The sequence below is a fragment of the Seriola dumerili genome, unplaced genomic scaffold (genome assembly GCF_002260705.1).
Source record: "Seriola dumerili isolate Sdu_G_001 unplaced genomic scaffold, Sdu_1.0 BDQW01000011.1, whole genome shotgun sequence".
Lineage (NCBI taxonomy): Eukaryota > Metazoa > Chordata > Actinopteri > Carangiformes > Carangidae > Seriola > Seriola dumerili.
Window position 1 is genome coordinate 4,196,138 of NW_019174266.1, and position 144,179 is coordinate 4,340,316.

A 144,179-nucleotide genomic window follows, 5' to 3' on the forward strand; every position below is an offset into this window, starting at 1 on the left:
GTAAAAACGTCATAGTAGAATTAGGCCTAAAAAGTCATAAAAACATCATAGTATAGTAAGGCCTAAAAAGTCATAGTCTAGTAAGGCCTAAAAGGTCATAGTATAGTTAGGCATAAAAAGTCACAAATTCAATGTAGTATTGCAAGGCATAAAAACTCATACAAACGTCATAGAATAGTGAGTCATGAAAAGTTCTAGTATTGTAAGGCATTAGAATTACCTTTTAAACTAATGTCTTTTGAGTGAGGGAGGAGGCTGGAGCTGAGATTTGATCTGTGAAGCAACAGTTTTAACCATTGCACCACCAAGTTTCACCATTGATAATACATAGTATAGTAACACATAACAACATCATTCAACACATGTATATATGTCACATTTGTGTATTGGCATTCATGAATGTAAATTCAGATCTTGTATGTTAATAAACCGTTTGGGTTGACGGCATTAAAAAGCCAAAGGGGTTGTTGTAGACCACACCTACACCCTTTTACAAAACCTTTCCTGTTTAAAACTTTCATCACCAATGTATATAATGTCTGAAGTGATGAGTGGACTTTGGATATTTCAGAGATGAAACCTCAAAGAAGAAAATGGACTGACCTCACATATTTTGTCCATACTATTGTTTCCCTTCCACAAGCGGGAAATCAGAAAGCCAATCACAATGAGGCAGAGGACCAGCACAGCCGCCATGATCAGACCCAGCAGAGCCATGTCGCCCGGACGGTAGCCGATGTTTGAGGGGGATGGGGTGGCCACAGCTGCAGAGAAGATGGATCAGTGAATCAAGACTAACAAAAACAAAAGCAAGAAAAAAAAAAACATTCACATATGCAGAATATGACAATATTTATGAAAATGAGATTTTTCAGTGACAGGTGATACGATCATCCCCTATCTGTTATTTTATGTGCATGGCTGCCTATTCATTAAAATACATGACATTTAAAATTTGATTATACAGACATCTCCCACAACATCATTCAGTGAGGTGTTGGGTCTGCATGACTGTGAGTATGTGGCCTGTGAATCCTGCCTATTGATGGTTGTTTTCAAGGTTTAAAATCTTAAAACAAACTAAACACATTTAGTTTGGTGGGAAAAGCAAACTAACAACATCTCTTCTATTGGTGTTTCTGGGTTTAGTTATGGACAAATCAGGATAATAATGTGACACAGCAAGAAGTCAGTATCAGTGAGAGCAACTCTGATGGTCTTACCAGGTATGACCTGAACAGAGAGCGCTGCCGTGCCAAACTCCCCCGTTGTCGTATCCACCGCTCTGAGCTGCAGGCAGTAAAAACACGTTTACAACACAGGAAACTGAAAGAAGTCTCAGTGAAAGTGAGCAGAGATGCTTCTATGTGCTAGTAAACAACGTTTTTGCAAATCAGTCACCTGAAGTGCGAAGGACTCCGTCTTCACAACTCTCTTCAGGATCATAAAACCGTCTGAGGTCACGTTGACGTAGCTGCTGTACTGAACCTCGTATTTCACATCTGGATTGACACCCTGACACACAAACATAAACACACACAAAAATGCACAAAATAAATAAATAAATTTTAACTATTTTGATACTGCTTTATGTCAGCCAATCAGGGCCCAGTACTGTGACAAACTGACCTCATGCTTATCTTATCAGTCGAGCTTTTGATCAACTCAAGTTATCTGCAAAATGTCAAAGAAAATTAACTTCTTTGCAAAGATATTGTAAAAAAAAAAAAAAAGTAAATAAATAAAAATATTATGGGAATTTTAACACTGAGCACTCACAGTGGCGAAGTCCTCGTCCCGGGCTCGGACCCTGAAGGGCCGGTTGGTGCTTCGGTCTCGGAGGATCATGCTCTCAGGGACAGAGTTGCTGTAGATAAATCCTTCGTATCGCTCCTTCTCAAAGCGAGGAGGGTTCCTGCTCTTCTTCATCACCTCGATGGTCACCTGTGTCACCGCAAACTGATCCCTGTTGGTCACCTGAGACGCCTGGTGGCCAGGAGAGACCGAAAAGTGTTTTAGTCCAAGAGTTATATCCAAGTTAATGTCTGTCTTAAATCACAAACAATGACTAAATAGCTTAATTTCAATTCAGAGTCTCTGCAGGAAATAATTTGTTTTACCAGAACAGTGAGAGTTATCGGGCCGACAATATCAGCTGCTTTAGCCATGGTGATATTTCCTGTGTCTTCATCAATCTGGAAAATATTTCCTTCGTTCCCTGAGGATGAAACAAATCAGTAGTAAATGTACAAGCACATTCCCCAATTAGCTTATTACAACACAGAAACTATTCATAAAGTTTCAGTAACTATTCATTTAGGCTGTTCAGTTTATTAGGAACACCTAGCTAAAACTAATGTAGGCTAATACAACAGTCCTACAATAAACTCACCTTCATAAAGTTTGTTATGTTCAGTTTATGTTTTATAGAGGTGTTGATTCAACTTTATGATCATTTGGGAGGCTGCAGGCTTTAGGTATTTAGTCTACCTTGGGCATAATATTACAAACACCTCTCAGTATAGTATTAGTGGTAGCAATAAAACTCAACAGCCTCGAAATTGATAGTAAAGTTGTATCAGCACTTCTCTGAAACAGTTTAAACAAAAAACATCAACATATAAAGACACAATTGAATTTTAATTGGGGGTAACTGTGAACTGCTAACACAACAACCCTCCAATAAATCCTCCACGAAGGAACTAGTTGAGTTTTCTTTAGCTGTGAAAATAATATGTATGAAACATTAATTCCAATGGTGTTCTGAATGTTAATGAGCTCCAGTGACCATTTACATTTACAAATATGTGACCACTGGAAGTAAATGAAGACAACGTGTTGAACAGTTCAGACCTCGAAGGATCCTGTAGCTGATCTGCTCGCTCCGGTTCTTGTCTCCGTCCTTGGCGAACACGGGGCCGGGCTCCAGCACTAGCGGCCCTTCCTGTGGATTAAAATCATCACACATGTATTCTGCAGCCAACATTCTTATTCATTTACACCCAGACATTTTCTCACAGACGATTCTGTAATAGCAAACAATGACGAGCTTTCAACATGTGACATCTCAGGGGTAGTTAAACATGAAGTGACAGTTTTCACTGTTTCATCAGCACCTTTCTACACAATCTGTGAGCAGAGTAAGAATAACTTCCATCTGCCTAATCACTGAATACATATAAATATCTTTTTTTAATCAAATTATCAGCACTGAATCTGGTCTAGAGGATCATGGTAACACCTTACTCCTCCTTTTGTTCATCTCCTGTCTGAACGTCTCTTCAGATAAAAGATCTTTGAAACAGACTCATCTCTCACCTCTTTCTCCGTCAGGTTCACTCTCCCTCTGTAGCCACTGCTCACACACAGTTTGGCGATTCCCAAGTTTGTCCTCAGACATGGCTGAAACCACGGCGGTCGGTTATCAACGTCCCTCACTTGAACCGTGATTGTGGCCACAGAGGTGAAGAACGGCTCATTGGAGGCCGAACCGTTGAACGTGTCCTGGAGCACGGGGACACATTTCACAGGTCAAAGGTCAAAGAGAAGCAACGCCTACCTGGATGTTATTTAGTGTATTCATGATTACTGTACCTGCACATGTAAAATCAGAGAGATCTTCTGTACGACATCGTAGTCTAAGAGGCTTTTCACAAGAATCTTTGGCGTGTTGATGTTCTCCAAGCGGAAGTATTTATCCTGCGTTAACAGACAGACAGAGAAGAGAATAAAAATTTATATAAATATAATAATTTTTGTAATAATAGTAAGTGTTTTATATGAGAACGTATTGATTATTTCACCAAATAAAGAAGATCAGCCAAATTAAAAAATCTGCATCTGATTCATACATGACAGATGATGTGTGCGTGATGTGTAAGTGCTTTATTTAGTGTCTTTTGATGACACATACTGTAAACCTGAGTGTTGTCTTCATAACAGTGGGAGGGAATATATCTGAAGACAGTGGTTCCCAGTGTTTTTGATGTCCTTGTCACCCTTCATCAATGTGGACGAGTTGTGAGCAGTGAGATTTTTTTTTCTTCTCTGATTGTCTCAGAAAACCCAGAAGGAAATTTAACTGAATTTTGGGATGAAATATTCTAAATTCAAAGTTCACTCACTACCTTTTTAGAGAGCTTTCGACTGCATTTCCTAGCCTTCTTCACCTAATGATGTTAAACTGGTGCTGAGAATTAAGACTGAGCCTCCACGCTCAAACAGAATTTTATGTAAGAGATTTTATTTCTTATCCCCTTAGTCATCTCGTCACCCTCAACATGACGTTGCATGACAACATGACATTAATCTCTGCACCCTGCTGCTCTCTAAAAGAATAAAACCACAGAGTAGAGTCCAGTCAATCATTACAGTAGAAACTTACTGTTGCTGACTCCAGGCGATAGAACAGAGGCTCTGAGTCAACGTCTGTAGCTTCTATCAGTCCAACGCTGGAGTTGATCGCAGTAAGCTGCAGGAGACAAGACTCAGAGTCATCGTTGTGTCCGGAGTAACAACTAAGAATGAAGACTAATGTGAAACCCCAGCACCGCTCACCTCATTCACTTCTAGTACGTAGTGGTTTTGTGCAAAGTTTGGGGGGTTATCGTTCACATTTTCAACCAGGACCTCAACAGACTCGTTCACCTGAGGGAGAGAGAGAGAAGAGCAGGGACTGGATCAGCTCAGCCTGAATCCAGAAATACATTTTGAATCAAAGAGAAACAAACAGCATCTGAACCTTTTCTTTATAAGTGGCTTTTATCTTGACAAAGCATGTGCTATTGTGTTTTATGTGACTCTACTCACAGATCTGGAGCCAGCTCTGCGGCACTGCACCCACACCACCAGAGTTGCACTGGACAATGACTAAAAAAAAACAAGAAACAAGAAAACATCAGCTACATTAGCAGCTGCCCACTGAAAGGCTTTTAAAACACCAATATAGATAATTTAAGGTGCCCTGTGACCACTAGTGTGTCCTCCGCATGCACACGCTGAAGAGACAGTCCACATCTGCACAGTAAAGGGTGAGCACCGACAAACATACCTATGCTAAAACTGAACCACATCTGCTTACATTTGCACATCACGTCAATGACGTCATGTGGATCACAGCAGGCGCCCTTTACAGTTTGCGCAGCTTCTGCTGAGAAGGTCTCCTGTCACTGTCAGAGGTGGTGTTAATGGGGAGGGGGCGGGGGAATCTATCAAATAGCGCACTTCTATCTCTGTTGATAAACTAACGCATAAAGTTGGAAAACATTTGCAAAGTCTCATAGTCTCGCGTTGCTTCATGCAATGTGAGAGTCTATTGAAAACAGAGCGTGGATGTAAATAAAGACTCATTTCAATCAAGAGAACGTGAATAAAGTTCAAGAAAAAATAATTATTTGCGAAAATGTGCGTGAAACCCTGCGCGCGCACGGTTTCATACATGTGAATTTTTTAGGTGCTTACGTACGCATCTTTCCAGTTTCGGGCGTACGCCACGTTTCAGTGTGAATTCTACGCAAGGGCTTCAGTGCATGAGGTGTTCTCCTCTGTCAGCTGATCCTCACCTGCCGCAGGTGAGTCAGGTTCAGTCTAAACGTCGAACAGCGTTGAAGATGGTCCAGAGAGGAAGGACGCCAACCCACTAGTGTCATTATGTATGTGAAAAAAATAACAAAACAATCAAAAATAACCCCACCAAAAATAACAAAACCGGAAGTCAAACAATAACAAAAATAAAAACTTCAAAACGCTGCGTTCAGGGAACTCGTCCGGTCGCTTCGATTTCTCTGTCCGAATTTCCACAATTTCCACCGAGGAACAGAAAAGGTAAGTTCAGGTGAGCCCTGGGGTACAGCTAGCTAAACTAAGTTAGCTGGAGGGGCATTTTGGCTGCCTTTGCTGAAGGGACCTGAAGTTTACATTTTTTATCTGGGTCTTCACACAGCAAAAAAATTTTTTTTGCATAAATCAAATTCATTTTTAGCAACGAGCAACAAGTTAATGTGCAAAGTAAAAATTTAAACAGCCAAGAACTGCACAGATAATAACTCACCTATTATATTGATAATTAATGAACAGCTTCTTTGTTTCCAGTTAAAAACTTGTCCCGTCTTGTACATGGAGTTTTGTTTAGAATAAATCTTGTAGACATGAGGCTTAATTGCTCCAGTAATTGCAGATATCAGAGCACATGTTTGGTTATTGTTCCATCATGAATCATATTCTTTCAATGTCATGCCCACTTCCCCCTGTTGGACTCATCCCAGAGTTTTGAGAGCCACTGGTCTAAAACCATTAAAATTAGTCGACCATCTGTTTTTTCCTGCTTGGACTTTATTTGTGTTACATGTGAAGAATGTAAAATCACCTCGTAGTCCAGGCCTTTCTTCACCATCAGGGCATTTCCCCTCAGGTAGAACAGATCTTCAGGGTTCACTGTGACCGTCAGTGTCACATCACTGCTGGAGCGGACTTGTACCAGCTGGACATCAGCCGTGTTGTTTTCTGAGATCGACACGGGACCAGGAGGCACCGTGCAAACTGAGACAGGTGAGAGGCAACAGGTAAATCAGACTTTGTAGGTAAAGTGACAATAAATCCTCACCTCTTTGCTTCATCCTCTAACATTAAAACATTTTAACAATAAACTAAAGCAACCATGGTTGGAGTAACCTGTTGGGTGCCTGGTGAGCTCCCATCATCCACCCAGTGTGTACTACATCACCTCCTTCCTCTCAATCAGTTCAAATACAGAGACCAGCCAGAGCTCCTGTGCTGGAATAAAACTACCTGGTCAAAAGTTATTTTCTGTCCCAGTTTGTGGTCATTTTATTACATGCAACTTCATTTAGGAATATGCTCCATGTGAGAACAATATAAACTAAAACGATGAAGGTTAAAAATTAGACTTTGACACATGAGATGTGACGATAATTAAAAAAACCTGACTTAGTTTCACATTTTGAAAAATACTTTTATTCACTCTCTGTTGGAGCTGCAGTAACAGCTACTGCAAGCAGCCTGTTAGCTTAGCACAAAGACTGGAAACAGGAAGGAAAGCTAGCCTGGCTCTGTCCAACAGGAACTAAATCTGATCACCGGCACATGGAAAAATCAAAAAGTCAATCAAATGACTGCAAACAGAAGCAAAACAACCAAACAATATGTCGAACAAGATACAGAGAGCTTCAAAATGACCACAAAGAGCACGAATATGCAAACTGACAGCAAACATATGCAACATGACCACAGAGACACAAAACAACTAGAAGAAATTCAAAAAGACCACAAAGATCTGTAAAATGAGTGAAATAGACATAAACAGATCACAGAAGAGACACAATTACATGTCTGTGCCCAGGAGCCCATTGTCTCATAATAATCCATGTCGGCAAAACGGGCATAAGAAAGGTAGAGATCAGTGGCAGGAAAAACAACGGCCCGTGGACCAAATCTGGCCCTCTGACAAAACTTTTCAGCCTCCCAACCAAAACTGAAGTTTCCAGTTTCACAGTTTGCATAATGTTTCACAAATCTGCTGCAGGTAACATTGTAAATAAACAGGCTTGTGTCAATACCAATAAACCTCGAAACAACAGCGTTTGTGTATGAGTCATTTTTAGCCAAATGAGTTTCCCAGCAACATGAGCAGCTGTAACTGTCAGTATTCACCGGCTAATGCGTAAAATTTCAAAGATTTTATAAATCTGTTTTATTCTTAAAAGAAAAAAATGCTCAAAAATAAAATCTGTCTAAAAACATAAAGGCCTGCACCACGGAAATGTGTAAATCTAATTATGTTTATTACGGAGGAAATAGTTAAGCATTATACTGAGAAAAAGTTTTGTCTTCCCAGTTTACATACATGAAGGGGTCAGAATATTAGGAACACCTTTAGAACACCTTAGACTCTACAGGTGTGTATACCTAATGATACATGTGCTGCAGACAGTTTTGCACTAGAAACAAATTCCTCTGATTCTGGTCATGTGGCGTAAACAAATTCCCGCTTTTGATAAAGTGAGAGTTTTTGTGTTTTTCACATTTTTTTTAAGCAGCGGTTCCCAACTTGGGGTCAGGACCTGGGGAGGTAACACAAAATCTGAAGGGCCAAGAGATGATTAAAGAGAACAAAAGAATATTTTTGTTTCACATGATGTTGACATTTCAAGTGAAATACTGGATACTCTCACCTCTTCAGGCCTCTGAACGTCCTTCACATGAAGGAAAAACTCTTGCTCTTGTTATTAGAGTTCACCAGTAAACATAGCTTCATTTTCAGGGCCCACAAGCCAAAACGACTGGGTACCACTACTTTAGAGGACCAAGCATCGAAAACTGCCTCTCTCACACACTCTGCAGCCTCATCAACATCCACCGCTCCCTTCCTGCCTTCAGCTACAAATCAGAGCCCTACTCACGTCTTTGAGCCGCACAAACTGTACAAAAGCAGATGGCGATGATGCATCCAAGGAGACTGTTCACAGGTTTGCTCTTCAATTTCAGTTCCATGTCCTGATTTCAGAGGCACCAGCAAATGAAGTCCCGAGGAGGATGAGGAGCCCGTGGTACCAGCTGGTACTCGTCCACATAATGCCCTGTCTGTGCTGCCCGGCGAGTGGGAGTCGACTACAGTTGCAATGTTTGTGACTTCATCTTACGGGCACATATTGCATTAAGCGCCTGCCAGCAGAGGACTCGCAGCCTCCCACTAAAATACTTGCATCTGCTTTACGGGTCATTCTGTATTGGTGGCCCTGATGCATTCTGGGAGCAAGTCAGCAGAGGAATGTTGGCAGCTGGAAACATTTCTCACATACATGTATCTAAACACTCTTCAGGTCAGACGGACCTGTCTGATGTTTTCTGATTGGTCTGTTTGTTAATGTGAAACTCAAAGGTGATGACATATATACATACATATATGATGGGTATAACAGTGTATGAATTATTCTATCACACATACAGTATGTACAGTACTGTGCACAAGCTTTAGACACTTTACATTCAGTCTGGGATCACATGAAGAGACAGAAGACACTGGGACTAAATCCACAGGAGAACTGTGGCAGGTTCTCCAAGATGCTGGAACAACCTGCGGAGAACCTGAAAAACTGTGTGGAGGTGTACTGAGGGGAACTGGTGCTGGGTTACAGGAAGAAGAGGGTCAGAGCAAATACTGATCAACATCTTTACTCATGAATTTTCACTTATGATAATATGATGTAGAGGAGACTGGCAACTGGGACTAAACCACCAAACGTTTATATATTTAACTTCTGTCATCGTGATTACATGTGACATATGAGTCACAATTTAAAAGGAAGAATTCAGATGTTGCAACTGACCACAACCCTGGGGACGGTCGCAACATATTAAAAATACATTTAATTCCACTAATTCATTTTTCTTTTTTCCTCGATAAGCATAGTATTCTGAAATATATGCTGTGTTTTACAGTAATGTTATAGTATTATTTATTTATTTAGTAATATTTATCAAAGAACAGTTATTGTCCAAAGGATTTTGGATGATTCTGAAATATTGGAGAGATGGGAGGTTGCAAAACAATATAACCATTCTCAGGTCTGGTTATTTAGTTTTCACAGGAAGTCAGCCAAAGTTTTAGACTTTCGAGAAAGTGCTGACTGTGAACCACAACATCCTCCGTTCACATCTGGACAGACACCTTTGCTGCATGTTATTCCCCCATCCCTCCCCCCCTGCCGACTGACCTGATGATGGCGCTAGATGATGCATGGGTCAGGTTCAACAGACTCGTCACTACATTTGTGTTCAGGGAGAAACCTCCATTTCATTAAAGGTAAACAATGAAAAAATAATATCAGCTGATAAATCAATAAACAGTAGACTTAATTTTTTTTGAAAAGCGTGCCACATGTTTTGAAGGGTCAGACATGTTTTCCTCTCCCTGATGCTTCACTCAGTAATAATGACATCACGTGTGGACAAGGCACCACTGTGCACACACACCAGGCTGTAATACATTGCACTAAGTACTCTCCACACACATGCTCACAACAGCAGTATCAGCCCCCCCCCCCCACCTCTATCTCCTCTGTGTGGGAACAACAAGCGCACAGTGTCATGATGTCACATGAAGCTCATATATTATGTTTCCATGCAGAGATGCTCCTCACTCGCTCACAGTGAACACACGCTGACCGGACTGACGACTGCGACACACTCCGGCTCTGCTGAACGTCTCTCAGAGAAGACAACTGCCGCACTAACAGTTCAGTCAAGAGTTTAATGTGTCGGAGACTTTTCACTGTTTTAAAGGAGTCACTTTCCCCTCTGACCACCAGGAGGAGACAGAGCTCCTCAGATCAGGAGCTGTCAGCTGGTCCAAGTTTAACATGTGCTGCAGACGTTTAGACTGAATGTTGAATATTCTTTGTGATTTCTGAGAATCAGATTTGTGAAAATCTGGGCCATTAAAAATGCAGCATTAAAACAATCATAATGGATTGTGTAGTTGCTGTAAAGAGCTCCACAGAAACACAGAGTCACGGCTTTATCTTTGGTCAACCTCATTTCTTATTTAAGAAAATTAAAGGCCAGAGGGGTCAGTGGACCCCTAGGAATGAGAGAGACTCAATTTTAGTTAATAATTCTTGTCAATTAAACAACAACAGAGAGAAGCAAAATGATACGGAAAGATGCAAAACAACTACAAAGACACAAAAACAACTACAGACACACAATGATCACAAGGAGACACAAAGAGACTGAAACCAACTTCAAATACACCAAAAATAAAACTACAAGGTAAAAAACAACCACAAAGAGAAACAAAACAACCGAACACTGAAACACTGACTACACAAAGACATGAAAAAATAACTAAGAAGAGAGACTAAATGAGTACAACTAGAACGAAACAACTGCAAATAGATGTAATACATCAGCATCGACCCTAAACAACCACATAGAGACACAAAACAAACATTCAGGGTGTCTCTGTGGGGGGGTGGCTGTTAGATGACTGAACTTGTTCAGCCTCATTTAAACCCTGCAGTTCTGAAAGTTTCAATAGACTTTTCTCTATTTTCCAGTCATTACGTCGTTTCTGTTTCTTGTGTAATGAGAATTTCTGCCTCACAGAGCCGCTGGTGTGGAAATAAACTTGTTTGGGTTTAGTGTGTTTGTGATGCAAAACTGGACTTTTATCTGACCCTTTTTATATAATAATTTGTGCAGCGTTGGTGATGTAACTGTAACTTGTGGTTGGTGGTTTAGCAGAGAAGCTAATCTTATTAGAGACCTACTTAATAGCATTCTTGTTCCGCCTGAAGCACTGAGAGAAAAAGCTGTGGCTCTAAGCCTTGTGGGTCGACAGGACAATTGTTCAGTTTCAGTTTACAGTGATTTTTTTTATTGGGATTACTGATGTAAAGACTGAGTTATTAATCAATAAGTTGTTAAATAGGTGGAATCAACCTCTAAGAACCCATAAGAGGAGATATATTATTCTGAGCCAAAGACATTAACGCAAACCAGTGGTGGAAGAAGTGCTCTGGTCCTCAACTTAAGTTAAAGTAACAATAAAACAATGTAAAAATATATTACAAGTAAAAGTCCTTAATTCAAAATTTGCCGAAAAGTGCCGACGTGTTCCCAAGAAAATGTACTTAAAGCATCAAACGTCCAATAATAATATTAATCCAATTTACATTATTACATTATTATCATTATTAGTCATGCATTACTGTGCGTAATTTTAACTACCTTATATTTTGTGGGTCGCTTCAAAAATTCCAATCTTATTAAAACATTTCAAAGGTGATCATATGCTTCTGACACGTGAACACAAAAATAGACCAAATTTCAAAGCAAAACGCCTTCAGTGTTTGACTCTGAGCTAGAGATGAAGCTTGGCTGTTAGTGTGTGATACATTTTTGCTCGTTTATAAAAGTCTCAGCTTCGTCTCACACACACACACACACACACACACACACACACACACACACACACACACACACACACACACAGAGATTTCTTGTGTGTGAACAAATGAACATCAGACAAAATACAAATTCTACATGTGTTAAGATGTGAAACTTTTCTCTCCAGCAGTTAAAACCAACCTGCATTTACATTTTCATCTTTTTTAAATATGAAGATTTGCTGCTTGTCCTTTTAATCATTTTAATCATTTTCATTTACTGTTAATAACTTTGAGGTTTAGACTTCTGGTTGGACACTGGTGTCGATGTGAGCTCTGGGTAACTGTGACATATATTCTTTCTTCAACGAATCAATCAATATTTAGTCAGATTAATCCACAATGAAAATAATCATTAGTAGCAGTCTAATTCAAATAATAAATATAATAAATTTACTTTATTTACTAATTTTTACAGTGTGGTATCAGTACTTGTAATTTAAATTAAGTATTTTTACAGTGTGTTATCAGTACTTGTACTTTAAGTATTTTTACAGTGTGGTATCAGTACTTGTACTTTAAGTATTTTTACAGTGTGGTATCAGTACTTGTACTTCAGTAACAGACCTGTATCTTCCTGGTGAAAGCCGCTCATTTCTGATGAAGCATGGATCCATGAAGCAGACGCATCTTGCTTCTGACCTGCATCATTAGTGTTGACAGTCAGGATAAGTCACCTGGTCTGACCTGTGGCTGACCCTGTGACATCACACGCTGAGGATTATGGGACGCAGGTCCGTCACATGGGTGTGATGATAGGAGAAACAATTGTGAACAGCAACAGAGCAAGTGCTGTGGAGCCCTGAAAGTCGGCAGCCACTGACGAGCCTCACAAAACACACACACACACACACACACACACACACACACACACACACACACACAGTTGACCTTTGACCCAGAGAGCAGCGAGCAGGTTTGAAGTGGACAAAGTGAACAGTTGGTGGAAGCCTCAGGACGAGGTGGCAGCCTGTTGTCACTTTCCATTCATATGTGCCAGTTTGTGGCTCCATGCTCCTCATACTGTGGCTCGCTCTGCGCTGGGTTGAGTCTCTCTGCAGTTTAAAAGCTTCTTCACAGTGACTGCAGTCGACATGTTAAAGTAACAACATGGAAACAGACGATGTGAAACAGGTCACTCGTCTGCAGCTCCCCTTTCCCGCAGGAGCAGCTGGAGACCAAACGCAGAGAAACAAGAGAAGGAAGACCCGACTAAGATTCATCAGGTGGACACAAACACCACTCCACATGAAGTGTATGGATGTGTAAATAAGCAACTGTTTGTTAACAAGTTCACCACATCAACCCAAAAGGTGATGATATGTCAGAAGGTGCGTTTACATCCGTAGTCAGAATTTGTGCATTAAAAAAAATGTGATGAGGAGACTGGATGAAACAATCAGAAAGGTCAGATTCCCGTGGTGTTTTCCACTGTTTCAAATTGCTGCCCCTTTTTAACACGTTATCTTTTTATAATCTTGCCCTCTTCTTTTGCAGTGGGTTAACGGCACCAGCTACTTGTGTAACAGTAGATGGTGGAAACACAAATTAATTAGTATTATCTTTTGCCGATTTTCTCGAAATTCTGTTGAATTTCTGTCACATTGGGATGGAAATCTGGTTAATGTGCTTGTTTTTGCTGCCCCAGAGTGGCCATGAAAGAAGTTATTAGGTTTAAGGAGGCTGACATGTGCATGACCTAAGATTTTTAAATGTTTTCTCCTGTGATAGTTGTTAAAAAAAAAAAAAAAAAGGTCAAATGACGACACAAACAAACTAAAAACACAATTTTTCATTGGAAAACTAACATATTTAGCAACAGACTCACTGTGCTTAGTTTCATACAACAGAATTAACAGATCTGACCTCTAAAATACGGCTGAGTCATGAAATAGACGTCATAAATGAATGAGGGTTTCTTTTTTTAAACCATGTTAATAAAGCCATACAGTGTGAAAGTGAACTTGAACGGATTTCGTCAGCCCTGAGCTCCCCGTCGGCGCTGCTTGGCAAAGTATCTGTCACAGTGTTAAGAAGAAAAATAAGCATCGAAAATGTAAAATGTCAAAAATTTTTAATGTCAAGGAAAAGAGCAGTATTAATTTAGCTGCTGTTATATTATATGGATGTTATCTGCTCTTTGTCATCTGTCTTCGTATTTTGTCTTTTTGTTGCCTTTGTATTTTGTGTTATCCGTGTTTTGCCTTTATTTCGAGGAGGGTCAATAGTCTTCATTAGATGGTCAGGTCGCATTGCTCCTCTTCCAGGGCTGGGAAGCTCACCCCACCTTCCTCTATCGCATCCTGCCTTTTTATACATTTTTTTAAAGCAGCCCAGAAAAGAAAAGAAAAGAAATGAGGAGCTCCCATGTTTTTTTTTTTTAATATTAGAGTGAAATGTATTATTACTGCTCCACTATGAAGAGCTTATCTTTTACCTGATCACTACCTGCAGGGTTACAAAGCCATCACGGTCTCATTCAGGGACAGACTGACCTCTAAAACCTGTTGCCAAGTGGCAAGAACACACTTAAAGAGGACACAGCTGAGCTTAGGATGGAAGAAACAGTGGGAGGTAACAACACTTTAAATCCATTTCTGTCACAGTTTCAACACCCATGTGGACTTCATTCACTACACACGGATAAAATGTCACTATCTTTTTATTTTGGGATCATTTGTACAGGATTGAAAATGAACTCCTTAGGAAGACTCCTGTCTCTCCTATTGCTTCTGTGAACTACGTATGTCAAAGAACAGACTTTGGTGATATATTTGTTGATAATTTGTCGATCATATTTTTCAATTTTATTCATTTTTGAATTTCTACCAAGGTCAGGAAGCTACAGTCCACTGCCTGACCTGCACTGGTCCATAGGCTGATGTTAATCCTCTTTGAGATTCAGACTTGTGCGCAGACATTTTAATAGGTCATGCCTGGCTCAGTAAAGAAAAGTCATTAAATGCTCAGCGTTTAATGACTTAATAATTAGCTTTGCAAGACAAAGGTGAAGTATTTTGTTAAAACTTCAAAGCCCATCACCGACAGACTAACGTTAGTGGAGCGAAGCACCCAACTCCAGCACTGATAAATGAGACCAACGGCTGACCAACACACAAACACACACACACACACACACACACACACACACACAAGCGACACTTTACTAAAGTTCAACCAACTCTGGAGACTCCAGAGTCCCAGCGGGTGGATCCTTCGTGGCCCAAACTATCCCAAGATTCATAGCGCCGGTAATGAAAGTAATATGGCAGAAAACAACACTGACTTAGAGCCTGAAGATTACACTTTTAAATGTAAGTATCGGGTTTCAGCTCAGTTCAACAGCTAACAGTACAACAGTTAAAACCAAGGACCTTAAAACCCCAAGTTTTTGTGAAAATAAGTGATGTGCTGTCAAGGTTGCTAGGCGACGGGACCTGCGCTTTGCGATGCAACGGTGATGGCGAGCACAGCTGGTGACGCAAGGCGAAAATCCTCCACAAACCAGACCGCCTCACTTTGGTTTGGCCTTCATAATCTACGATGGTTACCGTCTCCCCCTGTATAACCCGACCTGTTATCATGTGATAAATTACACACGCAGGTCACATGATGACATCTGAGCCATTCACTGAAGACTGTGAGATATGGTTGAAAGCTCCAAAAATGCTACTAAGTTGACCATTAACTGAGGCGATTTTCGATGAAACTACATATTATAGGACTAAATCTCCATGTAGTTCTTTCTATACTGATGTAAACTTCCTCAAGTTAAAGCTTCGACTTGGCACTTAAATGTTTTATCTGTGAAATGAGCTGAAGGACACATCACGAATACTTCTGAAGAACATAGACGTAGTCACACCAATGAGTCTTAACACACATTACAATGGTTGAATGGTTCAACACTTACATCACATTGATGCATGTAACCTTAGCAATGTGCTCTAAGTTGCTATAAATGAAAAAACAAACATAAGATCCTGTTGAAAGTCGACTTATAGATGAATCCTGATTGATGTAAGAGCTTCTTATATGATCGGAAACATTAAATGCTCCTAGCAACTGGTGCCGCAACTTCAGGTAATGTCAACTGAACAGATACGTCAGACATAACCCCCCCCCCAAACAGAAAGCAACCAACATGATGTAGGACTGAAGAATGAAGTGAAACGATTTCAATCAGCAGCAGCAAAAACAGCAATTTTATGGGTAATATAACAATAATCATTGTTATTATAGCATTTTAGTTCTTTGGCAAGCGCCAATAAGGGGTGACAGCTGGAGCCGCTTTGCTAAGTGCTTGCTGGATGGTTGAACAACATCTAAAACCCTCTGCCCCATAACATCTTCCATTATTCAAACTTTCTCAAACCAACAATCATACCACTTTATTGCAGATGACTGGCCAGGTGTGCAGAGGCTAGATCAAAAAAAATAAATAAATAAAAAAGCAGCATTTGAACTTCCTTCTTTTTCAGTCTTCACAAAACTGCATGACTTTTTGTTTGTGCATCAAAACAACAGGAGGCGAGACTGTCTGATAGTGTGTCACGTCTGGCGTCTGGTGTATGACAGCTGGGCTTTTTGCCATTCAGAGCAGGTGTACAGATGTTTCATGTGGACGGGTCGATAACACAGAATATGGTTACAATACAATAACAAGGACAAAAACCACACAGCTACCAATATTAATACTGAGTTTAATGCTCATTAGGCGTCTGAATACATTCCGATTACCATTAAGTCATTAGGCACTTTAATGTACTATTCTTTGTTCATAACGTAATCACATCAATGTTATGTCATAGACTCTAAATAAAATTCTGTACATCGAAGGAGCCGACTCCATCCAGTTCATCATCCTGCTCTTATTTAATCACTGAGGAAAAGAGGAGGAGAAGATTAGCTCACATGGTTTCCTTTGTTTCCAGCAGTGGGATCATACTTCAGTGATCTTCCTTCTCTTTATGTATTTTCTGCCCAAAGGATTTAGGCCGAGTTAAACATCTGCGTTGTGTGTGTTCTTTTTTTTTTTTTTAAGCATGTGTGCTATTCTTCAAGCTCTCCTCTTCCTCCCGAGGCTTTGTGACAATGTGTGAAAAGCTAATTGCTGCTGACTTTATTCTAATGATATTCATGCCACAGGAGCCGCCGGGGCACAAACACCTTTACGCTGAGATTCAAAAAGTAACAGTCACAGGAAAACTTGTCAGCTGTTCTCCGCATGTGATGTCTGAATATAACCTCGCTGAGTGAAAACTAAAGGATTAAAAGCCGCTCTGCTCTCAACTGAAGTCAAGAGCTAAGATTAATTTTTCACAAGTATGAAGCTATTTCCTCCATATTCACATTTGCATATTCGCCAAAGGACACAAAAATTTCAGATGAATACAAAAGTATGTCCAAAAAAAATTTTCAAGCTGGAAGACTTTCCATTGGGATGATGCCACGCAGTAATAAAGTTGGTTTTCTGGGCTCTGGGAAAGTTTTCATCATCATCATCATTATGGCATAAAAATTCATACAACAAGAAATAATAACTCTCCATGTTTGCAGTTCGTAGTGTCCTGTCAACAGTTTGTTTTATAAATGTCTCTCTGGGGAAAAGACCTTTTGGGCTTCTTTTTTTTTTGTTAGCGTCCATAAGTGGCCCATGAGAGAATGACTGACCGCATCAACTTTCTTTATGAATCCATATTTTCTGTGAAGCAGTGTGCCTGGGGGACTACTGGGTTTCCAAAGAGTTTGGAGGGTCGTGGGGTTTTTATTTAGCCTTTAATGAAAGGAATGGACTGAACAGTGTGTTTGTCTGCTCTAATGTAAGCTTCATGCCCGCCTCACTGGCCTAATCCCTACAGCAGTAAACTGATTTTACTTCAAAGCCAATAAGTCATCAGATAATTAGACTTTTGTATGGTTGTAAGTTATGTCTGAAACAGCTCAGTTCAGGAACAACACATCCAATGTGTTTACACTCCAGCACTAACTGAGATACTGGAATATTTTTTCAAACTTCAGTCCTCATCCTGAAAGACTTGTAAAAAATGTTTTTATATGAACAATAATGCAAAAAAATAAAAAATAGTCTAACCTCTGTGTTGCTGCGTTTTTCTATGGTAAAAATCCCCAAAAGGTACAATACTGCAGCTACTATAATACTGGGACTAATACGCTGTAATACAAGTTCATTGCTGCTGCTTTATTTATACTGTGTGTCTCCTACATTAATCATCTGCTGGTGGGGACACTGACTTTTTAACTGGGTCCTGTTAGCGTTGGCCTCAGTCTTTTAGCATGATGTAATGTGTGTAGCCCAGTGTTGTAGTCGAGTCACAAAATCACGAGTCTGAGTAGAGTCTCGAGTCCCTAGTGTTTAAGTCTGAGTCCAAGTCATCAAAGAAGAGTCCGAGTCAATTCCCTATGACCTGAGTCATGAGGTCTGAAAATCTGGACTTGAGTCTGAGTCTATTTTGATTGGCTGAACAGTGATTTGAACATTTGATTTTGAGCAGTGATGGTGATTGAGTCAGACTGAGTCAAATAGAAAGCTCTACAGTTTAGCTTACAATGGTCTTAATGGTTTGGTGGGGTTCAAGCGGCACAATGATTTTTATCATTTTATGAATGACCCGGCCACTACGGCGTCAACACATCAGTCCCATTGGCTGATGTGACACACACTTTGAGACACACAGAGCAGGTCTCGTCAGCGATCACGTTGGCTCCATAACACACTCATCATCACTGGTGAAGACGATTCAACACTTTGACCTAAATTTCCTCTCGGTTCAGCGTCCTCACACTCACATCAAGGCCTGTCGGTTTGAGAGCGTCAGACTTGATCACAAGGAAACTTTTAATTATGGTACATTCAATTATACATGTGGTATGAAATGAAGCAGTGTTGTGTGTGTGAACATCCATCAAAGTAAAGCAGGGTCTCATGTTTCCCTGCTGAGAAACACATTTTCTCGTTCCACCAGAACGAGAAAAGAACGTCTGCAGATTTTCACAAAGGTTTTAAAAAACTAGATCCAGGTGCAGCAGCAGGATTAGCAGTACAAGTGATAGTATCAGTGGTCCAAGTACTAGCAGTGGTAGTAGAAGAGTAGTAGGAAGAGGAAGAGGAATATTAACATGTAGTAGAAGTACTATAATTGTAGTAGTTGTAGTAGTCTAGTAGTTGCAGTATCATCGCCATAATCAGTAGTAAGTCGTAGAAGAATGGTAGTAGTGATACTATCGGTAGTCATAGTGGTGATAGTAATAGTAGTAATACCAGTTGTAGTATCTTATCAGTAGAATTAGCAGTGGTAGAAATTGTTCTAGTAGTAGTTCTACTAGTAGTAGAACTACTACCAGAAGTAGTTGAAGTATTAGCAGTCATAATATAGTAGAAGTATCAGTATAGGTAACAGTATTATTGCAGGTGCAAGTAATAGTAGAAGCATAAATAGTAGTAATAATAGCAGTTAGTAGAATAGTAATAGTAGCAACATTATTAGTCATAGAATAAGTACTAGTAGTTAGTATCCTACCAATGGTAGTAGAATAACAATATAAAAAGAACTTGTAGCAAAGAGTAATACTACTATTATTCATGTAGTAGTCATAGTAATGAGTAATAGTGGTAGTAGGAGAAAGACATTACTTCTGTCATAGTCAATAGTTGTAGTACTGTAGTAAAATAGTAAAAGTATCAGTGGTCACAGAAGTAGTAATAGTACCAGCAAGTTGGCAGTAGAATAGTAGTAACATGAGTACTTGTATATGTGCAGATATGCTGTGTTAAAAGACTGACGAGAAAATCACAAAAAAGAAGAAGAAATGAATATTAATGGATAAAAAGATTCATCTTTTCTGTGCAACTCTGATCTGTCGCCTTTCTTCCAATGTGCTGAACCTGCAGCTCATCAGATCCACGCTCCGGCAGGGTGATGGCGACAGAATAAAAAAAAGTATTTGAAGAATAATTGATTACCACGCTGTTTCTTTTCCTGACAGCTGATTTGCCACCCCGCTGCTGCAGGGACTGTTCACACAGCAGAGCCTCAGTAAGCAGATTTGTGCGGATGGGTTTAAGCCGTTGCCTTCTGATTCGCCCACTCTGCAAACTTATTCCTTCGGGAGCAGGCTGAGGAGACGGCAGAGAAACTGATCCACATAATGCTACAACTGCCTGGCACCATCAGTCCAGTGAATGTGAAAGGAAAGTGTATCGAGGGCTGGATAAGACGGATCAGACGGGACCTGGTCACTGTGCGCTTGGAGAGCGGAGCGCACGGGGCTCAGCTCGGATACTGATGCGCGTCCTCACGGGGATACTCCCACTTCCTTCACCTGTGGCGCTCCTGCTCATCTCAGGGCTGCTGGATACGGATCATTGATGAAAAGTGCCCCGGAGAGAGCCGTTCTCCGTCGGACAAGGAGCCCGTCAGTCTGCGGCGCAACAGAGGCGACCATGTCGGACAACTCCACTGACTTGAACAACGACACGCTGCCGGCGACTGCGGTCACACAGTATAATTTCCCTGCGCTCGTGTTCGGGATTTTGCTGATTGTGATCATCACCGGGGGGAACGTGCTCGTGTGCCTCAGCGTGTACTTGGAGAAGGCTTTGAAGACGACGACAAACTACTTCATAGTCAGTTTGGCGTTTGCGGACCTGCTGCTGGCGGTGCTGGTTCTGCCGCTCTTCGTTTACGCAGAGGTAAGAACCGAGCTAAAGTAGCTTTGAGTGGATTATTGAGCGGGCGTAAGGGCCTGAGGGGGTCACAGGGTCCTGGTGGGTTCATAACAGTGTGCTGTGAGTGTGGATCTGCTGCGGCAGGAGTCAGACAAGCCTCTCTTCATCTCCAGAGAGAAGTAAGTTCAGCACCTGCAGAGTTTTACTAACAAAGACACACAAAACAAGAGAGACAAGAAGCAAAATGTCTTCAAAGAGACACCAACATGTTTTTCTGTCTCTTTCAGTCTGAGCCTTGCTCCTATGTAAGGTGGGGGGTGGGGGGGGGGCTTTCAGTGTGTGCCCCAGGGCCTGTTGTCTCACAATCCATCCATGACAGGAGCCTTTACCGAACTGAACACCTGCTGATGTGTCACAGTGCAGAGACAGAGCAGTTTAAGTGGATGAGAGTCAAATACTTCTCAACTAAATGCACATATTTAAGATATGTTGGGTGAAATTATTAATGGGATCTAATCTGATTAAACGAAGTTGCCAATTAAACCAGAAACAGGTCATCATGTCAGAAAACAGAGGAGGGACCATGCAGTGCTGAGCCGCTCTCACCTCTTTAATCAGGATTAATTAATGACAGGGGGGAAGTGGGGGATTCATACTGGTTTGTCAGGAGAGGTATGATCCATAAATCACAATATTTCCAGGCAATAAATAGGTTTAAAGAGTGTAATCTAGTCCTTATTAAAGTATTAAAAGCCACCTGCCTGCTCGCCTGTCTCTCTAAATATCTCTGTGGCTCAGAGATGCCCTGCTGAGGCTTCCCCCCAAGTCCTCCTTAATTAGCCGCATTTGTGATCTTGTTACCTGTGCCAGTGGCTGCAGCGAGGTAATCTACTGAGTGTCACACCGGTGGTTTGTCCACACGCTCTTACTGGATTAGAAAAAGTCAGTCTGGAAGTTAAAACCTTTCCATGTTCCCAGCGAGAAAGAGTCGCAAAGAGAGGGAGACAGTGGACTGTGTTGTGTTTGAAAAGGAGGAATGTTTGTCTGCACAGGGAGCTGCAGTGGTGCAAGAGGATTACAGATATTTACGCTCAGATTGGGGGCAGCTAATGAGGTGGTGTTTGTGTGTTTCTTTTCTTTCTTTCTTTGTGTGTGCGTGCGTGCGTGCGTGCGCAGTTTCAGGGTGGAGTTTGGTCTTTGAACATGCTGATGTGTGACGGCCTGATGACCATGGATGTGATGTTGTGTACCGCATCCATATTCAACCTCTGTGCCATCAGTGTGGACAGGTAGGTGTGTGTTTGTCTGGTCAGGGTTTGCATCATCCCTCTGAGGGACTTTCAGGCCTTTTACTGTGGAAGCCAGTAGATGATGTGGTTAATTAACTCATGAATCTAAAATCCTGTTCAGAAGTAATGCAGTGATATTAAATTCATTAGAGGAGACAGGTGTCAGCTCCTGCTTGAATACGTTTGTTTACCCCAAAACTAATTCAGGGAAAAAGTGGCATTAAACACACTAAAACTTTTATTTTATTTTTTTTATCCACTGGATTTCCTGATTTAGTTTGAAGCAAACCCATGGTTCACAATCTGTCAGCAAAAAAAAAAAAAACAAAACAAATAAAACAATGCTCCAAATTGGTGATTATAAAAGCTGAGTAACAGATGATAAGACGCACAGTTAGAGAGCAGCTGGTGAACATAGTGGAGCATTTAACAGCTAAAGAGCCAGATATTTCCCTCAGGAGTTGGCGGGGAACAAAAACAGAGTGAACACTGGCCTTCAATTCATCAGGCTGAGAGAAAATTTGACTTCAGATGAATGCTAATGTCGCTGTGTATGTAGTCAGCTACTGGTAAACATGTTCGCCATATCAACTTTCATAAGGGGATAATTTGTCTGTTGTATTCACAGTTTGTTCCAAGTCCTTAAGTGGCCAAAAAAAACAAACAAATGATGCAGGTAAATATTGTCTAAACACAAGCAGCTGGACAAGAACTTTGCCCAAAACCGTCAGAAACTTGACATAAATCAGGAAGCGCTTGATTGAAGAACATGTAACAAAACTACAGATCTAATAATCAGAAATGGGAATGACTGTTTAATTCTCATGTGTATAAGTTTGCTAACTTTGTTAAGACAAGATGGATTATTCAGTTAGCAACTGATTTCTCCAGTGCGATATGTTTTTGTCTGTCGTCGACAGTGATGGTCTGAAGATTTGACTGTGAAAGTTGCTTCAGTTGCTTCTCTCTCGTTTGCAAACGTGGGTATCGAACTTCGAAACTTTTACAGACCGACCGAATTGGTTCGATACTATTCAGGATTGAAAAATGCCTCGTCATTCGATACCTAAGGAGTAAATGAGTGAATCTCATCGGCGTCAGTGAGCCAATCAGCATGCAGCATGCTCGGACCAAGATCTAATAATGCTGGTGATCGGCTGTTTATTTACACAAACACTTTTGAGAGTGTAAAGAGACCGAGCTTCAAAATAAATGTGTTGTAATTTTTCTTTTTGTTAAAATTTGAAAAAAGTATTGTTAAGAATCAGTATCAAAGTCAAGCTATAGGTTTCAGTACTGATATTAAAACATTTTGAATGATACCCTACAACTTCTATTTCACACTTTCTCTCAGACTTTCAAGCTCAAGCTGAGATGAACTTAACAAATCTCCTCCAGAGCCACAAAAGACACGACACAGCCGATGTGACTGGCTGATTCCTGCCAGTAAATGTGTAAAATCTTTGAAGTTCAGGCCTCTGATCCTGATCTGATTTTACCTGGATGTAAATCAAAGTAACATTCATGGATTTTGTTGATTATAAAAAAATTAAAGATGTTAATAAATGATTGAAGCTTCTTCTTCACATTAGCTCAAAATCCGATGCTGCAAGAACAATAAAACTCAGTGTTGATGGAAAACAGTGGCAGCTGCCAGGACGTCTCTGCACAACAAACAATTTGCATTTTAAACATGAAAAACCTGTAAAAAGTAGAAATGAACACTCGCTGACACTGACTTTGTGTCTGCAGGAGCAGAGTGACGCTCTGATGTACTTTGTTTTTCATGTTTAGGTCCTTCTTTCTTCAGCTACTCAACAGAACAGGAGCAGAGCCAAAACATGATTCAGAATGTGCCATGTTTTTGTTTCGGAGATTATAGAAATGTTTTTAAAGTAAGAAGTTGGCGGAGTTGATTCATAACTATTTCGCATAGATCTAGTAAAGAAATCTGGTAGTTGATTGAAAAAACAAGAAAGAAGTAGGTTCGTTATTATTAGATATTAAGTAATAAAGAACATGTGTTACTGCAGGTGAGTCACTCTGTTAGACATGTTGTTTAAAGTGTTAACTCTTCTTCTTCTTCTTCTGTTGTTTTGCAGGTTTATCGCAGTGTCCATACCTCTGAATTATAACCGTAAGCATGTGGACCATCGTCAGCTCATCCTGCTGTCGGCCACCTGGCTGCTGGCCCTGGCCGTGGCCTCACCTGTCATCTTTGGCATCAACAACGTGCCTAACCGTGACCCCACCGAGTGCAAACTGGAGGACAACAACTATGTCGTTTATTCGTCCGTTTGCTCCTTCTTCATCCCCTGCCCCATCATGGTCCTGCTCTACTTCGGTGTTTTCCGCGGGCTGCAGCGCTGGGAGGAGACCCGGAAAGCCAAACTACGCAGCAGCATCGAGGCCTGCAGGAAGCTGCAGCACGCCGCCGTCGCCACCGCCCTCCCCCCGCTGGCGGGCACCATCCCGGGCCCTCTGCCCATGCCTCTGCCCAGGATCATCGAGAGGGACTTGGCCCAGTCTCGGCTGGACGACACGGACGACTACATGCAGCAGGAGATTCCTTATCCCCGGCAGTACAGAGAGAACTCTGTGCCCACAGTGACGTTCAACCAACAACTGCAGAAGAAGAAGAGAGCCAAGATCAACAGCAGGGAGCGGAAAGCTATGCGGGTGCTACCTGTCGTAGTAGGTGAGTGTTCATGTTCTTCCTCTCCTCCAATCAGAGCTCAGAGGACGTCTACAACAACAACACAGTCTAAATATAGTTAAAGGGCCACAACAGTCCATTATCTACACATCAGTCACACTACACACTGAGTCACACACTGGGATACACACATGCTCACGTATGAGTTACATGTATGTTTATTTGATGAGGAAACACAAGACGAGCCAGAACAAGATGGATTTGGTGAAAATGATCCTACAGTCAATCTGCACCACAGGCCAGAGAGAGAGAGAGAGAGAGAGAGGATTACAGATCTAGACCATGACCACCGACAGGTCATGAGTGTCACCTGTCTCAGATCCAGTCTGGATCCATTCATGAAGCCACGTTACGCCATGTTCTCGTAAAACACTAGATTCCCATTGACCGGCCGCACTCCAGCTATTTCGTTTTTACATTTCCATGAATTGAACAAACTTGCACGATAGAGATTTTACAAAGAATTTAAAGAAGCAGAGCCTGAGAAATCCTGACTTTTAATGTCCGAGCTCCAAAAAACAAGACAATGCAACTCAGCAGCATCTTAAATTACACACTGAGTGACTGTTAAACACGCAGCTCGTATGGCTGGGTATCGAACTGCAAAACTTTTATGGAGTGACCAAATTGGTTTGATACTATTCAGGATTGAAGAATGCCTCATCATTCGATTCCTAAGGAGTAAATGAGTAGATCCCATCAGCATCAGCGAGCCAATCAGCATGCAGCATGCTCGGACCAAGATCTAATAATGCTGGTGATCGGCTGTTTATTTACACAAACACTTTTGGGAGTGTAAAGAGACCGAGCTTCAAAATAAAACTAAAATGTGTACTGTAATGTGGATTGTAATTTTCACTTCATGCCTCTGTGCCTGTGACAGTCAGGGCTGGAAGCATTATGGTTTTGCGGTTGTGTCTGTACGTCCATGAACGAGATATCTCAGTAACGCCTTGAGGGAACGTCTCCAAATATGGCACAAACACTCATTTGGACTCAAGAATGAACTGATTAGATTTTGGTGGTAAAAGGTCAAAGGTCATGGTCACTGTGACCTCACAAAAAAACGTTTTTGGCCCTAACTCACGAATTCATACACTAATCATGACACAATTTGATGTGGCTAATAGGATAAAATTAAGTGATGGTCAACTTCACTGTGACATCATAATGTTCTGCAAAAACACTTCTGGTCATTATTCAATGCTGTAACTCAGGAAGGAGAGATTGTGACTATATTTCCTGCAGCTTGGCGGAGGCATAAAACTGTGAAGAGGTAATTCTAGTTGTTAAAATTGATTTGATGACATTGACATAGAAGAAAAGCATTGCTAAGAATATGTATTGAAGTCAAGGTATCAGCGTCATTACCATATTGAACATTTATTGAATGATACGTAGCCCTGCAGCTTGTAATTCAGACTCTCTCTCAGACTTTCAAGCTCAAGCTGAGAAAAACTGAATGAATCTCCTTCAGAGCCACAAAAGACACGTCCTTGAAGTTCGTCTGTCAAACTGTGTAACAGGACAAATAGATGTAAATGTGACTATAAAACTCAGCTCATCTAGAAATAAGATTAAAATAATTCAATAAAAAAAGAAAAAAAAAAAAAGAAAACTGATTCGTCAAAGTCTGGTAGTGATTAACAAAACTCTGCTGTGACCCTGAGCCCATCACAGCTCGCTGTTTGTTTCTGGCCTTAGATAACTACTTTTATGAAAATCAGCTCTGAGAACCTTGAAATTCACCAATAACATTACATAATGAAGGCATAATAATTTATGTGTTAAGTGAACGTTACATCAGTTTTTATACAGTTTTTTCTTGACTGTCGTATTCGTCACAGTGGCCTCATTTCTCCATCTTACTGTTCGTGTGACACGACAACAGACAGTTTGACGCAGCCTGCGATCGGCTGACTGGGTTTATTCGCAGGATATCTCTTAAATCTGTTCACAGACTGAAATTTAATTTGGAGGGAAGTGGAAAGTTAGGCCATCGGCCAAGGAACCAATGATTAGTTTCTTTTTTAGATAGAGTGTGTTTGTTCATTTTCTACCTACTGTTTCCTCATGAGCCAGCGCTCTCATTCGAAAGGAAAAAAACAGTCTGGGAAATGCCTGCCATAATTGTGTATTACTATGATCACTTCATGTAGGGGCTTTTCAGGATCTAAATGCAGATTATTGAGACATTTTTCAGTGGAGTGTGCAGCTTTGGCAGAAGCGTGCTCTAAAATTATACAAGTTTTTTTTTGGTTTGGAAAGCTATCCGTGCAAAAAACAATCTAACTGAAGATTGACACATCTGACTATCATTTGAAGCTTCTTGCTGCATTTATTTATTTGTATTTGAATGATTAAGTGGTTGTTTAGACTGAAAAAACAAACCAAAAAGATGCTACAGGCTGCAGGTGAGACATGAAACATGGTGCAGGGATAGACGCCAAAGCAAACGACATTATTTTAAAAAAAAAAGTTCAACCTGGCTCAACTTTTCACAATGCAATGCAGCATCATCCAGCAGGCGATGTGTTGCCTCATTAATATGTGTGTATGTGTGTTACTATAGACCTCCAGCCTGCCTCAACAGAAGATAAAGTGATTGTGGCGGTGAAAGGTTTTCTGGGTAGTTAACTCCCGTCTCAGAGCATTATAAACTGATAAACCTTAAAGTCACAGTGAAACAGAAATTAGAGTCTTTATCTCCAGTAATGTGACTTACTTATTTCCAAGTTAAAAGGGAACATGTGGGCGTGTTGTATGAGAGGGATTGTAAAGGTTTAGCGAACACACGGTGATGTGGAGCTGTAGTGAGTCATGCAGTTGTAGACAGATGTTCACCTTCACCCACGTCTGTCGCGGTTGTTTTGGAAGGTCATTAACACATTAATCACTTTTGGGAATGTAAAGAAAGTTTTTGCCAACTGAAATCCAAACACACAAACTGAGGTGAGGTGTTTATGTTTGTTAAGCTAATTTCTGACATAGGTAACATTTAACAAGAGGAGACAGAAGTGGAACTTGGGAAATATGTTTTTGTATTGTTTTTTTTAACTTCACCGTCTTTAAAACTCTTCTGGATCATATTTCACCGCTATTTGAAGCTAGACCCTCAACATTGTTTTTATGCAGGTTTCACTTAAGGTGAGCCGTTAGTTTGATAAATTGATTTCTACAAGCCAAACAAACTAGAAAACTGATTTTTCTTTTGGTTCCTCTTAAAAGTTTTGGTTCCTCTCCAGACATGTTTGAAACCATGTCAAATACTCTATGAATGCTATGATTGATATTTTGTTTAATAGGGTTTTCCCACATAAAAACTGGGGCTGGTAGCACATCTACACTAACTTCCTCATTGAGAAATCTGGATCAGGCTTTATGCCCCGCCCACCACCGCTGTGACGAAGATCGGAGACTAGCAGACGTATCAGATAGCGCAGTTAGCATCTTTTATTTGTTTATGTTGTTTGTTAGCTTGTAACTGGCAGCGGCTGACAAAGTGTTTGTGGTTGTGCTAATGCTAACTCTCTCTCTCTGTATTGATAAGGTTTCAGATTTATTTAGCCCCGCCCCCAGGCTCTGCAAGTTGATGGGATTGGTTCCTGAATCTGTTTTTATGATGTCAGTAATCATAAAAAAAACAAAAAAAAAACCAACATGAACATGTGAACATCATCATATTAACAAGGTTAAACATTAGATTTTCATTGGAGCGGAAAACAGTACAGTTGTCATTCAGGAAGCAACAATCGACTCTTTGTAGGATTTCCTCTTATTTGTAGAAGTTGTTTCCCGACTTAAAAAAGTTTCTCATGTGAAAACGCCGTCCCTCTGTTGTCAAAGAGCTTTGTGCCAAAGAGTCCAAAGCTGAAGCACCTTTTATTATGTTTATCCACTGAAGCAGGAAATGAAAAGTAAAATTGCTCCTGACAGCAGGTGAGGTGGTTTTAGTGCTCAACAGTTCAGTATAGTAATTACTACCGTGTTTAAACTCCACAGCAGCAGCCGTAAGTAGTTTCACCAAACTTTCTTGTGTGTGGAGGCTTTTAATCAAACAGGATCAGACCATAAATTATAAACAAACTTCCCCACGCTCATATTTTCAATCCCGGCCGCGTCTCCGCTCCGTGAATCTTAATTGTGTATCCTGATGTTTCCTCCACACGTAAACAGACTCTGAGAGGTTTTACAGTTTAATTATTGTTTGTGCTGCAGCTCAGGTAGCTGAGGCCGCTGACATTCATGCACTTCAGACTTGAGTGACGGGGGGTAAAAGCGTCGCTTCTGACTGGCCGCCTCTCAACGAACAGCGCCATTATAGCTTAAAGCCTTCAATCCAATTATTATGTAACACATGATCTTATAGTCACACCGTCTCTCCTGAACACTGGGGCTGAGATCCGCCCTGATTTGTTGACCGTTTTGGCCGATGTCCCACCAGAGACAAACCCAATTTTACTCTGTAATTGCGGTTCGATACATAAAAGCAGAGTTTATACAAATAATGTGCTTTAAATTTACATTTGTGTGCAAACTGCAGTGCTCAGCAGATTGCAGCTGGTGATGTATGACAGCGCGAGGTGGTATACGACCGTAAAATCATTCACCCTGATTCATGGCTACAGTAAAGACTTTCAAGAAAGCATGCAAAGAAAAAACTGCCATTACACTGCAGGGTTTCTGTGACGTCTTTGTGCCTGACATTCTCCGAAGAACACAGACAAAACTTCTTTTACAGAACAGAGCGCTGACACGGATCCCTACATTTAATACAGCATTATCAGAGCTAGCCTGAATACATCTTATGAATAAGAAGTGTGCATGTGTCCGCCTGACAGTAGAGCTGTGGCATATTATGCAAAGTCTTAATCTCCTGGAAAGAAAGACATAGTGTTAATCCCATCCATCAACCTCTTAACACAAAGCTAATAAATCACCCGAATCGTCTTTTTCACCAACGTGAGGCGACACTTGAGACAAACGGCCTGAGTTTGATTCAGTGACACAGCTATTTGTAGCCCTCGCTCGTTCCTGAAGGTTCGTTCAAAATTAGCTTCGAATCTCTGTCCCTGTGGTCATAAAGTTCACGGAGGTCGTATTTTTGCTTCTGTGCCTTTATCCTCGCTGTTCAATCTGGCACTGAAATTAATGACTTTTTTGTGAGGTGGAAAAAAAAAAAAGTAAAGAAACCCCAAAAATTATTGAGCACCCACGAGCAGTGATGTCTAGAGTTAAAATTATGAGACGGCAGGGTCGTACATTTCTGCTTTGTCTCTAATGAACTCAGTCTGGTCGTGAATCATTAAGAGTCACACTGTGAACACATCATCTTGGTTCCTTAATTTGACATATTTCCTGTTGAAGCTGGATTTTGAGGCGAGACAAAACACAGGGATCAGTCAGGGGGGAGAAATGGTGTCGTTAAAATATGGTCTATATGATGGTTTTATGGGTTGGAGTTTTTATTTTCCGCCTATGCTTTCAGTATGACGTGAACTCCACAGCTGTGTTCCCATGTCCAGCTTCACACTTGTTTTCTCATTAGAGTTTTGCGCATGTAAATGTAGTTTTTAGAAATGTGTACATTTGATATTGTACCTGCAAACCTGAAAGCTTCTATATTTAAAGGAAGAGAGGCTCTGAGCGAGTGACTGCTTTGTTGTGACATCACAAAGTTACAGAATTTCTGACAGCTCATTTTAAGGCTCAGTTTCTGAATACAGGCTGTGTGTATTTCTCTGAGGACTGAGCGCTTTGATACTTCCCCAGTATTAATACAGAACCTAGACCTGTTTTATATTCAAACAACACATGGAAATCTACCTTTATACAATATGGGACCTTTAAGTCTGTGGCTGCAAGATTGTGTGTTCAGTTTTATGTTTGCAAGCTTCTACCTTCTTCCATCTAGCTTTAAATAGGTGGGGCAAATATTATATATCATTAAATATAATAAATCCGGCCATTTGCAATATTTCTCATGTGAGAAAACTTTGAATTACTTTTAAGTGGCAGCATCAGTTACACCTGAAACATAAAATACAATAATATAATTAGGTATAATTAAAAGAAAAACTGAAATACAACACTACAATAATATTGTATATCTCATTATTTGGTAGAGACTGTATCGAGATATTACATTTTGGATATCACCCAAGCCTACCTTCACTCTCATTTGTTCTTTACACAGATTTATAAATCACAAATTCAAGTGTGGGACTTTTTTTATCTGGGTCTGTAAAGCTCCCAGTTAGCAGCTGGTTAAATGTCTCACTGTAGCAGCACTGAGCTCATACACATTAAATGTCCTGCCCTCTGCCCCTTGTCCTGTTTTCTTTACAGAGCTGTGTGCACAAAACCTCTCTATTCTTAAAAAGTCTATGATCGTGCACATGTGAGATCTTCTTGTGTCATAGCTTATAAAATTAAGTTTGCACAAAATTATAAAACAGTGTTTAAAGACTGTCTGATTCCGACATGACACAGCAGCACATCTGTCGACAGCTGGCTGTGGAGGAAGAGCTAAAGCAAAGCTCACGACTCTAAAATAAGAAGAGAAAGAACTGAAGTTTATATTTACAACTTCTGTGAGGAATGTTTCTACTCTGGGGGTGAGCATCACGTTGAGAAGAAAAGACTACAGGTGCCTTTTTTACGTTTATTTATAGGGTGTTAATTAGGAGTGTAAGTTTACAGTTTGGAGCGATAGATGACGCAGGGCTCACAGCTCAACACACAAAGTTTGGATTACAACAAACTTTGACTGTGCAAATAGGTGCTTTACTTTAAGTTTAACTATTTGTTCTGTTTCTAAAATTTTGAAAGCTGATCCTTGTTTTCTAAAATAGAAAATAAGTAAATGAATAATTAACACGTCCGAGTGGTTGAACATTTACCAAATACCTCAGTTGGCCACAAAGCCAAAATATAAAAAAATATAAAAAATAATGTATGTAGGAATGTATATTAGGTATTTTATCTTGTCCTTTGTTTTTACTATTTTATCTGAAAGTTTCCATGTTATTACTTTATTATCCACCCTTTGTATTTCTGGATTTTGATAAGTTCTATATAAATAAACGTTACCATTATAAACTTAATTATTTTAAGGCTTTGACTGACAGTTCACATCGTTATTTTAATAGTAATTGTATGGGGCCCTCTAAAGAATGACGAGTATAAAAAGCCAAAACTGTTGATTTAGTTTCACTTTAACTACAAGATGAATATTGTGACATATTGTGAATCATAGTGCCACAATATTGTATTACACATCCATAGGATGACCAGCTCCGTCACTTTGGTTTAAAAACAAGGTCTGGGTCTGAGGTGCCTGAGGTAACCATGACAACTGATTTCCCTCCATGTTCTCATTGCAGGCTGCTTCCTGTTCTGCTGGACGCCGTTCTTCGTCGTCCACACGACGCGAGCCGTGTGTTTAACGTGCGACATCCCTCCCGGTCTGATGAGCACCGTCACCTGGCTGGGCTACGTCAACAGCGCTCTCAACCCCATCATCTACACCATCTTCAACACCGAGTTCAAGAAGTTCTTCAAGAAGTGTTTCCGCAGCTGCTGCTGACGGCTGGTTTCCCTCCACGGACACTGAGCCAGTGAACAAGAGGAAGGAACTGGAACATGACGAAGCTCAGACCTGAATGTGTCATGGTCGGATTAACAGGTCTGAGGCTTCCAGTTTAACCAGTTAACTTTTGTTTGTGGGCTGCCAGGTGCAGACGGACAGGCCGATAAGGATGAGGAGGACGGCCGATAGTATCTGGATGACAGAAATAATACATCCTGTTCTTTTACTGCTGATATCACCTTTTTATTTTATCGTTCGGTGATGAGCTTTTGATCACTGCGCAAACTAAAAGATGATGCTTTGGTGGAAAGCTGCAGGAAGCAGCTAAACACTGTCGGCTGACATAGATTGTGCTGCCTGAAAGGAGGATATCATCTCTTTCAGTTTGTCAGTACAGCATTTTTTTTTTCACAGTACACTGTATATCAGCCTTGGTTTGGGTTATGGTCTGTCAGTTCCAGTTAAGGACGTGGGATTTGCACAGAGCATGAGAAGGATGTCTGCCTGAGAGGATCAACTCAGGGCAAAAATGTCCCCAAGGATTCAGAAAGACTGAATAAGCTTCAACAGACCAGAATGACAAACAGCTGAGAAAAGCTTCATGAGTGAAAAGAAAATCCTCTAAATCAGCCACTGATATCCATATATACATATATAGATAAGCTTAAAGGAATAGTTCAACATTTTGGGAAATACATTTATACGCTTTCTAGCCCAGAGTTAGATTAGAAGAGCAATACAACTCTTAGCTTAAAGTAAGGACAAGAAGAAGACTGGCTCTGTCCAAAGTGAGGCTGTTTCTGACTCTGGCCATGTTGTGTTCCTCCATCACGGCTGTCTGTCATCACGCACAGCTCCAGAGCAGCTCGTCAAACCTTTATTCATTTCTCTCCTGCTCTCTGTGACTTCACTCAGCCGAATTCACAGTATAGTGGTTCTCATTTACATATTTGTCCGTTTCTGTTCTCAGACAAAACGAGAATGAAATTTGATCTGCGTTGACCGGCAGTCGTGACAAACCTGCTGAGCTGCAGCTACAATCCTTATTCTACGATCAAACAAAAATACAGGTTGATGACAGCAGCTGCGCTGAACTGTCATTTGAAAGGAGTGATGACAGAGAAAGGCAGAAGCGTCAGTAACTGTCACATCTGAAAGAGCCGCCAACGTGTTATAAACACTAAAGAGGTCGGCAGAATGACTATAAACTATATTGTAAATGCACAGACGGTGACAAATTAAAGGAAAAATCTGAAAAATGAATGGATGACAATGCCTCCATGCATAGGGCCTGATGGTTTGAAGAGTATGAAAATGATGTGAATCACATGCTGTGGCCTTCGCAGTCACCAGATCTCAACACAGTTGAACACAATCGTCAAAACACCACATGAGGAATTATCATTAGAAAGAGGAGACTTGTAGACTCCACGCCAAAGAGCACTGAAGATGTTCTGGTGGCACATGGTGGCCTTTTTCCTTTAATCTGTCACCTGACTGTAGCTGCTGAAGAACAGAAACTCTACTCCTGAAACATTTCCAGTGGACGTTGACGGCAGGACAGAGCCGGACTGCAGCCGGACGCCGTGTACATGCAGCGACCGAATCTTACAGGTCGCCTCAACGTCCTCAAACGTCTCTCCTGTCTGACAGTGCCGTCAGCCGAGGGAGGTTGTTTAGCCGATCCGTTTTCGTCACAGTTCCTAGTTCTGTAGTTTAAATGTTTACGGCTGCCATCCTGTGTTACAGAGGCACCTGTATTGCCTTATGTCCCGCCATGATCTCCTTGACTAAAGACCACATGCTCACAGTGCTAACGTTCTGTCATCAAGAACGCAAACAAAAATCTGTTTTACCTCATTAACATTCAAATGTATTGCAGTAAGGCACCTAATTCTACACGGCGGACCTGTGGTCTAAACATGTTTTAACCACGTATTGTTCTTCAGTGTCGACAGCGTCACAAAAATGAGTTTCGACTCGAGGGCTTCTCGTCTCATGATTTGAATCATTTACGTTTAGAGAAAATCCACCTTCCGAGCTCAATAACGAACATGTTGTGTCATGTTTGTTTAATACATACGTACACCAAGATGTAAGAAAACGACAATGAACTTATGTGTTGGACAATTTCTGCAGTAACTTCCTGCCAAACAACCAGGAGAAACAGCCGACAGATACAAGAGTGCTGTTAATATTTTCATCTAACTCTTGGCAAGAAAAAGCGAAAAAGTATTTCCCCAAAATGTCACATTACTCCTTTACTAGTTGTCGAAAGTCACGAGACATGAAAGCGCTTCTGGGAAACATTAGAAATCACCCACGTATCAGTGAGTTGAAGGTGACGAGGCTGGTTGCAAACACAGAAAATGTCTGCCAGGAATCTGAAGCATGATCTCAAGAAGTGTGAGTGGATAATCTGGATGTCTCCTGTTAGAGGAGCAGGATTTGCAGCCAAAAGGACCTGAGGAGCAGAACTTGAAAGATCAACAACCAACCCTCCCTCCCTCCCTCCCTCCCTCCCGTCATGGATCACTGACTTCCTCTTCAACTGTGTGTCAGTCAGTTAAAAGGATTACAATACATGAAGCCTGGCACAGCTGAAACCAGGTCACCGTGGCTGTTTAAAGTCATTTTAACGTGTACTGATAAAAAAACTTTCATGAGTAGCAATATGCCTTAAAGTCAAAGGATGTACTATCTATCATGTTACATTATAATCTGCAGCATTTAAAACCTTCAATATACTGAGGACATTTACTGAAGGGTTTTTAAGCTATTTCCTGTTTCACATTCAAAACCTCAGTATGTTGTCTTTGTAAATCATTGATTCGGTGATTAACTCTACAGCTGAGGGGATAATTAAAGTTTGTTTTCTGGAGTTTAACATAAAGACGCAGGAGGGTGTTAACAGCTTTTGTGGGACAGTTTAACTTGTGCGTTGATTATTCTCTGGAAAGAAGAAACTTTATGTTGTTCAGTTTCAAGTTATAACAAGAAACTTTTTTAATTATGAAATCATTTTTTTTTATTACTAAGTACCAAATTATTCTGTACTTCTCTTGTTATATCAAGAACTTTTCATTTTTATTCAAAATCAATGTATCTTGTTAAAACAAGGAATGTTTTTCATTATGACATAAGTTGGTATGAAGAAACTTCGATTTGTGGTACTTTACTTTGTACTTTTACCTCACACAGTGAAACATTAATAGCCTATATTATAATATATAGAAACTCTTTCACATGAAGGACTCCTAAACTGACACAAATTAGACCACAGACCCCCATCAGATAAGATTTTCAAGCTTTTAGATGTTTAATTACAGAAAGTGTTTGAAACCCATGACCAAAATACTCCAATACTGGAATTGTAGTGAAAATAAATTATTCCCCTTTTCACTGGGGACCCCCATTAACCCTCACTTTGAGAACCGCTGGGCTATAATACAGCGGATCACTGCTAGATGTAGATGAAGAAACTGTCATCACTTCAACAGAATATGCAGCTTTTAGAAAAAAAACAAGCTGTAAAGAAATAAAATGTGCAAACTGAAGATCACAATCACCAACTTGACGAGTCCACAACACAAAACACAAAAATACAGAAGCTGACTGACAGTTGTTTCCCCCCAGTTTTAACATTCTGGTTTAGATGCTGCTGCAGATATCTAGTTTATATAATGTAGAGCTTGAGCTATTTTGATGATCATATAGTCGTAATAATAATCGTAAATCGTAATTTTTAAGATAAAAAGGCCAAATCGGCTCAAATGTGAGAAGTTGTTTCTCTTCTTCGTCTTAAATGTTGTTCATCCGAGGATGTCACTTTGACCTCCTGGTGAGGTTAATAGATAATAAAAATCGCTGTTAGTTGCAGCCCGAATCACACCAAAAGCAAAATGAAAATTCTGGCCCAACATATGCCTGGTTCCTCGGCCCAAGTCTGGCCCGTATACGTCCACATTTTGGGCAGATGTTGGCTGTTATCCTGCGGTGCTGACTGACAGCCAGAAGATTTTGTGTGTGCACGCTACAATTGGTCCTGATGTGGAAGTAGCATCTGACAGTCATGCTGTATACGGGCCAGATTTGGGCCGTGGAACCGGGTGTATACTGGGCCAGAAGAAAACAGGCACGTGGTCCAAGTATGGGCCGGATATATTTTTGCTATCTCCACGAACCACAACAGCTTTTAGCGTCCCCTGGAAACTTCCTTTTATAACTTGCTTCACTTTTTTCTCTGTGCAACTCGCAGCGTTTCTGTATTTGCTTGTGTTTCCTTTCTTGCTTGTGTTTTCTTTATTTTCATTGCAGTTTGTTCGGCTGCATTTGTGTAACCAAACTAGCGAATATGTTTCACTCATCTGATTGTGTTTTGTCTCATATGCATACTTTTTCTTTAGTTGCAGTGGCAAAAAAATTTCTTGTTACTTCATACCAACTTACATTATGACAAGAAAATTCTAGACGAAAATGAATAAGGTCCTTTTCATACCACAACATGTTTTCCGTGTCATAATGTCATATTTATCTTATTTAAAAGGAACGTTTTCTCGATGTAACAACACAAATCACAGACATTTTTACACTATTAAACCGAACCCTAACATTGCAAGTTAACTGCAGCTATAAAAGACAATTTACAGGCAAAAGCAAAGTATCCAATGCTGCACATGTCCCCAATTTACCATGTTATAATGAGAACATTTCTTGTTTTGATATATTGATTTTGTGTAATAAAGGGAAAAAAAAGTTTTTGATAAAATCCTGTCAAGTTTCTTTTTACAAACTGAGTAATTTAGTTTGTATTAATAAGAGAAATAGATTAAAACATTACAACATGAAAGTTATCTTGTTATAACATGATATAACATAACAAGCGAGCAAGTCGGCAAATATTTTTTGTCATGGTGACAGTAAAACGAGTGAAACGGTGCCGCAAACGCAAAAAGAAAATAATATATATTTTGTTTTAATGAGATTTGTTGATAGATTCTTGTTAAAATGGAATTATTTGGTTTGTAGTAATAACAAGGAAACGTTAGAACGTGAGAAGTTTCTTGAAATAGCAGGAAACTGAATATTTTTTGGTCGTGCTGCTGAATATTAAACAGATTTCTTGAGAGGGAGGGAAGAGAAACTTCAGCTTCAAACTGTCTTAAAGATTTACATTCCTGAACTCCGTCTTCTACTCTGACTGATGAATAACATTAGAATAAACTTCATCACATTTTGCAGTATATCTTAGAAAAAAGAAAAGAAATAAAAAAGGAGCAGGAACTTTGGAGACTTTATTTTTCATATCAGATACCGTTTACTTTAAAAAAAAAAAAATGTCTGTATGATGTTGAATGAAATCTTTAAGTTGCAATGATAGAAAAGGCCATTTAAGTGAAGTGTTTCCAGATTGTGACATTAGAGTCTTTAACCTCCACTCTTGTGAAAATGGTTGTTTTATGTTCTGGAAGTATCTTCGGCTGCAGGATGACTTAAATTTGAGTGGTATGGTCCTTGAAGCCATCACTGCCTGTCACCACAGTGTGTATGTTTGGTTACTGACTGTGCCTACTGTACGCCATATCCACGTTTTAAGTGGAAACCTTTCTAATAAAGTGTGTCATCTTTCTAAACGTCCTTCAGTTTGTAGGTCGATGTGGTCAGACTGACTCGTCTCTTAGTCTGAGATCATTTAATGTGTGAGAACACCTCGTGCCAGGCGGACAGACTGGAGCCCAGATGTGAAGTAGATAACTTTCATTTTAGAGTGACTCAGCCACAGTTTGGTGCCAATTTTGAAATCTCATTTATGCATGGATGGGTTATGTGATAATGGGCCCCTGGGCGCGAGCGATTTAAAAAAGGCCCCCACCCCTCCTACCCATGACAAAGACACCTACACTGAAAGAGACACACAAAAAACACAGACATGTCCTTTGTGGTCGTTTTGAGTCTATTGTTGTGCTTGTTTTGCATCTTTTTGAAGTTGTTATGCATCTATTTATGCTTTTATGATCCTTTTGCGTCTCTTTTTTTGTTGTTTTGCGTCTCTTTGTGCTCATTTTGTGTTCCTACATAGCTGTGACATGAGCAACATTTGAAAAACTGCAGATGAACTTCTTGACTCCTGTCTGAAGCTTCCTGCCACAGCAGATCCACACTGACACTCCTCCCTCTGACACTACTACAAGGCTTTGAGATATAGTTATAACTAATCAACATTATAACATTACTTCATTTGAATTAAATTGGGATTAATTGGCGCTAGAAAATATTCTTACCACCAACTGAGATGGGTCTGCAAGTCTTATTCCTTCCTACTCAGCGTGTGGTAACTTCATTTTAAATCCTAAATTCTGCCATTTCCATCCACTTTATCTGTTTTTACTCTTGTAGTGCTGCTACCAGTGAGTCAGCATGACTCTGAAATAACTAATCAGCTGATCTCCAGGCACAGCTGGAGGTTCTGGTCCATAGAGCCTCAAAACCAAAAAAAAAAATGAATTTACAATTTGATGGAACAATTTCAATCTGTAATCAAATCAAATTATCTTTAATAAGCATCAGATGGCACAACAGTGTTTTCTGATCTGCCATTGCTATGGTTAACGTCTGGTTATTGGGCGACTACAACTAATCCACACAAGCTTCATCAAGGTTCACTTAGTAGCCATTCTGCAGCTTTTGATCATATCACACAGTCTTCATCAGCCGCCGTCCGTGCTTTAACGACTTCTCGTCTATGTCGGCTGAAAACTTGAGACTGAAGGTTCAAGTCGACAAAACGATCTCACTTCGAGGTTCGTGGACTTTCAATATCAAACCCTCATATACTCCAGTTTGTTCCAACAACATTAACAGAGCTACGCCGCTGGAGTGACAAAAACTACAACTTTGAATGACGCTGCTTTGACCAGTGGATCTCACGGTCAACCCAGTTCAAACTGGGTACATGTTTTTGAAGGAAACGTAGAACAGAAGATGAAAAAACAATAGCAATAAGTTCTGCAGTCGACCTATTAACGTCGTCAAATAATCCTAAAATGTGGAGTTAAAAAAAGAAAAAGTCACACTCATAAAGGCAGAGAGGAGGATTTGACTTAAGAATTTAAGTCCCTTTAAGAAGCGCACACACACTAGCATGAAAGGAAAAATTTCCTTGCAGCATGATATCATACGGCATGTGATAAAATAGATCTTTTCTTGTTACAGAGACGTCAGCAGCTCCCTAACAACACGTTTTTTCCAGGACCGGGGGAAAGGAGAGGTGAAAATTGGAGCGAGGTGTGAGAGCTGGGCTCAAAAAAGTCTCAGGCGGGTGATGAGTTTGATCAAATCTGTAATGATCTGCAAAACTACAAACCCCAGACAGCACGGAGCACACTGAGGTCAGGGTCAGAGAGAGAGAGAGAGAGAGAGAGAGAGACTTTCTCACTTTCTCTCAACTGGAAAAAGTCAGTTCTCTCTCATTAACTGCAAGTAAAAGACATCAATGGAAATGAAGGTGCACTGATGGAAGAGGGTTCATGGTTCAGGTCCATCTTTGAGCCAGCTATTTGTAAATCCAAACAATGCTGCTGCACAGTGTATATTGAGGACGCAGTATCACTGTGGGTCTTTTTCTTTCCATTTATTTATATTTATTTTAATTTCTATATTTTATATAGACTATTTAGTTGTTGTATATGATTTAGGCTTTAATTGTACTGTTTGTTACCAACACGTGCCTTTAGGATTAATAAAATATCCATCTATCCATGATAAAAAAATTTAAAAAAGCAATAAGCTATATCAACAGGAAGTTACAGTAGCATAACTTCCAAAAATAAAAGTTTGAGGATATATTGAGAGATAAACTTAATTGTGCACAGACTAATACTGACCTGGAGATTCAGCTTTAGCTGCAGGTATCATCATAAAACAACCGACACCAGATCAACATTCAAGCAGGAGGTTGATCTTTGGCTCCCTCTGCTGGTTACAAACACATTCAACAATCAATTACTGTTCATTTAACTAAAGGAGAGCCTGGCGATGTCGTATGTTTTTTCTTAATGTCAACAAACCTCACAAAAAGACCAAATCCAACAATTAATTTATCTACTAATAAATTCTGTGTATATCACAGCCTGATGTACCTGATTCCTCTGAGCCGTAGAGCTCCAGTTTCCAAAAACTACTAAAACACATCACAGAGACACTGTGTTCCTTCATCATCATGTACACACACACACACACACACACACACACACACACACACACACACACACACACACACACACACACACACACACACACACACACACACTGTTTATTGTGACTCAGTCCGACACACACCATCCTGCTGCCACAAATACTCACACAGCACCAAATGTGGTTTAATGAGCTGCTGAAGAGTCGCCAACAAACACTTTGTATATTTCCTCCTGTTTGTTTGATAAAAACAACAGTGAACAGATGTTTTAGGAAATTACTGAGCCGTCTTTTATTGAAACTATTCATTCACATCACGTTACTGCCACCGACAGAAAGAAATCTGAGCTTGTTTTAATGAACAAGATGACGACAAGACACTAATCAACTGCTGTCTTCCTCTGATATTATTGCAAGTTTGAGTCTTGTCCATTCTTAATGTCCTGTAGTTCCCTTGTCTTATATATATATATATATATATATATACATACATACATACATATACATATACACACACACTGTATATATTTTTTTTGTGAGATTAAATGAATTTTCACACAAACGAAGGCCACCACAGAGACTGTAACTGCATTTCTTATGCAGAACTTGGAAACAATATTTCAAGAAACCAGAGGTAAATAAATAAAAAAGAATATTGTACATCTTCACTCTTAGTCAACATGAGTTGCATAAGATATTCTATTGTAGGTAAAACTTAAATGGAAAACCCTGTATCTATTTTTGACAGTTTCTTTTTGTTGAGACAAAAAGCTCCTGTTTCGATTTCATCACTGGGCATCACTTACCTGCATGTTTCATTTCTATTGCTTTCTACTGCATTTCCATTATAGCAGCTCCTTATTTGCCCGTCACTGAGTTTCCACTGACACAACCGTGACCCCATTACTTCTGTTAGTACATGATCCTCAGTGAAACAACAACGTGCAAAAGAGTCATGTGGATTTTGTCCTGAGGTTCAGGTGTTTTAGGTGCTGAGTGCAGTGAATGAAGTCAAACCTCCAGCTTGATGTGGTGTCACTCCTCTGTCTTTGTTGCAGCCTGCAGATAAACATACACACAGTAACATGAGTGATGTTTGCAGTGTGGCTCCCACTCACTGCATCAGTCAGGCATTTATTACCAAAACGCACTCAGCCTCATACAGCTGCACTGATTCCGTTTTTACTCTTGAGGGGATCCGTGCACTCGTGGTAAAAACATCTAATCTCACAAAGGCTCTGCACCTGAGATTTTTGCAGGTATTTAAAGGAAGAGTTCGACATTTATTTGCTTTCTTGTAAAGAGCTACATAAGAAAATTGACACTGACTCTGTCCAAAGGTAAAAAAAAGAAAATATAAAATCATGCATATCTATTATTATTGTTATTACTATTGTTATTTGAATTTCTTGATGGCTATCTGTATTAATTCACTGTCTGTAGAGTTTCATATGTATTGGGAAACAGAAACTATGATTTCTCATCTGTACCTGAAAAACATTTTGCTCCATTTGATGAAATGATCAAATTTGAGATTTTCTTTCATCAAGTATTTGCCCTACTGAAGGTATATAGACAAAAATCTTGGCTGATTGATTCATTAAATAAAGTTAATGACTCAACAGACCCCTGGGAACCCTGGTGTAAAAAGATTTATAATGTGTGTGTGTGTGTGAGTTTGTAAACAAAATACACACTCACTTTCTTAGCAGCAGCGGCGGCCATCAGAGCGTCCAGCTCCTGAGTCCAGCCGAGGGCGTCGACCAGGGCCTGCACGCCGCCGACCACGTCACCCAGCTGCACGACGTCATGAGGCCGGCGGCCCCAGGCGAAGGGCCCCACCAAGTCCCTGTTGATGAGCAGACGGGGAACTGAGCTGCGCACGGCTCCAGCCAGACTGGCGAAGGGCTCCACCTGCAGAGCAAAGAGCGAACAACAGCAACTTGAAAATCACATTGGCAACAAGTCGATATACGTTATTTACTATGGATCCATCAGCTGTAGCAAACTCACAAAACATTAAACTACCGAGACACAACCAAACATTTTTACAATCGAGAGCCTTGAAGTGTGAGGGGGCGGTCTCTGACCCAGCTGTTTGAAACTGTTGATAAGAAATTAGAAAGTGTATTTTGACTCTGTCCGTTCATTGTTTACATCATATTGTTTTACAATAAATGTAAAAGAGCATTTTGTTTTGTTTTCATATGAAAATCCCACATAGAGATTTTGAGAAAAAGAAAAAGGTATACGTATATTATTTGTGGTTCATTCATGATGAAGAAAACATTTTATTCCACCCCGTCCCTCCTTTAATATAAAGCCTGCAACTTTCTCAACGACATTAGTGGAAACACTCAAATCACTGGAATCATTGAGAATCTTTACTTCCTCTGCAAGAGAAGGTTGTTGAATCCCGGTGGGTGCTGGGATTTATTGATTTTTTTATTTTATTTATTGATTCTGAAAACCCAAAATTTGAGGAGTGGCCTGGTGGTTAGGATGCATTGCATATAATAGCAATATCCCCAGTTCAGCTCCAGCTGGGGACCATGTCAAACCTCCCTGTCTCATCATGTTTCACTGTAAACTATTCAATAAAAAGCAAAAATGCCAAAAATGTGTGATGAATCAAGACTGAGGGTCAGTTTCAGCTTTGAACTGTCCCTGGTGTCATGTCTCACCATCACGTGGAATATGTCAAACTACAGGGACACGATGTTGTTTGAAGCTGGTGGTGCTCACCTCCAGTGACGTGCCCATGATGATCAGGAGATCTGCCAGCGGGAAGTCTGTGACGTACTTGAAGAAATGCCGTGGAAGCTCCTCCCCGAAAAACACAATGTCAGGCTTCACCACGCCCTTACAGGTGGGACACTTAGGGACCGTCCCACTCATCACATCAGGCTGATGAGACATAGAAACAACATGTAAAATTACTATCTAGTCTATCTACCGATTGTTTTTGAGATTAATCTACACCTTCACATTTACAATAAATATTCAGGAAACTAATGTAAATCTAGCGGTTGACTAAATGAGAAGAGAAATGTGAGCTGTTATAACTCACTCGAAGGTCCTCGCCCTCATACTTCCTCAGACAGACAGTGCAGGTGGCTGTGGCAAACGTGCCATGGGCCTCGACCAGCATCTCTGGAGGAATTCCTGCCACTTGACAGAGACGAACACACAAAAAAAACAACGATTTGCTTAAAATGAAACGCACAATCTCAGTGATGTGTAGTAATTTCAAAAGGTGTAAATACGTACATCTTTCCAGCCCGTCGATGTTCTGCGTGTACATCCTGAGGAGCTGACCCTTCTTGTGAAGCAGACGTACAAAGTGGTGGGTCAGATTGGGCTGGTAGTTTCCTGGATACAGCTCTTTGGCCAGGGCGAAGAAGGGATTAGGGTTTCGGTGGAAAAAGCCAATCTCGAATATGGCCTCGGCATAGGGCAGGTCATACTGCTGCAGGTTGTCATAGAGACCGCTGCCTGGAGACCTGTGAAGGAACAATCTGCTGATAGACCCCAGAACACACCAGTAGATTTATAAAATACTACATGACTAGGACAGGAAACCACATAAAACCTTTTTACCTGAAATCTGGGATGCCACTAGGAGTACTAATCCCAGCTCCGGCCATCACCACCACCCTCTTGTGCTGCTTCTCTCTAATGTTTTTGGCAATGTCCTGCAGAGTCTGCTGCTTGTCCGCTGCACCACCACCATGGGAGAAAAGCCCTCGAGTTCCATCCCACCAGGGAGAGTTTGATCGTCTGGGAAGAAGCAAAACAGGGGGTTTGTGGCCAAGCGTTTGTCTGTATCAACTCCACAAAGCTGCACATAAATACTGTATGAGACTCGAGTGGGATGACAGTCAATGATGGTCAGTTTGCTGCAAACCTGGACCACACAGGGAATCAACAACTTCACTCTAATCACGTGAACCCTATATTCCACTTACATTTTAGGTCAAACTTTTTTCATCTAACTTGGAAACAAGATCCCATATATATACTGTATGTCATTGTTTCAGTGCTCCACTTAAGTCTAACTTACTCATTTACAGATGCTAATTGCAATTAGAGCTGCAACGATCAGTCGATTAACAGAAAATTAATTGGTTAAGAAAGTAGTTGCTGTTTAACTTTCTGTCGATTAATCGAGTTATCATTGCATCCCTAAGTATAAGGGTATATGTGTAAACTTTCACTGAACAAAAAATGAGCAATAAGTATCACAAAGCTCAGTTAACATGCCTGTGGATTACACTGCTGCTTGCACACAGCTGCAGAGAAACAGTTTGTTTTTACCTCCTTTTAAAATCTGACTCTAAATGTGCACTACCTCTGATGTGGTGTAATTTTCATTTTAATGTAAAATTTTGTGATGCTGAACATGGACCTGAACCCAGAGAGGACTGGTGCAAAGTACCTGAGCAGAGCTGCTGCACCTTCAGCTGGACAAAAACTCCTCTGACCAAAGCCTACAAAACAAAAAAAACAAGTAGTGTCACATTTAACTACCCTAAATACTTCTTCTGTTGCACCACATCAGCTCTGTGTGTCTACTAACCGTGTGCAGAGAGCGTCCTGCTTGGTCCTGAGCACAGACTGCGATACAAACAACTCAGTCTCACAGGTGACATTAACGAGGGGCTCACCAAAGACGCCATAACTCAGCAAACTAAACTACCCACAGACCTTCATTGCATGACTCCGTTTTACAACAAGCGGGTTCCCAAACACGGACACGAGCTGTTAACACATTTTCTCCATTTAAAATAAAACAGAATGAAGAACTAATTATTGCCTTTCTACTGAAGTGTGTGTTGTTGTTGTCCTTTGACCTCCATATGATGCACCTGAGGGTACCGTAATGTACGATATAGTCTAACTTTAGCTTCACTGAACAGCTCGGTCGTTTGCTAACCTAGCTTCATCGCCCTTGTCGTTTAATTATTCGTCGTGTTTTGAGTTTAAATAACCAACGGGGCGATAAAAAATAAAGACTACAGCTGCCATGAAATCAACTTCACAGGTTTTTTTAAGCTAGCTAGCTCACTACTGGAGCTTGTTGTTGTTCTTCCCATTTTGCCGGCAGTACGTGAATGCAGCAACCCCGCATGCATTTCCCATCATTCCTCGCGGCTAGCAGACGTGAGGACCCACTGACTATTTGACGTTAGCTTAAAATTCAACAACACTTCACTCCCGAATAAACTTTAATTTCGCTACCATGAAAGATGTTACCGGGTACCTCAAGCAGCAGCAGAGCAACAGCTCAACGCCGGAGATGGCGGCGGAGTGGCACAACCTGGAGGATTTGTATAACAAAAGGTAAAAAGAACGTACGAGTCAGATAGCTAATGTTGAAAATCTCTGCTAACGCTAGGCTAGCTAGCGTTAGCTTGCTCATTCATTGGAAACGCTCGCTGAGTCATGCACGGAGCTAACGCTAAACCTTAAGCTAGCTCAAAGCCAAAGCTTGGCTAATAACAATAATATAATATTTTTATGTCACGTCATGGGTTGAAGCTTTGAAGCAGTCTCCAGATCTTTAGGGCAGTGGTAAGTAAGTTTGTCAGCCTGTCACAAGTTTTTCTAGCGGGTTGTTAGCGTCTGTACGACTTTATGGTCACGGCTCCAAGTATACAACTTAAAGATCCTGAGTATTCAATACACACAGGTTGGACCAATTCACACCTTATATACTACCTATTTGTATTTGCATCTGTATAACTACTGACTATCAATCAATACTAGTCGCTGTTTGGTTTTAGAAGTTTAAGATGAATGTTCGACGTGTAACCATGACATGACAAGTTATTCTAAATCCCTTTCACTTGTATCTGAATACTCCAGGTGCATGTTAGTTTATTTCTTGGCTAAAACTACATTGTTTCTGTGGAACATTTGTTTGTCTTCGGCCCTTGTGATACAGTGTAATTCAGATGAAGCGGTGACCGTCACTGACACTGTGTTGTTATTGACAGATTGTGGCATCAGTTGACTCTGAAGCTGACAGACTTTGTTAAAGATCCCTGCTTCAAAACAGGAGATGGCCTCATACAGGTAACTACACCACAGTCACACTATATTACTGAACATAAACAAAAAGCGGTTGATTGCTTATTTTTATAACTCTCAAGGAGAATTCAAAACGTCATTGTAGTTCTATTTACGCCAGTCAGAACAGGACATGGTGTCATCCCTGTTTAATTCACACTGTACCAGCATCAAGCAGACAGTCATCCACAGTTAACTCTCTGAGGTGCTTTAAATGACACTGATATTGGTGACAATAAGATGTCTAGTGGTGGTGATCATAAGTGTCTAATTCCAGACGGGTTCATTACTTGTTAGGAATAATATACCACAAACCTGTATTGTATGGTACTCTCAATAAATTCATTTTTGTTTATTTGCTATTAAACCCATTTGTTTTGTCTTATGCATCGTTAAGAGGCACAGCTCTGTCAGGCTGTGTGACATGGTTGAAATCATTAACATGATATTAATATGTCTATTTTTACTGATCATCATCATAATATGACTAATGTATGTAGAATTGCACATAAGACAATCAGAATGATGTTTAAAGCAAAAACTCGTTCCACTGTTTTACATTACATTTGACCAAATTGTGACCAAGCAGTGATGGAATTGTTTACGCTGCTAACATAAGATCATCATCATCCAGCTCTGTATCTCGTGTTGTTATTCTGATTGTTTTGTGTTCATGTTCAAGATATTAACTGGCTTAGGGACCGTATGAAGCTTTATGGTTAGAAAGGCTGGTGAAATATCAACCGATACAGACATTTACAAAAATGAAGGAACGTCATACAGATACTCTCTACAAATGTGAAACTTGAACAATAAATACTGTCATAGTCCAAATACTGTTAGTGGGAATTTGAACGTTGAACATATTATATTTTCTGTGATCTAACAGTTTATTTTCTTCTTCCAGCTCTATGAAAATTTCCTCAGTGACTTCGAACACAGGTGATGGAAAGTTGCTTGATGCATGTACAAACACCAGTTCAGTATTTATTCTTGGTTTTGGTGCTAATTTATTATTTTTGCTCCCTCAACAGAATCAATCCTTTGTCCCTTGTGGAAATTATACTGTATGTTGCCAGACAGATGTCAGGTAATGACAACATGATGCAGTACAGAAAATTGCTCTGTACATTTAGCTTTTCTTTGAGTGTTTAGGAAAATGTTTTTTTGTTTTCAGATCCTAAAGATGCCATCACTTTTCTCGAGAAGACCAAGGAAAAGGTAAGCTGACGGATCCCAACATGTCAGCTTTTGAGCTGAAAATTTTCAAAGCTGTTATATGATTAAACTTTAACACGTCTGTGTGTCTGCTCCAGGTGAAAAGCAGCGAAGAAGCCGTCATTCTCTGCAAGACAACTATTGGCAGCCTGAAGCTGGAGATCAACGATCTTCCTGCCACAAAGGTTAGAGCTCCTAAAATCTCACCTCTCTCCTTTTTTACATGCTGCTGACGCAAAACCCGCCTTACACCTCATTCACATATAACACGCGGTAGCACATTTCAAACTTCAAGCTGCTGGTGATCTTCACACATGATGTGTTGTAAAGCAGAGCGTCAAAAACCAACACCTGTAAAACAAAACAACAGCATCTGAAATGACATTGGTTTAGAAAAACTAGGATACTAGAACATGCATAGTACTACTGACCTGCTGCATTTTTAACTGTCTCAACTTATGACGTGTCTATCTAAAACATCTAACACATTATATCTCTGCATTAAACCTGTGAATAAAGGGAGTGAAAACGAAGCCTGGGGTTTAAAGGTTCAACAGATGTGATCTGCTGCTTGACGCCCTGATACTGTAGTTCTGTATGAAAATGTGTAAATCACCTTTTATTTCCTCTTTGTCCTCCAGAAACTCATCGAAGAGGTTGAGGAAATGTTGAATAACTTGCCCGGGGTGACGTCAGTCCACGGCAGGTTTTATGACCTGTCCAGCAAATACTATCGCATCATCGGGAACCACGCCTCCTACTACAAGGACGCTCTGCGCTACCTCGGATGTGTGGACATTAAAGACCTTCCAGGTGAGCAAAGGCACAATGGGGAAACAAACAGGAATTGATTTCTTGATGAAACGTGGTGTATGGGTCATATCAGTGGCTGAACGACTGGTTGTTGTTGACTCCGCAGAAACAGAGAAGCAGGAGAGGGCATTCACACTCGGACTGGCTGGACTCTTGGGAGAAGGAGTTTACAACTTTGGAGAGCTGGTGGGGTTCTCACTTAACATTTTTTTTGTTAATGCTGTGCAGCCTTCCAGCTGAAACGCAGTGTAGTAATGACCATGTCTGCTGTTGGTCTTTGCAGCTGATGCATCCTGTGCTGGAGTCTCTGAGGAACACAGACAAACAGTGGCTCATTGATACACTTTATGCCTTCAATGGAGGCAATGTGGAGAAATTCCAGGGCTTCAAGTCTGCCTGGGGCCAACAGGTAATTAACATGTACTAAGACATTAGAGACAGATGTGATCTGATCTACCTGAGTCACCTCTGATCAGTGAGTTAGGACTAAAAAGATGCTGTCAATCAAAAGCTGCCATAATGGCTGTTTGCCAAATATGGGAGTGTTAATTCATGTATTTGGCAGCTTAGTGTTTACAATGAAAAGGTTCACTGGCAACATCTGTTTCACTGGGAAACAGAGAGTTTGGTTTTGATTCTGCATACATGTTTGAAGGTAACTTGCAGTTAGATTTGCGAGATTAGCTCAGTTACTGTTTGTTTACTGTAGAAGATTAGAAGTGGCTCCAATCAAAGGTTTCACAGTAAAACTTTAAACCTCCGAAACCATGAGAGAGTGAATTTAACACGTTACAACACGTTAACAAAAGCCTTTTACACACTTTTACACAGAGAGCCCATTATACTGCCGTTAAGAAAACCCCTCGGTTTGTCGCCTTTCCTTGTTTACACTGAACCAAACAAGCCGACATAATGCCACCGCAGTGTGTGGACGTGTAACACCACAGCCTCACCGTGACTATCTCTGCTGCTAGCATAAAGGCGGAGCAACAATATCTACATTCCATGTTCATACCTTTTTTATGCAGAGCAGCGAGACCTTGAACAGGCTGTAAAAGGGGCTAAAGAAAGAAAGTTAGATCAGAAATTCAATCAATCTTCTGTATTTACACGGTGGAAATGATGCAATTGAGTAATCCCACACATCTCCACCATTAGTTACATTCGTCATTTCAGCCAACTTTAAGTCAACAACACGATGACATCCACATCTTTTAGCCACCTACTATCAGTAGGTGGCTAAAAGAAATGTAGGCACTCAGCAGCCGAGGCATTGGAGTGGGGTGGATGACTAAGGTTGTCCAAGTTAGCTGGGATTAGTGCATAGAGGGAAATGGGCTCAGTGTGTTTGTGTGTGCTCTTTGAAAACCTTTTTAAAATCATTAATACGTGCTAAGCTGGTAGAAAGTAGGAGAATGGGTTCATTTGAACGCAGCCAATAATTCAGAGAAACTTGACCGATCTCAACTCTTACCGTTGCATTCAAACGGCGTTCGTGAGTTTTTCATTTTTACAAAATAATTCATCTTCACAAAACAAACTGTCACATTCAAGTTCTGAAAGTCACCTGGAGCTGAAAGAAAGATTTTCACTTGTACATGTGGATCATTGTTGACTGGTTTACTCTTCTCTCTTGGTGTTAGCCTGACCTTGCAGCACATGAAGCTAAACTGATGCAGAAGATCCAGCTGCTCTGTGTCATGGAGGTGAGCACCCCGACTACAAAAAATGATGTAGTAACTCTGAGCTGTAACAACATAAGTTTTTTTTCTTTCATAACTGAAGCTTTAAGACCGAAGGCCCACCTATGATAGCATTTAAATAATAAAATTTCAGTGGGAAAAAAAGTTAATTTCAGTAGAATCACAGTTGTGTTTTCACTAGCAGCTTAACTCTGATCAGCTGCAGCGTCTGTGTCTTTGATTTTCCCCGCTGCTGCTCTGAATCTTCATTTTCCTCACTCGCCTCGTTTCTCTTCGTCTGATTTGTGACTTTATCTGATGAGAAATTGATCCATTTCTATTGTTTGTGCACTACATGTTTGCCAGCACGAGACCCTGCTGTCGCTGAATTACTAACACCACTCCACAAGTGAGCAGTGTTGCCAGATTGGTGACAGATTTGTGACTCAGACACACCTTGAAAAGTTGAAAGCTAATATTGCAGTGTGCTGTATATATGTCTCTTTTTTAAATCACAATATTTATTTACCCGTCCAACAACACTCTTCACCTCCTACACAGGCAACACTGCAGTATGTTAGGGTAGGTCCTGTGTTTGTAGTCCATGCTGCCACCTTGTGTATGAATAGTGTTGCTGTTTTTAGTATTTTAGGAATTATGTGCAATGTCTACATGCATGATTCATATAAATCACGTGCTGTCGACCAGTTGCAAACCATCTTAACAGTGTGGACCTTTGAGATATAACAGAACAACTGAGTCCAAAATGGAGGATGCTACTGTATTGGCTACATTGCACCTTCTTATTGTATTGAACCCTCTTCTATTGCAGTTTAAACTGCGCCACAGTAGAGATGCAGCATGGATTACAGTCATCCACGAGAGAGAAATCTATACAAATATGTCTCTTGAATGAAACGTGTTAATTATGATTTTGTCTGCTATTCCCACACGCGACCTCTATGCCACCAAGACTTCAGTAGCTATTTGACTTGTATGAATCTCGCAGTGACACTTTCTGGTCTGACAGGTGCTCAACAGCTTTGTCAAACAGTTTTAGAGTAAAACAGATAATCAACAGCAACAAACCAAACCTGTAGTTTCTCAAATCTGTGTCTGACTCTACGGTTATTTTACACTTAATATGAGACGGACATGACTGTCACTTTTTGAAGGTTACAAACAAGAATACCAAATCACTTAAAATGTCTCCTTTCCCTTCCAGATGACTTTCACACGCCCTGCAAACCACAGACAGCTGACATTCACTGAGATCGCTCAGAGTGCCAAAATCCCTGTTAATGAGGTCAGTTGGATGACAAGTGCATTTAATCAGCCCAGCAATAAATGTCAATAAACCCAGTGATTAGCATGATTGACTTTGATTACCAGATGGTTTTAACCTGCAGATCCTTGAGTAGTTTTTACATTTTACATTTTATTTGTCAAATTGCTTCATGTTTTGTCTGCGTGAAATTGTATTTGTTCGGGAGTAAAAAAAAACCTCTGTACGTTTGTCTCCTGCAGGTGGAGCTCCTGGTGATGAAGGCTCTGTCTGTGGGCCTGATCAAAGGCAACATTGATGAGGTGGACCAGAAGGTGCAGATGACCTGGGTGCAGCCCAGAGTGCTGGACCTGCAGCAGGTTAGTATCCATTTTGTTTATATTTGTTCTGTTACAGACTAATTCCAGCGTCTTTGATTTTACTGCAGCCTGAATGGTTTTTTTTAACATCTGGAAATTGGTCAAATGTAGATCATGCACTGTACATACAACATACGAACACCATCTCGATGTATTTCCATCGGCTACGATAGACTGATCGCAGAAAGTTGGAGTTGCTAGATCATTTTAAAGGAAGCACAGAGGCCGGTTTCTACCTGCTCGTCTAAGGCTCACCTGTTGTTTATGGTTTCAGATCAAAGGTATGAAGGAACGGTTGGACTTCTGGTGCGGTGATGTTAAGAACATGGCCATGCTGGTGGAGCAGCAGGCTCACGACATCCTCACCTAAACAGGTTTCAGTCCACAGAAGGAAACCTCACTTCTTCCCAGAGATTTGTTTTTTCTATTGTTTTTTTTTTTTTTTCTATTGGATGTTTGTTTTTCTGTTGCTGTCACTGTTCATTACCAACCTGTAATTTACACTGTGGTATTTTACAAATAAACAGTTGGTTGTAACATTATCTTCACCATATGGAATGAAAATATTGTCTCAAACATTTAAAAATAAAAAATGTGTACAAAAATTATAGTCATCAATGTCAGTTATTACCTGCATAGTTGGGTTGTACATGTAGACATCAGCTAATTAGATTTAAAATCTGAAAGATGTTTGAAGCTGTTTGACTTTTCTCACGTCCCAGGTTGTGTGTAGTCATGCAGTGAGGCACAGCCGTGCTTTGTGCTAATTGCTAACATGCTGATGTTTAGCAGATGTATGGTCTACTATGTGCACTATTTTAGTTAAGTGTGTCAGCATGTAAACAAAAAAGAAAGAAAAGTACATCGGAGGCTGAAGGGAATATCATTAGTTTTGCAGGTACTTGGCCATAAACCAAAGTGTGGGACAAATTACAATTTGGAGCAAATGATGGTGCTGATGGAAAGTCCGAGAATCACCAAAGTTACTACAGTTCAACCCGTGGGACGTCCATGCAATCGTTGTTGATGTTTCACTTTAGACCAAATTGCTGGACTGACCAACACTGCCTGTTCTAGAGCCACATCATGGCTAAAAATGCTCTTAAATCTGCATTCAAACGACTAGTGAGAAAGGATCAGTAATACGACACTGAGAAGTAACTCCAAACACGGCAGCTTTTTTTTTTTCACTTACTAACATTGGAGAAAAGTCAGGAAAATCTCTCGGAAGGACTCATCCTCTGGGGACACAGAGTCTGTACAAAATTTCATGGCAATCCATTAAACAGGTGAAATACTTCAAGGGGCTATTTGTAAGTTTTGTCTGACGCCAAATGTGGCAATAATGAAACTTACAAATAGCTCCTTTAGGTCTGGACCAACCAATGGACCTACTACCATACCTAGAGCTGTGTTGCTAGCCTGGCTAAAAACATCCATAACATGTCAATAACAAGACAAAGCTAGGACAGAGGAAAAAAATCATACAAAAACAATTGGCATTAGCTTCTAATTTTGGACAATACATGGTGTCAACTTAAAATTCTAAAACATGAGTCCAAGGTGTTAAAAAGTTCAATGACTTCCAGCCACTAGGGGGCAGAAAACTCCACAACAAGCTGACAAACCAACAGCCCTGAACACCTTGTACAGTCAGTAAGGCTAACAAGTTAGCCTGTTTACACAAACAACACATGGGGAAATTCGTTTGGAGTCATGTTTGCTGCGTTCATGTCATATTGTTTAAACTGTAATCACCAGCAGGAGAACTGGCCACGTCAGCATCCGACTTGAATCGGGATTTTTCTGACAACAACGATATATCTCACTTGTGTGAAAAGAACTACAAACTGTTGGCAAAATGGCTGAACATGTAGCACTGCTAGCAGTTCATTAAGATTTAAGCCGTTTATCTGGTGTGACTGCAAGGTTAGCACTAGGGCGGACCACCTCGTAATAATATGTGGACATTCCTGAGTTAGAATAAGGGGTGTTTGTCCTAATTTTCACAAAGTATAAGTCCCATAATCACTCTCCTTTTTGCTCTGCTTTTGGTCTCTACCAAGTGAAAAATATATCTCGCCCTTTAGCTGCTAAATGTTTCAGTATTGTTCACCGGCTAACTAACTGCTAACTCTGTGTGGCTGCTGTTTAAACTATATTTAAATTTGTTTTTGTTGTTTTTGTTGTTTGCTTGTTTGTTTTCAAACTTGTTTTCGGCAACAACAAATCTAAATGCTAATATCACATTATGTGACTTTTAGTTGACTGCTCTCAAAGGAGCAAAGTAACTATAATTACATTTTACTCGAGCACTGTTTTTGTACTTGGGCACTTTGAGGTATTTCATTTTTATATTTTTCTTGTTCACCATATAAATTTAAATTCACACACATTAACTGATATTCACGAGTTGCAGTGGAATATAACTGAAATTATATTCAGTACCAATACTGTTGTGAATACTTGTGTGCTTATATTTTTGTCTGACGGTGTGACCCTTTTGTTTATATTTGGATGATGGTTTTTAACTTTAAGTATTTCCATTTTGTGAGACTCTACACTGCACCACATCTCAAAGGGCTTGTTTCTTTATAGTCCTCTACATTAATCCGATCCTGTAGTCAGTGTCTGCTTTGCATAATAGGATTTTACATGTGAAACATTATGTTAAGCTTATAAAATATGAAATCACTCAATAATATATGAAGACCACTGGAAGATTCTTACTACAATCAGCTTGAGTAGAAAAGTACAGTGGATGGGAAACAGCTTGTGACATGGATCCAAGAAAAAGAAATCGTGTTTTCTGTGAATCCGTATTAAATCTTAATGTGTTTTGGGAGTTTCAACAACTCATTACTGTGACAGAAAGACAAATTTGTGTTCACTGTTCTTTAATAATAATAAGTCACTACATTGTGCAGTAAAAGGTTAAGATGTCATTGTTTCAACTGAACCTCATCATTCACTGTTTCATAAGTTGGTGTACATTATATCATTGTAAAGTGCAAATTACAGGATATCTTTATATCAATGTAAAGTGCAAGTTAATATATATGCTCACAACTACAGGATATCTTTCTTTCATCGTGGAGTTAGAAAATAGTGCTGCAATTAACAATTATTTTCATTATCTGCAGATTATTTTCTTGACTGATACATTAATCATTTGACCTACAAAATGTCTGAAAAGAGCGATGAATGCCAACTGTCATTTTCCACAGCCAAGGTTTTCATATGGACATTTCTTGTTTTATTCAACTTGACGTCCGAAATCCCCAAATATTTATTCATACATCTAATAGGTCGTGATCACTTCTTCTACTCGTCTGTATTCCTGCTTGTGTGGGTCCTTTAAGTTAAATTTGTCTCCATTTTGTCTTCATACTCCTTCAAGTGAAAGAAAATCTAGTGAGCGGGAACAAAGGTCGTGACGAGCGCCGTGCAGACAGCAGCTCATTAATCTCTTCCACAGCTTTCACTGTTATTACAGTCACATCCAACTCCAATTCATTCCAAAGTGACAATCTCCTGCCTCTCGACACGTCTGTGATAATGTCTTCACGTGTGTTCTGACATATGGAGATTGTAAAGGTTTGAAATGCACTATCTGAAGCATCACAACACATCTTAAAGGCTCAAACAGATGACGACAAACTATGTCAAACAGAGATGTTAATTCACTTCTGCTCTGTGTAACTTTGAGGCTAAGTGTTGTTTTCACAGTGAATTTGTCACGTTGCAGCTTCTATTTTCCCGTGATTATCTGAAGTGTTTTTCTTTCTTAAAAAATCTAAGAGAATCCACAAAATGCGTATTAAAAGAACGGGTGTGTCAGTAAATCATTGAAAAAAAAAAAACTTTTTGGTTTTTGATACTTTTCACTGCATCTGTCAGTGTCAGAAATTAGATTTTTCTTTTCATGCTTCTGAATTTAGAACAAGTGTGTTGGATATTGTACAATATATGTATTGTTGCTTTACCCCCCCCTCCTTTTTTATAACAGTTGATCATATAAATATTAATGTAGGCTATTTATTGTTGTATTTGTGATTTATTATTCTTGTATTATTCTGTTTCACTGATTAATTTATTAGTTCAGACAGAACTCTTATAAGTCGATGAATATGTTATTGTTAAATATTTTTTAAAAAAGAGAAAGGGATACAGATGGGGGAAAATAAGAGGGATTCAAAAAATTAAGTATTGCAACAACAGACTTGCACGAGGCAGAAACAATGTTTTAGTAGGTTCTTGGACCCTGATCTTCACACCACAATGTGCAAAAAAGAAAGTGCAGAAAGTGGAGACAACAGCATCATCAGCCAATGACAAAAACACTTATTATGAAGAATTTAAACATGGCCGCTGACATCTGCTCTTTAGCATGTTGTTTTACACTGTGGTGCAGGGAAGGGTCCATTAAATATCTTGAAGACATTTATTTCTGCCTTATTTGAGTCTTTTATGATGGTAAGTAGTTTTCAAGTTCTTTGTTTGTTGTCATATTTGATGATAGAAAAGAACTTTACACAGGGTCTTTACGTGCTTTGTGTATATTATCATGCTTCACTGAACACCTGGGTCACGTTCAGCCCTGCCAAAGAAAACATGGTGCTTTGAATGTGTCTGTGGCAAAATGTTGCTCCTACATGCTGTTATAAAAAAAATATTTAAAATTTAAGGTAAGATAACAAGCTAAGCCTTCATGCCCAGAATGAATTACTTCACTCATTTATTCACATTTTTCAATTAACTGCTGGTTGGTGTCTGTTAGTGTTGACTGGTTGGCTTTTGTCACATCCTCACTTATAAAAGCAGCTTCTCTCCCATGTCTGTGTAGAACGGCTGCTGAAGGGCTCAGTAATGAACCACTCCTCTGAATACAGATGGTGTACTGTGCCGTGCTCTTGTCGACCTTTGGTCTCCTCTACACCTGTCAACCTGTGCTCAGGTGTAGGTGTACAACTAACTAACAATTATTTTCATCCTCTATTTGTCTGTTGGCTACTTTTACCTTTAATAAATAAACCATTTTGTCCATAAAGTAATAATAAGAATAATAATTAAGAAATATCATCATATTTCTAAATATCTATTATTTATATCATAGAAGAAAGGAAATATAAGTAAGATGTTTTATTGCTTTCATTTTGTTAGAACAGAACAAACACAAAATTAATGTCTGACACACAAAGCATATTGAAGATGTATTTGTTTTTTAATATTTCATAATTTAAATACTGATTTATTTTATTTAATGAAATTATTTTTTAAATGTCAACATTCTTTTTATTCAATTATCTATATTAATACTTTGAAATTATCATTGAATTGAATTATTTTTATATTTTAAATGTATATTTAAATGTGGGCATATGTATATGTATATGTGTGTGTGTGTGTGTGTGTGTGTGTGTGTGTATTTACAATGACTATTTATATAATTATGTTGTAGATATAACTATGTATAGATTCTTACATTTCAATGCATTTAAATACACATTTTGTGTGAAATGCCACATCTTTTCCTCACAATCTGCTCTATGCGTTTCATCTCTATGACCGAAATGTTGGTGCTTATTACCCTTTGTTGAAACAAATAACTGGCTTTGAAGGACACTGGTCACTGGTCACTATACGATCCAACAGATGGTGCGTTCAATGACAATGATTTCATACCATAATGCTTACGTTATTGATTAGAAAAATATTAACCACATGACTGCTCTGAAAGTGAAGGCGGCTGTGTTTGGTTGTCAGGCTGTGATGAAGCTCCCACATTTTGGTAGCACACTGGCAGATAGGTGCTCCATAATTAGTTGTAGTTTTGTGGGCATTTTGCTGTTTAAAAAAGGTCATTCAGGGTCTCTGTGGTCTTCAGCGAAAGCTCACTCAAATGACAGCTACAGTCCATATGAGACAACAGTGAGAAAGACCAACAATTAGCTAGGGGGAGAGTGGCAGAGGATCAATGAGCTCACAAACCTCCAGTTATCAGGAAAACAGACTGCTGACTGACCAGTTTTCAGTCTGGAAGGAGGAGTGTGAGAGAGTGAAATGAGGCTGGATAATTAGGAAAAAGAAGGCTGTATCCCCAAAGGGAGAGAGCGGCGAGCTCCGTACATGCAGCTATTCGTACCATCCCTCCGTCTCTATCTCTTTAAGAGCTCAGAGAAGGAGTGTGTGTTCAGTGCGTGTGTGTGTATGTGGGGGAGGGGTATTGGCTGGGGTGGAACAGTCCTGTAATGAGCAGATTTTAGAGAGAGTGAGAGAGGGAGGGATAGAAAGAGAAAGAGCGAGAGAGAGGCCGAAAAAAAAAGAGAGGGCAGATGACTTGGTGGAATTGGGATACAACAACAATCCAGATTCAGGCGAGCGCTGAAATGGAGACGACAAAGGGAAAAGGAGAGGAATAATTTTTTTTTTCTGCTTCTGTTTTCTCTCTTCACACCTTGATCTTCAGGAGAGAGCCTCATCTTCAGATCACAGCAGAGCAGAGAGGAGAGAGGGGGAAGAAATAAGAAGAGCCGAGGAGATATTCACACTCTGTTATGTCTGCCGAGGTGGAGGTGTGTGTGCAAGGCTGAGGCTGTGTGTGTTTGTGCGGTTATGGATATGTGTCTCTGAGCATTAGCTTGGATTGCTTGTTTTCAGGCCATGCTATAGAAAAATATCTTCAACTTCTCCTCTGATTTCCTCCTCTGATTTTTTTTTATTTTTTTTTTTTAATGGCGTTCGAGTGTAGCAGCATCCCTGTCCTGTATCCCTCTCCGTGTGCCGGTGCAGCAGGGATGTGAGGATGTTGTAATGTCTGATTGAGCTGAGCTCGGTCGCCGCTGCCACCGCCGCTACTCTGTGGGCCTGTGGGACTGCTGGAAAAGCCTAGGCCTCGCTTGTCTGGAGCGCCCCGCTGCACGGCTGAGGCGACGGGCCAGCGAGCTCCCCGGCTGCGAGGCTGCGTGGAGCAGGAAGGTGGAGGAGGAAGTGGAGGAGGAGGAGGATGAGAAGCACTCTGAGCCTGCATGCCCATGGGAAGCAGCATGCACGGCAGCTGCGTTCGTCACTCCAGACCCATCGCTGAGGCTTAGATTGCTTCTCCATCGTAAGGTGATGCTCTTTGGGCCGTGTTGTGCTGTTTTTAAACCGAGGAGCGAGTGTTTTCCATCCTAAACTGACGGAAGAAAGAGAGTCAAGGCCCTGCACCTCCATGCTACCTGATTCAAACGAGGCCTCCTCCCTCCTTACTCCTTCTGAGTGAACCAGGCCCTTGTTTTTTCTTTTTCTTGACATTCTAAGGATTTGCCTAAACCTGTTTCATGCATGTCCACTGGAGGCAGGTTTGACTTTGATGATGGGGGGTCGTACTGCGGGGGGTGGGAGCAGGGTAAGGCCCATGGCCGAGGGGTCTGCACGGGGCCCCAGGGTCAGGGTGAGTACGCGGGGGCCTGGAGCCATGGCTTCGAGGTCCTGGGCGTGTACACGTGGCCCAGTGGGAACAGCTATCAAGGCACCTGGGCGCAGGGCAAGCGGCATGGCATCGGAGTGGAGAGCAAGGGCCGGTGGGAGTACAGAGGGGAGTGGACGCAGGGGTTCAAAGGCCGTTATGGGCAGCTGGAGAGCACGGCCAGCGGGGCCCGGTACGAGGGGACGTGGAGCAACGGTCTGCAAGATGGATACGGCACTGAAACCTACTCCGACGGAGGTAAGGCTGCTAAAACTGATTTTCTGCAACACAAAAAAGGAAATCTCACCTGTCAGAGCCACTTTACCCCCCAGCATCGTCCCAGTGCCTCTGCTTTCACACCAAACACCAGTGTAGAGACCAGATTTAGCCATGTTCGACTTCTCTGAATAAAAACATCTCTACTCGTTCCACAAACTGATTTTCAGGCTGAAAGTGGAGCGACTTGCTTACTGTAACAAATCTCCGATGTAGACTACATAAATAACATGTAGGTCACATCCACAGCCATGGATTGAATTACGGGGCACAGGCCCAGGGGCCTGAGGGGTCAGAGGGTCCCTGGGGGGCCATATTTTGTATAGTGTGCTGTAGCATTTAGTATAATATCTGTGCAGAGGAGTGCGGATCTGCTGTGGCAGGAGTCAGAAAGCCTTTCTTCATCTACAGTGTGAAGTAAATATTGAACTTCAGCTGCTGCTTTTCCACTGACTTCAAAGGGACACAAAACGACCGGAAACACAATATTGTTTGTCTACATTTTGTGTCTCTTCCAGTCTGGTCCAGTGTAGGAGGGGTGGGGGCCTCCATCCATGTCCACCTGTACACATGTCCACAGTAGGTGGGCTGTCACAGGGATAGATCACCTTCACACTGGCCCACTGACCAGCCTTTATCATTAGATGAGCAGAAAACAACAGTCACAGGCTGCGGGCGTTAAAAGGAGGACGTGTGTGTCTAATATTAGAAATTAAACCATGTTGAATTCTCATCACTCCTGTTTGGAGACACAAGGTTTATAAAAACACCCCCACCCCCTCCCTCTCTGCATCTCACCCTCTGTGCTGTGAGGTCTCCATGGTAACGGGAGACAGCAGGTCAGCGTGCCACTAGAGACCAGTTCGCGGCTCTTCTGCTCTCTGATTGGTTCTCGTTTCTGTCAGTCTTTGTTTTTTTTTTTTAATGACTTCGGGGGCTTGTAATCTAGGCCGTTTGATAACGGACGCCCGCACCGTCCGCCTCCGAGCAACGCGCAGGACCCGGATGATGGAGATGGAGAGCGAGGTCAATAAGTGATGCAGCGGGAGTGAACACACGGGTGTGCGTCGGTGCTGCATCGAAGGTGGAGGTTGTTTACCGGCGGGTGGAGGCCTCCCAGCGCGAGCATTAAGGCTACATCCTTACACCTGCTGTTTGAACACGCAACTGTAAAAAGACAGAAAATAAAAACAACAGGAGAGGGAAACATAAAAAAGGACTGCGTCACGCGACTGCTCAGCTCCCGCTTCCGCTCACGTGGAAGACCGCCGACAGATGAATATAGCACGCACGAGCTGACACATTTTCCACAACCCAATAAATGAGCAGGATGCTGCTTTTCTCAAGCGCACACACGAGATCGGTCTGTCAACAGAACGCGTGCTTATTAAAAACGATAACAGACTAATAATAAATGCATATCATAGGCCATACAAAGACCCGTGCACCTATATACCGGTCCGCCGAGCGCGAGACGTTCCCGATTTGGTTTCAGCACCGCGGACAGCTCCTGATCCTCAAACAGTAAATCAGTGGTGGAAGATAGTGAGAATTAAAAGTACCAACACAACGGAGTAAAAATACTAAGAGTTCTACTTTCAAAAACTCACTTAAGTGAAAGTATTAAACTGTCATCATCAAATTATGCATGAAGTATCAAAACTAAAAGTAAAATGTTCCCTGTGACTAATAATAATAATAATAATAATAATAATAATAATAATAATAACAACAATATTGATGCATCAATGCTTCATTTTACTGTTGTAGCTGCTCGTTTTAATCCTAAAAATCATATTTTTTTCACTTTTTTTTGAATGAATGAATGGGCTTCAAATTGGTTATTTTGGTTTATTTTAACAATACCACCTGAGAAAGTTGACTGGAGCTGCAATTGCACAGTTTTTATTTTTTCATTTATTTTTATCCAAAGTTGGATCACTGTTGTTAACACTGTGTTGTATTTTATAAACTGATCATAATCTGTTTTAGGTCAAATCTCCATCTGCAAATTAACTGCATTTGTCAAAAGTAGGCTAGTGAAATAAGTACAATGTTTCCCTCTGAAATCTAGTGGAGTGGAAGTACAAAGCTGCAGAAAATTGAAATACCCATGTTAAGAACAAGTACTCCAATACCTGTACTTATGAGCTTCACATGAGTAAATGTACTGAGTTACTTTCCACCACTGTGGAAAATCCCATTATTAGAGTTTCTGGAGCCTTAAAAACATTAAGAAAAATAAGTGTCAGTAATTAAAAAGAAAATAACAATGAGCTAGGACAGAGAGTGTGAATTTAAAAATAAATAAAAGAATAACCCCAAAAAATTAAACATTTGAGATCTGAGTAGAGTCAGTAGAACTACAAGGTTTGGTTTCAGCACCGTAGACAGCACCATCTGGAGACAGTAGCTGTGCCCAAGTTCCAGGCTACAAAGACCGTATGCAGTATTTATATATATACTATACACTTATCTCTATAGAACACAGTTTTTGCCGTTAGTAAACAACACAGCCATGGTCCCTTACAATTTTTTACTAACAGGAAATTACGTAATACCAGCAACCAATAAACATCAGTCAAACTGAGATTTTAGAAGATGAATGCGAAAGAAACTTAACAAAGAGAAAGCCTAGATTTCCGACATGACGTTTCCCAGGGTCGGTTTTACCAGAATCTGCAGTTTATATTGATGTTTTGCAGCTGTGAGTAGCCCCTCTATTTTCTCTGAATTCCAATGTGGGAGAATAGTGTCCATCAACAGCACACTCAAAAACTGTGTTTTTATTCTGTATTCTGACTGCTCAGAGTTTACTTAATGTGATAACCTTTTATGTGAAAGCATTACATGTTCAAAACCTGCTTAGAGTTAGTATGAAGCACAGTTAGGACACATCCTGACTACATACTAATTGTGTATAGTATGTATGTAGTGTGTTCATGTTACCAGGGCCGTGGATGCACAATATAAACTAGTAAAGAGATTTGAAAATTAGATTTGACAAAGTTTTGGCTTCAAGATTAGGTAATAATGCAGGTGTCACCTTAAATGGTAGCTAACACACTCTCCATGACAATTTTATTAGGTGATAATATGTCAGTGTTTATTTCACAGCTTGTTGTGCTGCCCCCAAGTGGCTAAGAAATCTCTTCAAACTGCTTTAAGGTCGTTATCATTTCAGTTGAGATTGTTTAGATGCATATTTCAACACAAACAAATAACACAGTGAAGATGGTGCCCAGCCTTGCACACTGAAAACGTGACAAAGTATATAAAATAGTATAAAAAATCTGTGTTGTTTTTTTGTGTAGTTGAAATACAGTTGAAAATCCCAGAATGCTATGTACAAAGGAAATGGAGGAGCTGCTCACAGTTGGAAAAATAAAATAAAACAAAATGTGCTCCAAAGCACTTTAAAGCCACAGCCACAAGTCTAAACCAATTCTGTGTCAACAGCTGTTGCAGTGATATGTGGATACTAAAATAATCAGGAGATTTTAAGTTTTCAAACGATGTATAATTTATTGAGGTTGTTATCAGAATGAGTCTGGTAAAGACCAAAACACACCTGAAGTACAGTCCGACAGGTGGGACGGTGTGTTTTAAAAGTTGAAAGATACTGGGTCTGTCTATTGGTTTCAGCACCACGGACAGCTCCAGGAATGACCACATACAGTTTTACTTGATGTACTACACAGTATTTACTACATACTGACGTTCATGGTGTACTGTGGTTGGAGTATAAACATCGAATTCACCACTTTTAACTAATATGAAGGTTCAAATTAATCTTGCAAAAGGTTTATAAGATCTCATCTCTACCCTCTAAACATTGTGGATGGGCTTGTGATTGCCATTGGATTCCATCCACAATTTGTTTTATTCAGAGAAATCTCATGATTCCAAAACACTTTAAAAAGTCACTATTTCTGTGACTTTTGCATATTTCTTTATTTTTTGTGTATTTCTATTTAATTCTACTTTATACTTCTACTCCACTACCCTTCAGAGGGAAGGGTTAGGGTTAGGGCTGCATTAATAATTATAATAATATATTATAATACAAAATTCTGAAATGGTCCATTATGCATATTAAGCACTTAAAGTACTTTGGTACTACAGGTATATTTTGATGCTAATATGTATGTACTTTTACTTTTCAATGCAGGACTTTGACATTGTGGTATTTCTGCTTTGACTTATGTAAAAGATCTGAGTACTTACATAAGAGCACCCCAACAGAAAAATTCATTCTGGAAAAAACAGAATAACCTTGGAAATATTAATTAACATTTTGAGGTTTATAGTAAAGATCAGTATAAATGTCAGTTCACTGCTGCAGCAAATAGCACAAACCCCTGTAATGACCCAGTAATGAAATAGTTTTCTCCTCACAGCTGTGACTCACCGAGCAGCAAGTCTCACTGTCTCTAAAGCTGCTTCACTCCAAGATTAAGTCTTTGAACTGAGGAGTATCTGTTTATTCTTAAACTGGTTCACTCTGAAACAGACCTGCAACCTGTGTGAAGTTCATCATGTTCTGAAACAAACAGAACAGACTCTGAAAGACACTGCAGAGCCTGTCAACCATCCACGAATGTGTGGATGGATTTCCAAGAAAGTAATCACCACATTCATTTAGAAGCTGTAATTACACTATTACAAACCTGTGTGTCTCAACCCTCCAACAGAGCAGAACTATCAGTAATGTCACTAACATTTAACCACATGTCAAGCATAAACACAAACCTGCCTGGCAGGGTGAGGCAACATGAAATATCTGTGATTGTGAAACTGATTTATTTGTGTTCGGTGCTAATACAATGCTAATCGTTACTGTACTGTAGTCGTCAGGCTTTGTCAGAACCATTCATTTTGGTTGAGTGTAATTTGGAGAGAGTGTGTGGTTCCTATTTAACATTCAACATTTACTTGGTCTGATGTTAAATGAACTTATTCACATGACAAGAATATTAAGCTGTTGTTACATGTCAAACTATGAATAATTATAATGGTCATCATGACAAACTCACAGACAATTATCACCCAACTCTGCAGTTCCCCTCAGCATTTTAGCTGCTTTTAGCCCATAGTTTTAGTTTTACAGCCCATTATTTGACTGTCCTGGTTCACTCTCACCACTCTCATGGCCTTGTTTACAGTAACACCAGGCAGCTGTTTCCAGAGAAAAGGATCTAAAGTGTTCACCAACTGCACCAGTCTATCATTTATTAATGGCAGTGCATGTGCAAAGAGGTGGTCAGGGTGGATGGTGGTTGTACAGAACGCACAACTGTCACACTAGAGACCAGTACTCACAACCACAGTCCCGTCTGGGGCTTAGGCAACAAAAGCAGTTTGGTTATAGTTACGGGAAGATTGTGGTTTTTATTAAATGTAAATAAACATGTTGTGTCTGAAGTCACTGTGAACTTGTTCTGTATTAAAACAGACCAGGATCTTTCTCTAACTTTAACCAAGTGCTGTGAGATTCTAAACAGGACCATAAAACAGATTAATACTGCTGGAGCCACTTTACTGAACTCGGTATCAACATATTTGCCATTTGCCAAATATGCAACCAACAACATAGCCACATTACTTTTATAGAAAACATAACATGGTTGTAATGACATTTCTTTCAAAATGTATTTGCTGTTGCAGTTTAGCTGTATATATATGTAATTTCTAGGAGACAGGGTTAACACAGTGGAGCATTTTGCAGCTAGAAAGCCAGACGTTTCCCTCAGGAGCCGGTAGAGACCAAAAACAGAGCTAAAAGAGAGGGAATACTGGACTAACATTCATCAGGTGGCCAGAGACATGACTCCAAATGAATTAACATCTTTCTCTGTATTTGTTGGATGTGTAAAAAAGCAACTGTTTGATATCATGTTCAACATAATTTAGGCATTAGGTTAAGGTTATATTTACAGTTTGTTCCGCTGCTCTCAAGAAGCCAAAACCCTGTATTTATGCTGTTTTCATGAGGTAAAAATGAGTGTCCAGGCATGACAATCAAATCTAAATGAGCCACTTGAGTTTAATGCAGTTCTGATTAGATTATGTTAGTATACTTTGGATTTTTGTTTTTAATGTTGACATTATTAACATTGTAAATGTTATGTTCACACTGATTATGACACATTTGTGTGCACAAATGAGTTGTTTTTGTTCTCTCCTTGACACGGCTTGGCACCATAGGAAACAGACAATAGGCTAAAAGCATGTAGCATGTTCAACAACTGGCACTTAGTTATAACATTGAGTCAAAGTGCAGGATTAGAGCTCAAAGTGATGATTTGTCAATCAATATGAAGCATAAAAAAGTCTGAATGTGACATACTGTAAAATTAAAACCAATTTGTGACAGAGGGCTATATTTGGTGTTTTTGCTTGAAAAGTGACAATTAATCAATTATCAAAATAGCTGATGATTAATTTCCAAACTCTAATGGACATTTTCCCTGTTTTCTGACAGTTTAGAGACTAATCAATTCACTGAGAGCCCTGGTTTGATTTAGATGAGTGAGGCGGTCGTGTAGGGACACACTGAGGCTGAGCCCAGATTATATGAAGGAAATGTAGACAGCTGTTAAATGCCTTTCATGACATGAAACTCTGCAGCTTTGTCAGCAGGAACGTCTGCCGCCGAGCTCTCCTCTAAATGAAACTGACAAGCCACGAGTAGAACAGGAGGCTGTCGGGTTTCCTGCCCTGAAACATGAGACTCTGGATCTGCTTCATCTCTTGTTCTGACCACCTCAGGGATTTGAGGAGAGGATGGAGGGTGTACGATGTTGACCTCTCCCTACAGCAGACCTGCTTTGTTTTGAAGTTTCTCCAGGGAGCTCTGCTCCTTCCGGGAGGTCTGGGTGTTAACTTCAGTTTATTTTTCAGTGGTGTAGATGAACAGGAGGGAGGGAGCCTCCATGGGTGAGGGATTTAAATTTGTGTCGATAAGAGGACATTTTCAGAAGTTTTGAAGAAGATTCACAAGGAGGATTTTAGAGTAACAAGCCCCTTCTCTTTATGTTTTAGAAACTGTCAAACTGTTGGCAAACTCTCTTCCTGCACTGTAGAGTGTTGGTTGGCCGTCCACACACCCCCTCAGTCTAATCTGCCAAATCTTAAGCAGCTCAGGCATGAAGATTCACTCTATAAACACTACTGCTTGGCCAGTTTTTGGAAAGTACACATGTACTTTTCTGCAGTCTAGGAAATGCCAAATATCTGGTTTTATTCTGTGTTTGTTTCAAGTGTTTCTTTGATTTATTTTCACAGCTTAATGCTGCACCAATATGCCTCAGTTTGGCACTGAAATATTTCAAAGATTTTATTCCTGGCATTGTGCAGCTACCACACAAACCTTTACACACAGGAATTATAAATACATCTGTTGCTTGGCACACAATTGTTGGCATTTTTGGGCTGCTAGAAGGATACAAATTAGCAGCAGTGTATTAAGACATAAAAACGACATTGGTAATATAACATAGACACAGCTGTGCAGTCAAATACAAGAGTCTTCATTCAGTCGTACTTGTGGAGCTTTTAAAGATGAACCAGTTTTGAGGCTGTAACTTGTCGCTTTAATACAGTGTTACAGCAACTAGATACAGAAAAATATTTCTGATAACGCTGCCACTTTGAGAATTACTAAGGAAAAATGACAGACACTGGATTAGAAGGTGGGATATGTGGCAAGCCAAAACTTGCCCTGCGCCTGTAACCACAAGACTCCTTTACAGCTGTGCCACATGTGCAACTAAATCTTTGAAATTCCAGGGACAGAGAGACAAACGGAGTTACTTATATCTGCTGGCTGGGGCTACACATACTTTCTAACTCTCAAACTACAGTGGTACGGTGGAAATAGTTGTTAGCAACATCATGGAAACAACACCATGTCAGTGGCTCTGTGAGGCTGTACTTAGGCACAGGTGTTGCTTTAGATAAATGCTAACAATAACATGCTAACATGCACACAATGACAATGCTCACATGCTAATGGTTAGCAGGTATAATGGAAAAGTCAATAGCTGTTGAGATAATTCACTCAAAACCACAGATGTCAACCTCATGGTGGTGCTGGACAACAACAGCAAAGACATTAGGCTTCATCCTCTGGGGACCATGAATGTTTGTACAAAATTGCTTAGCAATTCATTTTTCAGTTGTTGAAATATTTCAGGCTGGCCCAAAGCAGTGGACCGCCACACATTACGGCACGTTCCTATCATGGCTAAAAAGCAGTGAAAAAACTCCCATAAGCACTTGTTCTTTCTGAGACCCTCAGTTTCAATGTTTGTGTTTCAGGAACCTACCAAGGCCAGTGGCTGGGTGGGATGCGTCACGGCTATGGCGTGCGGCAGAGTGTACCGTACGGTATGGCGGCCGTCATCCTCTTCCCTCTGCGAACATCCATAAACTCCCTCCGCTCTGAGCACAGCCACGGGCCCCCAGCTGTGCTGGAGGACGGCAATGCCACCACGCCCACAGACGGTGTGGTGGCCGGGCTGGCCGGGAGCCCAGTGGGCCGAGGTGGGTTCGCTCTGACAGCTCCAAGTGAAGCTGAACGCCAGAGGAAGAGAAAAGGCCGTTTCCGCCAGTCCATCCTGAGCGGCCTGAAGCTGCGACGCTCCGAGTCCAAAAGCTCTCTGGCAAGTCAGCTCAGCAAGCAGAGCTCCTTCTGCAGCGAGGCCGGCATGAGCACCGTCAGCTCTGCTGCATCTGACATCCACTCCAACGCCAGTGAGAGTGAGCAAGGCGCCCCTGTGGACGCAACTGTCACAGAGATGTATGCTGGCGAGTGGCGGAGCGACCAGAGGGCCGGCTGGGGCGTGAGTCGACGCTCAGACGGCCTGCATTACGCAGGTGAATGGGCGGGGAACAAGAGGCATGGGTATGGCTGCACCACCTTCCCTGATGGCACCAAGGAGGAAGGAAAGTACAAACAGAACGTGCTGGTGAGTGGAAAACGCAAGAACTTGATTCCGCTGAGGGCCAGTAAAATCAGAGAGAAGGTGGACAGAGCTGTTGAGGCTGCTGAGAAGGCCGCAGACATCGCCAAGCAGAAAGCAGAGATCGCCATGTCAAGGTAGGAGATTACCTTTAAAGGCTCTGAAAACATGTTTTCTCCATCAGCTTTTTACTTCAACCATCAAGGTCTTTCATGAACCTCGATTATTCACATTCACACACATTACTGTGTGTCTGTGTTTCTCACTGGTTTGGAATGGGCAGAAGCTATGTCCCAAACGTCTGTGCACCAATCAGGATTTAGAGACATTCAAATTAAAATATTATCACAATCAATCAAATCTGATCAAACCACGCCCACACTGTGCTGAATAGAAATATCAGATCAAATAAAACCTAACGATGTTGTTATTTAGTCATTGATATTCAATGTTAAAGAGAAAAACTTTAGGTTTTAATCTAAGGTTTCAGGGGATTTAACAGCCAGTGGTGCAATAATTTGTCAGTATGGAATCATTTCTGTGCTAAATCCATTAATAATTGGCATTATAAAATGACTTAGACACTTATCAGGCTAGTCGCATATTAATTTCTGACAATCAGCTGATTGATTAATCGACTAATCATTTCTGATCTACTTGTCATATTTTATACGCTCTTTATGTTTTTTTTATGACAAATCTTAATTTGTTAAGGAACTAGTGTTTAAAGCTGTCAAATGACTGTTGTGGAATGAAAAGTACAATATTTGTAAATGTAAAGTACAAGTACCTCCAAAACACACCATTACTGAATTTCTGCTACTTAAGTAAATGTACTTAGTTACGTTTCAATCAAACGTAAATTTAAACAATAAATATCATAAATTCAATGTTTTAAAATAGGGACTATTATGGGATATCTTAATTTTAATAATCTTTTCTTTATCTATTCCCGTGTTTCCTGGATGTGATTTCATAAAAAATATAGAGAGTGAATTTGGCTTAAATGAGCACTAAATAGGACTTACATGACTCCAGACTCAATAAAGACCTTTAAAGCCTGTTTGACTGCACTGTGTCTACCTGTCCTGTTCAGGATGAGCCACGCTCGGGGGAAGGCAGAGGCAGCTGAAGGCGTGGCGCAGAAGGCCATGGAGGAGTGTCGACTGGCCCGGATAGCTGCCAAAGAGCTCTCCCCCTCCTTCCACATCTATGGGAACGGTGAGTAGCAGACACAGAATTTTAATTCCAGGCCAGACCTTTGTGGTGGATGTCATGTTTCATTGTAAACAGTCTCTTCATTTGTTCATCGTTTAAAACCTGCAAGTCTTTTATAACCAGTTACTGCCGTTGTCATTTTTAGAGTTAAATTGCTGAATGACAGTTTCAAAGTGCTGCACGAAGGCACCTGGACTTACTTGAGGTTCCTCAAAATATGGGTAATCTGATAATATAATAATATACTAATAATGTAATCAATGTAATGGATTGATTACATAATGGGCCCACTGGGCACAGGTCCAGGCACCCTTGAACCCTTGGGTTCCTGGACCTGTGCCCAGTGGGCCACACCTCAGTTCAGGAGCTTCTGTTTGAAATGTTAATACTTCTTCATGAAAAGTCAAAACGATCACAAAGAGGTGGGAAACGAGTAAAAGAACAGAAAAACAACCATAAAAAGATGCAAAATGACTATATATAAATGCAAAACGACCACAAGGAGCTAGACTGTCAGTTTATCAACATTAACATACTGATTACTGTGGCTTTAAACATATCCACTGATATACAGTAGTTGTTGGGCAAGTTTATATTACAGTCCTATATGAAACATATGCAACAATGAAAAAGTAAATGATGAAACAAAAGTGATGGCTTTGTACTATAAGTCATTAGCTATAATATTGTTTGTATAATAATGTTCTCCTTTAGGTGTTTTTGTCAATAAGAGGCACCTTACATTAAGAAATAAACATAGCATTCATTTTTCTTTTGGCATGACCCACAGGCCTTTGATTTTCATCTTTGTTGAATATTCAAGTTTGTTAAAGATCTACTGTCACTCTAAATTATTTTATTGCTGAATTTCTATCCATGTTATGGAGCTTCATTTCCCCCAGAGACCTGGATCGTAACAGCAAGTTTAAATAAAAAAATGGATGTGATGTAACTGAACTCACTATGTTGATTTAAAATCCACATAAAATATGTTTACGTATCTGACCTTTCACAGATTAATACAATACATATACAATATGTGGATTTGCAATGTGAACCAGGATCAGTGTTTGATCTCATAATAAACATCAAACTACAGAGGATTAGCCTTTGAGAATTCAAACTAAATCAAGTCTATTCACTTCCATAATCCTCTCTAAGCCAACAGTGATTGCATGTACAAGATCCAGTCTGTATGCAGCTTTCTCTCCGTTTGTGACTCTGCATGCTAATAACACTGACACACACACTGTAGGTCTGATGGACTGGCTGTGGATCAGTGCCAAGTCGCTTCACTGCTGCTATTCTCCAACTGTTTTCATAGGGCTCGAATGTCAGAGGCCCAAGCACCAGGATGCCAAGGACAAAGACCATGAGGTCATCTCCACAGGAACAGACAGTCCGGAGCTGTGCACTCCGGACACCACGCCGCCTGTAATAACACCTGATCTCAGCCCCGTGCTGAGCGTACCCACCTCGCCCCCCCACAGCCCGCCCAAGCACGCCCATCGCCCCAGAAATGCTTGCTTCATGCGCCAGAGTGCCGTGGATGATCAGGGCGGGGCTGAGATCCAGGTGCTGGTGGAGGGGCGGGGAGTGGATCTGCCGAGGGGAGGGGCTAACAATTGGACTGATGACATGTACCCGGAGCGAGGGGGCAGCAGCCGATCCACCACACCTTCCCTTCTGGAAGAGCAGGAGGGCCAAATCAACGGCCACGAGCAAGCCCCTCTGTCCAACCACAAACCACGGGAGAAATCCTTGTCCAATCACAAGTCCCGGGAGCACGCTTCCTCCTACAGAGCGTGGGAGCACTCCCTGTCCAACCAAAAGCCCTCCAAGCATGCCTCTTCCAATCACAAGTCAAGGGAGTACTCATCCTCCAATCACAAAACATGGGATCATTCTTCAACCAATCACAAGGCCTGTGAGCATGCCTCTTCCAACTACAAGCCGCAGGTGCACATTTTGTCCAATCACAAAGCCTTGGAACATAACATGTCCAATCACAAGACTTCTGAGCATGCTTCTTCCAATCACAAATCCCAAGATTATATCTCCTCTAATCACAATGCAAAGGACCACGTCTCTTCTAGTTATAACCCTCGAGAGCATGTCTACTCCAACCACCATCCAAAGCAGCACAACCCCTCCAACCACAAGCTTAACGAGCATGCTGTAATCGACCAAAGGCTAGATGGCCTCACGGTGGGCTGGACTGCTGAAAGCACCCTTAGGTGGAGCCCCGCCCACTCACGCCTCACAGAGCAGGACGAGGAGAGGATGAATGACTACACGGTTGACATGAGGCTTCAGTGTCCGGACTCACAGACATCTCGGGGGCTGGGCCAGGAGTCCCCCGCCCCCAAAAACAACAGGCTGCGATCCCGAGGCCTTCGGCCGGTTAGAGAGGGATCCATGGACTCTGTACAGATGCTGGACAACCTGAATGTGGGGGCAGAGCTGGAGGAGTGGCCTCTGCACAGGGACCTCACCCTCTCCCCACCCCTAAAGTCTCAGCCCATCACTCTGGAGCAGGAAGGAGAGCATCTCACCCTCAAATCAAACTCAGTGAGTCCTTACATTTAAGACAGATAAAGCGTGTCTGTCTGTTTGTTTATAGCAACATGGATCCACATTTCCCATGATTGTTTAATTGCTGAGTGGTAAATCTAACGACCAGCCAATGAAGAAATAGTGCAATATTTTGGGAAATACGCTTGGTTTTCTTTCTGCGACTGATGTAAATATCGGTACTACTCTCATACCTGTAGGTTTAAAACAAAGCTTTTGTTTGCATCAGGCAAATTCAGGCAAAAAGGAGATGTAGTCAACTTAATGTAAAGAAAATTCTCACATAAAATCTGGAGTATGGGAGGATTAAGCTATTGCAATGACTCACATGGTAAATTCAGCATGATATATATTTCCACCCTCACCACTCTGCTGCTCTCAGTGTCTCTTTTTAACAGAAATATCACCTATTAATTCCAGTGGTTCCACTTTCCTTCCTCTTGGTCAATGTTAAGCCATCAGATTTTTCACATTAAAAGCCTATCGATTTGAAAGCAGGAAGACTTTTAATGTGAAAATACAATACCTACGAGCACACTGGATCATTATTTGAAAAATTCTACCTACAACAAATTTGAATGCAAAAATGATGTTCTTCACTCTTCCTGTCAACGCTCAACCCGCAGCAGGGGGACATCACATGCACAGACAGCTCCACGCTAAGTCGAGATGCTGCACTAGTTGCACATTTCTGAAATATCACGTTTGGTTAGTGTATAGGTTACTTATATACAAATAGGATCAAATTAACAACTGATAATTGATCACCTCTTGATTGCCATCTGTTCTTATATGGTGTAATATGTGTTTCTTGTAGCTGCACTGCACTAACTGCTTCTTTTCTCCTCTCTTGTCTCCCAGGGCTCCAGCTCTATTCTGGTGGTTATGGTCATTTTACTCAATATTGGAGTAGCCATTCTTTTCATTCACTTCTTTATTTAAGCTTATACAGGTATGATCTACTAAGACTTATTGATAATTACAGTATATGATATTATTACTTACCGAGACGGACATTCTGCCTATTCGACTGGAGCCCGCAGCCCGAGTGACGGACACAGCAGAGCCTTTCTATTGTTGCTACTGGTCTTTCCACCTCTGTTGAAGCCCATTTCAGTTTCTCTGAGAGCACCGTTCCTTTTCAAAATGCTTATTTTGAACTTGCAACCATAGAAAAAAAAAAGGTGATTGGATAAGAGTCACAGGAGGGTAAAGAGTGCAGCTTTAAACTAGCGCGGTGTATCGGGACACACATGCATGGGTGTCCATCACATACGGACTGGAGATGGCACAGGCAGTTTTGCCCATTTTTCCATCACTCTAGACAAGAATATAGCAACCCCTGTTTCCTGGTTATCATGAGGAACATGCTAACCAAGAGCATTCACACACACTCCATCCTAAACTCCACCCCCCCACACCCCCTCATTTGCCTTTTAACCCTTTCCCCTTTCAGTCCACTCCACCAGTCTCTAACCCCCCTCCCTCGCACTATGCGCTACATACACAACTATGCTGCAAGAGTAGATCCATTTTAAAGGGCTCCGTCATTCTTTTCTTTTTTCCACTACGAACTACATAAACACACACAACCATTGCATGAGGCTGTGTGGGGTTTTAAAAAGTGCATTTTCTATCCCTTTAACATCACTGTTCTGTCTTCATCTGACGCACTCCATCCTGATTATCACCTCTTGTCACCACACCTGTTGGCAGAGATTTGGGAATCACTTCGCATCCAACCAAATCACAGAATCTGAGCGAATCAGATTCACGTTTGATTTGTGGATCAAACTGCAGCGACCAACACACGCCGAGACCCATCAGTCTAAATCCTCCAGGAACTTCCTGAATTTTATTGTGAGTGAAGTGAAATTTTATGTCGACCCACACAAACACACACATTCGCACGCAAAAAAAAACACATAAAACAAATTTAACTGCTGACATACTGAGGAGGATTCAGCCTTGCCCCTTTGTACAGCCTAGAGACTGTTATGTTATAACCACTAATTCTACTATATATGTGTATGTGTCATTATTATTCAAGTTTGTTACTTTTTGCAGTTTGCAAGACAGAGAGAATGCTGAGTGCCTCGTATTTATTCATTTTCCGTCTCAAATTTATTTAAAACCCGACCCTGGATAAAACACCCCAATGTGGGCAGGCTAAGAGGAGAGGAATACCCTTCAACATTAAGAAAGGTGACCCTCCACCCCCCCACACACAAACCTTCCTCTTCACCCTGAAATGGCATGCACTGTTTTGTCTCTCTCTCCCAGTCCCCCTTTTGGACCAGTCAAAAAGGGAAAAATGGGGTTTCTACGGTGTCATTTCCAGACACTTTTTGGGCCGGATGAGATTTTTTTCAGCATGTTTGTTTAGCCTGCTCAATCTGGTGTCAGTTTGTGAGTTTCTCCCTCTCGTCTCTTTTATCCAGCAACACAAGGCTACGTGAGACATGGAGAGCAGTGTAAAATAAACGCTAGCTTTTAACTCTCAGTGGATACCGAAAAATGTCCTGAGTTTATGAATGATATAAAAAGAAACTCTCTGCTACTGTATGTTTTATACTTCGCACCCAGTGGCATCATCATGTTGTGACATCATTGCATGCCCGAGCATGCTCTTTCTTACTCTTTGGTTTATGAGGTTGTTTCGAAGTTAATGTGGAGAAAATAATGAAATGTTTGAAATTAATGAGTTTGGTGTGGTTATTACTGCTGTCTCAAACGACTTAACTTCATAAAGGTGGTGAAGAAAACTACAGCTACAGCTACAGCTACTTCTACAACGACTGCAAACGACAGCTCAAGGTAGGGTCGGGCAATATGATGAAATAAAACATGACCAGTGGTTGAAGAAGCACTCAGATATAAACCATATATACATTTCAAAACCTTAGACTATATTACTTATTTGAGTCAAATAGTGCAATTCAGGTAGCCATGATATGAAACTGTGGGTAAGATATGAATAATAATTTCCCATATACACAATAAAACTGAAGGTATATAATGGTATATGAATATGAACAATATGGGTATAGTAATATAGTATAGTAATAATAGAATACTATGATATATACCTACAGTGTGTATAGCTAAATGGACAAGAAATTGAATAAACGTCATTCCCTAAATTCCCTAAATCATACTTTTCCTTTAAATAACCCGAGTCAAACACAGAAACATAAATACAGTAAAAAAAACCTTAACTTTTAATCTCTGTGTTATAACTAAAAGCTTAAAAGGTTGAAGCCAAGCTTAAAATAAGTTTATATGAAGTGTTTCCACATTTCCCCTCTTCAGGACTTGGGTAAGTACAATAAACTAAGAATCTTTTCACATGGTTTTCTGTATTTTGTTTTAAAATAAAATCTGAATACTTAACCGGGTAAGTAAAAGCAACATTGTCACATCCAACTGATGATTTTGTCTTTGAGACTGAACTTTACTTGCACTCATGTTTTCTTTTTGAATCCACCCGAAAGTACTGAAAATGGCCTGGCTCGGGGGCCACGGGGACGATGTTATGTAAAAAGACTCAACTACAAAATGCAATATCTGAAGAAATCAGAGTAGGATTGATGCTTCTGCACAAGCTGAAGCTAAACTCTGTTGCAGGCTTGAATTTGTATCAAGACGCAGTTGAAGTAGTATTAAGAGATGGAAAAAAGGGAAAAGGGATGAAGAATACAAACTGTAATGTAAGCAGTGAAAAAAGTTTAAATGTGAGTCATATTGTGTAAGTGAAGTTTTGAAGTCAAACTAACATAACATTTGGCATTACTTAGCCTAATCACACTCTACTGAGATTTACCGGAAACAGATGCACATAAAAAAATCCTTTAGTTTAGTAGTTACATGACAGCTGTGAGTGCACACGATACAAAATAAATGTGTCACTTCTGCCTGGAGATTTCTGTTAGTTTAACACATTTTCAACCAAACGATTTGTTTTAATAACATAATTTCATGTCATGTTGAGTGGGAATATCTAGTACACATAACACAGAATTTGTGAGCTGTTTTTTCTATTTGTTAACAGAAAAAACTGTAATTCACACAAAAATACAAATTTCTTTGGCACAAGCACATTTTTTACACATGCACAAACTTGAATTTCTCATTATTTTACAGGTTTACAAATGGTTTACAACAATCAACAAGCTCAAAATCATCATGACCCGAATCTAGGTCCTCGACCTTATATGAGTATGGGGTGTAGTAATACGCATGACATTTTTGGCAGCTCTTCACAATACAATATTGAAAAACAAATTTTACTTAAAATGAATTTCACTTACCATTATTAAGTCAGTCAGGTGCCAGTTATGCAGGAAGCTCCCATCAGTTTCAAAGCAGTAGATACTGTACTACTGTACAGGAATCCTGTTAAGATTTTAAAAGTTTTTCTTTAAGTTCAGTCAAACTTTAAAATGTTTTTGAAGCATTCTAATGTGTTTAACTCAAACTACTCTGTCTGCGAAAAGAACATAAAACTCATTTGGCATATGAGTCTGTTTTTAAAGACGTTTGCTGCTAACTTAACATACATATCTTCACACCACATTTCTCAGCATAAATCTATGACCATGGCTGTGTTAAACCTTAAATTACTTTACATCTTTACATTATGAAAATGAGAGCCTATTTCACCCTATGCCAAATTTTAACTGTCACTTTCAGTGACAAATACGACCGCATTTGACTTACCATTTCTTGCTGGCTGTGAGGGACCATAAGGTACTCGCCTGAGGTGGATTCTTGCATCCCTGTGAAAACATGTATTAATACTAAATAAAATAAACTTTCCACTGCAGTACCAACAAGGACATTTTAAGCAGCTCAAAAAGCTCAAAAAGGGCACCTCTATAGTTTGATGCTTTTGGCCTTATTGTGTCATTTTTAGTGCAAAAGTACAAGAAGTCTACAACCCTTTACTTTATCTTCAGCATCTAAGTAAATTAAAATAAGGTAAAATGATATTTAAACTTGAGTAAATATACTTGGTTATGTTCCACCACTGCTTTTATAATAAAATATATCACTATTATATTTACTTAAATACTTTATAATACACTTTACTTTATTATACAAAATACATCAAGTTTTTCTTCAATATAGGATTACATTCACCCAGAACATCAAAGTGGTGTTAACACAATTAAAACCCTGCCCCCAGGATACATAACTATTTACATCCAACAGCAATGAAACTGCCTCCTTTTGTTTTCCAATTAGGTTGAAACCTCAGAGGTTGTTAGATCGGGCTGCTGTGTTTAAAAATGATAATGAAAAGGTCCACCTTTAATTCAAGGTGTGTGTGAAGACTTCTACAGCTGAAACAAACAACAGAGTATATCTTAAAAGGAAACTTTCTTTTCTTTATTTTGCATGTAACTAATTTTTTAATATATAAGATATAAAAGGCTACTGGCCCCTGGGCCCAAAGAGTAAAGGCAAGGAGGGGTGGGGGAAATGTGTCTCCTTTAGATAGTTTATAATCTAGTTGTTTTGTGGCTCTTTTCATCGTTTTAAGTTTTATTATGGTACTGTTGAGTTATTTTATGGTCATTTTGCATCTCTTTGGACATTTTCCTTCTCTTTTTGGCTGTTTGCGTCACTTTATAGACATTTTGAGTCTCTATGTGATTACTTTGTGGTTGTTTTAAGCCTGTTTGTGTTTGTTTTGCATCTCTTTTTCAGTTGTTTTACGTCTCTTTGTAGTTGTTTCTAATCACTTTATGGTCTCTTTGAGACTTTGAGGTCATGTTTTGACTGTTTTTTGTTGTTTTAAGTTTTTCTGTTGTCACTCCTTGTCACCTTGTGATCGTTTCGACATTGTGTAGTCATTTAGTGTATATTTGTGGTCGTTTTGTGTCTTTTAACTGAGCTCTGATACTTTCAAACAATAAATATCAACAGTCACTTCATACAGAGGCTCTGCTGCAGGGACCCTTGACCCACGGGGCCTGTGCCCAGTTGGACTATTCGGTAATCCGTCCATGTTAATGAAGTGATTTTGTCTACAAATCGGTGAAAATGTCGGTTGCAGGTAAACTACCTACTCACTTCAGTGTTTACATTGATTGACTCGGTGAAACACTCCCCCCTACTGTTAAAACGAATACATATCTTTGCAAATTTCTTAAGCTCGTATATTCCTTTGTATTTGTTTGAATCTTCTTCGAACAAACTCTGGGAGCAACCCACCTCGGGTTGTTTCTGGCTCCTCGGTGAAGCTCCGGCATGGAGCGGGTGTAGCAGCAGCAGCATAGCGGCGGCAGTTCGCTGCGTGGCGGTTTCCGGTGTCCGTCCGTCTGTAGGAGGATGGCGTCCGGCTTCAACCGCATCCCCTCCACCGCCGGTCCTCCGAGTCTTAAATATACTAAAGGTTGTCGACCCCAGGCTGAAGCCGGCAGTGAAAATCATCGATAACCTAATCGGGTAAGTTACCGCCAATTGTTTTTTTTGTAAATGATGTTTTTTTGCGGATTTACGGGGCTAGGCTGCAGGAGGTTGATTTTCCCCTGCAGCTCCGGGGAGGCCTAGTTTGATTCGGGGTCCGTTTGCAGTGAAGGCTCGTATCAAACGTTAGACCAGTAAATGTTACTGTGGCCTTTCATAAAGCGGCTTTTCAACCGAAGCGAAGATAGCCCACACAGTGCGTCGCCTCAGTCGTCCTTGCCTTTTTATAGTTTAGTTACTATGTGCCGTTTACCGCACAGAAAGACCGGCGATTAATAATAACTCAAATAAGAGATAAATAGATATCTTCTCAAAGGGGGTCCAAGTGTTTAGTAGCGTTAGCTGTAGCCGTTAGCCGTTAGCTACGCCGCCGCAGCTGACAAGCTAACGTCTGATAGCAACATCCTGAAATCGAAACAGTTTCATGTAATACCTTGTAGAAATTAACATTTATATCTCCCCACCAAAAAACAAAGCTTGATAGACCAATTTGCATATTATAAAGCCCTTTGCATCATGTAACGTTTGAAATACACATTTATATGAGACATTAGACCATTACGTACCCGATTTGCGTTTCAGGAAATAGACCGAGCCCGTTTCTCGGTTTTACACTGTTATTTTTGCAGGTTTCCTTCAATAAAGATGCTTTTGGTGTGTACATGTCACCGTATTATCTATCTTATAGATATTAGTATTACATAGTACTATGATATTTGTTTCATGAATAATCGAGGAACAAGTTTAAGGCCTCCCATGCTAACCTAAGTGGTTTGTTTCAGTTTTGGGCTGCAGCTATTGATTAGTTTTATCATTGATTAATCTCCTGATTATATGCACGATTAATTAATTCACCCTTGGGTCATTAAAACATCAAAAATGATTAAAGACACCCATTGCTATATCTTGAAGTCCAAAGTGATGTCCTCAAATGTATTATTTTATCCTATAAATTAGGATTCTAATTATCAATTGATTGTTATCATCATCATTTAATTTGCATATAATTTTTTAAAGTTAATCGAAACATCTAAATATTGTTTAATAAGTGCAACCCATCACTTTGCAAACACAAAGGTGACATCAGATGTTTTGACCAACAGAAAACTCAAAGATGTGTAGTGTACACTGATATATGACAAAGAAATCAGCAAATTCTGTAATTTGAAAGGCTGGAATTAGTTATGTTTGGCCATTTTTCACTGGTTTTGCTATAAAAATGACTGAAATGATTAATTGATTATGAAAATAACTATTTTTCTGTCAAGTGATGATGAATTGATAAATAATTTCCACAGTGCAGCCTGTCCAAAACCCCAAAATATAACATTTATAGTAATGTAACACCAAGAAGAGCAACGACTGCATTTCATCTTGAAAAATTACTTTAATGATTAATTAATCATGACAATAGTCGGTGATTAATTTTCTTTCTAATTATTGCAGCTCTATTTGGTTTGTTTTTCTAACCACAACTTGACATTACACATGTTATTCTGACAGTAAACCTCTTGCTGAAATGAAGCCATTAAACAGAAATCTTGGCAGTTAGTGTTGCTGACCCCTACATTGCTATTTATAATGAATATGTTGGAAACCACTGTAGCTCATTGGCCCTGAACTTTTATATGAACTTGCAGCATTCGATTTAATCATTTGAAAATTATTTGATGTGTTTGATATTTACATGGTAATGTTGTTTACATTCTGTTTTTTTTTTGTTTTTTGTTTTTTTTCCCTCCAGGTTTTCTCACCTATTACAAAGGAGGTGTGTGAAATCAGATATAGCACTCTGCTTCTCTCAGTGTGCTAGTTACTATTTCTAAAACCACATCCACCCACTCCTTTTGGCGGTGAAAACCCCAACATCTCCTGAGCACTGAATCCCTACATGCGAAGTGGAAGGATGACGGAGGCGTGGCAGCAGCAGCAACATGCAGTGGCTCCACCCTCTGTTGTGCACACACTCCCTCAGGGGACCGACAACCCCCTGGGCTGCACTGTGTACGGAGTGGTCCTGCAGCCAGATACCTCCCTACAGCAGCCCCAGCATGGCCAGCAGCACTCTGTTCAAGCCCAGCAGCCCTCCTTACAGGTAGGGGGCGAGAGAGGGCACAAATGTGGAGCCTGTGGTCATGACATATCTCACCTGGCCAACCCTCATGAGCACCAGTGCATGGTGAGCCAGGACCGATCCTTCCAGTGTACGCAGTGCATGAAGATCTTCAGCCAGGCGACGGACCTGCTGGAACATCAGTGTGTGCAGGTGGAGCAAAAGCCTTTTGTGTGTGGTGTGTGTAAGATGGGCTTCTCGCTGCTCACCTCCTTGGCTCAGCATCACAACTCGCATGGCAATGGAAACAACCCAATGAAGTGCTCCATCTGTGAAAAAACCTATCGGCCAGGGTCTGGAAACGCCACTCCAACTTCGTCAGCTGCCAACCCCCAGCAGCCCTCCACCGGTGAGACTTCCGGTGGCGGTGCAGCAATCAGTGCCTCGTCTCCTCCTGCATTTGAGGCCTCAGCACCAGACAGGCCATATAAATGCTCAGTGTGCCATAAGGCCTTCCGGCATTTGTCAGAGCTGACCCGCCATGAAAGGGTACACACTGGTGAAAAGCCATATAAATGTGACACATGTGATAAAAGCTTCAGCCAATCCTCACATCTGGCACACCACCAGCGTACACACAGCTCTGAGCGGCCGTACAAATGTGCTGTGTGCGAGAAGAGCTTTAAGCACCGCTCTCACCTCGTACGGCACATGTACGCTCATTCGGGCGAGCACCTTTTCAAGTGCAATTTGTGTGAGATGCACTTTAAGGAGTCGTCTGAGCTACTGCACCATCAGTGTCAGCCAGAAGGGGAGAGGCCTTTCCGCTGCGGTTCGTGCGGAAAAAGCTTCAAGCGGCCGTCTGACCTGCGGCAACATGAACGCACCCACTCAGAGGAGCGACCTTTTCAGTGCGAGGAGTGCCAGATGAGCTTCAAACAGCAGTACGCTCTTGTACGCCACCGTCGCACTCACAAAAATCCTGCTGATCGCCCCTTCAAGTGTAACCTCTGCGATAAGGGATTCCTTCAGCCATCCCACCTGCTTTACCACCAGCAGGTTCACGGTATGGAAAGTCTGTTTAAATGTGCATCTTGCCAGAAGTCTTTCAGCCAATCAGGAGAACTGCTGAGGCATAAATGTGGTGGTGAAGTGGAGAAGCCCTATAAGTGTGATGTGTGTGGCAAAGGTTACAAAAAGAATTCGACACTGCAGCGCCACCAGAACTCTCACTGTACAGAGAAGCCGCTGAAATGCTCCCTGTGCGACAAGCGCTTTGTGTCGTCCTCCGAGTTCGTTCAGCACCGCTGCGACCCGACCCGCGAGAAGCCGCTGAAATGTCCCGACTGTGAAAAGCGCTTCCGGTACTCGTCCGAGCTGCAGCGCCATCGCCGAGTTCACACCGGGGAGAAGCCTTTCAAGTGCGCCAGCTGTGACAAGAGCTTCAAGCAACGCGAGCACCTGGCTAAGCACCAGAGTGTGCATTCGCGGGAGACACAGTTTAAGTGTGTGTGGTGTGGAGAGCGTTTTGTTGACCTCACAGCTTTGCAAGAGCACACGGTTCAGCACACTGCTGAGGGCGAGAGTTTCCCTGAAGCTCCCTGCATCCCATGAACTGCACTGCTCTTCAGTCCCGGGCAGCAAACGTGACATTTGCCCTCAAAGCAACATGTGCCAGACTCAGCTCTCCCATTTGTAGTTTATAACATGCACCCTTTAATTGTTTTATGAATTTTAGTATCCGTAAGACTCAATTCATCCTCATCCTTTATTGAGTAAAAGGCAAAACACCCTAAATCGACAGAGGGGATTGGGATCCCTCTTCTTCTTTTGGAACACATGGAAAAAACCAGAATGAAAAAGGCTTGTAAAGTAAAATGTGGGAAGATCTTGATTTTGTTTAGTACTGAGTGTGGGACCTTATTCTGTGGTTGCATGTGATTGTCTGTTTTGTAACTGTTGATTCTGTTGTTGAGAAGGATGGCAAGACCTTCCAGGCAGTCGTCAGATATGTGTGTGTTCATGTTAAGCTCCTCTGAAATCCATGTGCCTTTTTTTTTTTTCTTTTTTTTTTTTAACCGATCACTCCTTTTGTGTTATTGTTAATTTCATGTCCAGTGTAGCTGAAACCCTCCCATCCGTATTCAGCGGCCGGCTTGTGCAGCAGTATATTTTCACATACTAGACCTTAGGTAGTATCATCTGTTTGTGCATGAATATTTATCACACTTTAATATCACTGTTGTATTATAGGTTTGGTTTATTTAGGGAAACATCCTAAGAAGAAGAAAAAAACAAGTGGATTTGTGAAAATGTATAGCCTGTGTCCTATGAAATCTGTGTTGTTGCATCTTTGTATTAAAACAAATGACATCTAGGTAACTAACCCATACCTATCATGTCATACAAACACTTGACATGTGCAATAGAACATGCACAATGTAATATTTATGACTACTGATTCATGGCATAGTCTACTCTGTTATATTATAGATTGTGTGTATACGCTTATGTAAACATTGAAAACTGTATAGTGCTTATGTTACATGCTTTTGTATTCACTATGAATGAGCTTGCTGTATTTTGCAAGCACTTTAGTTTCAGTTACAGATGGATTGTCATGAGGTTTTAACCCGACAAGACTTCAATGCATTATATTGCTCACTTGCCACAAACTAGCTGCATTAGTTACTGTGCGATAGATCTAACAAAAGTATTGTTATTTTTTATTTTTTATTGAAGAATTGGCCTTCTGATATCCTCACTGGATTTTAGCCTCCTCCTGGTCCACATCAGACATTCAGCAGATTAATCCAAGTAGCCTCAAAGTTGCGACTTATGTGTTGGTTTATACCAGGGATAAAGTAAAAATAATGTGTGTACTTTAGTTTAACGTGTGGATTTCTATATTCTGTACAATCTTTGCAGTATATTTAAAAGAAGGTTTTGGAGTTTAAAAATCGTGGATAAAGGGAATAATAGTGGGCAGACGGAGGGATGGGGAGGGGAGGGGAGGGGAGGGTCTTCGGGGACTGTGTGCCATGGTTTAAGTCCTGGTGAGTCTGCTTCAAAACCTCCTGCGGGAGGATGAACGAGTGTAATGAAGCGTTGGATTTACACATATGGATATCAATATAGACTCCTGTTCATATTGTATACAGACAATTAAAATAAACCACCCTTATGAAAACGAAGGTGTACATTGTTTTCATCACAGCTAATTTTACTACATGTATTTTGTCTGTGGATTAAACTAAGGATTATTTTCATTACCGATTTGTCATTTTGTCCATAAAATGTCAAAACATTGTGAAAAAGAATGACATAATTTCAGAGTCTAAGATGGATGTTTTATACGTCTCAGAAAAACAATCCAAAACCCAAAGATATTCGTTTTACAGTGATAATTAAATTAAAATGATTGATAGATTATCAAGTAGTTACATATATATTTCATTTCGTTTGTTTTTTCAGCTATAATTAAAATGTCTGCCTTGGTTGATAAACACATATAATAGTAAATTCACCGTAAACAGCATAAAACTAAAATATACAGTAAATACAGTAGGTATAAGTGAACATCAGAGATGACCCAGATCTTGATCAGTTAAAGTACTTGTATCTGCTGTATGTGCTCTGACCACTTGTCTTAACACTGCATGGTTTTCACTGCAGGCTATTGTCAGCCACGGTTGTCAGTGGTGCGTGTGGTTTCATGACAGATTCATTACTAATGATAGTTGGCACTTTTTCTGGCCTCAGCTAACATTTGGCTCTAATGGGAACTGCTGAGTATCTGCGCCAATAAGAAAAGACCTACTTTTGGCTAGCTCTGAGATACAGAACGGACTCTTAAAGGCGAGGTCCACATTTTTTCAAGTCTGTTAAAACAAGAGATGCAAGAGACTTGATAATAAGCCTAATATGAAATGAATCCTTACCAAAATCCTCTAAAAGCAGCTTCAATTGCATGAACAAGTATTAGTAAAGTGACTTCTGCAGTTAAACATTTAATAAAATTCTGTTCAGATGATTTTAAGTTCAAATTAAATACCATAAGTTTTAGTTTGGTTTATGTCTTTATGGTCACAGTATCTCAAATTCAATTTGGTTTGGTTCACGTTTAGTGTACAAACTCATTTTGTCATAGATTTTTATCATATATTAGTCAAGGTAATTATATTAAGATTAAATTATTGCATTCAAACCATGAATAATTGGTATTAAGGTCCAAAGTCAAGTCACCATAACACCGCTTTAACCAGCCTTGATGGTGGACACAAGGCAGGTTGAATCCACAGATTTATGCTGTTGATGTTAAATTTTGTCCCAGCCATCTGCTGCCTCAGTAGAAATCCAGATTCTTCAGACCAGACTATGTCTTTCCAGTCTTCATCTGTACAGTTTTGGTGAGCCTGTGTCCACTGCAGCCGCAGATTTCTGTTCTTATCTGACAGGAGTGGAACCTGAAGTGGTCTTCTGCTGATGTTGTCCGTCTATCTCACGGTTTGATGTGTTGTTCATTGTGATGCTTTTCTACTCACTACAGTTGTAAAGAGTGGTTATTTGAGTTACCATAGGCTTTCTGTCATCTCCAACAAGTCTGACCTCTCTCCTCAACAAGGTGTTTCCCTCCACAGAACTGCTACTGGCTGGATGTTTTTGCTTGTTTTTGTCTCCATTCTGAGTAAAAACTCTCAAAGTCCTGGAGATCACATTTTTCCTCATTTTATGTTTTCCTTAACTGAAGTTCCTGAATTTTATCTGTATGATTTTATGCATTACGCTATTGCCACATGATTGGCTGATTGGATAACTGCATTAATAAACAATCTTAACATAAACTTTTTAAGTTTTTAAGTGATTTTGTTTAAAGCTGTAGACTCAAACCCAATACAACTCCTAATTTTTTTGATTCAGGGTTTTCAAGTATAGTGGAAAAGCTGGACTACTACAATAAAAATCGTTTTAAAAGTACAATTGTATGTGTTCGTGTTTTTTTTTTTTTTTTTTCAGTCTAATCGGCAATGCCTCAATCTACTCATCATAAGTAACCTGTTGATAATTAATATAATTAATATATTAAAATGTATTTTTGTTGAACCCACCTGCCATTTATTGTTAGCGATTTCCAGGGTCGCCGAGTCTGCCGATTCACTTCCGGGGGATGGTTACTGCAAAAGGGAAGATCATCCTTCTTCTGCTAAACCACCACCTCTCTGACAACATTATTAAATCCCCGATTTTGCGGATTTTACTCACATTATCGGCAACTCCAGAACCGTTGGTGCCTCGTCGCGAAACGTCCCGCTAGTGCTAAGTGCTAACGGGCTAACGTTCATGTCGGGCGGACTTCCTCTGAGCTCCGGCGTTTCTACGACGAGGTTAGCCGGCTAACTTTAGCCCCGTAACTGATTTCCCATTTCACTAATCTCGACACTAATACAGACAATGCAGTGTACACATGTTTCTTGTTCAAAATAATACAACATCTCAGTATATAAATTTCTCTGCCTTGCTGCACGCGAACTTCAAGTTTTATCATTGTATGTGTTGCTAAGTAACCTCGGTCACCGTAACTACGGCTAGCTAGTTAGCGGTAGATTAAATGATCGCAAATGATGCTGAGGCTCCCAGATTGGATTAAATGTTGAGATAACTTGTCGGTAACCAGTAAGATTAATGTTTACTCGACTCGTCTAAAGTGTAAATACCAGCTGTGGGGCCGGTAGAAAAGGCCCCGCGGAGCCCGTGTCGTGACGGGCTCCATACACACTTTAGTGTCTGTGGGCTTGGGGGCTTTGGGGAAACTGGTACTCACAGGGAAACAACATTTACCATGACACCAGCCAAGACATTTTAATGCTTTAGTCCAGGTTTGATGAGTCTATATGTAGTGGTTTTAAGCTAGGTGGTCTGATGTGGTCTGGATGGAGAGAATTGCCATTCCTTCATGTTTTCTCAAAGAGAATAAAATGACGGCTTCACAAACCTAAAAATGGGTCTTAAACAGTCTTTAGAGTCTATATGTTAATCTGGTCCAGGTTTGACAAGTCTAAGGACTGTGTTTTTACTGAAGAGAAAGACCAGTGTTGTGTGTATTGTGAAAAAAGAGAGAGAATAAAAATTTATATGCTATGAAAAGGGGGGTTGGGATAAAATGGTTGTTGGGATATTAAATGAACAGCACAGGGACTAACTGGCAACTAAACTCCCCTGTATTGTTTATCTAATCCAGGTTAGACACCTGTAAGGGCAGTGTTTTTTTTTTTTGTTTTGTTTTTTTTTAATGTTGACCTGGTCTAATGTGGTCTGAGTAGAGGAAATGCAGTGAAGAGTTTGTAGAGTCTCCATGTTAATCAAGTCCACATTTGACATGTCGAAGTTTAGGGGCATTTGGTCTGTACCTCCTCTGATACAGTTTCATTGGAGGAAAAAGCATTGAAATTGTTAAAAAATCTCTCAAATAAAATAGGGGCTTTTGAAACACGGTTAGGGCCATACATGTAGTGCCGGTTTTCACACCTTAAAACAGCGTGACAACAGAGAGTCATACAAGTACAGCAGCAAAAATTAGCCAATTCATTTATTAGTCAGTTGACAGGAAAAAAGTAATATAAAAGTTTTAGTCTTGTCTTTATTTTTTAAGCAAACACACCTAAGTTTGTCTTGTTATAGCTTCACAAGTGTGAGGATTTGATGTTTTTTTCTGGTCATATACCAAAAATAAACTATATATCTTTGGGGTTTGGACAGATGGTTGAAAAAAACATGCAATATATCACCTTGGGCTGTGGGAAATTTACTGTATATCAGAAGCCAACGTCAGCCTCATTGTTATTGCATCCTTTATTTGAGTGCTCTGCCTCACCTCTTCTCTACCCTGTCTCTCTGCAGCTGGCGGGTCTTCATCCCATCCTGTCTAACATCCTACTCAGGGGCTTCACACACTCAGTCCTCGTAGCTTTGTCGGTCTGCACAACCGCTGCGTCAGACCGGCCTGACGTCTTTCATCAGAGGCCTCAAGAAGCCAAAGCCAATGGTAAGCACAGCACAGGGATCTTAGAGCCCCGTATTCTGGAGAGTGGGTGTGCTGCCTTCCAGTATCGAGCCAACAAGTATTCTGTGGGAGGGGAAGGTCCTCGACACGGAGCCTCAAAGCTAGCAATGCCCGGATCCACGCCGGCCAGCAGCAAGGCTCGGGTGTATACCGATGTCAACACACAGAAGAACAGAGAGTACTGGGACTACGATGCACACGTGCCAAACTGGAGGTACAGTTAAATGTGTGACATACGCAAAACATTACAGACCCAAGGGTGTTGACACGCTGCATTGATTCAGTCATCTATATGCTCAATTATAAAACTTAGCAAATATGAGGTGTTTGTATTCTTAGAATAGATCATGTGAGTTTCTGTTTATGAGAGGACAGCATTTTGTGTTGAAAGGTACAAATGTAGTGAGTCAGTTTGGCTGTTTGCTTTAAGAGTTTTACATATTGAAACTCTGTTGTGAAAACTGAGCCAAAGCAATAAAATACTGCAAATCAATGTTTTACACACAGTGTCAACATTAATGTGCAGGGGAATAAACCTGATTAGTCAGTGGAGGCTACTTCAACAGAGAGACTGGAGTCCAGTGGGGTCCAAAAGACCTTGGAACTTGTGAAGGGTATTTTTCACTATCCTCTGACATCTTCTAGACTAAATGAATTGATTAATTGAAGAAAATAATTGATTCCTAGATAATTGAAATAATCACTAGTTTCCTCCCTGTTAGTGTGCGGCATAAAATTCCCAAACGCAATGTCCTTTAGTACTGCAACTAATGATTCTGATTAGTTTTATGATTAAACAATCATTTAAATATTCAAAATGTCAGAAAATATTGATAAATGCCTCCCTGAATTCACTAGAGCCCAGTGTCATATTTTCAATATGTTTTGTCTGATCAACCGCCCAAAACTCAGAGGTTTGATTCACAATGATATAATCAGAGAAATAATAAAATCATAAATGACTTAAGTGAGTAATGTGTTATCAAAATTATTTGATGAATTGTTTTTTCATTGGTCATTTTAGAAGGTTATTGTTGTTTGCACATGTTCTTATGATTATGTTTAAAGTTCATTTACTCTTAAATTACTGCTGAATGTTTTCACTCTTTCTCCTCAGCAATCAAGACAACTATCAGCTGGTGCGCAAACTGGGGCGAGGGAAGTACAGTGAAGTGTTTGAGGCCATAAATGTGACCAACAATGAGAAGGTGGTGGTTAAAATCCTCAAGGTGAATCCCATACAGTATTTACCCGGGTTTCTTCCCTGTTTTTCTATGTGAGCTTGTCTTGCTCTCTTGTCTGCGATGTCCATCTTCACCTCTTCATAGAGCTTTATTTGCAGTTCAAACTTGTTGTCCAGATGTAATGTTGGTGCTGATTTTAATCTATGTTTATATCCTCTCAGAGAACTGGATATGTAAACTATATAAGTGCAGTTATGCATCCCAGCAGGTAGAGGTGCTCCTACTCACAGCAGGTCACTTTGCTGGTTCAGCTTCACACTAACATGGGAAGTTTGTATCAGTCAGCCTTTCATCAAAGTCTTTGTTTAGTTGCAAAAGAGCAGAATGTCTGCACAGCAGCTGAGCAGCAAGTACCTTCTCATGTGATTAAATGAGGTGTGAATATACATGTTCTTAAAATAATGGAAGTAGAAGGGGCTCATTAAGTATAGCTTATTATTTCAAATTAATGACAGAATAGACCAGGCCTTCCAAATCTTTGAACTTTTTAAAAAAAAATTTTTTTTTTTTATCCTTAATTTTAAAATGATTTTTTAAATTAAAAATCCTCTCTGGACATATTTTAAGACATGAAAATACTCTGCTTAGATAATTTGTGTCTGATGTTTTCTGCACAAAAAGTTGAATTAACTGACTAAAAACTCTAAAAATGGCCTCTCTTCCTTCTTCCTCATTGAAAAATCCAGAATCTGTGAATAGGAAAAGAAAATAAATTTCAAAAGTTTTACGATCAGACACAAAATGTGTGTTTCCACTCTCAGTGTATGTGCACTGGAGGCTTCAAGTTTCCACATCACACTTGTGTAAGTTGCATACTGGACCACAGTTGGCTTTCAATGACACTCATTGTGATTTCACTAATAAAACTCTTGCGTACACATCTTTAAGATTCAAGATGAGCACAGAGGAACTTTCCACCCTCAGCATCGCTCCAATGTCAAACTCTGCTCATGCATCATCTATTTTTGAGTGGAAAACTAAAACTCCACACCACATGTTGGCAACATCATTTCTAGGTCACTGCGGTGATGTTAAAAAATGTGGGAATGTTCAGTCACTTTTATTATACCATTAGTTTTCAGTTTATTAGGTGCACCTAGCTCAAACTAATGCAGTCTACAACAGTCCTGCAGTAAATCTTCCTCCGTGAAGGTGATAATGTTCAGTTTTTATTGAAATAGTTATAGAGAGGTTTAGCATCTCTCTGGTTGTTCTACTTGTCTCTGTAGTCTTCTAATTGAGTTATGTGGCTTTCAAACAAGGTCACAGTAACTCATGACTTATATTGATAGGAATTATAGATGCTGTAGAAATATGGTATAAAAGTCAATAAATTCAAGTTCCTTATGAATAATTGTCAGCCTTACTGTTTGTTTTCCTCCATTCTTCACCTGGTAAGACCATGAAGAAGATATTGAATTGTAGTGCAGTATTTAAAAGGTCTCAATAAGTGACCATTGCTAAAACCCTGCATTACTGGGTGTTGTTTTTTTGTTTTATTTCATTTTTGATCTTCTGTTGAATGTGGATCGTTATGTTGAATCGCTTGTTTTTGTTCGCAGCCCGTCAAGAAGAAGAAGATCAAAAGGGAAATCAAAATTCTTGAAAACCTGCGTGGGGGTACCAACATCATCCGGCTGGTCGACACGGTCAAAGACCCAGTGGTGAGTTAGACCAACAGTCACTGTGCTGCATGTCGGCTGCCAGCAGTGATAATCCAGTCATGCTTGTAAGTGTGTGTATGTGTGTGCGCGCGTGTGCGTGTGGGTACAGTGATAATGATCTCCACCTACCTGCTGATCTCCTCAGTTAAGCCTTGTGTTGTCCTCTCTTTGCAGTCCAGAACACCAGCGCTTGTCTTTGAGTGCATCAATAACACAGATTTTAAGGTACCTAAGTTGTGGCTGACATCATACATGCAGAACTACCAGCAGAGTTACCATCCATGCAAATGCATTGATATCCATTATTAATAACACGCATAACCCTCCAGTTAGTTTTGTACATGTAAAGAGTCTCATTTACATCATGTAACTAATGATTTATATGAACATTTTATACATGAATGTCTTTTATCTGTTCGACAGGAGCTTTACCAGAAGCTGACAGACTATGATATCCGTTACTACATGTATGAGCTGCTCAAGGTAAAAACATCTAGTTGACATCATTTATCTAGTTGCTACCGTCACTAAAGGCAGAATGTTACAGGAATGAAGGTCTGAACACGTCCCTGTCTTCTCTTTAAGGCTCTGGACTACTGTCACAGTATGGGGATCATGCACAGGGACGTGAAGCCCCACAACGTGATGATCGACCACCAGCTGAGAAAGGTACAGCTCACACTCATTTTTTATCTAATTTTTTTGCTTCAAATAGTTTAGTCAAGGTTGTTTATCAGTAACAGTTAAGCTGTTGTCATAATGTCAGATTGTGACACTGTAAAGCAATGATATATGATTGACTTAGTTACACTATGGTCTGTGGTCTTGCAGCCCTGATGCACTGTAAGAATGAGTGAACAAGTTGAACAGGTGAAAACAAAGAGTCAGGCTAGCTGTTTCCCCCTGCTAACTGTCTACTGGCTGTAGCTTAACTGAATATGGGAATGATGTTTTCAATAACGTCTTGTCAAGAAAGCAAATAAGCAAATTTCCAAAAAATGCTGAACTATTCTTTAAGTGAAATAACTTTCAGTTGATGGGCTCCTGTATAAATAGAAAATTCCAACAATAATATGACTACAAATCAATATCACAATCACTATATATTTTATTTGATAATGAAATAATAACAAATCACAGCTGTTTTACCTCTTGAGTAATGTAGAATTATTTGTTTAAAGTTATTGTTTGAACTTTTCCTTCTTTAGAATAAAAAGTAGAACAGAGAGACGACCATGCAACCATTTAACTGGGTCAACAAAATTCACAAAATCCTGTCTTGGACCACCTCCTCCCAGCCAGAAGCATTTACCTTGTCATTTAAACCAGATTAATGTGTGTTTTCTTTTTGTGTCACAGCTTCGTCTCATAGACTGGGGTTTGGCAGAATTTTACCATCCTGCTCAGGAATACAACGTCAGGGTGGCTTCCCGCTATTTCAAAGGCCCTGAGCTGCTAGTGGACTATCAGGTACCTGCTGTTACAGTTATTCTCTCTGCTCTGAATTTACTTAGGGAAAAAAACACACACCTCCTTAAGGATGTGTTACAGTACAGTCTCTTGTCCTTTTTCCAGATGTATGACTATAGTTTGGACATGTGGAGTCTAGGCTGCATGTTGGCCAGCATGATCTTCCTGAAGGAACCGTTTTTTCATGGCCAGGACAACTATGATCAGGTAATGGCTCAGGAACAGAAAGAACACGTCGCACTTAATTTGTTGTAATTATAATAGAATGTATCCTCAGCATGTAACTGACCTATTAAATGTGCATGTACGTTGTTTCCCAGCTGGTCCGCATCGCTAAGGTTCTGGGCACCGACGAGCTCTTCGGCTACCTGCACAAATATCACATAGAACTGGACACTCGCTTCAAAGACCTGCTGGGACAGTGAGTATCAGCAGAGGAGGGAAGAGTGATGAGTACAGTATCAGATAACGTTCACATCAACCAACAGAAATGAATTCAAATTTATTCAAAATGGCTGAAACTCAACCAATATAATATGTTAATATAATAATAATAATAATTTCATATGCAAAGCTGCTGTTGTGAAGAGGGAGGTCCGTGCTAAGTCACAAAGGAGCCTGTTGTTGAGCAGCCAAACAGCTGCAGTGTGTTACTAACTGCTTCAGGTTGACACATTAGTTTTTCTTTATCAAGCTGGTTTTCTGAAAGACTTCAGATTTATGTCCCAAAGAGCATTTCACCATAGACCACCATTGTAAAAGAGACACCTGTGAACCTGTTGACAGGTCACCTTCAGCTCTTACTCTTTGTATTGTATCTTTTCAGCCATGTGGTTTTAATCTTTGTAAAAGATAAAAGCCCAGAAAAGTTTTTTTTTTCCCTGAATGATCGAGCACTCTACATGTGTTAATGCCGTGTCTCAAGAACAAGGATGCTTGCTGGGTTAAACGCTGTGCACGTGCAAAATTAAAGGGAAAAAAATGAATTACACAAAGGCGTCATTTTCACACATCAAGATATTTTGATCTTGTGGTTTTGCATCACATTTATTGGTCTCTTCTTGGCCTTTATTCTCGAACTAAATTGTTTTGTTTTTAGTCGAGATCATGTTTTAAAACTCGCTGAACACCAATGTGTGCCTGCTAATAAAATTACTATTGAAATGTAGCCAGATGTCCAGAAAATGTAAGTGTGACACTGTCAAGATGTCTGCTGTGAAAACTGGCTGTTATTGCTTTTGTAAATTACTTATTTTGAATAGTTGTATCTGTATTGTTGTTACTATACATTAGCTGTTATTGCACCAGTATTTATTAGCAGCTAAAGGAGGTTATTAAGTATGAGTTCAACTTCTGTTTTAGCAGTAATATTATACTATTATGTCCAACCTGCTTTGACTGTCAGATTACCACCCTAAACATAGATCAGCACTGTGAACATACTCTTATAAATAAGATATACATTAAATAAAGAGTATGTGCTAAGTTGACTCACATTAAATGTTGCTTGTTTACGTCCAGGCAAACACGGAAGCGCTGGGAGCAGTTCATCCAGTCAGAGAACCAGCACCTGGTGAGTCCAGAGGCTCTGGACCTGCTGGACAAGCTGCTGCGCTACGACCACCAGCAGAGGCTGACGGCAGCTGAGGCCATGCAGCACCCATACTTCTGTAAGTATCACCTGTACACAGGGTGTCCGGCTGTCACAACCACTAACGTGTGCATGGTAACACGCTAACAGCCAGGAGAAGGAACTTATTGAAGCAGGTTCTGATCCTGTAAAAGCATAGCGAAAAACAAACTTCCTGTTTCATTTTGATGCATCCGAATGAAGTAGCTGTCAGAATATTTGCCCTCAGTCTTGTCAATGGAATCGGCTTCCTGCAGAACGGTATAAAAAGAACAGTCACTAGTTCCACTGTGTAACGGTGTGGGAGTAGTATTAGTATGTACACAGCGATCGAATGAGTCATATTCCGATTGCATTGAGGACATGGATGGATAACTGAACGGTACTGCAGCCTCTTTTATGAAGTGACTGTTAATTGCTGGAGAGTCATTCAGACGACTACAAGAGATGCAAATAGAGTAAAAATACATGCAAAATGACTCTTTTAATAAATGACCCTTAATGCCTGCGCTCATGAGCGCAGTGTCTCCTAATCCATCCAGAGTGGAGCGTCAACAGTTCAGTCACCAGGATAACACATATGTGTATTTGCTTCATTTACATAAGACCTGTGTTTTAATTGTTTTGTTGTGAGCTGTTGCAGATAAAGTGACAGTGACTGTGTCTTTGTCCCTCAGATCCTGTGGTGAAGGAACACGCTAATGCTAACACCGACAGCACAAAGGCAATAAGCAGCTCCAATGCAACATGATAACCAGAGAGCAGGTAACGCACACAGCATAGACACTTTTTTAAACACACAGTTCTGTGTAAAAGTTTTAGGCAATAAAAGTGAAGTGAGGACGCGATCAGTATGAGACCTCCCTGATGGTATTAGAATCTAAACATCTAAAGTGCCTAAAACATTTGCACAGTATTGTACAGAGACTGAGTTGTCAATTTATTAGGAACACCCAGTTAAAATGAATGCAGTCTAGTACAGTCCTGCAGTAAATCCTCCTTCGTGAAGCTTAAAATGTTCAGTTTGTGTTGCAGTGTTTTTACAGATTCAACTGTGATCATTTTGGAGGATGTAGTTTGTGCGGCTGTTGAATTCTGTTACACTGACAGGTGTTTCTATTATTTTGTCCATCCCATTTCTATCAATGAGTGTAAATAGCAAACACCTGTCTGTATAATGCAACACAGTTCAACAGCAGCGCTCCTCACATTTCTATAATGAGAGAGTCTAACAGATGTGTTTGACTATTATCATCAATATTACTGTCAGTGTTTGATGATTCTGTTTTTTCCTCTGTCCACTCAGGAAGAATCTTTGTTACCTCAACTTGTGACCTTTTCGTGGCAGAAACCTCTGCCTCCACATCAACAGCCATACTGGAGTAAGATGTCAACTTTGCAGCATAAACAAACTCGCACGGATTAAACTTCTCCAAAAACAGAGCCCGGGGGAATCTGCGCTGCTTGGTCCAAGTCACAAATAAATCAGATCTGAAATCAGATCCGACCCCCACCCTCCTTCCTTCTCCTCCTCCTCCTCTTTCTCTCCCTCTCCTTCCTCCTCCGCCTCCCAACATCACCCTCAACCTGTTTTTAAAATGAGCAAACTGACTGTTGGATCAGAATCAAGCCAGTGTCGTTGCTGTAAAGACATTTGTCGGTCATTGCGACGCTGTGGTGACCTGAGATCCAGTTCCAGGTTTTAGCACTGAGTGGCATGGAGGCTCTTTTCTGCTATGGATAGAACAAAAGCTATATTGAAAGAGAATAAACCGTTTTTATTTAAACATGTGTTGGACTTTTATTGCCACAGGAGCCCCATGACCTTTTAGGCCCCTGGGCCCATGTCTAGTAAGGTTCGGTAATCAGTTCACACAATTACCACAACTGTGCTTTTAATCGTGTTGTCATTTACATTTTTGGCAAATTGGCACCATTAACCGTGTGCCAAATGAGCTATTAGTTTGTCTTTACAGTGTACCAGTGTTTGTACAGAAAACTATCACTGTCACTTTGATACTGAAGAAAACTTTAAAATATGATGATTCTCAAGCAAGTTGAGTAGTTAAGTGAACTCTGTTTGTCCAGGTCGTCGGCTCTTGTTTTGGTGCATCAAGAAACAAACGAGAGCTCGTCAAGTGTGTGTACTTTTTAATAAATAACCTGGAAAATCAAGATGTTTTCCAGAACATAAAACACTTGTGCAACATTCGTGCGTTACAAATAGGTGCATTCGTTTAGGGCCCAGGTTGATGAGGTCAGCAGACGAATTTAAAACGTATCTGCTTCATCAAATGGCTAAAATTGTAAACACAGCAGAGTAAATGTCAATCACACGTTAAACTTCAAATCCAAGTATTTAAAATGCATCATAGAAGTGGAGTTCACATTTTGGTTGAGTGTTTAAGTTAAAAACTGGGACTGCTGAACCAGCTGATGCTGGTCAGCCCACGTCCTTTTTGCTGTGATTAGTTTTTTCAGTCTGTCAGTGTTAATTCAGCTCACAGACAACGTGGCCCATAATGAATGCCCTGACTGACATCTGAAGTTTGAAGTGTCAAACACAGTAAAAAGCAGCCTACAAACACACGGCTAGCTACAGCAGATGAGCTCGACACCCATCGAAGGCACGCCCACAACACCCCCCGCTTCCTCCTCAGCCAGCGACTCGAGTCTGGGTGAGGATGGAAGACGACTGGCTGGAGTTTGGCTGCGTCACAAAAAGCCCAGCAGTGTATTAAAGATGCCACTCAGGCACTTTTTCATCATGTTAAAAGGAACAGTTTCACATTTTGGAGAAACTGTGGCGATGTTAAATGAGAAGATCCCAGTCTCACATCCGTCAGTTGAATATGACGCTACAGCCAGCGGCCGTTAGCTTAGCATAAAGACCGGAAACAAGGGGAAACAGCTAGCCTGGCTCTGTTCGAAATGTAAATACCACAATTGGACATTTCGCAGGGAGTTATGTACCGCATTATTTGTCAAGCTTAGCACTTACACAGTTTATAATGAAACCGATTTAGTATCAAAATCCTCAGTCATTTTTGAAACAATGAGTCCTCGATATCAGGCAGAGGCAACAACAATCGGTATCGGCATCAGAACTGATATCGAACCTTTTTGATACGATACCGGCAGATTTCATGAGTTGCAGCTCACTGGCTAATTAAGCAAACAATAGTTCCCTAAGTTGATTTAACACTTTCTCTCCAGCTGACTTTTTATCTTTCAAGGTGACTCTTCAACGTTGATACACATTTTAACATAACCTGGAACCCCATGAACTAATGTACGGTCAGTTATGATTATTTTGTGACCACATAAAAAAAAAATAAAAAAAAAACTACAAACATGGCAGTGCAGGTACAGCATTGTAACTTTTTTTTTTGTCCATATCCATAAAACTCACCAACTCTCTTCTAAAAGTCATTTTCAACTTTCTAAAAACTTCTGCACTTCAGGCGTCTCTGTGCTGCTGTTAGTATAGATGTCATAACTTCAACTCACTCATGCACTGAAAATATTCAATAATCAACAGTTAGATCATTTTCCAAAAACACTAACGTCCTTGTTTAAAACACATGTAACGCGGTCTGTGTTTCATGGATAAGGTTTAAAGTGTCGGTGGATTTTGAACTAGGTTTTCTTACTTCAGGAGCAAAACCCAGAAGTTATAAATGGACTGTATAGCACTTTTCTAGTCTTGTCGACCACTCAAAGCCACATTGGATGCCACATTCATCCATTCACACACTGATGGAACAGGCAATTTGAGGTTCAGTATCTTCCCCAAGGACACGTCGACATGCGGAGGAGGAGCTTCTGATTAGTGTACGACCTGCTCCGCCTCCTGAGCCACAGCCGCCCCGTGGTTCCGGTTCCTGTTTCATTTTGGTTTTCTATTGTTACGACATGTAGAGAAGTCTAAAGTTTGCGCCTCAGGAGAGTTTCTAATCTATGATTAAACAATCATTGTTGGGAGGAGGCAAAACAGTCTGACAGAGCTGCGCTGAGCTTCACGCCGTCTCCAGCTACACACTGAACGAACATGCATGAGAGAGGCACCGATCTTCTCATCGAACTCTCAGGGAACAAAGATAATACGCATGTTTCCCAGAATGTTGAACTGTCCCTTTAACGTAGCAAAAAGAAAACTGGCTGCCGCGCCGGGAGGTGGGAGCTCGGGGACGGGTCACATCACAGTAGCGTACTGATATCCAAAGACCACCAAGGACACTGATAAGACAGAAACAACACAGCTGATTATCTTCTTAATAACACTGATATTTTAAAAACCTCCCTGGGGAATATCTTAATATCTGACTGAGTCCACTGGCACTTGATATTTTAAAGATTCATGGCCTCAGTTGTCACTTCCCCAGGGCTTAAATAACGTGTCCTTGGTGTCCTTTTTAAAATGCAAACAATCTAAGGCATAAAAAAATGTCTAAAAAAAAAAAAAAGGTATAAAGCTAATACCAGAGACATTCAGTCTGTTCTCTCAAAGTAAAAAACTTAAATACTTGCATAAATAAAGCGTGTGATTATGAATGTTGAAAGCTGTACACGACGTGTTAGCAGTGCCCTGTACAGGCGTCGGGTGCAGTGATTATGTATGAGTCTACATATATAATGTTGGTTATAGCGTAGAGTTGCAGTATTGAGGTAACTTCATAATGGGAGTAAAGGCAAAGGGGGGAGGGGGGGGGGCACTTGAACTGTACTAGGCTCTGTGAAAAAGCCACATAGACATGCATTGGACAAAGGTGATAATGTAGATAGAGGTGTTAGTGTGTTTGTCCCTTTTTGTTCAAGTTTTACAAAAACAATTGCTCAAATAAAGCATCAGTAATACTGGATATTTGACGTGAGATTTTGGGCACCACATGATACAGTCCCATGTACCAGCATCCTCCACTTCTTCTTCTTCTTCTTCTTCTGGGCTCCAGATGGCACGGGGGGAGCGGTCAGGGCAGCAGATGCTGCAGCGCCAAGTCGTCCAGCTCGTTGACGGCGACGATGTGATCCAGATGTTGCAGGTACCGCTCCGGGTCGCGCATGAAGTGCGGGATTCTAGTCCTGGGGAACACCGCCAGATGTCGCAGCCTCTCCACGTCTTCGTAAGACACCTGCAGAGGGAAAGGAGACAGTAGAAAAGGTTTCCATTGCAACATAGAAGCGATTTCTTTTTCGGCAAAACACAATTGCAAATTGTAGGAACTCTGTCACCTGGTCCATAAATCCAGTCAGTGTGAAGCCGATTTTTGTTAAATCACCTCAGAAGTCCTGCAGGGGGCAGCGGCTGCTCAGGAAGCCCCTCTACATCTGCTTCCAACACTGTCTTTTAATTTGTCCATAATACTCAAACCCAGCATGGGTCCTCTGTCTGTTTGATAATTCCCAGATTCCTGTTGTTCTTTATATTACTGTGTTTTTATTTGTCCCTTTAGAAATAAAGTTTACTTGCTGCTTCTCTGCGCATGTGAACACACAGGGGCCTCCATGATGATGATAAACGCTCGTACTTGAATGAATTAACACTGACCTTGCCTAAAGAAGTCAACATCTTGAAGTCGATAGAGCGTCGATGGCGAAGAATCCTCAGGATCCCGTCCAGATAAACCTGATCTTTACTGAAGCAACCTGCGACAGAAACACACGACACACAGGGAGAATAAAAATAAAAACAGTTCACATCTGTGAAACTAAGTTATTCTACTGTAGAAGTGTGTTCACTGTTCTGTTCTTATTTCTCTCACATTGTTTACATGTGTACATGAGCAGCTCCATAGCTACAAGAGGAGGAAACTTCCCCTGTTAACCTTTCATCAGAGTTAGTGTTTTAACGCCACAGTTTACACATGTTGAGTCATTTCTATCCTTGATTTATCAGACAACCATTCATTTGAAAAGCTGGATAATTAATCATAATTTCATACTAATGTATTATTTGTTAGATTGATATAATTATCAGTATTATCAGGGAGGCGTCTGATCAGTGCCATAAAAATCAATCTCCAGAGACAAGAAGAACAAAGAGTCCTGCAGCAGATGGTCTGATCTGATCTGAGGAGTCCTGATCTCAACATCATGGAGTCACACTGGGATCACATGAAGAGACAGAGACACTGAGACAGAGGAACTGTGGCAGGTTCTCCCAGATGCCAAGAACCTGAAGAACTGTGAGCAGGTGCACTGACGAGAACGAGAACTGATTTAGGTTTTTTTTCTCTTGACTGCACTTCGTATGAAGATCACTGATAAATAAAGACTGAAAGCAGAGCTGTCGTAGTGGATCACTTCAGATCGTACAGGTTCACCACTGAGTGTGTTCATTCAGGAAACAGCAGCAACATTCATGTTTTCAGAGGTTGTTTTCTTGTCATGTGGGACGTTATGTGCCGCCCTCCCTCCAGTTTTTGAAACTAAACCTACGCCCTCTGTGTGTGTGTGTGTGTGTGTGTGTGTGTGTGTGTGTGTGTGTGTGTGTGTGTGTGTGTGTGTGTGTGTTCACCGGGCTGCGAGGTGTCCGTCTGTCCCCTCTTGGCTCTCAGACAGTACTCCCAGCGGACGTCTGGGTCCTGGACGAAGCGTGCGATGTGACTGAAGAGCTGGCTGAAGCTCATGCTGGTGGCGTGGTACACTGTGTAGTAGAGCAGAGCCGCGCGCCACAGGTAGGGCTGTTTCCGTAGCAACACGCTGTGCAGGCTGGCTAGGCCTTCCTCCGTGGGATTGGCCGGTTTAAGGCCGAACTGCTTCCTGCCTTCTGTGGTGGCCCACGGCTGCAGGTTGTTGTTGACGCCTCGCAGGTAATGTGTGCCTGAGGAGAGGACACAACCACGTTAGAAAACAGAAAACCCACCTTCAAACACTTCAACACCTCATCAATTAGTTGCTGTGAAAAAAAAACCCCAAACACTATGTGATGTTTATATGTTATATAACATATGTGATGGTTGAACGTGTCATTACGCCACAGGTATTAATCTGCTGCTTTAACAGCCTCCACTCTCAGATGTTGAACCTGGCTGCAGGGATTTGCTCCCATTCAGCCACATAAGCATTAGTGAGGTCCAACACCGACGCTGTGTCTTAAGGTCTGGTTCACAGTTTTACTCCAGTTCATCTCAAAAGGTGCTGGACGGGGCTGAGGTCAAGACCAATCCACACAAAGCTCTAGAGCTGGTTTTGTTTTGCTGGTGTCATGTTGCAACAGTTTTCCCGAAACTGTTGCCTAAATATGGGAAGAACACTGTCATCTGAAACATCACTGTTTCAGCATTTAGATCTTAACTGAAACCAAGAGTTGCTAACCGTGAAAAACATCCCCTGACCAAAGGCAGCATGTGACCGGGGTGATTCGACTCCTCTACACTCCCTAAACTGCCTCTTTACGTCACTCTATTGTCTCTCTGCCTCCCATTTAAAAGCAAAGAGGAGGAGGTCAATATACTGAAATGTATATTCTGGGAAGCGAGAAACCGCACACCGAGAGGCGACACCTCACCTCCAGGCTTGGTCACCTGTCTGTGGGCTTCAGACTGTTGTAAGATCATATGACCCTGGAGATTTTTATTTGAGAAGATCATATGATGGATGATGTTCAAACAGCTTGGGTGCAACATTACAGCTGCCTTTTTTTTTTCTCTGACACCACCCTCTGGATATTTTTTCCGTCACTGCCACTGAGGATCAGCTTTTATCTTTCTATAATTTGGTTCTTTATAATGAACAGTGCAACCTCACAGAGGTGTGGCTGTAGACGCTTCGTCTTTTCACAGCCTCTCTACTTACAAACACTCAGAACTTTATTAACTAGTTAGGATGATTTATAATCAGCTGACTTCCTGCTGACAGTTCTTGACCTGCCTTACAACTTACAACCTCCTAAGTAGTTAAATTCTTATTAGTAGTCAAACTTTTGCACATGTAGCAACTATGGTTTATTTTTTTCTATTTTTTAAGTCCATGAAATAAAAAGTAAAAGAGCAGTAACATTTGTAGGAAGGTTCAGTTTAAAGTCTGTTTGCTGCAGAGATTTTATTTACTTATTTTCACTAAATGTCTGTACAACTGTGTGTTTCACCCACTTTATGCGTTTATGCACTGCGTGTCTGCAGCTGTGTTTTTAGTGGCTGCTTCGAGGCAGTTTCTTCACTGAAAGAACAATAAAGTGAAACGTTTTCAGTCTCTCAGAGTCAAACAGCAGGACTTCCTTCTTTGCACCAACATTCAACAACCACAGAGGAAGAAACCCAGACCAAGTTCTACATGAACCTTTCAACACTTCATAACCAGTTCACTCACAGACATCTGAACATCAGAATGACATCTTTCAGCATTATATCAAGTGCTGAACATCAGTGATCAACTAAATACATTTTTTTTTTTTTTAAATGAAAAAATACTGAAAACGTCAGACAGTGATTGGCAAAATATGTACTGTATATATCCACATACTCACAGACATGGAGGGAATCCTCCTGGAGAAACCTGATTTATTTCTTTAATCACATAGAAGGTAAAAAGTGAGGACCTGCAGCTCGTTTCTAAAGTGCTTCAACAGACACTAGATATGAGGTCCCCATGAGTTGTTGTGTAATTTGATTTTTGTAATGTTCTTTTATTCTTCACTCTGAACGGGTGTGATATTAGCATGCTAACATTAGCTTTGTCGGCTGTTACACCTGCCAGTTACTGGGTTTAACTAGCAATGATCTCTGTTAGAACTAGCTCATGTGGTGGTACCGGTTTTGATTTAGCGATGTGCAAATCACCACTTAGTAAACACACAAAACTAGTTTACGTTTGAATTTAGGAACAGATCTCAACCCAGTCTCTGAGTTTGGGTTATTTTCAACTTTATTTACAATCACTGAGTGTCAAATCCAAACGGATCCAACAAGGATTCAGGTCTGATTAAATGCTACTGAACCACAACTCTTCTGCAAATCCTGTCACCGTAGAAAAGACGATGATTTTACTGTGTTTAAGAAGAACTCTACACAGATGCTTTTTGGCATATGATGTAAATAAAGGTGATTTTTCCAACAATACAGAGAATGTGTGTAAAATACCTGTTTTTCCCTCAAAATTAGCTTCTATATGTCTGCTTGGATTTGAGAATTCAGCTCCTAACTGTGTTCGAACAGGCCCCAAACTTGCCAGTATCAAAAATCAAATATATTCCAGTGGGAAAGCAATGTACAAGAATGACATTCATTTCTCTGCAGCGTCAGTAAACACAACACACGGGCCCACTGATAACTGTGTATCTGTATTCAGAGCAGAATTTTAGGGTGTAGTGACCCTTTAGTATCAGATCTGTGCCTCGCCCCGGGTGCGAGGTGACCATGTGAGGGGCAGCATACCTATCTCGTGTCTCAGCATCCCCTCCAGCCAGTGCTGCCGAGCCCCGGCCAGGTTAATGGTCAGAGTGGGACGACAGCTCTCCACCACCATCACCGCCTGAGACAGCAGCTCGTCAGACAGACGCACCACAACCTGGAGACACACACACATAGACACACATAGACACACATAGACACACATAGACACACACACACACACACACCGTTTTCATCATCATCACCACCAACATCGTTATAATTTCCGCCTGCTTCACTGATGACATTTCATTAGTTCCCCTTTATGACCAGGTTTCTGTTTGCAGAAGATCATTTGTCCACACTGAGCAAACACGATCCACCTTAATTAAACCTGTGTGTGAAGCACTTTGCAATGTGGATTTAGAAAAGTCTGTAAATAAAAATCATCATTATTATTAAATAGCAGCCTTTTCACACTACAGATGACTTATGGGACTGTGGGTGTGTCACTTCCAAGCGGGAACCTCAGGGGCTGAAAAATGAAGCCAACATGGAAGTAACAAAAACTACAGTTCCTCTAATGACCACTAGAGGCTGGCTCCAAAAATGAGTCAATCCCCATAGACTCCAATTTTAAAATGTCCCAACTTTACAGCAGAAATAAACATGTTTATGGCCTGGTACAAAAAAACAGGTTTGGTCTCTACAGCCAATTTCCTCCTTCATGACAACTGTACTGGGATGACACTATAATAATTTCTTGCAGCCCTACAATAAACAAATGTTTGTATAAATGAGTCCCTGTGCTGCTGTGAAGACACACATGGATTCAGGCGAAGTCAACACTCCTACCGACTTCATTTGACTGGCTCAGTGAAGGTGCCAATACAGAGGCTCCAATCAAAAAACACAGGCTTAAATTTTGCTGTCACACAAATTACCGTCACGCTGTTTTGGTCAGTCAAATACCTACGCACTGCACTCACCTCTCCCACACAGCCTTCTTTCTGCAGGTATTTGCGTACAGCAGCCCAGACCTGACTCTTAGGGAGCACGCTGCCCCCCGTCACCTCCTCAAAGTTCTCATAGGAGCTAAACTTCCTCAGCACGCACTCCATGATTCCAACCGCCTGCAGGTAAACAGATACATCATCATCATCATCATCATCATCTTCATGTGAAGGCAGAGGTTGTCTCAGGTCTTTGACCCTGACATACCGTACCTGTTCGAGGAAGAGGCCTGAGCCCTCCCTGTACTTCTCCAGCACACTCCTCGGCTCAGGCTGGGCGTACTCAAACTGAGGCTCGTACTTGTAGTCGGACTGGAAGAAAGCCTCCTTCTCCTGCTCCAGGTTAAGAGGTCTGAGGGCGACCAGCAGACAGGGCCTGGAAGGCGTAGGCAGCGTCGTGCTACCAACCCCTTTAGCTATGTGTGGCAGGGAGGTAGCAGGTCGCATTTGCCCCTTGCCCCCCCGTAGCCCCAGGGAGTAGTTGACTGAGCAGGTGCTTTCACTGCGGCGCATCCAGCCTCCTGCCCCAAGGCTGGGGCTGGTGAGGCTACGAGCTGGGGGTGATGGGGCAGCAGAACCGCTACGCCAAGGAGGCTGCACGATCCGCCTGTCCACCATCTGCTCCTGAGACCCTCGCAGGCGCTGGGGCGTCATCTCCAAGCTGAGGGGGCGGCGGAGCGGTGGTCTGGGGGTGGCCCCACCTTTTAATGATGACGACCTCCTCTCTACCTGGCTGCTGTTCGTCTGGGCTGGAAGTCCGTTGTGGGACACCTTCTCCTTCTTGGCCACATTGCTTCTCTTGGCCGACGGTCTGGCTGTCGCAGCAGAGCTGCTAGTGGTTTTTGGTGGATCTGCTCGGACATCTGGCCCCAACAGGTCCCTGCTCCTCCTGACGCTTTCACCCTCAACCTGATCCATGAAGACTTCACCTGAGTCCAACACCATCACCACGGCTGCAACGCCTCAGGCTGCCCCCCGCTCCGACCCCGACACTGCTGACAGAACAGACACATGAACGTATACTTCTTATTTATGACCGGGCTTCGGTGATATCCATAATGTAATATCTCAATACAATCAATACATCTCAATATACAATATTATTGCAATATTCATAATATTATTGTATTTTATGTTTCAGGTATAAGTGATGCTGCAGTTCAAAGTTTTATTTGTCACATCCCATGGTACAATGTACATCAGGCAAAGCAGTGAAATGAGGATTCAGACTCAGCAGCAGGTCAGACTGTGAAAAACTGCACAAACAAATGTATATTGTGAAAAATATTGCATATGGCAGGAAATGTCCCGTGGGGCCAGAGCCACTGTATGACTTGACTGTTTATATTTCTTGTCTGAAAGTCACAGAGCTCAGTACCTACCACAAGGAGTGTGGGAGTCCTATAAGGAGGGGGGAGGAGGGGCCTTTTACTAGCCTACTAGCCAAAGTGATGGATAGATTAATGAATTAGAAAATAAATAATTAATTTCTTAAATTAAATATTTGCTAAAATCAACACTTGTCTATAATGTGTAGATGAGCTTCCTAACAACTAATGTTACTGTCTACGGCAGGCAGGAAAAATAAAACTCAAGACCTTTGCAAATGAAATTTAAGACCTGAGAGCTCAACGCGCTGCAACTTAAGAAAACGCATGCAAATACACAAATACGCAAATGCAGTGCCATATACCATGAAGGCGTAATCCGAACCACAGCGGCCTGGGTTTGCATCCAACTTTGCGCCATATCATCCCCTCTCTCTCTCTCCGAATTTCCTGACTCTCTCTCTCAATCTCGCTTTCGAAATTAAGGCACAAAATAACTTAAAATAGAAAAAAAGTGATGAAACTGGCTGGGACGCACTTGTTATTCAATGCCTCTAACTTCAATAGTCACAATTGGGCATTGAACAACAATGATTTTGCAGCTGAATTTGCAGCGTTTGTGTATTTGCATGTGTTTTCATATGTTGCAGTGCGTTGAGCTCTCAGGACTACTTTACCTTTAATAGCTCTGAGGCCTTTTGCTGAGCAAACTGGATTCAGTGCTTTTAATGTTTTATCAAATTGTTTCCATTTTGTCCATACGTCAAGAAATTCGATTGTTTAGTGACTAAAATGTTAGAAAATACAAAGAAAGTCTGTACTTATTTTGTGAATCCAAAGATAACATTTTCAGGTTGCTTTGTTCGTCTGACCAAGCGCCCAAAGCCCAAAGATGTTGAGTTTAAGGTCACAGAAAACATTTTGTCATTTTTGATTAAAAACAAAAAAAGGATTAATCAGTTGTCAGAAATGTTATCAATAAATTCTGTGTCAATGAACTGAATGGTCTCTGGGAGTCTGGAGAAACAATGAAGCTGTCATCTATCTTGGGAGTTAAAAGGGGCCCAAAAACGACGTTTTGCCCCAGGTCCCCTCAGGAGGATGCCCCGGCCGTGCATGTGTCTCCGTGTTTTTGGTGGAGACAGAAAAGAAAAGACACTGGACAGTCCATAATGTCTGAGCAGAGGCTCCGCAGGAACAAAGCTCCCTCACAGGTCAGCTAACATGAAGCTAACATGAGCTGAAAACTGTGTTATCAACTGTTGTTAACAGAGACACCAAACCAAACAATAGAAATGAGTTGGCAGTGATTGATTCCCTCAGTGTTTCAGCCCTTTAACTCCAACAACAACTCACAAAACACTAACCTACCAGCGAGTCCCGGGACTTCTGCTGAGGATCTGCGGGTTTCGGCCTCTTCATTCACTCATCACGGCAGCAGACCGAGCGGAGGAGCCCTGTCTGCATTTTTTTTTTTTTACCGGTGGATGATGACAGTCTTTGGGTAACGGTTCAGAGAGGAGCGGGGCCTGAGGCGGCTGCCTGGGCCGGCCAGGAAGCGGCGGTTGAGTTGGAAGATATGACGCGGGACGTACGCCGGGTCCGCCGCCACGACGCTCCCCTCGCGTCGTCACGTACAACACGAAGGGAGGAGGGAGCATGGAGGGAGAAAGGAAAGGCCCCCACCCCTTCCACGCTGGAGCAAGACCCACAGGTTGAAAGAAACTCTTCCTGGTCATTTTACGTCAGTATTTGATTTAATTTTTGTCTCTGTGTTGATTGTCTCTTTTCAGTTGTTTGCTATCATCTTCGTGGTCCTTTACAGCCATTTTGTGCTTCTTTGTCGTTATTTTACATCTATTTCTATTAATTGTTTATCTCTGTGGTCATATTGCATGTGTTGGTGTTCACTCTGTGCAGAGTCAGTCTCGTCTTGTTGGTCTTTGTGGTCGTTTTGCATCTCTGTGGTTGTTTTGCATCTGTTTTTACTTTGACATTTTTCTTATCAGACATGTAGTTGACTTTACAACAAGAAATATTTACTCACTTCACACAGATTCTAAACTGGTCCTGGTCCAGGGGTAACCTGAGTTCAGTAATGTGCTCAGGCTTTATGCATACTCTATAAAATATGGTGAGGTATGTTTCAGTGGTTTCTACAAATTTGATAAGAAAGTGAGCGAAATGAAATGATTCATTTGTCGCACATGGAAGGCCATTTCCACCTGGAAAAGGGAAAAATAGATGAAACATTAGGTCAGAAATAAAAAAAGAAAACTCATAGTGAGTCAAAATCTTAATGAAGGAGGATTTATTATGAGCTCGCCAAAATTTATGTAACACACCTTTTCTGTATATAGTTGCATCAGCTAAATGTTACCACGTGCAAAATAAGAAGGAATAATTACACTGATGACAATATAGAATGAAACTCGGGAGATGGTGGTTGTGTAGAAAAGGTGCCATGTATTAAAAAATTAAAGGAAAACAAAACAGAAAATATACATAACATATGGCCACACAAAAATATCCAAGAACCAATAGCAGCTCATAATTAACTATCAAAATCAATCCCTTCTCTGTACAATGACCATGAAGCTAAATTATTAAAGCCTCCAAACAATCATCAACCAATAACGTTGGACAGAAACAATAGAAATAGAAAGGAAAATAACCTTTCAATGCACCACAGATTCACACAATAGGAGGAACTTAGTTCATTTTTCCTAGCACAAGGGAAACAGTAGAAAAGGGAAATTGGGAGTTTGCTGGGTGAGATGTGTGGCTGTGAATTGGGGTAGGGATGAATGATTAGAGTCTGGCTGCAGGGTGACCTACCGCATCAGGATTATTGGTCAGTTCAGACCTCTGTGTCCATGTTGGATTAGCTCGCCATCACAGTGCTCCATCGAAGGCTTCGTACTCAACAACAAACCTGGCCGATTCCGGGATTCAGACCTTTCATTCAACAGGGTTTCATGAGCTTCATTGACATCTGCTGCCAGTAACACGTTTAACCACCTCATGCTCGACAGATTGTATATCGAATGCAGTTGTTGAACAAATGTTTCCAGCACCGACCTGCAGCAGCTCTTCTCCTTGCAGCGCCACCATTCATCTATCTACATGTATGTAATGTAGGTTGCCTGTCTGATTGGGTGCCAGGTGCACCGCAAGATTTACCACAAGATTTACCACTAGATTTACCTATAGCTACAGCCGCTGCTTACAGTTTACATTTTACCCGTAGTGACCTGGGTTATATGTAGGTTTCACCTGAAAAGTAAAAAAACTGACTTTGTGTCTCATAGTTTTTATTTTAAAAGTTACATTATTTTTTTTATCTTCACTGCAGCTCAGCACACAAACACTGTCTGGCTGCTTATACCCACGTTATTTGATGAACTGCGACTGCTCACACCTCATTATAGCTTCAGATGAACTTTTGACTCTGGGTTTGGTCCTTACATTGGTGCATTAGGGAGTAGTCACACAGCCTGCATGTCTTAAGGTATACATGGCTCAACTGACTATTGTTTCAACACAGACCTGAAAACAAGTGAACATATCCTTTAGTGCAGGGTGCACTTTAACATCCTTATACACGTGATAATTATATTATTTGTCCATGGTAAATATTGTCAAACAAACTTAGAGCATCTGTGGCCACAGACAAATACCTGACAAGGTGGTAACAATATGAGATGAATGACGTGTGGCTCTGTATTTGAATGAATTATTGCAGCTGTGCACACAATGTGTACTTTGTCATGATTTGGATTAGGCTGTTAGTTCCAGTGATGGGAAATCTGAATGCTACAGCACACAATGATGTTTTACAGTATGTCCCAGTGCACAAAGCTGGGTCCATGAAATATGTCCATTGTTAAGATGTAAAGCTCCATGAGGCAAGTTTGTGATTGGTGATATTGGACTATATTAATTAAATTTTACTTGACTTGACAATGTCATCACTCGTATCGGTGCAGAGAGCAGTGAGTCCTACAGGTCAGAGTGGTCGGAGGGTTAAAAGTGTGATTTTGAATTCAGCACTTTTACTTTATTAAGTCCACGCATGTGCCAGACAGATTGGCAGCACGTCTTTGTAGCTCTTTTTTTCTAATAATCTATATATTTATTTGATATTTGACTCTCTGTGTTAACTGATCGCTTGTTCTTAACCCATGTATCTATCTATCTATCTATCTATCTATCTATCTATCTATCTATCTATCTATCCTCATCTCAGCTGGATACTGTGGAGTTAACAGATACTGTACGTCCAGAAATCAGTAACAGATTAATACGAACCACTTGGTCTCTGCACCAGAGATACTGGATCACACTATAACAACAATCGCAGCAGAGTCTCATTTGCTTTTTACTTTGCATTTGTGAAAGTTGACGTGCAATAACCTTTGTCCATTAGAATGTGTGTCAATCGTTGCCCAAATTATACCTTTCACATGCGTGCCATCTATTCACGGCATGCCTTTTGTGTTTCCAGCTGCAGCCACATGAGGACCTCTGCTGCGTCAGCCAAAGTAATGAAGAACTATGCATTGTGTATATAGTTCTTTGTATTGTGTCTTTTTTCACTTAAATACAGCATATATAATACAGTTAAATGATACAGGTATAGAGTGAATTACTGATGTTGAATTAGAGATTTGTCTTGTGTATCTGTATCTTGTGTTTTAATTAACTGTATTTACATTTAGTTGTTTTGTTTTATTTTATCATGTATGTTACAATAATATTTTGTACCATCAGTGATTTTTTTTATTTTATTTGAATAAATGCAATATGAGTAAAGTCATGTTAAAGGTGGATTAAAACAGCATCATTGGTTCTCAATAAGCCATTTCTTTAAATTATACTTAAATGAATAACAGGCTTGGGACTTTCTAATGGTGGTGATACTGAATCCCATTCATGTGATGCTGTGAAGGAAAAGACAACCTGGCTGAAGGCAGTTTTTCTTGTGCAGTCTCTGGCTGCACTTCCTCCTCCTCCTCCTCCTCCTCCTCCTCCTCCTCTGAGGAGCTAAATGCATGATCTTGTGTCCATGCATAATCGTATAAGCTTGGCAAACATTTGTGTATTTGATTAGGTTTTCCCAAATAAGCAGATTACACTGAATGGCCTCTTGTCTAAAGTTTTAAGTGTTTGTTTGTATAATGATTCCAGTGATAGTAAGGATCTGAAGTTTGTATTAGACCAACTTATCAGACAATAGGCGGTGCTTCTAGAAGAGGAAAAGACGTGATAAGCAAAACAAGAGAGATGCTTTCCACCTCTGGGGACAACTGTTGGTGAGTAAAGAAATTAAGTTTTCTTGTTTTGTTGAACACTGTTTCCTCTAGACTGGTAAGTAAACAGCTGTTAATGCTAACGTTAGCTATATAGCAATAGCAGAACCTACAAATAGCTGCTCTTGGCCACCATCTTTTTTTGAAAAATAGTTGACATGGAAATATTTATAGAAAGTCATTTGTGCTAAACCAGATTGAGTTGATATTGTGACGACCCCTTCACCAGCGCACTCGGTGTCCCTGTTTCTTTTTGTTGTTTTTCCCTTTTCAGGTGCTGAATGCAGAGATCTCATTAGCCTGATGTGCTACACCTGGGCCCAGTGTGCACCATAAAGGCATTCCCAATCAGTCCTGTCAAGGGCTCAAAGTCAAATAAGCTTTATTGACATGACAGATCAGAAACCTATATTGCCAAACCAGTACAGAAAATTATAAACAATGACAGCTGATTGATTAATGATTATACAATAATATGCAAATATCAACAATAATGTTAAATACAATATAATAAAAGGCATTTTTTACAGATGTAATCACACAGAAACATGTAGGCCTAATACAGAGCTTGTTTCTCTCAGATTATGACAAGATTTAACATATTTTGCAGCTATTACTGCACATTGACTTTACTCCACACATATGACAGTTTTGGGGAGGTGGATAAACTCAGGATATATATGATTTATATTTTTGAAGAAAAAAAAAGTAAATTTTTATGTATATGTGGTCCTTTTGATACCCAGACATTATTTTATTTCATTTTCATTTTTTTTAAATTTATTTGTTTCCAATTACATTAAGTATTAATCTATTTATGGGGGTGAGGGAGATATGTGTTGTCCTGGTGTTTTTACTTGTATTTTTGATTTTAATTCTTTCATTTAATTTTATTCATTTGATTGTGAAGCACTTCACGACTATTGTTTGTGAAAAGTGCTATATGAATAAACTTTGGTTGCTTTTCCCCTTTTCAGTTGTGAAATGTCTTTTTTCTTATCTTATCCACATCTGACCTTATCCGTGGGAAATAAGAATAATGCATTTTGAAATGCTTGTAATGTTTTAAACTCTTATAGACACTCGCTTGATTTGTTTCATTCAGACTGCAGAGCCTCATATTTTCTTCAGATGGACTTTAGAAAACTGTGGATTTTATCCTCCATCACTTCTACTGAAGTTGCGTTAGCAAGGGATTTCTCTGCTGCCAGGATGGACAAGAGGATCAATTACAGCCACCAAGAATTATTTCAATGTACTTACACTACGGGCATGTGAGTACTGTTTTAAAATAGACTGAAAAAAATGTAAATCTATCCTCTAACTATCAGGGTGAAAGAGCAAAAGAGGTCCTGTGTGACAAAGCAAGTGCCAAACATCATATTTGTAACAAGTGAGGCTAATGTTAAGATCGTTATCCACTAACATGACTGATGATTGGATGAGAAGTGTAATGATCTGCGAGGCTGATCCATTAATTCCTTCAAACAATTTCCCTGTTGAGAACCCGTTCGGGATCAGAAACTGGTCTAAACAGGACACCGGTATCACTCACACTCTGTCAGCTCCTTTGTTTTTTATTGCCTTAGGCAGAAAACTGTGTTTACACAGGACCTGCCTCCACCCACCAGTGTCACTACTGTCTGACCCACAGCATATCAACTCATTCAACAAGTAACAGTGGACAAACTGGCCGCGCTTCATCGTTGTACTTATTTGTTTGTAGAAGGGGATTGGTCACCTCTTCAGGCCCCAGCTACAGGAGAAAAAACTTTTCTGCAAAAAAAACCCCCACCGAACTGAAAAGAAGAAAACACTAAATCACTTCTGAAATCTAAAACCACTCACTAAACCAGATTAACTCTGTATATGTACTGAGGTTATAAACTGAGTGAATGATTTAAAACTAGAGAACATGTTACTCTCTGGTAATTCACGCCCTCCATTGGAGACAGTGAAATCTATGATGGGGCTGCAGTCGAAGAAATGTACAATTTCCCTTAAAGGCAAACCTACGGTGGCCCTAAGAGCTCGAAGCACTGCAACTTAAATAAACATATGCAAAGAGACTAAACACAAACAAAATCAGAATTAGAAATGGCGTTCTCAAACGAAAACAATGTCCATCCAGACGAACGATCTCTGTCCAGACTATCACACCTGAAAACGCACACATACATGAGCAATCACGTACACTGGGCATGCACGAGCCGGTGTAAAAAAGGAAGCAGATTGTCTTCTCTGCAGTTCATTAGGTGCAAAAAATACTACGGACAAGGAACAGCAGAGTTAAATTAATTTAACTGCACAACAGCTGTTAGCGTAGCGAGTTCATAAGTTGGTGATGTCTTGCTGTCGTTACTGGAAGTGCACTGATTTTTAATTTATTGTTACAAACTTACCTGTTTCTAGATTATGTTATTTACTGTTTTATTGTTTTATTGTGATGTATTAGTTATCACTGAGATTTCTTATTTTCTTTTGTGTACTTTAACGCCATACTGACGAGCCCATGCAGACTTCGCGGAGACACCTCGTGTTCCGTCACAGTCTACGAAGCTCCGCCAAAATACTTTCCTTTTTATGGGTAAAAGTGTGTTTTATTGTATTTTACATGTGGAGATAACACTAACTAATGTTCTCTGATGATGTTGGGTGGTTGAGATGTTTGTGGAGCAAGTTGCTGCGCAGGTTACTGTGTAGGTAACTCTGTTAGCTTCACTAGTCGTTAGCTCATGGCTAATCCTGGCGGTGTGGCTAAATGACTAGCAGCAAGCCTCATGTGTTTAGTTTAATTTTGTTCTAGTGTATGCTGTGCTGCTTCGTTAATGAGAGCTGGCTGTGGAGGCTGATTTTTCACCAGGTGCATGTAATATTATTTTCATAGGTAAACTGCCACAGTCTGCTGTCTCTGGACTCTTGAGCTCTGTGACTCTGAGCTGTCTGTGGAGGCTGATTTTTCTGTGTTTTATTCACCAGTGCCAAAATAAATTTGGGTCCAAGCCGAACAGCGACTTGAGAGTGTGTCATCATTTAATCTACACAACGCAAGACTACTAACCCACTACACTAGCAAAGACAACAAGGTCAGTGACACTTGTACATCATTATCCACGTTTCTTTCACCCCTTGTAGCCGAGGCTGATAAGACCCAATCAGGGAGCGGCCGTGTGTCTGTCATCTGTCAGTCATTTCCAAAGGTCTCTGTTTTCACCCCTTCAGACTACAACGCAACCCTGAAGTTTTCAAACTAAAACGGGGCCAGCAAGAAATAACTCATCACTTTTTAGTGTCCTCTGGAAACACTTCTGTTGTTTTGTGAGTATTTGCAGCACAACTGTGACCTTTCTGATGAATTGGGACACTTTTAATAATCATAATAGCATAATAATATGTCCACAATTTTAGTGGGGCGTGTGCATGCTGATAAGAGCCGGGTCATTAAAATCAAAGTCATTTAAAAACAAAAACGGAAGAAATTAAAATGAACAACTTTTGTTTTAATCTGTGTGAACTCTGAGCCGTAGCAACATTGAAGCTTCAGGTGGACGCTATGACTAAAAAAAATTTAAAAAAAATACTCCAGCACATGTGCTTGTATTGGAATCTGCAGTTTTAATACAGCAAAAATCTGTACAAGGTTTGGTGTTTCAAGTCAATCCTGGCTGATCTAAGAAACCCACGGTTCAACGATTTTAAATTGCTTCTTTTCTGCAGATACAAACTGATACAAGTAATAATTTGTCATTTATTCCTGTTTGTTTAAAGTTATAATTGAACCTTGAATAAGGAAAATAAACCTGGTTTTTACATTAATGAACAGTCACTTGGTAAGAATAAAACAGAACATAACCAAAGGTATTTTTAGATGCCAGCACACAAAGCTACAAAACATGAAAATCTGGAGATGTTCTGTAGTGTGACCGGGTTAGTCAATCATTTCAGACTGATCGGTATCATAAACCAACAAGCTGTTCGGTTCACCTTGAGAGCGTGTGCACTTGCGGATAACAACAGTGCTGGTGAGTTAAAATATAAACCACTTAGAGGTCATACACTTTTTTTGTACATGCAATACCTGCACAAAGAGTTTAACTTTGCACCTGAAGTGTTGTGGGCAAGGTGGGGAGTGGGTGGTGGTACTGGAGTCTGGTGTGGTTAATAGCTCATCTTTGGAACAGCTGATCTTTGGTCCAGGGTGTCGGGCAGATTGAAAGTGGGCTTTTGCCACTTGTCCTCCTGTATGGCGTGGGACACTTTGCCTCTCATTTGTAGAAGAGCGGACTAATCAATCTAATGATTATTATTGCTTATTTATTATTAACAGTTTTTATTATTATTATTATTATTATTATTATTATTATTATTATCAATAATGAGTTAATGGACATATGAATTTCCCCTAGGGGATAAATAAAGTATCCATCTATCGATCTAATCCAGGATAAACTATGCTGTAAAGACTGTAGTGAAACAGGTCAAACAGGTTTGTTTTTTGAAACTTGATTTGACTACAGGACTCTCTTCCTCCTGTCGCTCCCTTTTTGATTATGGAAATCACAGGTGATGGTATTTCTAAGGCTGCCTCCAGATCAACTTCAGCCTTGTGTCAAAAAATGAAGCATCACTCTGATGACCTGCTTTTATAACCACGTGTATGTGCTGTTTTGATATGTATATTCTGTTTTGTGTGTGTGTGAACTGTGTTATTGTGCGTTTGAGTATGTGTGTGTATCTGCGTTGTGATGAATAGCGTGTTGGCCGATTTGTAGTTGTGATGTTAGGTTTTGCTTTGTATTTGACTTGAAAAAGAAATTGATTTGAATGAGGTCACTGTGGCAGCTGTGTCCACAGGTTACACAACTCAACTGGCCCAAGTCTGGCCCATATATTTCCACGTCTGGGCAGATTCTGGCTGTTATCCTCCTGTATTGGCTGACAGCTGGAAGATTTTCTTTGTGTGTGCCAGAATAGATCCAAATGTGGAAGTAGCATCTGACAGTTGCGCTGTATATGGTCCAAATTTGGGCTTTTGAACCAGGTGTTTACTGGGCCAGAGCAAAACACGCATGTGGGACAAGTACTTTGCTATCTGGGAAGTCTTAAAGACCTTTTTGATACTGCATATAATGCAATTCAATACCAAAGTGTGTATAGCAAGAATTCCTAATAATGTGATTAATTAATTGATAAACATGACCACGACCCTTGTATAGATTATTGAACATGCCCCGGGCCCTCCTGGCCTATGGATGAAGTGACTGTGAATATTTCTTGTTTGAAAGTTCAGTTAAAAGACACAACATGACCATAAAGAGACACAAAACAAGTATGACAAGAAACGAATTGACTACTAAGACCACACAGACAAAAGAATCAGTACAAATAGACACAAAATAACCACAAAGAGAAGCAAAATAACAACAAACACACACAACAACTAAGTATAGATGCAGAACAACCATGGAGAGACACTGTGCCCATTGCCCTGGGTAAACAGGTATAATTTGTCAACTAAATTGTGATTCGATACTGTTTACCTCACATTTGTTGTGACTAAAGATAAAATATTTGTTAACTTTCCAGAACTGTAAAAGAAATCTTATATACTTTACTATAAACCACTGTGGAGTGTCTCAATAATTAACCCTCACCTGTTGATGACAGACGCTCCAGATAGTGGTGATGCAGGAAATAAGCGTCCAGCGAGGCTGAGTCTGCATATCAGGCTCATAAAGGTGCTGTCAAGCTTCATTAAAAAATCAAACATATGTTCTTACATTATACTACAACAGTTTGAAGGGGTTTACCATCGTCATCAATATCAGGTTGATGTACCACTGCCATATTGATCAGTAAACAGTTAAGCTGTGCTGATCAGGTTCTTTCATTGAACTCATCATGCGTGTAGTGCATATGAAGGATGTGTGGCCTGTTGGCATTGTTTCAGGGTAATGATGGAACTGGAGCCACGAGTTGCACCACAACCTCACAACACAAAACGAGCCGAGTTAACTTTTCAGTTTTGCACGAAAAAGACGCACTTTTTTTAAATTTCTTCTTTGAAGTCGATAAAACACGATTGCGAATTGTCTGTGTTTCCATTGAGTGATGATTTTTCCTCTCACGATTAAACATGGCGGCGGATTTCCAGCATCTGCTTGTTGTTGGGACCCTTGTCTTATTTAATCGAAGGTGCAAGTAATGACGGCAAGGCAAACGCCTTTTATCTGGCAGCGGTCAAGCATCAGGGATTTTTGGGAGATTAAATTCTGCAACGTTTGGATGTCATTACTCACGTCATGTCATGTGACTTAAATGTGGAAAAAGTGTTTAAATTTCACTTTAGCTAAATATTGCTTTGTCGAATAGTCTGAAAAACCACCTCATGCGAGGGTTTACTTTTGTCTTTTTTTTTTGTTACGACATTTGAATTTTTTTCAAAATTTGCGTATAATATAAAAAATTATAAAATTAAGGAAATGTTTTATTGCTTTTCCTGCGACATCCCTGGTCCTGCATAATATTACCCCTCAAATGTATTTAAACATGCTGCTTGACGGATCGTACTGAGACTGATTAAGTGCATTCACAGCAGTAATCACAAACCTTTCTCTGAATCCTCCGTTTCACCTTTAATAAACTCCTAAACAAATATTGATCTTTACGCTATTAATGGTTTATCAGGAAAGTATGGCTGACTCCTCAGGGTGCTGACGACTGCAAGGCTTATGTGGTGACGTGCATTTGTGATTTAATAGACAGAATATTAATCCAGCTGCCTTCAACTGAATGAAGCCACGGTTAGCTGTTACGTGACAGCTTAGTATCTGCTACTGACGGGTTAGCGTGACGACTCGGCAAGTCAAGTTAACCCTGACAGAGTACGTCTATGCTTATTCAAAGTTCTCTGATGCTAGTTTAATAAATCAAAGGGATCATGGAGCCAGTTTCACACACACACACACACACACACACACACACACACACACACACACACACACACACACACACACACACACACACATACACACACAATATACAGAAAATAAATTTAAAATGTGAGCACCAGCGATATCTTCTTTTTTCATTGTTGAAATTTAGAATTTAATAATGTTTTGTTCATATCCGCCGATGCACGGGTGAGTACTGGCACTTTTTTTCCCAAGCACTGGTTTAGTGTCAAAGTCATTGGTTTCTTACACAAAGCTTGACAGACCTGCTGGGCCTGTTCTGGGCGGAGGGTCCACACTCCAGTGGTAATTCCAGTTTCCCTTGTTTGCCTATTTTCACTGTCTGCCTCATGTCTCCACATCCCCCCTCTCTCTCTCTCTCTCTCTCTCTCTCACCGTGTCTGTGTGTGTGCACGTATGTCTGTGTGTGTGTCTGCTTCACCTTGTGGTGGAAAAAAGAAGTACTACGGCTCTTCATCCTCGATAGTTCTCTGTGGTAGTCTGTGGTGTGTGGACCTTATAACAAAGGATTTCATTTATGACAAATTGTTATACAATGTCAGTATTTATTTCATTTATTTGCTCTGAGGTTTGCCAGTTTTTTTCTACTTCTGTGAGTTTAATCCCTGATGAATGTTTTTTTGAATAAACAGGAAATAACTGTCACTAATTTCAGCTTCCTCTGCACGCAAGATACGAGATAATGTCAGAATATCAACCAAACATGAATGGGACCAAACGTTTGACCATAGAGAGTTTCACATAAATATTTCTAAACTTTACATACCAGGACTTGTCGTCACAGGGAGGGTGCCAGCAGAAAGTCTTTGTTAAACCTGTGCACTGACTAAATGAAACAAGATACAGCATGTTAACTCGTGTTTATAGGTGGATTTCTGAAGACATCCTGTTTCCTCTTGGGGAAGATATAAATCTATATGGAAAACTCCAAGCTCCACACTTGACAAACAGACGTCAGAGTTGTATCCAGCTTCTCATCTAACTCTCAGGTAACTAAGCGATTTTCCCAAAATGTTTCATTGTAAGACTTTAAGATGTTGGAATAAAGAGGCTGAGATCCCCAGACCACAAGTACACAAATGTATGTGGACGGCCTCAGTATCAATGCTAAACTATTTAACACCTGATTGCTATCAATGTTGATAACTTACCATTTGTGCAGGACATTTGTGCTACATGTAGATCAAAACGGAGCGGCGACAAAGTACACCTGATGCTGATAAAGCTGCATAAAGCTGATGGTGTGATGTGTTTGCAGACTGTGGGGAAAAGCAAATAGGAGGAAAAATACCAGTCAAATACTTATTTTATTCATCACCACCACGAATGTGCAGGATGCCTTCTCCAATAACTGTGAGTAATGTGATTAGATTACATAGTTATTAGTTTACATGGAAGAATATAAAGGACACATAAGAGGTCAAAGCTCATTGATGAGGTGTCAGTAGATGGTTGAAGGTGGTTAAGGAAGAGATTAAATGGGTTTCCATCCACCTGTTTTTCTTTTGTTTGTTTTTTTGCATTTTCAATTTGCACAAAAAAGAGGTAAAATGTAAAAGTAAAAATTTGATATATTGCAAAAAACGAAAAAAGACGTATGATAATTATCTCACACATGGCGACACTGAACTAAAGAAGCTTATTGTATGAAGTGAGATTTCTATGTCTTTTTAATTATAAAGCAGGTCTAGTTTCTATATTAATACTGTGAAAGTATCAAAGCCTCAGTTCACAGAGAAATACACACAGGCTGTATTCAGACACTGAGCCTTTAAACAAGCCGTCAGGACTTGTGTAACTTGTAATGTCACAACAGAGCAGTTACCACTCTCAGCCTCGCCCTTTCAACCTTGCAGGATTTGATTTCTCTGCGTGTTTTTGCGAAATCTGCTATATTTTTATTATATTGCTCAGAAAACAATCAGCCAATCTCAAACCTCTCTTCTGATTGGCTCACCAACCTGTTACTAGAGCTCCAGCGAGAAGCCTGAGAGAGGAGATGTAAAAGTACATTGGGATGGTTTTTGGTAATAAAAACCACAAATATATCTTCTCATGGATCAACACAGGATAAGTGTAAAATATGAGACCTTTAAATCAGCCCCATTTCAGCAAGCGATAACATTAAAATGCTGTTCACACAATTAATAATCTAATAATATATGTAACACCTTTAACACCTTAAGTTCATTTTGTGGATGATTCTTTAATACTTCCACTTAAGTAAAAGATTTAAACTATGAGGGATTTCAGCATGAAACACACACAGCAACAACTCTCCTCATGACTTCAAATCCAACAAAATAACCAAAGGTTTGGTGAAAAATAAGTAATTAATCCTAAAATAGAATACTCCCTTATCTCAACAAAAGTGCACAAAACTATAAGTCAATTACCCTTTGCTCTCACACACACTACTCTTTCGACACACAAACACACAAACAGGTGTCATTCGTGTGATAAAGGAGCAACAGCTCAGCTAAGAAGAGCTGTGGCTGACCTAAGCCTCTGGAGGTTCCTCAGCTTTTCATTGGCTTTTAGGCAAAAGGAAAAAAAAAAAAAAACACTTGCAAACCAAGGGGTGGAGCAAACAAAGGTGTGGCTTCCCTGCAGGTAAAAAAGGACACAGTGCCATGGTTACTCGCTCGAGCCAGGAACTTGCAGCTAAAGAAGCAGAACCTCATTATGTCTGAGAGGCAGCAGGATCCATGAGTGAAGACCAGAAAAAACATTTCAATGTTCATTGCTGCTTTTTGACATAACACACAAGTTAGAGTTGGACTTAACTGCAACTGAACCCTCGCATGAATTTTTCATTGGAGCAACAGCAACAGCAACTTTTTTTTTTTTTTTTGCTTCACATGGAAAAGGATGAAAACCCGTGTTAGAAACTGGATTTCTTAAGGGAGAAGAAAGGTACGTGTGTTTTAAACTTTATTATCTGCATTCCTGAGGAAGCAGAGAAAAGAGGAAGGAAGGTACTGTTAAAGATTAAGAAAGCCTCACAGGTTTTATTTTACATTAGTAAATATATGAAAAGTTTAAAGGACACAAAGCTAAAACATGGCATTATTTAACGTTGTTAAGTTATCGTTATCATTAAGCGGTTATCTGTGAAACAATCTAAGCCTTTGCTCTAAACAACATTTCTAGGGCTATTTTTTAAGCACAAACACTGAAAGCAGATCTCTTTCCTCTGTTCACAACCTGTCTCACTCACTTATTTCTCCTCTCAGCCAGGGAGTGGTGGATGGTGGGAAAATGGCAGAAGGCAGGAGATGTTGTATTTGGTCACGGCGCCACTGCTTCTTCTGCATTCTGGTGTTGGCGGCTCTTTTGTTTTTTTACAGCACAAACATGAAAGAAATGCCAACAGACTGGAACCCTAGACAGTGGATTCAGGATACTGCACCAAAATGGTGGAATCAGTTAAGAGGTCCCATCAGGACTGAGTCCAACACCAGCAGTCCTGGATCTACGTCTGAACTGACCACTGCTGCTGCTGGGTTTACATCTGCAAACAACTCAGTGGTTTTTCCACAAACTGAGAATATAACTTCAACACAGGTGACAAACGTGACTATAACAAACCTGACTACAAATGCTCCAGTGGTGCCAACACCAGCTCCTTATGTGTCTCCGGGACCGTACTTAGTGGAATACCCCTCGGAGTACCACTTCATTACAAACGAGCCACAGAAATGTGAGCAGCAGAAACCTTTCCTGGTTCTGGTGGTTCCCGTGGCGCCCCAAAACAGGGCACACCGCGACATCATCCGCAACTCATGGGGAGGTGAAAGTCTGATCCTGGGCAGAGTGGTGAGCCTGTTCTTCCTGCTGGGGCTGCACACCGGAGAAGGGGGGGAGCAGCTCAAAGAGCAGCTGCTGCAGGAGAGCAAAGAGCATCAAGACCTGATCCAGAGCGACTTCGTGGACTGCTACAAGAACCTGACCATCAAGACCATGGTGATGCTGGAGTGGCTGGACTCGTACTGCTCCAGCGCCTCTTACGCCATGAAGATTGATTCAGACATGTTTCTAAATGTACCCAACCTCATTAATATGTTAATAAGCGCTCCAAAGACAAACTACATGACCGGACTCGTGGCGAGAGGAGGTGCAGTTCTGAGAGATCCAACATCTAAATGGTTCTTACCTGTGGAGATTTACCCTCACTCGGTGTATCCACGTTATGCTTTGGGTCTGGGCTACATCTTTTCTTTAGACCTCACGAAAAAGCTTGTGGAGGCATCCAGACACGTTAAAGCTGTTTACATTGAAGATGTGTATTTGGGGCTGTGCATGCAGCACTTGGGCATCCCTCCCACTAACCCCCCAGACTGGGGTTATTTTAATGTTTTTCCTGTGCCGTACAGTCGCTGTGCTTACTCCCGGCTCATCGCCACCACGACTCAAGAAAACGTCGATCGTATGTGGATCTGGAAGGACTTAAAAAAGCCAGGCCGAGACTGCTCGTAGGACACAGCTAAAAACGACGTAATGTGCTGACAACCAGGACTGAAGTTATAAGTTAAGTTATATTTAAACAAATCACCTCTCCTATCAGATCTCAGTGTTAGACGAGCAGGGTTTTCTGCCACACTGAGCTCGCCTTGTTGCTCTGTGGCTCTTATCCAGCATTCCAGGGAAATTTATTATTCTTTAACCAGCAAATGACTGAAAATGAAAACGAAATGTGAACTGAAGAGATGACAGCACAAACTGACATCTAGTATTTTTAAAATACAGAAAATACAGATCTAAAGGGGTAAAATATACTGTATGTAGATGATTAATATAAGACTATTTTTTTGTTGTTTTTAAGGATGTATTTTGAGTTTCCACAAAGTGAAGTTTCTCAACCTTGAGGTCTGATGTACTAATTTTCTGGTAATGAATTTAATTACTTAATTTAAAGTGGCAACATAATGATGTCATCATCATCATGCCACGTCATGCCATGAAAGGTTTCTAAACTCTGTAGTTCACTGTGCTCGGGTCACTGCAACAAGCTCTCTGTGCTCAGTTGTGCTGCTAGTGAATCAACAACATGAAGGAAACAGACAGTTTTTAGTGTGTTTGCTGAATGGTGAGATTATAGAGAAGGATTGAATACATTAAATGTTGTAACATGTTGACATGTTGTCTGATGAATCATTCATAAACCAAGAGGTTGAGAAGCTGTGAACTACTAGAAGTCATCACACTGTCAATAATTAATAGGTTGAAGAGGAGGTGGAAAAAACAGTTTGCTTTAAACAATAGACATGTATCTGCCAAATCCAAAGAAATGGGACAGATAAATCATAGCCTTGGGGAAAATACTGTCATTTCAGTTTTACATATTGCCACAAGCCTTCATTCATGGTTTCTAACCCTTTTGTGCTCAACAAAGGGAAAGCAGCTCAACTGCTCAAAATTAAAGTAGCAGTGAGCAGGTTTCAGGTTTGACAAGGGTGAGTGAAGCCATTGTAGTTTGCTTAATCATGTTTAAAGAAGGAAGTGAGACTAACCAAAGTCTTCATCATTTCATCATCAGTTTCATCATCTCGCTTATGGCTTATGGCCCAATATTCACTAAGCCCCGCCCCTTGCACAGCTATTTTGCTGTTCATGCTCATTTGTGGTAGAAATGTGTATCTCATTCCCCAGTGGCTGTTTACCAAATTTGGTGCTGATAAAGTGAAAATCCAAAAAGTTTTATTCATTTTACTGTTTTTCAGTTTATGTAAATTGGCATCATTGGCATGAACTTTCATGGTCTAAAAGACTTGGAGACTTTTTTTGTAGAGTTCATTGAACTCAAATTGTGTGTCAAAATTCAAGTCAATCGGACTTTGTGGTTCTGAGGGGCATGGCCTTTTCAAAATTGCATTTTTTGGGCTTTAATTACACCGCCACCATCTGACCGATTGGGCTCATTTTTCTTGGGATGCACATGCACATCAGTTCCAGTTATTGGGCCAGTTCATGTTTGTAGCTCATCCCAGCTCATGGGAATTTGAGCCGCAGCGGCAGCAGGCAAATAATAAAAATGACCTCACACAAACACAGAGGGATAATTAATTTGTGAACATAACACTGTGACACTTAAGCTTTTTTTTCCCACTCATGGGTCAACAGAGAAATCTGTGTGTAAAATCTGTCAAGACGCCTCACAACATTCAGACTTTTGTGATGTTACTTTTCATCCAGGCAACACGAGTGATGATTTCTGACACATTTTTAAAAACCTCACAGTGTCGGGTGTCGGGTGTCCATATGAACACTAAAACAGTATTTGTTTTCTGTAATCACTCCTCCTGTCTATACTGACTACAGAGAGAACCTCCCAACATGTCTCCACTGCAGGTGACTGGGGACAAAAATCCACAGTCTGTGCTCAACTGTTCATTTTAAGCTATCATATCAGGCTTCAGCAGTAAATACAAAACAAGGTGTCGACCAAAGCAAAGTGTTTTTAGTATAAAATTCCCTTTGTGTGTTTCTTGTTCAGCTGCAGTAACACAAAGAGGGTATTTTATATTTAAAATGTTAAAAATACTGTTACTTTGGAAAATAATTTATATGTTTGTGACGCTATTTTGAAAATATATAACCAGGGGAGACCACTTTCAAAATAAAATCCCCACTTTTACGGTCCCAGAAGGAGTTGTTAACAATGTCCAGTAATACCTCAATAATTGAATATTTCTGTTTTCTATTTCTATTTCACTTTATAATGAAGGTAAAAAATACACATTGGTCCGTTTTAACTCAGCACAATGATTTAATGCGTGAATTAATGAAAGATGTATCGTGAATTCCTTGTGCACATCATTAAGAATCAATTAAGTCACTATGAGTTAAGGTGATCATTGAACTCACAGTTACTTAGACACATTTATTTATGTGGAACCAAATCAGCCGGAGTCCATTCACAGAGAAAAAGGGAACTTCTAACCCACATACATGTGATCACATGGGCTGTGGGCAGGAGTTAAGGTTTAGACCGTTGAGACTGTTGACTGTTTAATCATGTAATAACAACCAGTTTGATTCTAAATAGCCTAACATTTCCGTTGTGTTTTCAAAGGCTGATGAGTAATTTTAATTGAGCTGCTTTGGTGGTATCACAGTATATTAAAGCATTAAGTAACTGTTTGTTATTCATTAACTGTTGACTAATACTGACTTTATAATTTTCTTAATTCATGCTGTAAATCAGCATGACTTGTGCATGTATTGAACCCCTATTATAAAGCCTATTTATTTTTGTATTTATCTTCTTCCTCCGATCTGTTCCTGTATAAATAGGCTGTGAAAAAACTGTTTAGGCTGTGTACTATTGGGAGTTTGACTGAGGTATCATTTTAATTCACATGGTGACAAATAGCAAGTGTATAATTTTGTATAATTTCACAGTTCATAATGGCATTTAAATGTTGTGTCTGAATGTCTCAACACTGTCTGTGCCGTTTTAATGATTTTATCCATTAAAAGCACTTTACAACACAGATGCTACAGAAATTAAGTTCATTTTTTAATTAGTAAAATGCAGTCATAAGAGAAATTTTGTCTTTATGATAACCTCTTTACTTTTAATCTCTTCAACACTTAAAAACACCATATGAATATTTAGTAAATGGTTTATAAAACACTATTATGTAGCCGTAAGCACATATGATGACATTTGTCATCATGACAAGTGTTTATTATTTTAAGGCTTATATTAAGCAGTCATAGCTGTTGACAAATGAATGAAAACTTACATGTGCATCTACACCTACATTATGATGTCTTAGAAACATACAGTCCCCTCCAGAAGTATTTCCAGGTATTTACATTTAGATGTGTTAAACAACTTAGGATATATCACCGTTTGTATTACACCACAGCATTTTTAGGTGAGCAAAAGTAAAGGAACAAATAATCTTAAAGTAAATAACATTTAATATTTGGTGGAATAACCCTTGCTTGCAATAACTGCCTCAAGCCTGCGACCCATCGACATCACCAAACTGTTGCATTCTTCATTTGTGATGCTATTCCAAGCTTTTACCGCAGCTTGTTTCAGTTCTTGTTTGTTTCGGGGGGTTTCTCCCTTCAGTCTCCTCTTCAGGAGGTGAAATCCATGCTCTATTGGGTTAAGGTCAGGTGATTGACTTGGCCATTCTAAAACCTTCCACTTTTTTCCCCTGATAAAGTCCTTTGTTTTGTTGGCAGTGTGCTTTGGGTCATTGTCCTGCTGCATGATAAAATTCCTCCCGATTAGTTTGGATGCATTTCTCCGTAAATTGGCAGACAAAATGTTTCTGTACACTTCAGAATTCATTCTGCTGCTACCATCATCAGTTACATCATCAATAAATATTAATGAGCCTGTTCCAGAAGCGGCCATGCACGCCCAAGCCATGACATTACCTCCACCATGCTTCACAGATGAACTTGTATGCTTTGGATCATAAGCAGTTCCTTTCTTTCTCCACACTTTGGCCTTTCCATCACTTTGGTAGAGATTAATCTTGGTCTCATCAGTCCATAAGATTGTGTTCCAGAACTTTTGCGGCTCATCTCTGTACTTCTTTGCAAATTTCAATCTGGCCTTCCGATTCTTACTGCTGATGAGTGGTTTGCATCTTGTGGTATGGCCTCTATATTTCTGCTCTCGGAGTCTTCTTCGAACAGTGGATTGTGATACCTTCACCCCTGCACTGTGGAGGTCGTTGGTGATGTGACTTACTGATGTTTTGGGGTTTTTCTTCACAGCTCTCACAATATTTCTGTCATCAACTACTGTTGTTTTCCTTGGCCGACCTGTTCGACGTCTGTTGCTCAGTACACCAGTAGTTTCTTTCTTTTTCAGGACATTCCAAATTGTTGTGCTTGCTATGCCCAATGTTTGTCCAATGGCTCTGATTGATTTTCCTTTCCTTCCTTCCTTTTCTCCCATAGACAACTCTCTGGTCTTCATGTTGGTTTATCCTCTTTAACAAGAAATGCAGTCTTTATAGGTTTAAACCCAGGCCAAAAAGTAGGCTAGTCATGCAGAGCTATTTAATGTTTGAACAATCAACCTTAAAGACAACACCTGGTCAACAAGAAACACCTGTCAGTCACATGTTCCAATAGTTTTGCTCACTTGAAAAATGGGTGGGTTCAGACAAAGGGTGGTATGTCCTGAGTTGTTTAACACATCTAGATGTAAATACCAGGAAATAAAAGCTGACATTCTGAACTCTTGTCTCATACTCATCTTTTGATCTTAAACCCAAATGTCTTCAGTGAACAACAAAAACAAGGGAATTTGCCTTGCTGTTCCAATACTTTTGGAGGGGACTGTATGAACTGTTTAAAGAGTGATATAAATTCTAAATATGGGGATAAGTAGTAGTGTCAGTGTCACCTAATACACCTTCCACCAGTGTTTTTACCTCATATATCATCAACAAATATTCGTTTTAACTTTTATATTTATATATTCTACTGTAAGATATGAAAGGCTTTTAATAAAGTATTGAATATACTGTAATGTGTGATATTGCAACCAGCTTCATTGATAGTTACAACTACAGATAAATCAAATTATTTTGTGTATCAAATGAATGATTGTGGATTTTCTTGCACTCATTGATTTTCAGCTGACTTCCCTGATGATTGACGACATTAAACAAGGAAAAGCTGTAAAGTGAATGTTGTGATGCAGAGACACCATGTGGACTTTTTGTGCACTACAACTGTGTGTGTGTAATAAATGTCTAATGTCTAAGGAATGGTTCAGAAAATGCATTTGTATATTTACAGTATTTTGATTATATTTGTTTCAGTTACAGGTAAAACATTAGAAGTTTAATATTGTACTGAATATTAAAAAGGCAACATTTAGGATGTATCATTACTGTGACTGTGAAAATGCAGTTGGTTTGTTGGATTCCAGACATTTTTATTGGTAACATGACTCTGGCAACGCTGGCTGGTCGACCACTTTGTATTTTTGACAAAGACATGAACTAATTTAGGCAGAAGATTATTAATTGCATCAGAAGTCCAGCTCTAATATTAAGACAAATACAATACTGTGCAAAAGTTTTAGGCACTTTAGCCTTAGGCAATGGTTGGTCACACCAAATATTGATTTGATTTAGGTTTAAATCTTTCTGTTTGATAAATCGATAAATAAAAACTATTATTCTTGAAAGCATCTTCACTTGCTGCTTAAAACATCTGCACAGGCACAGTACTATATTTGTTTTAGAAAATATTAAATACATAATATTAAAGGGTCATCTCTTTGGTTCAGACTGTAGAAGTACACTGTGCTGCTGGGGGCTGCTCTCACTTTCATATAACATGCGGCTGCTTTTCCATTGAAAAACCAGTTTATAATATGATCCTCTCAGGGAATAATTATACTTCAGATACAGGTAATACCGTACGTGTGCAGGTGTGTTCTCAACTGGAGTCAGTCAGTGAGTTGGTATGTTTGACAAAAGAAAGCCTATAATTATAAATAACTATCTACTGCACACCCTGAGATTAGTCATGTCATGAGGGGGTAAATTATATCAAATCAATTATATTTTATTGGATAGATAGATAGATAGATAGATAGATAGATAGATAGATAGATAGATAGATAGATAGATAGATAGATAGATAGATAGATAGATAGATAGATAGATAGATACTTTATTTATCCCCTAGGGGAAATCCATGTGTCCACACAAGTTTCCACCCGACACTATTTTGCAGCAGCACCGGCGCCGCCAAAGACGATTGTGATTGGTTTCAAGAAATACAAACATGCCAGAGCGTTTTTTCCACAAATATCAGGCGATTCTCCAGCGTTGTGAAGATAGGTGAGACTACACATGGACTACCAGCATATTTTGTCTTTGATATAGAAGATCTGATGTTGTTGACTCCGTTAAGGTATTTTAGCGCTTAGCATCCATCTGCTGCGGTTTTGCGTGAAAGATAACACTCCTTCTCATAGTCATAAATAAGTCAGTTGTGAACACACAAACATAATACACGTTTTTAGGTATGGTTCGGTGTCACTTATTCGGCACACTTATAATGGTACCACTCTGCCAAAATGTAACAAAATATAGGCTAAAATAAACAAGACGGGAATTGTAGCCCACAGCTAACCTACTGACTCCATGGAAACACAATACTTCCTGTTTACGTCCCCCAAATGATTCGAACTGTAGTTCTTATCAATTAACTATGCATAACTAAAGATTGTATTTTTACATGAAACAGGATTAAATGAAAAATGTAAGAAATTGCTTGGTTGTGATAGATGCAGTACAAAAGATGAATGACGCAAAGAAACATTTTTGATTCATTATTTTTTATTTTTGGCAAATTGTTTTAAAAGTGCATCGTTGGAAATGAAAAAGAACATGGACAGAGTTGAACAAATGTTTCTGACAAGCCGAGCAGCAGCACAGGAGTCAATGAGGCTTTGACCATTGTCACAACAAGACAAAACATCACCCTAGGCTGTGATGAGGAACTACCTCTCTGGGCCAGTGAAAGGGCTCATCATTACAAATCTTAGAGCCATTCAACATTTAATTAGTTCATGTTACTGGCATTATCTATCGAAATTTATGTCTCGATTTCAGCGCTGAAACAAACAAACAAAAAAAACATCCAGCTTTAACAGTGCACCATAAAATGTCCTACAGTGCAAGACAATCTCATAATAAATCAAAACTCGTAGATTAATGCCATATTTTAACATCCAGTCTAACATTAGGTCTTTATCCACCAGCAGGCAATATTCAGTGTGCCAAATGAGTTTTAAAACAAACACAACTTAATTCACTGGCCCGTTCACAGTGATCAAATCTACATTAGATTTAATCATAATTACTATATATATATACATATATAAACAAAAAATATGAAAAGCAATTTTTTTGAGCATACAAAAAACATTGTAGGAATCCTCACATTTAGCCTAACGAGGCTTACTTAAAAACTAAAACTAAAAACAGCACATAAGCTCCAATACTACTTTGATGACTTACAATGTTTTTAAAGTTAAATCATCAAAATATAGTTTAAAGATTAATGTAACCCATGTGTACCTTGCACATAATATACATGTGCCAAATAGTGTCCTATTTTAAAGGAACAGTTCCCCATTTTGGGTAATGCGTTCATTAGAGTTAGATAAGAAGATTGATACCACTCACTTGTCTGTCTGTTAAATCATATCTATAGGCTAGGAGATGGTTAGCTTAGCTTAACAAACAGACTGGAAACAGGGGGAAACAGCTGGCCTGACTCTTTCCAAATGTAACAAAATCCATCTACCAGCACCTCTGCACAAAAACTAACATGTAAAAGTAATATTTATTCTTTCTGTTTTGTATACATGCTGTACATACTCTACATTTCAGAGCCAAATATTGAACTTGTTACTCCATTAAATTTATCTGACAGCTAACTAGTTGACGTGAAGGGGCCCGACCCCTATGTTGAGAACCACTGGACTAAACTCGCTAACTGTATATAAAGTAGTTAAAAACACCTCCACCTTGAGCAGCTATAATCTCACAGATGCATCAATTAACAATTTAATGTACATTTTGCTGGTAACACTTTTGTACTTTAACTGAAGTAGGATTCTGAAAACAGGACTTTTACTTGGAATGAAGAATTTTTACATTGTTGTATGAGTGTTATTATTTGACAGAGCTAGGCTAGCTGTTTCTCTGTTTCCATTCTTTATGCAACACTAACCATTTGCTAGCGGTAGCTTCATATTTAGCGTACAGACATGGGAATGGTATTGATATCAGTACTGTTCGCTTCTAGCTCCTAGCCACTGTGGCATAAAGTGACTGTACAATGAGACTTGGCTCTTGTCATGTTTCACATTCATCAGTAAAAAAATATATATATATATCATTAAGTGGTCAATGCAGAGCATTTTGTTGCTGTTGAGTGAAAGCAATGGCTCATGTTTCTGGTTTAATCTTTACAGATCATGCTTCAGAGTTAAACCAGTAGGTCTTTCGACTTTAATTAGATTAATCTCGGGACGGATATTGCAAACTAGCTTAGGCTAAAAATGCTGTCGTATGAAGCATTAGTTTATGCTGTATACTTGTCCCTATTTATTTTTTAGCTGGTGCCTAAATGAGAGAACTAGAAAACTGACTGATGGAAAATAAAAAACCCTTGAAACCTTGTCCCCGGTAGGCCTGTTCAGTAATCCATCCATGTTTGGCATAAAAATGCTTCTAGTGACAATGACATGCAGATATTTAATGTTAATATAATGTCTAACTTCATACTTATGATGAAATAATCATAAACATTTAGTATACAGTGCTTGTCTGGTTAAGTGTGTTAGCTTAGTGTGTTAGTTTTGGCATAATTTCTGCAGGTATTTGGTTAAAAAAGTTAGAATTCTGATGTTGCCATCCCCACAGCTGTGTTGCTTGTGTGGCTAAAAATCTGCCATCCCTATCTTGAAAGAAATTCTAGTGTGATTTTGAATGAGGTTTTTTTACTTCTGCAACAAAACCTAAAAGTTTTGGTATCAAAACTATAGATAATAAAACATCTCTGACATAAGTTCCTACTTTCAGATAACTGTGATAAATAGCTCTACAGTAACCTATGACCTAACTGATAAATAGGGAAATAAATAAATAGAGAAATAGATTAATGTGACCCCAAGATACAAGATGGATTATTTTGCTCTGGTTAACTTGGTTATTAAAGAAAACAATAAAAATCAGCACCGATGTGAGTGTATGATTGGAATAATCACTTAGCTGACTTGGGGACAACACACACGCAGGCCACAGGGACTTTGATATAACGCTCCTTGACCTTGTATGTGTTCGGAAGACGTTTACATTTAGTCTTTTTCATGACCATTTTCTGAGCAAACACAGGCACAGAGTTGTAGTTCAGATTTTCACGCTGGTTGATGATGCAGCCCTGATAGAGGCACTTTGCGAAGACAATATGATGAGGAATCCTGTTGACGTCATAGTCTAGTCTGAAGGACACAATCAGACAGAATGGACATTAGTAACTCACAGAGCAATTGATACAGCAACTCTGAATGAATCACAATCAATATGTTACCTTCAATTTTGCTGCACCAAGATTTCTCTTCGAGTTTTTTTTTTTTAGTTTTTTTGTTTTTGTTCTGTGTTGTGAATATTGTAAATATTTCTCATAGCTAAGTACCTAATTATTGTTTTAAACTACTGTGATTCATTTATTTATTTTCTATTGGTTAATTTATTTATTTTTTATTTTTTAGGAAAAGAAGGTTGCATTTGTCGGCCGCATTTGAAGGAGCCTTCGAGCGTCGCACTGTTGTGACGCAATCGGTCTTCAAATGCGACCTCTGAAGGATGCAGCCCCTGAATTGGGACAGAGCTTATATCTGTGGTTGTCTGTTCCTGCTCTGATCATACATATGATCAATCACTTGAGAGTTGTTCTTCAAAGTAACTTTTACTCTTGACTATAAGTAGACACTTTCTGTCTGCCACTAAAAAACAGGGGAAACCCAACTACTGGATTTTACTTCACAGCCATTCTGCCAACACACATTATAAGCCTCATGAATGTTCGCTGCAGGGTTGTTGTATTACATAGAAGTGTTTCTGATATTTCATCAAAAATTAGGTAATAATGCAGCACCTGACTTAATGGATATTGTACTTAATTGGTGCAAACTCCCAACTGCTAAACAACCAATTGAAAAACTGAACTTGGGTCTTTTGGTCGTCTGGGGGCAGTTTTTTTTATATGTATATGGCATTTTATTGGTAAGTGGCAACATATTTTAAAGGTTGAACCAGTGGTTTCAAACCTTTTTTGGCTTACAAAGACACCCGTCTGTAGTTGGGACACCTTGTCACACCTCCGATGCGAGTCATTTCCCCTTTGAAAATGTCGCATGATTTCATTTTTGAAAATGTCGCATGATTTCATTTTTGAAAATGTCGCATGATTTCATTTTTGAAAACAAACATACATAAAAAATATATTACAAATTTACAAGATACAACACATAGTTAAAGATTAAATTGGTGGTTTCCCAATATGTTGACATTAGACAAGTTACAAAAAATCAGTGTCTGGTTGGGATCCAGTTGTTTTTGTCAACTTGTTTTTTCTTCTTTCCTCTCCCATTCATTTCACATTGATGCACAGGCAACAATCCAATTAGGGCTCCAACTAATGATTATTTTCATTATGAATTAAACTGACAATTGTTTTCCTGTATAGTCAATGGCTTTATCTGTAAAATAGTAGAAAAAAAATCAGGCTATCTTCAAATGTCTTGTTTTGTCTGGTCCAAACCTAAAAAAAATTCACTTGATATAACAGCAAGCCTTCTCTTTCTTTCTTTCTGTTTGCTTCAAAATGACTAGAATAATTAATTGATTATCAAAATACTGATTAATGTTCTATCAGTTGACTAATCTATTCATTGTTAGAGTTCTAAATCTAATATTCTCATATACCAATCACCATTTTTCTGGCCTGACACTTTCACTGTTAAAATACATTTTGCTGATAATTCAATTTCATTTAAGTGAGTTTTTAAATGCATTAGTTTTACCTGTAATGGAGTATTTTTACATCACCTAAGTAAAAAATTCTGAGAAGCCTTCTTTCCCCTCAGCTGATACATCACTGAGCGTGTCTGCCCCCCCCCCTCTCCCCCTCCCCCCCTCCCGGGCCCCGTAGCTGCATGCTGCACTCACCTGAACTTCCACGGGGATAAGGAGCGGCTGTTTAATCCTCGGCGCGTTCGATTGGTACGCTTGTCCTGCTGCTTCAGGTGCTTCTGCCAGTATGTCTCCAGGAATCTGTCGGAGTGATCCTCCAGCTCGTCCCCGCTGATGCATTTGGAGCTCTTAGTCTGGGCAGCGGAGAAAGAAGTCTGGTCGTTGAAGATCAGCAAGAGGCCGAGGGAGATCTATAAGTATTTTTCAAAAATAAAATAAATCATTTTAAGAAAGAGCAGGTTTTAGAGAGTTTAAATCACAACCAGCTCCCTTTGGTTCACATTCAGAATTACCAATTGCAGGCTGACCCATTTCATCTTGAAACCACACAGCTTTGATTGTGACCATCCATCGTGGTCCCAGTCCCTGTATTTGAAGACCTGGTCGCCCCGCTGATGGGTGTGGGAAAATCCTTAAACTTGAGTATTTCCTTTTGCTCTATCGCCACCTCACATATCACCTCTGAGTAAGAGAGACAACGTGATCCTGCCCTCTGAGCTGGGCGGGGTGTTATTAAGGTTGAGAATCTTCTCTAAAATCCATCTTCATCAATTAATTATCAGTTACCTATGTACTGACTACCTAAAACTGATTGCACGTAGGTCAATGAAGTCACTTAGAAACCGATGCCCAGATGAAATTGCTTGAATTTTAGTTTATTTTAACAGTAGTTTAAAATGCCTCTTCCACTTTGAACTGCTTTATTTGGATTAAATGTACAATGTAAATGAAATGTATTATTATTATGAGCTACATTGTTATTTTAGTAACTACACGGTGAAGGTTTTTTTGGGCTTACAATCAAGGGCGATACCGCTCCCACTCCACTGAGAATTTGTGTAGTTTCCATAGCAACGACACTGCAATGTCCGCTTTGTAGCGCTGCTCTGTAATGTTGCCTTCGTGACAAAGAGACGTCAGAGGATCGCCTACGTAATTTTCTCCACAAGAGATTTACCGCGTGAACTCGGGAAAACGGACACCGTTTTCCTTGGTACTTCCCTGGGGAGGAAATTAAGAGTTCCTTCCTCTTGAAAAGCTTAATTTCTCCGTGAACGCCAGGTTGTCGCCGCAGTTAAAATTGTACAGGAGGGATAATCCGTTGTCGGGGTCACCATGAAGGCAACTTTACGTCTATCATGGAGACACACACCATAACGGTACTCGGTTCATTGGCTTAGCCATAGCTTTAACAAAATAAGAGAAAACACAAAAATCAGCTAAATTAATTCTGTCCTATTCAATGCCAAAAAGTTAGATGCTGCATAATATGTAGGCCATTGGAATAAAATAGAAAATAAAAAACTAAATTTAAAATGGGATAAAACAGGAGTGTAAGATGGCAGAGCAGTGCAAAATAAATGACCCCAAATATCCTCATAACATACCGTATATATTATATATAGGCCTATACACAGAATGACCTATAGGCTATAGCCTATATATTTAGCTACCTGTGTATTATGTACCCATGCACATAGAGTACCTTGGTTGTTTGAACACAGTGGTGGAAACTTCATCTACAATATAATTAAACCCATAAAGCTACTGGACAAACACATAATTAATAATAGAATAGGAAAACACCATTTTAATAATGTGAAATAGGATAAATGTTGACAGATGCTTTATATTAAACACTTAAAATTATCTTTTGTTGGCTATAACATTCAATTTTTATTAAATCTTTATAAACTGCTTATAAAGGTGGTTAAAGTAAAGCGTTAGCTATATAATCAACAAATAGGTTATGTATGGCTTTAATCTATAATAATATATCATAAAGTAGTTAAATTAGCTCCAACTTCACTAGCTGCAACATTAAAGTGATCATATGTAGGAGTACAGCAGTAATTATAATCCACTTCTATAAATCTTTATTCTGAAGTGGGCTATTCTGCAGAATGAACACTTTTGGTACTTAAAGTATATGTTTAAACTTATGTTTAAAACTATTTATACTCATGTAAAGTTTTGAATAGAGAACTTTTATTTGTAGCACAGTATCTGAACACTTTGGTACTGTGGTACTTTTACTTCTCTGAGTGCTTCTTCCATCATGATTCTCAATACTGATTTATGTTAACAAACATGAAACAAATAAAATATGATATCCATGGTTTCAAATCTTTATTTAAGATGATCTAATGTTGCTCGTATTTTATTTATCTGCCTCTCTGACTGTGTTGTTGCTGTGGCTTGTTTTAACTTTGTGTCTGTATTGTGACACATACAGCTGAAACTCAAAAAATTAGAATATCGTGCAAAAGTTCATTCAAGTCAGCAATTCAAGTTCAAATGTGAAACTAACATGTGATTTAAACTCAGTACATGCAAAGTGAGATATGTCAAGGCTTTATTTGTTATAATCTTGATGATCATGGCTTACAGTTTTTGAAAACCCCAAATTCCAAATCTCAGAAAATTAGAATATTTGGAAAAGGTTCAATACTATAGGCTCAAAGTGTCACACGCTCATCAGCTAATTAATCCAAAACACCTGTGAAGGGTTCCTGAGTCTTTAAATGGTCTCTCAGTCTGGTTCAGTAGAATTCACAATCATGGGGAAGACTGCTGACCTGACAGTTGTGCAGAAAACCATCATTGACATCCTCCACAAGGAGGGAAAGCCTCAAAAGGTAATTGCAAAAGAAGTTGGATGTTCTCAAAGTGCTGTATCAAAGCACATAAATAGAAAGTTAGCTGGAAGGGAAAAGTGTGGAAGAAAAAGGTGCACAAGCCGCAGGGATGACCGGAGTCTGGAGAGGATTGTCAGGAAAAGGCCATTCAAAAGTGTGGGGGAACTTCACAAGGAGTGGGCCGAGGCTGGAGTTAGTACATCAAGAGCCACCACACACAGACGGATCCTGCAAATGGGCTTCAAATGTCGTATTCCTCTTATCAAGCCGCTCCTAACCAACAAACAACGTCAGAAGCATCTTACCTGGGCTAAAGACAAAAAGAACTGGTCTGTTGCTCAGTGGTCCAAAGTCCTCTTTTCCGATGAGAGCAAATTTTGCATCTCATTTGGAAACCAAGGTCCCAGAGTCTGGAGGAAGAATGGAGATGCACACAATCCAAGATGCATGAAGTCCAGTGTGAAGTTTCCTCAGTCTGTGTTGGTTTGGGGAGCCATGTCATCTGCTGGTGTTGGTCCACTGTGCTTTATTGAGTCCAGAGTCAACGCAGCTGTCTATCAGGAGATTTTAGAACACTTCATGGTTCCTTCAGCAGACAAGCTTTATGGAGATGCTGACTTCATCTTCCAACAGGATATGGCACCTGCCCACACTGCCAAAAGTACCAAAACCTGGTTAAATAACCATCAGATAACGGTGCTTGATTGGCCAGCAAACTCACCAGACCTGAACCCCATAGAGAATTTATGGGGCATTGCCAAGAGAAAGATGAGAGACATGAGACCGAACAATGCAGCAGAGCTGAAGGCCGCTATCAAAGCATCCTGGTCTTCCATAACACCTGAGCAGTGCCACAGGCTGATAGCATCCATGCCACGCCGCATTGAGGCAGTAATTCATGCAAAAGGGGCCCAAACCAAGTACTAAGTACATATGCAAGATTAAACCTTTCAGAGGGCCAATATTTCTCTGTTTAAAATCCCCTTTCTATTAATTGTATCTGATATTCTAATTTTTTGAGATTTTCAATTTGAGGTTTTCTAAATTATATCAAATGAAGGCTTGAAATATCTTGAGTTGCATGTTATGAACCTATGTCATACATTAGTTTCACCTTGTAAATCTAATTGCTGGAATAAACGAACCTTTGCACGATATTCTAATTTTTTGAGTTTCACCTGTATACTAGCTGCTGCCTCAGCCTGCACACCCACACAGTCTTGGACAAATTTATTTATTTTCTAATTAAACATGAGGCCCTAATGTTTGTCTTTGTATTAAATGGGAGTTGTCAATTTGCACATATTTCTGCTGACAATTCCCTTAGGACTGAATTTCCCCCAATTTCAACATTTCTCTCTCTAAATAACTCCTCCTTTAGCGTCATATGAATGTGGGGGTGGGTTTGATTTCATCTTTGGAATGAGCATGTGTTTCTTGTTTTCTTTCGCACATGTACATCATGTTTTCTCGGTATACAGTGAGAACTCAAAAGGGGGAGAGAGGCTTTAAATAGTACATATTTCTCCTGCTGAGAATATTTGGATATACAGAACATTCTTATTAGCTGAGCTCAGCTGTTACTTACACTTCAGTTCTTTAAAAAGGACCTGGTGTCTTTCTTTCTTTGCTTTCACCTCATAAATTAGCCAACACGTAACCACTGAAATTTAAATATTATGTCACCTGTTGTTTTTCAGTTCTGTGACATTTGAAACCTTTAGGCTATAAACAGTTTCAGATTCACCGCCGCCTCATCACCGACTCCACACGAAATGCGGTGTGAAGTTGAGGTATGCAATATCATAGTTGATTATCCCTATATTCCAGTCGTTCAGTGTTTATGATAATAACAAACATTTTGCAGAAAACACCCACTCCCTACTGTCCATACTCAGATGTACGGACATGATTAGTAGTGCTTTTGCTGCTTATATGTACACTGACTCACTTAACCATAGCCAGAGCAGATTGTAAAGCCATAGTCAGCATGATGCAATGCCACAGCTGTCCCCTCCCCTTTTCAGCCTGCTAGTATAAATGTTCTCCAGTCTGTATTTAGTGGAACAGAAGAAGCTTTGTCAAGAATTCATTCTGGCTCACCCACTTCATAGTGTCAGTGGGATGGGAAAAGGTGATTCAAACACTGTCTGGGACTGTTAAGTTAAACTTGACTTTACTTTGGATGCCACTGTTTAAATATCATGACAAGTCTTTCAGACCTATTATTGTGCAACCCACCTCCTCCTCATCACCACCACAACCTCCATGATGTCCAGGGACACTCGTCCCGTGGCTCCCACACCACGAGCGTCTACTCTCTTGGGGATCCTGTCCTATCTCCTGTCTTCATATGCGCCCACGCTTAATTAAGATGCTTCACATCGTGCATGAATTTGGACATAAACCAAAGTATTGGACAAATAAAAAACTTTTTTAACTGATGATGGCGCTAGATGAAAAGTCAGAGGGTCACCAAAGTTATTACAATTCATCCTGAGGCGAATCTGAACATGTGTAGCCTACTAAATTTTATAGCAATCCATCCAATAGTTGTTGAGATGTTTCACTGAATACCTCATTTGCAGCACTACAGGAAAATTCAGGTATATCACCAATGTCTTCCAGATTCCTCTTTGGGCCACCCATGGATATCTGTAGTCAAATTTATTGGCATCCATCCAGTAGATGTTGAGACATTTCACTCAAATCAAATGTGAATTTCATGGTGGCTCTAGATGAAAAGTCAGGGGATCCCAAAGTTATCAGGATTCTGCAGAGGATCATGAACGTCAGTTTGTGAAACCATTGAACTAGTCCTACTTGTGCGTAAGAATACGGTAGTTCAACGGTTGAAAAAAGTAGTTGCAAAGAAAAGGGCTGTTTGACGGCAAGATAAAGCAGTGAAAATATTCAAAATAAGGAGTACACTTAAACTAATATTGTGTTTCTTCTGTGGGCATTTTTACGGATGGCCCAGTCCAAAACAGCACACTCAGCTGCTGTGCCAGTGCTGCCGGCTCATTCTCTAAACTGCGAGTGTGCAGATTCAAATCTACGACAGGTAATACAGTGAACCTGAACTATCACTTAAACGCGTAAAGATGAAAAGGAAAGGAAGCAAAACCTTTCATCCGTCATTCACTCTTCTGACATTTCTTTATTTCTGATGCATTTGCATAGAAACATTACAAAGCCAGCCAGTGGTGCTGGAAATGAAAGGTTTCTTGTAATATTGTCAACACGATGAAACTATTCATAAAGTCAACTGAACTTCTGATTGTCTTATCAGTTGTAAGTATAATAGACCAAATTAATATAAACTTTTCAAAGGTACGGCCCCTCTGGAAAAGAAAACCTGGCAGAAATACTGAATATTTGTTGAGATATTTCAGTCTGGACCAAAGTAACAGCAACATATCTGTCAATTAAGGATTAAAGAGGGGCCATCCACGTGCAGCCTTCCTGCTTCTGTGCATTTGGAAGCCAAGTAAGAAATGCTGGGCACTGCAGGGTTTTTTCCAGTTTCGTTGTTCTAATGGTGACGTTGCGAGACAGGCTGTCGTAATAACTCTCTCTGATGAGATTATTAAACATCTGAGATTTTTTTTATTTTGAAATAACCAACTTTTCATTTGGTTTCACATCTTCATTGTTTTTTGTTTTTAGTTTCTGATCACATCATGCGCTGCTGTTTCATCACTGTCTCTCTTTCAAAACTGGGTCCCATCAGTCTCAGCTGTATTTGGCTTTAGTGCTAATTAACAGTTATTAGCGGGGTAATATGCTGAAGTAAGATGGTGAATATGTTAAACATTATACCTGCTAAACGTCAACATGCTAGAGTTGTCATTTTGAGCATGTCAGAGCGCTATGTTAGCATTACACTCAATGCACAGCTGTGATGCTGAATTCACTCATTGTTAGTGATTCTGGCAGCAGTGTTTAATCATCACCAGCTGCATCATGGGATGTGATCAAACAAAATCTGCATCAATGCATTTAATTAGAACAGCTATGTTACATGCACAAAAGTAATGAATCAGTTGTGTGTAAAGAAATGCACGTCCCTAACACATTTATGTCAAGACAGACAGACGAAAGTAATCAGGCTAAATCGTTTCTGGTACAAGTTTTCATTCGGTTTGGGGCTGTTTGTTCTGATTGAGGTGTTTATTTATTGTGTTTGGGCTTCTGAACCGATCATGATCGGAAAATTAGGCTCCACGTAGATGTACCTATTAAGTAATTATCTCTCAGAGAACTGGATGCTTAGCACTGAATGCTAACGCATGAGAGGCATAAACTGGGGCTGAGGCCAGGCAGGACTACTACAGCTGTCTGACATGCTACTTGTTTAGGTCAGTTAAAGATGACGCTAAGTTGGTAACACCGCCTGTAAACTTTCCCCTGATGATGTAATAGGAACTGTACATGCCAGTCTATTTTGAAGTAACAAAGGCAAATGGGGAAAGTCCAACACTCTGCTGGCTGTACTCTGGGTTACCTCACTCAGTCTCAGATATTCAGGGATGTGGCATTGGCCCATGACCAGCCAATAATGTTATGAGATTATGAAGTCCACTTTGCTGTGCTATTGGCTGTCCTCTAGAGTTGACCTCTTTATCCCAAACGTGCCCAGAACTTCTAATGGAAATGTGTTTATATGCACACACACACACACACACTCACACACACACACACACACACACACACACTTTTTTATCTAGATTCAGTTGTAGCGCTGATACAAACTTGGAACACAAACACATGTTGGTTGCAACACAGGTCAAACCAGCTGAGTTACCGCCTGCATGCTTGTTATGTCTATCTAGTTGGTTGTCATATAGGTGCCAGAGTTTTGGGGACTTTCACGGTGATCCTGTTCACCACATCATCTTCTCACCATCATCATTATCATCATCAGCAGCAGCAGCAGTTGAAATGTTTTGTTAAAAGTGACTGAATCCCTCCTGCAGCTCCATGCCTCAACCTTTAATGTGACGTGGGAAAACACATGGAAACACACAAAAATCTAATTTACACAATATAAATGTAATTTTCTCATCTATATATACCATATATCAAGTAATAAATTATGATTGGTTATTTTGCTTTGCATAATAACCTAATACATTATCTTTCTCCAATTCAAACTCAATAAATAATGTTTTATTTCTATCTTTACTACAAATTTTACCCTTTTAATACAATGTCTTTTGCTGTTAATCTGTTAATAAAACAACTAAAATATATTTCTACACTAAAATGCAGAGGAGTTTGGGGACTATATTAAGCTGCAACAACCTCCAACAAGGTAGGGCAGTATGTTGCTGGAAAGGTAAAATCCAGGGCAAAAGAAAAAAAATGCTCCTTGTGCCCCCCATCCCCAGTGGAAATGACACCTTGAGTGCTGTAGAAGTGAAATATGTAAACCTTGTTGTCCATCAGGGAATCCACACCTGAAAACAAGTCTTTGCCAAGCACAATATCTTTACATTACTGTGACATGATCAGCTCTCATCGTATTTCACTCAGCAGACATTTGAGGTTTGATGCAATTTCAAAGCAGTCTCCTCCCCCTCAGTATAAATGTCTATGACCTCTACTTAGACACACATAAATGATTTCCTGCACTGCACTGACTCGCACTCTCTCTCTCTCTCTCTCTCTCTCTCTCCCTCTCACACATACAGTAAATGGCTCAACTCGACTCAAATCACTTACTCAGGCATTTTGCATGTTGCAATCCAGACCCTGCTTTTAGAAAATATGCACATGTGGTCAGGAAGTCGTCTCTTTAACACATTTAGCATAAAGTTAACCTAGTTTAAGGCAAAGAGGTCATCAGCTATGCCACTTTAGCAGTATTTTATCAGCTGTATGTAGCAATTTTGAACTTGATGTTTTACTCATAAGATGTAAACAAATCATTTGTTATCTGCAAAGACTAAAGACTACAAAGCCTGTGAGGTAAGGCACATCAACTTTAAGTAGAAACCCTTTAAGTAAAAACCCATCAAGGAAGTAGTTGAGCTTTTTCCTGAAAAGTCAGGTGGAAGCAGGGGAATTCCCACTATCAACAATGCTCAGGTTAAAGCCCTCCTTGTTTTAGTTTTCAGTCTCACTTTATCACCAATCACAATTACACAAATAAGAAAAAGTCATTTTCTGTCTCTCAGTGGTCATTTCGCAACTGTCTGGGATCATTTTGTGTCTGTTTTTACTCATTTACTAACCTCTGTAACTTTCAATGGTCTTTCCAACTTTGTTTATTTATTCTCAAAATGCCCTGCAGTGCAAATGCTGCTGCATCACATTTTGCAATATGATATCAAGTCAAGTCAATTTTTAATTGTAATGCATTCTTGTGTTTATCCTAAATTCAAGGTCCTTTCCAAATAGAGCAGGTCCAGACCTTCTTTTTATAATATTATTTACAGAGACCCAAACTTCCTTTTAGGAGGCAGAAACCTCGAGCAGAACTGGACTCAGGGTGGGCGGTCATTTACCTCGACCAGTTGGGTTGGAGAGAGAGAGAGAGATAGAGAGAGAGAGACAGAGAGAGCGAGAGAGACAGAGAGAGAGAGAGATGCGAGAAGAGCACAGAGAGTGAGAGCGATGAGAGAGACAGAGAATGATGAGCGAGAGGAGAGACAGAGAGAGACGCGAGAGAGAGACAGACGAGATGATGCAGAAGACGAAGGAGAGCATGAGAGAGGAGAGGAGAGAGCGAGAGAAGAGACAAAGATGAGAGAGAGTATAGAGAGAGACTGGACAGAGAGAGAGACAGAGAAGACAAGAGACAAAGAAGAAGAGAGAGACAGAGAGAGACAACCGAGAGAGGACAAAGATAGAAGAGAGAGAGAGAGACAGAGAGAGAGGAGCGAGGAGAGACAGAGAGAGAAGAGACAGAGAGAAGAGACAAGAGAGAGAGAGAAGACAGAGAAGAGAGACAAGAAAAGCGACGAAGAGAGACAGAGAGAGACAAGAGAGAGACAAAGAGAGAGAGCGAGAAAAGAGACCTAGAGAAGAGAAGAGACAGAGACAGAGATGAGAGACAGAGAGAAGAGAGAGACAAGAGAGGACAGAGAGAGAACGACAAAGAAGGAGCGAGAGATGAGACAGAGAAGAGGCTTTCGGCTTATTATTATTTCTTCCGCCAAATTTTGCGCGCGTAACTCGTCCCGACCTTTGAAAAAACCCAGTAATATATACATCAAAACGTCGCGTCTTGATCCCGAAAGAGGTGCTATGACTTTTTGGTGTTTAAAATTCCAATTTTTACCCAAAGTTTATTCCAAAAACTGAATAAATAATGCATAGGAATGCATGGATCTTTAAAAAACAACCACAAAATTTTTCACCTTTTTTCTACAAATTTTCACCTTTTTTTCTTGAGTCACCCAGCTCCCTTCATACCTTTGCACGTAGAATGTGATATCAACTTATAATAACGGAAGGAAACTTGCTGCTCTCTCCAAAACCATCAGCAACTGTTTTTACATAACATTGTAAACTTTTCAAATATGAGCACTAAGGAGGAGTGCAAACAGCTTTTTTCTTTTCAAAGTTAGAGTGACAGGTCAGTTGGTAGAGTGCGGAAGCCAGTAACAAAATAAACCCTTTTTATTTTATTTTTAACTCAAGTCTCACGGCCAAACCGTAAAAAGGAGACAAAAAATTCATTTTCTCAAAATGTAGAACATAGTTGTTGAGATTCATAAATATGTAACTTGACAGGCCAGGCGTCTGCACGCAAAAATTTAACGGATGCCGAGTCTTAGGCGAGGACATCACTGTCTCACTTCTCAATTGAAACACCTAACTGTATCGTCTCTTTTTCTTTACAAAGAATCTCACTC

At 40.2% G+C, this 144,179-nt stretch overlaps 9 protein-coding genes and 1 long non-coding RNA gene across 12 annotated transcripts; 6 read left to right on the forward strand and 4 right to left on the reverse strand.

The window, feature by feature from the left end:
- Positions 1-2,149: 2,149 nt before the first annotated feature.
- LOC111223353 lies at positions 2,150-3,421 on the reverse strand. Its single transcript, XR_002665171.1, has 3 exons — positions 3,319-3,421; positions 2,854-2,944; positions 2,150-2,218 (listed from the first exon to the last, which is right to left on the reverse strand). It is a non-coding gene; the product is annotated as an uncharacterized LOC111223353 (long non-coding RNA).
- A 17,009-nt stretch (positions 3,422-20,430) lies between these two features.
- Positions 20,431-32,248, forward strand: LOC111223087 (D(4) dopamine receptor-like). The gene is made up of 4 exons (XM_022747117.1): positions 20,431-20,679; positions 21,832-21,944; positions 24,047-24,642; positions 32,046-32,248. Exons 1-4 carry the CDS (start codon positions 20,431-20,433, stop codon positions 32,246-32,248), a joined length of 1,161 nt encoding a protein of 386 aa, XP_022602838.1.
- An 8,714-nt stretch (positions 32,249-40,962) lies between these two features.
- On the reverse strand, positions 40,963-45,563 carry sirt3 (sirtuin 3). Its single transcript, XM_022747449.1, has 8 exons — positions 45,024-45,563; positions 44,883-44,934; positions 44,045-44,224; positions 43,715-43,947; positions 43,515-43,615; positions 43,190-43,351; positions 42,146-42,358; positions 40,963-41,503 (listed from the first exon to the last, which is right to left on the reverse strand). The coding sequence occupies exons 1-8, from the start codon at positions 45,121-45,123 to the stop codon at positions 41,480-41,482; spliced, it is 1,065 nt and encodes a 354-aa protein (XP_022603170.1). The 5' UTR covers positions 45,124-45,563; the 3' UTR covers positions 40,963-41,479.
- Positions 45,564-45,590: 27 nt separating this feature from the next.
- Positions 45,591-52,461, forward strand: psmd13 (proteasome 26S subunit, non-ATPase 13). The gene is made up of 13 exons (XM_022747441.1): positions 45,591-45,787; positions 46,444-46,522; positions 47,424-47,458; positions 47,551-47,606; positions 47,694-47,737; positions 47,833-47,919; positions 48,376-48,547; positions 48,654-48,733; positions 48,831-48,956; positions 50,191-50,253; positions 51,455-51,535; positions 51,757-51,873; positions 52,148-52,461. The coding sequence occupies exons 1-13, from the start codon at positions 45,687-45,689 to the stop codon at positions 52,241-52,243; spliced, it is 1,137 nt and encodes a 378-aa protein (XP_022603162.1). The 5' UTR covers positions 45,591-45,686; the 3' UTR covers positions 52,244-52,461.
- Positions 52,462-58,642: 6,181 nt separating this feature from the next.
- LOC111223298 (junctophilin-3-like) lies at positions 58,643-73,741 on the forward strand. Its single transcript, XM_022747396.1, has 5 exons — positions 58,643-59,581; positions 67,922-68,702; positions 69,662-69,786; positions 71,108-72,354; positions 73,219-73,741. Exons 1-5 carry the CDS (start codon positions 59,200-59,202, stop codon positions 73,297-73,299), a joined length of 2,616 nt encoding a protein of 871 aa, XP_022603117.1. The 5' UTR covers positions 58,643-59,199; the 3' UTR covers positions 73,300-73,741.
- A 4,810-nt stretch (positions 73,742-78,551) lies between these two features.
- Positions 78,552-83,899, forward strand: LOC111223317 (zinc finger protein 319-like). The gene is made up of 2 exons (XM_022747420.1): positions 78,552-78,810; positions 80,576-83,899. The coding sequence occupies exon 2, from the start codon at positions 80,723-80,725 to the stop codon at positions 82,496-82,498; it is 1,776 nt and encodes a 591-aa protein (XP_022603141.1). The 5' UTR covers positions 78,552-78,810; positions 80,576-80,722; the 3' UTR covers positions 82,499-83,899.
- A 2,160-nt stretch (positions 83,900-86,059) lies between these two features.
- LOC111223575 (casein kinase II subunit alpha'-like) lies at positions 86,060-97,287 on the forward strand. The gene is made up of 13 exons (XM_022747774.1): positions 86,060-86,268; positions 87,782-88,158; positions 89,062-89,173; positions 90,751-90,852; positions 91,027-91,077; positions 91,276-91,335; positions 91,438-91,521; positions 92,212-92,322; positions 92,428-92,529; positions 92,643-92,743; positions 93,844-93,992; positions 94,630-94,717; positions 95,259-97,287. The coding sequence occupies exons 2-12, from the start codon at positions 88,052-88,054 to the stop codon at positions 94,701-94,703; spliced, it is 1,053 nt and encodes a 350-aa protein (XP_022603495.1). The 5' UTR covers positions 86,060-86,268; positions 87,782-88,051; the 3' UTR covers positions 94,704-94,717; positions 95,259-97,287.
- A 1,116-nt stretch (positions 97,288-98,403) lies between these two features.
- On the reverse strand, positions 98,404-107,360 carry kiaa0895l (KIAA0895 like). 3 transcript variants are annotated; one of them, XM_022747752.1, is made up of 7 exons: positions 106,994-107,360; positions 104,508-105,286; positions 104,271-104,414; positions 103,327-103,459; positions 100,470-100,775; positions 99,501-99,598; positions 98,404-99,084 (listed from the first exon to the last, which is right to left on the reverse strand). In XM_022747752.1, the coding sequence occupies exons 2-7, from the start codon at positions 105,237-105,239 to the stop codon at positions 98,923-98,925; spliced, it is 1,575 nt and encodes a 524-aa protein (XP_022603473.1). In that variant the 5' UTR covers positions 105,240-105,286; positions 106,994-107,360; the 3' UTR covers positions 98,404-98,922. The 3 variants fall into 3 exon arrangements, with proteins under 3 accessions (XP_022603473.1, XP_022603467.1, XP_022603482.1); XM_022747746.1 differs by having other exon boundaries at positions 104,508-105,289; XM_022747761.1 differs by having other exon boundaries at positions 104,508-105,289; positions 106,990-107,360.
- Positions 107,361-120,554: 13,194 nt separating this feature from the next.
- Positions 120,555-125,404, forward strand: LOC111224909 (beta-1,3-galactosyltransferase 1-like). Its single transcript, XM_022749610.1, has 2 exons — positions 120,555-120,824; positions 121,145-125,404. The coding sequence occupies exon 2, from the start codon at positions 121,170-121,172 to the stop codon at positions 122,385-122,387; it is 1,218 nt and encodes a 405-aa protein (XP_022605331.1). The 5' UTR covers positions 120,555-120,824; positions 121,145-121,169; the 3' UTR covers positions 122,388-125,404.
- Positions 125,405-131,684: 6,280 nt separating this feature from the next.
- Positions 131,685-134,020, reverse strand: LOC111223096 (interleukin-17C-like). The gene is made up of 3 exons (XM_022747128.1): positions 133,969-134,020; positions 133,652-133,866; positions 131,685-131,922 (listed from the first exon to the last, which is right to left on the reverse strand). The coding sequence occupies exons 1-3, from the start codon at positions 133,990-133,992 to the stop codon at positions 131,685-131,687; spliced, it is 477 nt and encodes a 158-aa protein (XP_022602849.1). The 5' UTR covers positions 133,993-134,020.
- Positions 134,021-144,179: the final 10,159 nt, after the last annotated feature.

Coding starts and splice junctions, on each gene's coding strand:
- LOC111223096 (XM_022747128.1), bottom strand. CDS start 133,992: ATGAAATGGGTCAGCCTGCAATTG. Junction 133,867..133,968: donor AATGGGTCAGCCTGCAATTG/GTAATTCTGAAT, acceptor AAATACTTATAG/ATCTCCCTCGGCCTCTTGCT. Junction 131,923..133,651: donor TTATCCCCGTGGAAGTTCAG/GTGAGTGCAGCA, acceptor TGTGTCCTTCAG/ACTAGACTATGACGTCAACA.
- LOC111223298 (XM_022747396.1), top strand. CDS start 59,200: ATGTCCACTGGAGGCAGGTTTGACTTTGATGATGGGGGGTCGTACTGC. Junction 68,703..69,661: donor GCAGAGATCGCCATGTCAAG/GTAGGAGATTAC, acceptor TGTCCTGTTCAG/GATGAGCCACGCTCGGGGGA. Junction 69,787..71,107: donor CTTCCACATCTATGGGAACG/GTGAGTAGCAGA, acceptor CTGTTTTCATAG/GGCTCGAATGTCAGAGGCCC.
- LOC111223575 (XM_022747774.1), top strand. CDS start 88,052: ATGCCCGGATCCACGCCGGCCAGCAGCAAGGCTCGGGTGTATACCGAT. Junction 91,336..91,437: donor ACATGTATGAGCTGCTCAAG/GTAAAAACATCT, acceptor CTTCTCTTTAAG/GCTCTGGACTACTGTCACAG. Junction 92,744..93,843: donor TTCAAAGACCTGCTGGGACA/GTGAGTATCAGC, acceptor GTTTACGTCCAG/GCAAACACGGAAGCGCTGGG.
- sirt3 (XM_022747449.1), bottom strand. CDS start 45,123: ATGGCGTCTTTGGTGAGCCCCTCGTTAATGTCACCTGTGAGACTGAGT. Junction 44,935..45,023: donor CAGGACGCTCTCTGCACACG/GTTAGTAGACAC, acceptor TTTGTTTTGTAG/GCTTTGGTCAGAGGAGTTTT. Junction 43,948..44,044: donor AGTGGCATCCCAGATTTCAG/GTAAAAAGGTTT, acceptor GTTCCTTCACAG/GTCTCCAGGCAGCGGTCTCT.
- LOC111224909 (XM_022749610.1), top strand. CDS start 121,170: ATGGCAGAAGGCAGGAGATGTTGTATTTGGTCACGGCGCCACTGCTTC.
- kiaa0895l (XM_022747752.1), bottom strand. CDS start 105,239: ATGGTGTTGGACTCAGGTGAAGTCTTCATGGATCAGGTTGAGGGTGAA. Junction 104,415..104,507: donor CAGGCCTCTTCCTCGAACAG/GTACGGTATGTC, acceptor GTTTACCTGCAG/GCGGTTGGAATCATGGAGTG. Junction 99,599..100,469: donor GACGGACACCTCGCAGCCCG/GTGAACACACAC, acceptor TTTCTGTCGCAG/GTTGCTTCAGTAAAGATCAG.
- LOC111223317 (XM_022747420.1), top strand. CDS start 80,723: ATGCGAAGTGGAAGGATGACGGAGGCGTGGCAGCAGCAGCAACATGCA.
- LOC111223087 (XM_022747117.1), top strand. CDS start 20,431: ATGTCGGACAACTCCACTGACTTGAACAACGACACGCTGCCGGCGACT. Junction 21,945..24,046: donor TGTGCCATCAGTGTGGACAG/GTAGGTGTGTGT, acceptor GTTGTTTTGCAG/GTTTATCGCAGTGTCCATAC. Junction 24,643..32,045: donor GGTGCTACCTGTCGTAGTAG/GTGAGTGTTCAT, acceptor TTCTCATTGCAG/GCTGCTTCCTGTTCTGCTGG.
- psmd13 (XM_022747441.1), top strand. CDS start 45,687: ATGAAAGATGTTACCGGGTACCTCAAGCAGCAGCAGAGCAACAGCTCA. Junction 47,607..47,693: donor TGTTGCCAGACAGATGTCAG/GTAATGACAACA, acceptor TTTTGTTTTCAG/ATCCTAAAGATGCCATCACT. Junction 51,536..51,756: donor CCAAAATCCCTGTTAATGAG/GTCAGTTGGATG, acceptor TGTCTCCTGCAG/GTGGAGCTCCTGGTGATGAA.